Source organism: Peromyscus maniculatus, chromosome 1 (assembly GCF_049852395.1).
Source record: "Peromyscus maniculatus bairdii isolate BWxNUB_F1_BW_parent chromosome 1, HU_Pman_BW_mat_3.1, whole genome shotgun sequence".
In the NCBI taxonomy this organism is placed as follows: Eukaryota; Metazoa; Chordata; class Mammalia; order Rodentia; family Cricetidae; genus Peromyscus; species Peromyscus maniculatus.
In genome coordinates this window covers 112,117,016-112,236,824 of record NC_134852.1, presented here as the reverse complement: position 1 = coordinate 112,236,824, position 119,809 = coordinate 112,117,016, and the positions used below count along the sequence as shown (strand labels likewise).

The following is a 119,809-nucleotide window of genomic DNA, read 5'->3' as shown; positions in this document are numbered from 1 at the left end:
TCATCCAAATGTCAGCCCACACCTTACGGTTTGTTCTGGTCAAGGTCCAGAACAATGAAAAGTGGGTTCCAGGGCTCAGATGGGAGCGGAATCCCAGCTCTGCCATTCGCCTAAGGAAGTTATTTCACCTCCCTGAACTGCAAATTTCATTTTCTCACATGGAAGACAAGGTCACAGATTCCAAACACAAAGAGCTGTAAGGTTTGGGGGAACATCTCTGAATTTCCTAGTAAACAGTTGCCTCTCCCCTGGAGGAAGTTGAAGGGATGGAGCCCAAGAGGTGATAGTCCCGCGTGCTGAGTCAGGGGCTTCTGCAGCGCAGTATCTGGATGGGGGAGGTGCAGAAAGGAGTGAGAGGTTGACTTAGTCCGCGACTCTCCCTCTGGTGTCCTCCGTGTCCGTTCCCCACTCCTACCCTCCACCCCCCACCCACACCTCAATCGCTTAGATCTTTGGCCTAGCTTCAGACCCCGCCCACCCAAGACCCCGCCCACCGCCGCTCCCCAGAGCGCTGAGCCAAGGTAAGGCCCTGGCGCTTCACACCAGGGTCAGCAGAGATCGTTTTAGGTTGTTTTGTTTTGTTTTCGTTTTTCTAACTGGGTCGCGGTAGAAGCAAGTAGGAGGAGGAAGGATGCTCATAGGAATGAGGGTGACTGCCGAAAGGGATGGGAGGGTGTCTCTCTGGGATCGGCCCCCACACGGCCACTCCTTGCCTCCGGAGAACTGCAGGATGCCGGGTCCCAGCAATCTTCTCTTTGCCCAGGACCACGACTTCCCAGCGTCAGCCCTCGCCTCCTCCAGCGCCGCTGTTCCCCTCCCACCTTCCAGACGGGCCCCTCCTCTGTCTCCCTCCCAGGCGCATCCTATCCTCGCCTCCACAATGTGGATGCTCCTAACAAAATTCCTCATTCTCTCTGCCCCACTGGGCAGAGATCCTTCCCCAAGACACACCAACAACTCACCCAGCCCTCTTCTAGAGCACCAAAGGCCATAGAGGATGTCTCTGAGCATCTCCTCTGGGAACATTCCACTGGCCTGAAACTCAAGTCGTGAGCAACCAACTTGACTGTGTGGAGTACCAGCAAAACTTCCAGTCCCTAGGCTGAACTTCACAGCTTGGCCTCTCTCCTCCCCTCTGCTTCCTGTATCCCCATCCCCAGAAGCCTGTAGATCCTCACATCCATCCACTCTTACTCGAATGTTCATGATTCCCCCCCCCCTTTCTCCTGGTCGCTCCCCAGTCCCCAATTCCAGTTCAGCGCCAACATTCCACATCCATGCTGCACCTGGTGGCAGCTTCCCCACATAAGTGGTCACGCTATGCCCCCTCAAATCCCTCCACCCCTGGCTGAGGGTCAAAGCCAAGCTCCTCAACCTGGCCCCATGGACCTCTCACCATCCTCTTTTGCTCCAGGCAGTAAAGGTGCGAGGGGGGGGGGGGCTCTCCAGGCACCAACTCTTCCTTTTCTTTGTACAGTCTGTTTATCCTCCAGGGTCCAGACCTCCCCTTTTCTTTTCTTTTTTTTAATGGCCATCCCAAATCCCGGCCCACCCTTCTCAGCACACACCCCACCCAGCACTCCTGGGCCTGGGTCTGCCTTTGACTGCCTCTCCCCACCTTGCCATTTGCCCCACCCCCTCTTTCTGCCTATTCAGGCTCCTCTTATTTCATCTGCTGAGTCCTGCTTTCCTCAAGGATAGGCCTTAAGTCCCAGCCCAGCCCAGCCTTTATGCCAAGGGTGCTGGGGAAGAATGCTGATGGAGAAGCCCAGAGAGAGATGAAAGGTAGGAAGGAGGCAGTGCCCATCAGAGCCGAGCCCAGTCCAGGATCATGTTGCAGTGAGTACAGAGCAAAGAGCTGGGGGAGGGTGCTGCCCCCCACTTCCTGGGGCAGGCCGATGCTGCAGTGTGCAATGCTCTCCACTGGCCCGGGGAGTAATTGGCAGGCCATGGGCTCCATGGGGGTCTGGGACACCCTGATAACTCCTGCCTAGGGCCAGGGGTATGAAGTGAGAGTCCACCTTGGGTCTTGGTAACAGGCACCCATGAGGGGCAGGTAAGAGATGAATTGGTAGCTCAGAGAGTGACCTCACAGTGCATTTCCTCCTGTGGCCAGGAAGCTGCTTCTTGTAGGTCTGATGCCCAGAATTATGCCATTGAGAAAGGCCTGGAATATGCTTAGGGCTCGGTATAGGCGGCACTAAGACGGGCCCCCTAACACCACTAGGAACAAAGCTTTTGCTTTGACAAGGACATGAAAGACCACCACAGCCTCCAGAACGGCTTTAGGGTGGAACAACTTCTTCAGCATCTCAGGAAGGTGGCTTTGGCGGTCCAGAATCCACAGCTGAGGAGTCATGGGTTGGCATCAGGTACCAAGAGCAATCAGCCACCTATGGGGTGCTGGTGACCTTGGGTGGGGGGTAGTTACTATTACTCCATTACTATTGGAGATGAGGCAATGGAACAGATATCAAGAGAGAGCCAAGGGCTACTGGATCCCTCAACCCAGAATCCAGTGGCCCTGCTTCCTACCCAGTCCTTCCCAGGGGGAAGAGCTAAGCAGATGTGGCACAGGAGATTGGGGCTGAACCAGGAAAAGGCAGATGAGGGAGTCCAGGCCTGGAGCACAGCTGGACCAGATCCTTGGGTGTCTGTACCCAAGGCTGATATCATGTCAGGGAGCTTAAGAGGCCCGGGCAGTAGGTCCAACCCTTCATTATACAGATGGGCAAACAGGCCAGGGACACATCCCGGTTCAAAGGATGTAAAGGGCAGAGCTGGACCACGGTTCAGAGACTCCCGGCCATTGTGCCCCAAATTACTTTCTCCTCTTCCTAAGCACCTGCCTCTCCTCCAGTAGCGACAGAGGCTCAGTAAACAAGGCTGTGAATAGAGCTTAAGACCTGGGGAGGCGGCACTCCCCACAATGTGATGTTTTACCAGGATGGGTCAAAGCAGAGGCGGTCCCTGTGACCTTCTAAGGCTTTGCTCACCTTCCAACCCAGCACACCAGGACCCTCCTTCCCTGGAGTCCCCCAGCCTCCTACTCAGCCATGCTCTACCTTTCCTGTGCAACTCCCCACACCTGAGGAGGGAGGGAGGGGGTGTGACTCAGTGGGATAAAGGCAGCTGTTAAATTTGAATGATTACATAAGCGGGGGGGGGGGGGGGGGGAAGCAGCTGCACCGTGATCACACAGAGGTCAGGAGACACATCAAGGCTGGGTGGGAAGGCAGCAGTCTCCGCCTGGACTCTGTGGGTTCTGGTCTGTATGACAGAGACAGCTCTTACCGGGACAGAAACCGGTCTCTGCATCGTGGGGCTGCAAAGTCTCCCTAGGTCTAACCACTTGAGGAAGGCTGTGCCACCACCCCCCCCCCGAAAAAAAAACTAGCTCTCAGGTTTCTAGACACCCCAAGGCCAGATGCTGATGAAGCTACAGAACCTGCTAGAGGACCTTCTCCAGCAAGGAAGACACAAATGAGAACGGTTGGCCCATTGTTAAGAAGAGTACCTGCTGGGGTGGGTACCACGTCCCACGCCTGATCTGTCCTTGCTAGGCCACTTACTCCTAAGGGGAAAGCGAGAGTACGCACGCACCAAGCCTCCGGACAGCAGGTGTCAGCTGTATTCTGTCACTGCCAGGGCTCAGGGCTGGCTGGAGATGCCACAGGGAGCCCAAACCCACAATTACCGAACCTCTCTGCCCTGAGTCAACTGACATGCATGTAAGGTAAAAGACCACAGAGTCAGGAGCGAGAACAGGACTCGCTGGGCTGGGGTTTGCAGTATCCTCGCTGCAGTGTCCAGGCAGGATTAGCGCCTTAGAGCCCCGGAGCCTGGAGTGCAGAGTGAGCCCACGGGGTGGGGGTGACTGGGACAGATCGCAGGAGGAGGTGGTGACCAGCACTGCGACCAGCACAAGGCCCACCACCTTCAGGCCTGTGGCGGCTCCTTCTGTGGGCCCCCCAACCCTGGAGGAGAAGGCTGTGCCCACCCGGAGTGTGTTACCATGACACTGGTCTCCATGGTGCCAGGCACACAGTCCTCCCCTCATCAAGAGGACTGGAGGTGCGGGAAGCTGAGGAGATGCAGGTCCCTGGCACCTCTCCTATCCCTCCGCCTGGATCAGTCCTGGGGGTTCCCCAACTTCAACTTCCGGGGACAAAAGGGAGTCAAAGAGTGACAAAGAGGGGGGCGTACACAGAGGAGACAGACAGGATTGCGGGGAAGCGGCGGAGGGGGAAGGGAGGGCGGGGGGGGGGGGGGGGGGGGAGGGAGAGCACACTCCAGTCACCAGGCAGAGCGCCTCCCAGCTGACAAGGGGTGGGAGGCACCGTCCGGCCCAGCTCTTTGGTCTGTGGGTGGTGGTGGGCGGGCAGAACAGAGGGGGAGGTGGGGGAGGACAAGAGGGGGAGGAGCAGCAGGAGGAGGGGGAACACTTTTCCTAGAGAGCTCTTTGTGTGTGGGTGTTCCTCCACGTGCAGTGTGTGTGTGTGTGTGTGTGTGTATGAGTGTGTGTGTGTGTGTGTGTGTGTGTCACTTGCAGTGCAAGCTGAGGTGTGCAGGCACGCGCGTGCAGAGCACGAGTGTGTGCATGTGGCCTGTGTGCGCCTGTGTCACTGTGTCTCCAGGGTGATAAATACAGCAGTAGGAGCTGTAACCAGGGCAGAGAAAGTGCGGAAATTTCCACAGGCTGAAAGTAGCATAGAAGAGGGCCATGCCAGGGCCAGTGAGCTGGCTGGCTAGCTGGGTACAAATCCTCCCCATGTTTTCATAGACTGTGGACACGGGGAAGGAAGAATAATCCAAAGGTACTTCCTGACAGCAGGGGCAGGGGATTCTAGCAGCTCTCTCTCTCTCTCTCTCTCTCTCTCTCTCTCTCTCTCTCTCTCTCTCTCTCTCTCTCTCCTCTCTCTCTCTCTGTGTGTGTGTGTGTGTGTGTGTGAGAGAGAGAGAGAGAGAGAGAGAGAGAGAGAGAGAGAGAGAGAGAGAGAGAGAGAGAGAGAGAGAGAGAGACAGTCCCAGTGCAGGGTCTGGGTCATTCAGGTCGCTAAGTGGCTAAGTAACAGAAATGATGCCTTTTTCTGGTAGGGACAAGATCCTAAGGGGCCCATTAGACAGGGATGTAGTCATGTCTCCTGGGTAGGTGGTAGCGCTAAGTCCTGACAGCCAGGGTGTGGAGGGGAGGCCCTGGGGTGTCTGGCGGTGAGGGTGTGAGGCCCTGGAGTGTGCATGGGTGCTAGGCTCTGGTCACAACAGGCCCTTGCTGCAGATCGTATGCACTTGTCTGGGCTCCAGGCCATTCCCTCCCTTGGAGAGGCTCTCCTCCTCAGCATCCCCTCCCCTCCTCCTTCTTGACTTGTGCTCTCCATGAACCTTCTTTGATCAGCATCCCTTCCCCTCAAGGGTTCCCTCCTCCCCCACACCACTTACTCATCTGTCCCACGTGTGCAGCAGGGCTCTGCAAACAGCAGGTGTTCAACAAGTGAATGAGAATTGAACACAGTGAGTACCGAGAAGTGCCGGCTGACCCTCTCCACCGCGCCCCCTGGGTGTCAGGAAGAGGTCTCTGCAGACATGTCTGGGAGACTATCGAGGGGTACCACTAGCACTTGACACTCACCTGCTCATCCAGTGCTCCCAGGAACCTGCCAGGAGGGAGCTCCAAAGGACACAGAGAGAACACAGATCGGAGGGAGACCCAAGCAACTGCTAGAGCCATACAGACTCTCACGGGGATGTCTGCTTACACACCCGGGCTTTCCCCACAGAACTGTGGGCAAGCAACCACAAGGGAAGGGGGCCAGGGAAGAAGTTCCATGTCTCCTCCAACCCCAGGGTTCAGAGGGAAGGGAGGCAGGGCCAAGCTCCTCTCTCATCTGCCTCACTCCTGCCTGTGAGCCCAGGGCTCTCTGGAGCCAAGGGTTCCTCTGTCCTTGCTGCATACCATGCAGAACAGGAGGTCTGAACCGAAGGAGGCAGAACTGAGAGATGCAGATACCCAGCCCCGCCCATCTCTTCTGGCAACTCCACCTGCCCTGGGTACCCAGGCTGTGACCTACTGCAGCCTTCTCTCCTAGGGTTCCCTCCCCTCTTCTCCTCCCCAATATCCAATCCTACCCCCAACCACACTCCCCCAGGAAGCCCTTCCTCCTCCAAGCTCCCTCACCCCACAAATCTAGGCTCCTCCCACCCCAAGCAACCCGAAGGAACCCGCGTAGTCCTCCCTTCTGGCACTGGCTCCGGCTGTAGGAACCCCTGCGACAACAGAGCCTCCTGCCCTGGTACCCCAACACGGTGGCGGTCACTGCTATTTTCCATGAAGGCTGAGGTTGAGAGGCTCCCACAGGGATGCGACCTCACCCCAAGGAAAAGCATTCCAGTGTCACACGGTGCTGGCTACTGTCCTCTTCTCAGGGAGGACTCACAAGAAGCAGGAGGAAAGCTGAGGAGGACCAGTGGGGATCTTTCTCTAGATTCAAGATCTCAAAGCAGAGAGCAGAGGGCACGCTCCAGCCTTACAGTAGGCATTCAGCAGGCACTGGGTGAAGGGCTTTCTACCTTCGCCCGGTCCCAGAGGCCGAGGCCAAAGCACTCCTACAGTGCTATCTTACAGCACATCACTAGTCCCTGGCCAGAGGCAGGGCTGAGTAGTCCAGCTGGCAGCAGAACAAAGCCAGAGCCAGGACCATCACTTGACAGGGGTTGGGGGTGTTAACACAGACCCTGTTCAAAATGAGCAACTATGAGTGGTCCATGGCTGCCCCCTAGTGGCTGAACGCAGCCCCTCTAGTGAGTCCCTAAACTACGGTAATGACAGTACCAGTCCACCAGAGGGCACCTCTGGTCTCATTGTCTTCCTGGGCCTCTGGGGTTGGTCAGTAAATCAAGTCCAAGGAATTCTAATTCTTGGGCAAGGAAGGCCTCTAGCCCTGCCCTGCCTGAAGGGCACGGTAGAATGGCCTGGAACAGCTTGCTCCCTGAGGACAAAGTGATGGAGACTTTGGGCCAGCTTGTGCAACAGGTCAGTAGAGCTCAAGGAGCTTGTGCTGTCTCCTGGCAAACACCCTACCCCTTCCTGAGAAATGAGGCCCCCAAAGGACCCACGTCCAGGGGTGCAAAGCCCCACAGCATCCAGTTCCCCATTGAGTGGGATCACAAACCTCAGATGCCATGTGGCCCAGGCTCATCCCGCTCTGCTCGGCCCCTTTCAAGGCTAGGGACAGAATTGCAGCAGTTCTGTTCACCAGGCCGCTGAGATAGGCTATAACAGGGCTCTAGAGAAGGCAGAATGCCTCGTACCTTCCCAGGGAGTCTCCAGTCTATCTCTAAATAGCTGGCTACCTCCTCTGCAGGTAGGCAGTTCCCTTTGAGGGCAACTCCCCATGAGAGACAGGCTCCACTCTGGAAACACCTGCATGGGGCCCAGGGTGGCCTGAAGTCCTCCTCCCTAGCCAACCGAAGCCTCTGTCTGTGAGTTGTGGTCTCACGTCTCCAGCAAGAGCTGTGCTGCGTCACTAACATACATATCTAGGCCCCAGCTCAGACAGCTGGGGGGGAGGGGGCTCAGGCTAGCTGGGGTCTGTCTCGTCCTGGATCTGGAGTTCCATAGCCGGGCTGCACAGTGGTACAATAAGTGAAGGCCAGGCCAGACCTCTCCCAGGACAGGGGAAGAGGGCACAGCTCAGTAAACATGCAGAGGGCAGAGCTCAGGCTCCGGGCTTCAAAAGTACCAGCACTTACCTTGATTTTACAACCAACGGTGCCCTTAGCCCAGGACACCAATCCCCCCCCCCACAACAACTGCAGGCCCCACACCACTGGGTAAAATATACAGATATATTTATATTATCAAAAAGTATCCAAAGTGGGGGAGGGGTAGCAGACAGCCACAGCCTGGGCCTCCCGGCAGCGCACACCAGAAGTGGGCTGACAACCCCAGGTCCAGCTTTGAGCTGGTAAAGCTTCCCACCAGCTCCCTCCCAGACTCCCTAGGAGTTCTTTCAGATTACCAGCTTTTTGCTGCTCTGGAGCCTATGGGAAGGGGGTGGGCTCCCTCCCAGCGGGGGCCCCAAGTCCTCCAGCCTCTCTTGCCGAGCTCCTGATTTCTGCCCCTCTCTCCAACTCCACAAACTCAAGGAGAGCGAGCCTGGGTAAGCAAGCCAGGTCAGGAGCACTGTAAGCCTGGAGAGCAGGGAAGAGCCCCGCCCCGGGAAAATCCCATTGCCGGCCCCGTTCCTGCCCAGCCCGGGAGCCTGTGCTGCAGTCAGGATGTGGGGTGTGGGTACGGCTTCCCCGTGTGTTCCGCTGGCTCACACCAAGCACACAGAGCACGAGGGTGTCTGAACAGGAAGGCTTCCTAGTGGCAGTTGACGGTGTCCCAGAGCCAGGATGACTCCTATGCTCAGACATGACGGAGGAGCTATAGGGAGCACAGAAACCCAGATCCTGTAAGTGCTTCGTGACAGCAGAAGGGACCAGCCAGTCACAGTAGATGCAGAAAAGTCAGCAGCTGCGGTTCCCAGGGCCAGACAGAGGGCACCCCAGAAACCTAGGGGAGGGACTAGAGGGGCTCTGAGAGAAATTAGTGAAGTGAAGGCAGGCATCCAGCCAGGTCCCCCCCAACCTTGCCCACAGGGACCAGAGCCACTTACAGAAAGGGGGTCAGCAGTGAAGGCTGCCACACTCCGGCGCATTTCGTTTTCACTGCCACGCAGAGGGATCAGTGATACACTGCCCATCCGGACCTCGGGCACTGCCCGGGACACTCGAGAGGGCTCCGAGGGCCACACCAGGCCGTCGTGCTAGGGGACAACCAGGAAAGGAGTCTGGGCCACACTTCAGCTTGCAGGCTCAGCTCCAGATCCACCCACCCTTCTCAGAAAAGCCTCCAGCTAGTCTCTAAGCTGCCGCCCTCAGCTTTGATCAAAGACTGATATGAGAAGCAGCTGTTTGCCGATGATGACCGTATCCCAGCACAACCCAGCCAGGCAGATTACTCAACAACTCTCATCTCTGGATCCACAAACCTCCCTAAGAATGCAGCATCAAGAAACTCTTCCCCGCAGAAGACACTGTCCTATGCCTCCACTTCCAGCAACCAAGAACTGCAGAATCCACTGTTCCCATCTAGGCCTTGACCAGCAGGAAGCTCACATTTAAAACAGAACTGCAGGAAAGAACTCAGCCCAGGGCCCTGGTGGTTTTGACTCCCTTCTCCCTCAACAGTCCTGAACTCTGCTGAACATCTGTTCTAACACATCTGTTTCCCGTCTGCACAGCCTCTGGCCTTGCTCTGGCTCAAGGGTGGTCACCCAGCCGCTGCAGCATGTCTTCTCCATGGGTGTGGCCCTCCAGGCTCTGTTCCCTGCACACAGGTGCCGGGGGAGCCAAGGCTTAACCCTCACCTCACTCTAACTCACTTGAAACTCAAGGTCTAGTTCAGCCTCTTGAGTGTGGCCTCAAAGCTCTCACAATCTGCCGCTGACCCACTGCAGGCCAACCTCTGGCACTCTTGGCTTCTCTCCTTGCAAATGATGAATATGGTAGTTTGAGTGAGAATGGCCCCCATAGGCTTCTATTAAATGCTTGGTCCCCAGTTGGTGGAACTGTTTGGGAAGGATTAGGAGGTGTGGGCTTTGTTGGAGGAGGTGTGTCACTGGGGAAAAGGCTTTTAATTTTCAAAAGCCTATGCCATTCCCAGTTAGGGCGCTCTCTCTCTCTCTCTCTCTCTCTCTCTCTCTCTCTCTCTCTCTCTCTCTCTCTCTCTCTCTCTGCCTTCTGCTTGTGCATGAGGTATAAGGTCTCAGCTACTGCTCCAACACCATCCCTCCATGACTCAGATCACGGACTCTAACCCTGTGGAACTACAAGTCCCCTCAAATTATATGCTTCCTTTCATAAGCCTTCCTTTTCTTTTTCACCCCTAGGCCTTTGAATATGCTGTTTCCTCTACCTAGAAGCCACTCCCCTGCAGGTGACTTCCCTCCCTGTGCCCAGAGACCCTAATTCCTATGACACCATCTCTCTGCTCCTGTCCCATTCTCCATGGTGGAGCCCCTTGAGGAGCCCCTTGCACTGGGTACCTGTACAGAGAGGAAGGTGGCAAACCACTCCCGGAGTTCCATCTGAGTGTCACAGCAGAGGTACCTGCAGAAGGCACAGTCAGGTCGCTGCCTTTCAGAGTAAGCAATTTGCCAGTCCCATCTCCCTACAGGCCATAAAACTGGGCAGAGACGCGAGCCCCAACCCTGCCCATCGCCCTGGGCCCAGGCCTTAGAACGGGGCCCTGGCTCACCATTGCTGCTTCTCGTGCTTCTCTGTCTCGTGGACCACGGTGAAGCCCCAGCTGCAGGGAAGAGCCAGGGTGTCACTCGGCACTTGCCAAGACTTGTGAGACAGAGCCCAGAAGCCCGGGCAGAGCAGAGACAGTGCCACGGCTTCCCCCAACACAGCACGCTAGGGCCACTGCCCCTTTCCCTCCCCACCCCAACCTTGGGCCTGATGTGAGGATGCTACGCGTGCCTAGCATGCCGGAGATACTGGGTTCCACCCTCAGCACCAAAACCCACAAGGCCACCCAACTGTACGGATGCCTGCCCAAGCCCACTCAAGCACCAGAGTCAACCAAACACGGCCAACCAATGAGGAGAACGTTAGAAAACCAAGTCGTGGGACTACGGTGCCGGACAGCCACAGCGGCGTGCTCCACTTCTCAACTTACTAAAACCTACTCGGGGGTGGAGAGACTGCTCAATAAGAGTGCTTGTTCTGCAAGCATGAGGACCTGTGTTCAAATCCCTTGCAATCACATAAAGAGATGTGCATGGCTGTGGGTGTCCATAACCCCAGCACTTGGGGGAGGGCAGAGACAGGCAGGCAGATCCCAAGAGCACGCTGGCCAGCCAGCCCTCCTGAAACGTTGAGACCCGACCTCAAGGGAATGAGACAGTGAGGCGGACACTCCAAGTCCTGCTCTGGCCTCCACATGAGCATGTGAGGGTATATGCACCCAGATGCTCACTGACATGCATCATACACACACACACACACACACACACACACACACACACACACACACACCTCCCCCACCTCCAAAAAAAACTCATAAACTCACTCTCAACAATGCTAGCAAGATTCTACCCCAGACCAGTGATCCTCAAATATGAACAAGCACTGTTACCTGGACAGCCGGAGGAGATATTGAGTCCTGGGTCCCACCCACAGGAGCCCAAACTCAGGAGGCCCAGGGTGACACCTGATCAAATCTGTGCTTCTATGGTATGTCCAGGTGATGCTACTGGCCAGGAGGACCCTGACCACAAAACTACTACACTACCCCCCAGAAAGCTCGACACCCCACCTCAGCTGTGCCCTCCTATCAGTCCAGAGACTCCCCAGGTCCTAGCCACAGACCGGGCACCTCAGTCCTGGCTTACCAAGTAGGTGGCCGCAGTTTCTTCTTTACACCCAGGTAGACTTTGAGGCTCTTGACAGGCCACTCCTTCTCAGGCCGGTGACTCTGGGGGAACACTTCATCAGTCAGGTGGGGACAGTCAGAAGGAGCTCTTCTGCTGCACACCGCCCTCCCCCGTCCCCAGCACCTAGGCATTCCGGAACAGGGCTCCCCCTCCCGGGAGCTTTCTCCCCAAAGCCCTCCCTGTTCACTGTCCAGCCATAGATGCCGCTCTCTGCAGTAGCATCAGACAGTCAACCCTCAGTCCCCAAGGTAGCTTTCCAGCGGGGAGCTCCAGAGTAATGATTCTGACACCAGCGGCAGGGCCGTCTCCGGACGCCCTCCTCCACAACACGTGGAAGCCGGCCCAGGCCGGGTGAGAGCCTTGGTTGCCCACTAGGGTCTGTATTTGTCTCAGTCACCCATTGGTCACTCTCCCTCCCTGACCATGGAGGCTCCAGGGTTGACCGTGTGAACAAAAGCTTGGGGACCAGCAATCACTAGCATTTTGGCCCCATCAGAAGGCCAATGAGTCAAGCTGAAGCTTACTGGCTGCTCTGTACGATAGGCCAGAGGGAGAAAGTCCCAATGGTCTAAGACAGGAAGCAAGAGGCCCATATACCAGGGTGGGGAACCAGGTTATTGACACACTTGCCCAACCCCCACCTCTGCGTATATGGGTCTGGGCTTGGGAGGAGCAGGCTGGCTCAAAGACGGAGGGGACAGGAGCCGTGACCCTCAAGGGAGAGGCTGCTTGAAGGGTCAGTGACCTTCCTCCTGTTCTGGGAGCCGTTTGCTTGGAGCCCTGCCCTTACCAGGCACCCCTGGGGCCAGCAGGGCCCCCAGGGAGGACAGTAGGGGAGGCAGATGCACTTACAACTGGGCCATCCCCACCTTGGTCCCCACCCACTGCTCCCAGCCGTCCCCAGGCATGGCTCCTCAGCAGGAGAGAGGGTCAGCTCAGGGGTATGGCCAGAACCCCTGTAATGGCCTAAGACCTGATGATGGAGCCCCAACTCCTCTACAGAGAGCGCCTCACTCGACAATCACAACATCTGGAACACACCTGGCTGCCGGTGTGAGAATCAAGAGTGGAGTGGACAAGGAAGCGAAGTCTGTGGGGAAGACAGGGTGTGGGCAGAACACGGGGAGGAAGACCCGCCCGCCCCCAACAGGCAGAGGCAAAGCCCTGAAACGGTCAGCCTGCACAGGAGGAGGCCTGGAATGGGGGACAGAGACAGGAGGCAGGCTGGGAGGACAGAGGCTCCTGCAAGGCCAGTGGGGCAGGAAGAAGGGCCTGGAAGAAGCCAGGCAGGATGGGAAGGGGAAAGAGTCAGGCAGAAGGTGCAGGCCTGTGCTCAGCAGTACGCGGCGGCCCAGTCAGGGCAGGAGATGCTCCTGCATCTGGAAACAGAGCGGCGGTCAGGCCTCACTTCCTCAGAACGGTGCAGTGGGATGTATACGTGGACAGTGGGAGGGTAGGGAGGCAGAAGCGCCATGATTCTCCCTTTGGAGACCACATCCTATAGGAACTGCACTTCCAAGCAGCTCGGGGTCCTGCCACCACTGGGGTCCAAGGTCACGGGCAGGGAATAAAATGTATGCCCATGGTTTTTCTGGAATATGCCTTTCTAACTCGATCCAGGATCTTAAACAACACAAGGTCTTGGGATGGGGACTGAGAGGCCACAGAGCCTCCCGCTCGGTATGAGGTTATCCTAATTTCAAGTCATCTTTCCTGTGGCCCCATAACCAACTGATGTCAGAGTCACCAGCACCCTCGTGGCCTGGGCACAGGGACAGCGTCTGCCAGGCACAGGCCCTGGGGTGACGCCAGCATGGTCTGCCTACACTGACAGCCTCCCGGCTACCCCCCCCCCCCGCCCCCGGCCCCCCCCCCCCCCGGAGCTCTGAGTCGCAGGACACAAGCCAGAGCTCAAACCCTAACACAACGGCCTTCATCCTAGTCTGTCATGAGCAAAGTCGCCTTGAGCCAGTTCCTTGGCCCTTTCTCGCCCTGGAAAAAGGTAACTTCCTCCTCTCGAGAGTAGGACCAAGTGCTAAGTCCGGCTCAATAACCATCAGACCTGTCCCTTCTCTCCACGCCAAGAGGTCAGCAGCTGCCTTTCAAGGCAGCTCGAGCACTCTTCTCCCCTCGGCCCACACAGACGGCCTCACTCTGCTCCACCAGACTAAGGAAGCACCTCTAGAAGGAGGGCCAGGGGAGATAACATCCTAGAGCCACAGCAGACTGACTGCAGGGGTGAAGAGCTCAGCGTGAGAGAGCCGGAAAAGACAAATGCAGGCCGGGGGTCCAGGCAGCGTGAGCAGAGGAGCAACCGGCCAAGACATAGAGATGAGGACGTTGCTCCGCCTGATCCTCCATGGCAGCCAGATCTGTCCACACGTGCTCTGGAGATGCAAGGAGCTAGAAAAGGCCGGAGATTGTGCTGGAGTCACCGAGGGACCCCAGGCTAGAACACTGTGCTTGGCATCACGCCTCCACTGCTCTTCTGCATACCCGCCCACACTCCGTGTGCCCTAAGGCAGAGGTGGTACCCACAGGGTACCATGGAAGGTGGATTCTCAGCTGAACCCCAGCCAGGGGCGACCCCCAGGCAGAAGTTACAGGCTGGGCAGCCTCAAGCGGAAAGTGGAGGGTTCTCGTGGGGCACTGGCTCGGGAGGCTGGGTAGCACATCCATCCCTGAGAGAGAACGTCTTACGGCCTCTTGTCCCTGTTTGGCACCTCAGGGTCAACAGTGTCAAGGGCATTCAGACAGCCCCAGCACTTTCTCTACGTTTGGAAGTGGGCAACTCTGAGAGCAGCAGAGGACATGAAACAGTCTTAACCCAAACTTGGGTCTCTGTTGCTGGCTCCAAAACTTCTCCACGTACTGTGGAAACTTCTAGCATCACACCAACGAGAGACCCTATCTTGAGGAAAAGGTCTTGGTTTGGGGTTAGGGATGAAGCGTGGAGTTTAGGCGCTGTACTGCAGGGTAGGGGCCAGTGACCACTGGTAAGAGGACAGGGAACCATGCCTGGGAAGAACTGGGAGCCCTGTGCCCCCAAGCTCTACCAGGCTCGCCTGGCCCCAGGTGGTGTAAGGCAAGGCAGCTGGAACATCCCATAGCTACTCACGGTCTCAGGGGCCCCGCTCCACGGCCTTTGGCTCTGTTTGATAGAGGAGCAGGGTTATGGAGGGCATCGTCCCAGTCTAGAGCCAGGACAGATTATGTCGTGGTGTAAAGGGAAAGGGGAGGGCAGATGGCAGGGCATGTGTGTGCAGAAGATGGGGGTCCCAAGGGGTCTGGTCTAGAACACCCGGCATGTTGGGTAGAGTAGGCCAGGAAGGGGCAGAGCAAGTACAGGTACAGCTCGGGACTGTTGTCATGGGGGACACATTCTCATGAGAGCTGTGTCAAACCACGGACCACCAGGGAGCATGTGTATGATGTCACGGCAATCACATGCACTCCAAGGCCTCATGGAGCTAGAGGCTTCGAGCAGCGACTCGGGGCCACAGCAGGAAAACACACAGCTATCACCAGCCACTGTGCTGCCAGACCCTCAGAGGGGGACCTCTCTCTTGGAGACCAAGAGTAATGTTTGTGTATGAGTGTCTGAGCACACATGGGATACAAGTGTCCATCATAGGGCTTACCCGAACCTCCTTGTAGAGCCGTAGGCAGCTGCTGTTGAGAATGAAGTAGCGATCGTGGAAGCCACCTGAGGGCAGCCCCAGACCCAGGAGGCTTCGGTCCTCACGGAACTTCATCATGCCATGCTTGGTGTCACCCACACGGCTGGCTAGGGGAGGACTGGAGTGGGCATGGGCTATACTATGCCACCTACCGACCCCAGTGCCCACTTCATGTCCCAGCCTCCATGAAAGCCCCCCCCCCCAGTTCCCTCCATCTGAGCTGTCTGCCCTGGTGCCACGAGGTCCTACCCTGCTTCTAGATGGAGGTACCCATCCTCCCTACATCCCCTACGGGCACCACTTACCCAAATACAACAGCATGGCCTCCATGGACTGGTACTTCTTCACCACCAGGTGGCTGTCTATGCCCAGCCCATGCACAATGGGCAGCACCTTCTCCGCAAAGTGTAACGGGCGCTCTGTGGAGAGGCCACACCACTGTCACTGGGTCCACACAGCTCAATGCCACCAAGGGCAAGCGCATGGACACACGTCCCCTACACCTCTCACCATCCACGAGCATCATAACACACCATAATTATGACCACCCTTCCCATAGGCCAGCTTCTGGCTTGTCACCCACGTGTCCCCAACAAGCGCTGCCCCTGCTCAGGCCAAAAGTGTTCCAGTTCCTTCCACCCTCACAGGTCGAATCCGCTACGTCCCTCTGCACTGTCCCACACTGTCTGGCTTCTACTTGGATTGAGACCAGGACCTTCCATTGACCTCCAGCATGTACTCTAACTCCCTGTCACAGCTCTCCCAGTCTACTAGCAAACAGCATCTTCTCAAAGTCCTGTCACTAATCACCCGATGGCCCTGCATCGCCACCAGGCTCCGTGTGGCTGCCCCCACCTCCAGTCCCACCCTGTGTTTCCTCATTTCTTGGAAGCTCAGCTCAGTGCTGGAGCGGCCGTGCTTTCTGGGAGCACTTGTCCCCGTCTTTATCAAGTAGCCCTTACTCTTCCTCACAGCAGGCTCAGGGACTCCAAAGCCATCGGCCCTGCCACGGGCTCGGCAGACAGCCTGGGCCTTTCCTGGAAAGCAGTTAGCTAGACACCACGGCAGCTGTCTGTTTCTGGGAGTGATGGTGGTATTAGCATCTCCGTCCCTTACCAGACTGACCCCTGCGAACATAGGGACCACTGCCTGGCTCCTCAGCCTAGTACCTGCCACTCACCAAAAAGAGCTGATGCATACGTCAGCAACACTTCCACCTCTCATCCCAACACCACTCCCTTCACCATTAAAGGCTTCAATTAGCCCCCTCGCCACCACAGGCAGGCTTCCCATCACAGCCATCCGCTCATGTGATCACTAACCATCCTCCTCTTTACCCCAAGAACAGTACCACCCAACGGTCCTACTGTTGAATTCAGCATCGTCCTTCTACAAGCAACACCGTCCTGACGTGTGGGAAAGCACCATCATGACTGGCGCCACCCACCCCTCCTCTGTCCACTTCAGCCCTATCTATCACAACCACCACCTGGACCTGCGACTTGCCTGTCATCACCAGCACGGTGATGACATTTTCACCACCATTTTCACTAGTGTGTCAGCAAAAAAGTGCCACCCAAAACCTCTGGCTCCCAAACTGTCGGGGGCAGGAGCAATGAGGCTGGGCTGAAGGCCATCCATGGCCACTCACCTGCCTCCTCCTTCTCGTTGACCTCAAAGCAAGTCCAGTAGTCCTTTTCCCTGATGCTCACATTGCGGCGGTCCAGGATCTCCAGGGCAAGCTCCTCTGCTGTCATAGATGCCGGGATCTGCAGAGGCCCAGGAGAAGGTCAGCCAGCCCCAAATGTGCCACCAGCTTCTGTTGGGCCACAATCTCCTGTGGTTCAGGCCCCAAACCCACTCCTCCTCGGGTCCGCTGAGCCCCGAGATGCAAAGAGGAGTGTCTTTGGGGATTCCCATACATTTCAAAGTGGCCATCTGTGCCTGGCCCTCGCCCAGCCCGGCTCAGCAGCCCCCACCTTGACATGCTGTTCAGTCTCCACCTTCTTCTCCTCCAGGTACACGGTGCAGATGAAGTCACCGGCATGCTGCAGGAGAGACTGGGCTCAGCTAGGGTTCCGGGGAGCAGTGCTGGCAGCCAGCACAAGCCTACCCAAACCCTGGCGGGCACCTGGGTCCCACTGGCAGTGCCAGCCACTCGCATCTTCACAATGGCAGTGACTTCCTCCCTCTGCTTCCTCAGCTCCTCCTCGTCCACCTGGGAAGGGCCAGCTGGTCAATGCCGTCTGAGAGGCTCAGCCTTGCCCACCCCTCCCCTCATTGCCTTCCCTAGCCCCCAATCCCGGCTGGGACGTACACTAAACACCACCACATAGTGGTTGATGAGGTCTTCCACCACCTTGCCGGCCTTGTAGTCCTGCCCATCCGTCTGGAAGAGTGTGGGCCCGAACACGATAGCCAGGTTGTGTGTGTTCATTTGGTTTGTGTCTGAGAAGCACTGTACACTGGAATGAGAACAGAGGAGCCTGGCCCAGAGCTTCCCCATCCACCTTCCCAATTCCTATTGGGACCAAGACTGGCCAAGGGGCCGAGGTCAAAGAAGACAGCGTGGACCCTAATTAAGGAGTGAAAGAGGGATGCATCTCAGGTCCTGGCAAGGTACAGGGCTGGGAAGCGAGTGCATTCGGCCTCAGTAACCTGGCCCCAAACTGACAAATATTCCATCCCCTCTATCCTGCAGGAAATAAGCTGAGATACAATGTCCAAGATCAGGGCAGTCACTGGTTGGCCCCCAGGCCCACCTGCTTGCCCATCTGCAGGCAGTCAGCCAGGCTGGGAGTGAAAGAATCTTCTCCACCCATCCACCCAGAGCCTCACGTCGACATGGCCCCTCACCAGTACAGATGGCTGATAAGGGCCTTCACGGTGGCCCGGTTGACAGGGGGCAGATGCACCAAGAGCTCTCGGTACCTGGAGATCTTTTCCTCCTCATCCTCGATCTCTGGGTGGGGGGAGGTGGACTGGGTTAGAAACTGGTCACCGATGCCCCCTTCCGGCAGCCTTGCTTCTCACCATGGAGATAGCATTCCCAGGCACCCCGGCAGGGACAGGGACTCCTCCACCATCCACCTCCCAGCCACCCTGTCTCTGTAGAGCCTGGCTAGAGGACTGAGAAGCAGAGTAGGCAGAGGAGCTGGGACAAGCCTTGTCCAGAGTAGGATGGGGACATCCTGAGGTAGGGTGGGCAAGGCTGGATACAGGCAGCAGGACCCACCAGAGGCCTCCAGCCAGGCCAGGCGCTGCGCACGAGTGAAGAGCCCATCAGGCAGGTCCCGCAGGAAGCGTTTGAGTGCAGAGGAGACGTCATCCACATGCTGCTCTCCCTCTTTGAGGTGTACAGAGCGCGCATCCTGCCGCAGGCTCTCCAGCAGTCTCTGGGTCTTAGAGGTCTGACCACACTTTCGATAGATCCCCTCCGAGGTCAAGCCTGGAGAGGGAGTCACACCCCTATTTTTAGAGGGATCCTGGGCACCGGGGGCTGGGGAATCACCACAGAAGGGGAGTGGCTGGACCTTGGGGGTGCTCACCACACTGTGTGATGTAGTCCACACAGCGGTACACAATCACTGGGATGTCTGAGTCCCCAAGCTGTTGCTCTGATAGTGTGTCTCCCAAGCTGGCTGCTGCTTTCTGGATGGCCCCGAGCCAACCCATGAAGTCCAGTCGCCGCTCGCCCTGGATGTACAGCGTCCTGGACCAGAGACAGTCATTCTCCCATCCGTCTGTCCCTGTATCCCTCCTCTCCCCAGGCTGCTGGCCTGCCCTCAGCTAAAGCTCACCTCCTCCGCTCTACCAGCACCAGAACTTGGTTCTCGTTGTCTCCTTGGATGGCTGTAGAGGGGCCAGTCAAGGTGAGGCCCAGGCTCTGTTTATGATCCCCAAACTGTTCCCTCATGAAGCGCTCTGAGACCACACCCTTGGGTTCCACCCACCAACCTTAAAGGGTTACTGAGATGAACTCCAAGGAGAGGAGAGGGTATGGGAGGGCAGGCTGGGTCAACTGGCCTCAGGCCAGAAAAGAATTGAGACTTCCAGACAAGGGCTAGTGGCTGGGGCGCTGGGACAAGGAGCCCTAGAGATTGGGGAACCAGGCAGGGTACACGTACAAAGCTCTTGCAGTCTCCGGAGCTGCAGTGGCTCTTCCCAGGGCCCCCCTGGGAAGACAGCCCGGAGCTCAGAGCCAGCCAAGGCGAACCAGCCTTCCTGGGCCTGCTGGAGGCTCAGGCCAGCTTTGTAGGGGAGGCGCCCAAGCCGCTCAAAGTCCCGGGCTAGCAGGTCCTCAGCCAGGGGAGGCACGAATGCCTAGGTGGGGAAATAGTGGGGAGAGACAATGTGAACACAGCATAGCCTTCTGGGGACACCCAAGCTCCCTGGCCTGTGGGTGAGGGCTCTTTCCCATCTAGTCACTTCCTCTCCTCTTCCCCAAGGCAGAACCTAGCACAGTGACAGAGCTGGTAGCATGTCCTGCTTTGTACCCATTTTGATGTGTCCTTCTCTTGGGATGTCCCTTCTCGGGGTCCCAACAGTGCTCACATACTTGGCCATCTGCTACATCACTGGATTTGTTACTGTGCCTGAACTCAGCCTGTCCTCAGGACTCTGGGCATAGAGAGCTCAGCAAATGAGCTAATGAGGGATGAAGAGCCCCAGGCTCTCAAGGCACAAGAGGGCACTTGCTCTCATCTCTAGAGGGCGGCTCTCTCCTCTGTAGCCTCCCTGCCTTTCTCGACAGTCTGCACACCTGCAAGGCTCTGAAACTCACTGTTCTGGAGTCAGCACTGTCCACACTACAAGGGCCTAAAAACTTGCCCCTCATAGGGTACCACGAGGCTGCAATCTATGTTTCCCTTGTCCCGAGTCTGCTACACCTCCACCCAGCTCCTGCTCCATCAGAGATGGAGGAGCTGGGGCTCACGGGGTTCAGTCAGCAGTCCCGCTCTGCCTCTGTCGAACACCTGCCCGCTAACCCAGGCCCACCTTGGCAATGCACTTGACCCACTCGTGAGCCAGCTCTGCATTCTCCAGCCCAAACAGGTACAGCCGTTCTCCCTCTGTGTACACCTCAAAGGTGTGCTCAAAGCTGCAAATACACAAACCAGGATTCACCCATCCAGCCCAGCCCTGGCCCCGTTAACTACCACTCTCTACCCCTGGCCCTTGTCAGGTCCCTTCCCCTGACCCCCGGGAGGTGGACAAACAGCCTTGGGCTGCAGCCTCGTGAGGCAAGGTCAATGTTTTACAGTCCTTTGTGTGTGGACCTGAGAAGGTCCACGGTCCTTCTCTAGGCCTATGTCCCTGTCTCCTCAATCAGAAGTTGAACTTGATAGGCACTAGTAGTTTGTGGTTATGGCCAGGGATGCTCACCCGTGGGTGTCCAGAGGGGAAACTGCCAGGCATACAATCTCGTTGGCCCGAATCTCCCCATTGGGTGTCACTGCCCGTTCATTCTCGTAGTAACTCAGGACCCCATCACTAAGGACACACCAGCGCCGGCTGAACTCTGGGGAGAAGTTTGACAGAGGAACCATGAAGAAGCCTCCAGGTTTGCTGAAAAGCACCCTGCTTTTTTCCTGGGTCCCTGTGACCTCCCGACCTATAGGCTCTTCATTCTGACTCACACATCCCAGAATTCCTCCAGCTGCAGTCCTCCATGCCTAGCCCCCTTCTCTCCCTGTTGACCTCTCTGTGAACTTCTGGCCTCTATCTTAGAGGCCAAGAGGGCTGGAGTCTTGCTCTTACTTCTGTTTAGATGTTAGATCCCATGCTGTCCCCAGTTTTTAGGGCAACCTGAGTCTCTCAGCCTGGGTCTGCCCTCTCTCTGGCTCTTTGACCACTCTGACCTTCTGCCTACCCTGCTCCCTCTACCTGTAGTTCCAAAGGCACAGGAAGTCCTGGGGGCTCACCCCATGCCCACCCTTCTTTGCCAGATGCATACCTCATTCTATAACCTGTCTCCTCCTACAATGGCTCTGAGGATGCACAAGATCCCCAAAGGGGACAGAAATGGGAATCTGGACCATGAGAGGTAAGAGAAAGAACAGAACACCCAAACCAGGCCGGTGTCCACAGCTTTCAGCACTAGTTTCACAGTGGCTCAGAGCTTCCTGGCGCCCAAGGTGAAAAGGATGATGCAGGGGAGTTACAGAAATGACGGGGGTTACATCAGTGACATGATCAGGCAGAGGGAACTGGACCAGGAGCAGCTCAGGATCACAATGTCTGGGAGTCAGAGGGCTTTATCTGGGGTTCTCCAAGAAGGGGTGCTGAAAGAGGCTGTAAGAAATGGCCTCTCCCCCAGCAGGCTGTTCCTCGTCCTGTCTGTGTGACCCGACACCTGCCTTCTGAGGGCAATGTGCCTCCAAGCCTGTCCCTAAGAATATGCTCTCCTACTGTGGTCTCCTTCATTCTGCAGATGTACATCAAGTTCCCGCTGGGTACCAGCACTCCTGGGGTGCTCAGGCTACAATAGGTACCATGTGCACAAATGTACACAATAGAGGGCAACTGAGCCAGGTGTGGTGGCACTGTCCATAATTTCAGCTACGTGGAAGGCTGAGGAATTCAAGGCCCAGGCTCTGGGGAGTGCAGAGACTTGTCTTAGAAAGAAGGAGAGAAGCTGGGCAGTGGTGGCGCACGCCTTTAATCCCAGCACTTGGGAGGCAGAACCAGATGGATCTCTGTGAGTTCGAGGCCAGCCTGGTCTACAGAGTGAGATCCATGACAGGCACCAAAACTACCCAGAGAAACCCTGTCTTGGAAGAAAAAAAAAAAAAAAGACTAAAAATCAGATGGAAAAGTAAGAAGAAAAAAATAGGATTGAGGGTGACAGGCAGCACAGTATAAAGTGACTGGGGATGACATGATATCCCTGTAGACATGACATTTTAAGGGATATGTGAAGAAAGCATTTGGGGCAGACAGATCAGCAAATGCAGGTTCCTGGTGGGTGTAAATTTGGCATGTGGGACAAAGCAAGGAAGTCACAGGGCTGGGACAGACTCTGGGGAGGGGTGTCTGTGCTATAAGAGGGTGGGCAGCTGTCAGTAGCTCTTGTCTGATGTGTAAGGACTGTAGGTTGTACTCGGAGACAGGGAACAAATGGAAGGCAGCTGAGACCTGCGAGGCATGGCACTCAAGTCCAAGTCCCCCAACTGCCTTCCATCCACATCTGGAATATGCCAGACGCCCAGCCCATGACCACACCCAACAGGGCTCCAGACAGACTTCAGGCTTGAGGAAACCCTGCAGTGCCATACCCAACTCCCACCCCAACCAGCCCACTTCTCAAGCACCTACTGTATACAAGAGGCCATATCCAGGAGACTTTCCAGGTGGCTCTGCCAGAGTGTTATAGAATATTATTTTAAGATGTGTTACATTTGTTTATGCTGTGGAACATTTATTTTAATGATGCGAAGATGTGTTGCATCCTTTTATGTTGCATTTGTTTAACTCTATGGAGCTGTGTTACTGTGCCTGTCTAAAATACCTGATTGGTATAATAAAGAGCTGAACGGTCAACAGCAAGGCAGGAAAAAAGATAGGTGGGGCTGGTAGGCAGAGAATAAATGGAAGGAGAAATCTGGGATCAAGGAGATCAAGAATCGAGAGAAAGAGGAGGACTGCAGGGCCAGCCATCCAGCTACACAGCAAGCCACGGAGTAAGAAGTAAAGGAAGTCACACAGAAATAGAGAAAGGTAAAAGCCCAGAGGCAAAAGATAGATGGGATAATTTAAGAAAAGCTGGCTAGAAATAATCCAAGCTATAGCCGGACATTTATAAGTAATAATAAGCCTCTGTGTGTTTATTTGGGAGCTGGGTGGTGAGCCTCCCAAAAGAGTAAAAGAAAAAACAACAACAACTACACCAGAGTCCCCTTGCACCCTCGGGTCCACCAGCAGAGCCAGCCCTAGGTTCCGGGCCTGCAGCCAGGCTCACACACCATGGGCCTGGATGGGTATGTGCAGCACTCACCTTCCCGGGCCCGGCGGTCCTGTAGAGGCTTGCCGGCAGAAGCAGTTTTGTACAGGAAACCACTGTGGCTCACAGTTGGCAGGATAACGGAGTAGTGCTTTTCCAAGGGCTTCCCTGAGTCCAGCCGAGGGACCTCTGTGGAGTGTAAGAAAGAACGGTGGTAGTCATGCTGGGTGTCCAGGAGGTGTCCTCGGAGGCAAGGTACCTAGGCTCACGCTCCGGCCACAGCGCTGCCTCCTCAGCTCCCTACCAGCACCCTCGGGCTCCTCCTGCCACCTCCAAGGTTTTGAAAAGCCACATTTCCACCTCTGCCCACAAGTGGGACTGTCACTCCATTCCCAGGGCTCCGCTCCAGTCCTTCCCATCCCAGGAAGCCCCACTGACTCCCAAGCCCACCCCACACTCCCTGTTGGAGACACAGAGCCAAGCATACTGGAATGAAGGGGGCTCTGGGCCAACTCAATAACACTCCCTAGAGAGAGGTTTGCCCCAGACAGCACAGAGGCCAGGGAAGCATCCCGGCTCCAGTGGTCAGCACGGAGGGTCCTGCTCCCTAGCCCAACCCAGCTGGGTGGTCTCTCGCACCTCCCTAGACACCTGGGCTCTCTCCAGCCCAGCATGCCCCACCCACCCGTGGCCCAAAGCCCAGAGCCCCAGCCACTGAGCCCCACCCTCAGCCTTAGGATGTTGCCTCAAGAGACCAGGTCTGGGCCATACCCAACGCCATTCACCCTAGCAACCCCCTCTCCACCCCCCCTCCCAAGAATGGGAGCCAAATGGGACCCAACCCAGGTCTGCGATGAAACTCCACCCAGACTGAGTAGACAGACGACAGACAAGGCTGCTGTGTAGGTCACACACACATAGCAACACCCTCCTCCACGGCAACTCAGACCCACATACACAACACTCAAAGCCTTCACACTCCCAGCATGAGGGAAAAGAACCTAGGCATCTCTAAGGGTCATCCCGGAAAACAGACACTCCTACAGACCCACATTGTAAGTCAGGACAGAGCACACAGATAAATCGTCCCAGAGACACAGACACAAAAGGACACTCACAGAAAGCGTAAGTGTCCACTGACCCACAAACCCCAAACACACCCCAAACACGCTGCCTGAGGGACCACCAAGGAGCTTCAATCACAGCTTGGGAGTGGCCTGCAAATCTAGGTTCTCAGCTGGGCCACGGTTTCTGGGGGCACCCCTGTAAACGCCTCTAAAACGCCAGACCCTGCCAGCAGAGGACAGAGTCACTGGCCACTCACCTGTGCTCTGGTTATTCCGTAGAAACTCCATCTGCAGCGTCTGTCCAGCCTGCTCAGCGAGAGCCAGGGGTGTGGGAGCTGCCGGGTCCCCTGAGAAGCAGCTGACCCCGGCCCCACAGCCCAGGAGTGCCTGGGTCTCAGCCAGGTCCGTGGTAGTCACTGCAGCACAGAGGGCCTAGAGGAGAGGGAGGGTCAATTGGGGGGGGGGCAGCAGATTGACGGGGTAGGGATGGGAGCATGCAAGAAGGGAGGAGGGAAGAGGAAGGAGTCACCCAAATCTGGGTGGACCATCCTCAGACTGAAAGAGACCAGGGCTTGGGGAAGCCAGAAGAGAAGAAAAAAATAAAAGGCATGCGAGTCAGAAAAAGAAGAGGAAAAGGCAAGCCAGGGAGGCTGGGCAGAGGCTACCCAGCTCAGGCTGGGGTCCTAGCCACAGGGCCTCACCCTGTGGGTCCTGGGGCACAGCTGCTGGTCAGGCTGCGAGGAGCCCCTGGAGGATCTCAGGCTCCCTCTGCCTTGCAGCGGGGGCAGAGGGCGGGGCCAAGGGTTGTAGCTAATTCCTCCCACATTTGAATTCCTCACTGCCTGCCCAGCCCTCCCGACCAATGAGAGCCACCACCCTTCTGGCTTGTAGGCCAGACTGGGCAGGGCTGAACTGGGGGCTGGACGCCTAGGTCCTAGGGAGGTGGAGGCCTAGCTTCCACAGAGCTCTGGGAGCTAGACTCAGCCTGCCTGGATAGGGCTGCTTGGAGGAAGAGCTGAAGGCCACCCATAGGTCACAAATGCCACCCTGCTGCCTCCAAGAGAGCTGTCTCCCACTCAGGCTGAGCCAGATCAGGGTCCAAGACTTGGTTCCCGATCTGCTGGGGTCTGGGGCCCATATGGGGCCTCATCTAGAATGGGGTGTGGATGGGGTGGGTCAGAGCAGTCCAGCTGTTTTTCATGAGCCTGACAGGAAATAGCATCCCCATCAAGTTCACTCCTTTTGGCAGGATTCTGAAGGAACAGGACAGGGTGCGGGAGACAGAGGAATCAGGAGGAGGCAGCCAGATGCTGAAGACATGGCCCTGGACCAAGAACCAAGCCTGACTCCTCCCTGCATTGTCCCAGCTTTCCTTATGCAGGCCCTGCTGCCCTCCGGGCCTCAGTTTCCCCATATGTTCACAGCCCTCTAAGCTGACGGAAGAGATGGGTTGAGACAGAGGAACGGAGACCAAGGAAAAAAGGGGTAGGGTTCAAGGGTCCCCGACAGGGCAGGGTCAAGAAGGCTCAAGAATCCCAGGGGCTTGGCGTGCTGACCTTGTCCAGCTCCTCTTGGTTGCCGAAGAGCGGGTGGTAGCGGCGGTACTTGCCCTCTCTGTACTTGGCCTCCAGGTGGTATCGCCTGGCACCAGGGCTGCTGCTGGGCTGCAGGGCCTCACTAGGGGGCACGTTGGCAGCCCAGAAGTGGTTCCCAGGGCCATTGCCCAGCTGTAAGAAGAGCTGTGGGTGTGGGCAAGAGGGGAGAGGGGCAGCTGACGATAAGAGGTCCTGAGATGATCAGACCACACACCCGTTTTCCCCAAAGGGGGCGGACGGGAGGACCGGAGCAGCGAGGTCTGCCGGTGGCCATGGTTCTCTTGCTCGAGACCCTGGCTGGGCTCTCAGCCCAGATAATCCCAGACAGTCTGACAGGTGAATGTCTGAGGCCTGGTCTCTGGGGGCCTCGCTGTTGTCTCGCCCAGCCCCACATCTGGAACTCCGCATTCCTGAGGCTGTCTCAGTGAGGGGTGGTGTCTAACCTGTCAGCCAATAGGGTAGGCGGGGGCTTTGGGTCTATCTGGATGAGAGGAGGTGGCGGTTTCCAGGAGGCGAAGGAGGGCGTCATTAGGGCCAGGGTCATTTCCCGCTCTGTTCCACATTCACCCTATCACAGGCATGGCCTGGGCTCCCCAGTCCACTTGTTCAGAGTGCTAGAGTCCCAGTGGTGGACAAAGCAAAAACACCCCCTGCCTTGATGGAACTGCTCGGGCTTTTTTTTTTCTCCCTGGGCCTCAGTGTACTCATCTGTATCCTGGGTATTCTAATCCTAACTCAGGATTATTCTGAAAGACAATTCATTAACAAAAGCAACATTCTCTGTATTGGCATGCCAAACCCATAGTGTGGGCATATGAAATGGATAGGCTATAAAGTTCCCAACTTAGCAGTAAGGCCCTGGGGGCACAGATTCCTAGGTCTAGCCTCCTGCCTCAAGCTCCCCATAACAACTATCACGTACACAGGCACCAGAGAAGCTTAAATACATAGGCATAAGTATCTGTACACACGTGAGCCTCACATCATGCATCATATACACATTGTGCACAGAATTCAGGCGCAGTGAAAAGCTCTGAGGGGCCGAGGGGGTGCATGCACAGTGGAGAAGAGCCCAACTCAGCTAGGGCATGGGGTGGAAAGAAGCAGGCTGGGTGGTCAGTGTGCAGTGGTTGGGTAACCTCAGGCACATAACAGCCCAATCCTGGGCTTCAGTTTCCACATCAGGACAACAGCTGAACTATATCAGGGGTCGGCAATTCTCTAAAAGGTCAAATAATAAGTAGTTTAGGGTTTATGGAACACATACAATCTCGGTCAAATCTTTTTTTTACAACCCTTTAAAACTGTAAAAACATTCTTAGTACACTAGCCAGTTTGCTGATTTTGCCAAAAATAGGCTTTTCCAAAATCCACACCCACTACATTATCCGGAGGCCCCTCGCTCCAAAGTTCTGAGGTCAGTGAGATGGGGGATGGAGGGCAGCAGTTGAGAGGGGAACCCCAAGCGAAGGTGACAAGCAGGGCATGCCCACCTGGATGAGTGTTTCTGTCCACACCTTCCTGTCCATCTTCAGGCTCCGCACCTTGGACACTCCAGCCCCCAGGCCACGGTGCTCCCCTGCGATGAGGACCAGATACAGTCCCTTGGGTGCAACCCTTCCCGTGCTCCTCAGGCAGGCCTAGAGCTAGTTTGCAACTCCATTTTGGCATGGCTCCAGAATCAGGTCGCATACCCATTGCTCACACCCTACCAGAGCTCCCTCCAGTCACAGTGGACCCTCCAGGCCACTTTCCACTTTTCCAATTGAGTGCTTTGAAGTGCAAATCCCTTCTCCATACCATCAGCTGTTCTAGTAGTAGATATAAAAACCTATCTGCCCCCTGCCATCCCTAACTTTCTGCCTCAATTCTTTTTCCCATCTCCCCACATGGCCATGCCTTTCGGTCATTCAGGTCTCCGCTGACATGTCACCTCCTCAGAGATGTCCCAAACAACAGCACCTTCTCTTCCCACTTCTTGCAATTCCAATACTTCTATTGGCTCCTGTGCTTTCCGCCCCTCCCATTGCAGTGCAGCTGCATATGAAGAGGATCCCGATCTGGCTTTCGGTTTCTGTCCTCAGTGCCCGGAACAAACCCCGGCACACAATAAGCACTTGATAAATGTCAGCAGAATGAAAGGAAAGCCTAAGGTTGGAGCTAGAGAAATGAAGGTTGTCGGGTATAGGTTCCAGGAGGGACCCAGGACAGGGGAAGTGAGGGAGGGACATTAGAAATGCCAGGCATTGCTCGGCTCAAGCCCTGGCCCTGCCTCCATGCACCATCCTCCATAGAGAACTACGTCCACATAGTCAGCCTGTATCAGCCCCACGAATGGATGCTTTCCTTACATGATCACCAGCAAAGCTGCCTCTTCTCTGCACACGGACCTCATGGCCCCAGAGCCTGACATCTGCCCTAAAGTCTCACAGGCCTAGGGTTCTTCCCGAGTTCACTGACTCACCCAGATCTGTCCTTCCTCCTGAATTCCCACATCAAAGTCCACCTCAGCGCTGCAGCCATGCAAAGCCAGCACCTGGGCACTGTCAGCTCTCAGGATGAGCCAATGCCCAGCGTGCAGCAAGCAGTCAGCAGATGAAGACACCTTGGGCCCCACCTCCATCCATTCCCACCCTCCTCGGCCGTGTATCACGGAGACCTTCCTATGTAACTTTCAAACCACCCTAGAAGGCCCTCGGCTCTTCATCTCCTGCTGCTGGATGGTGCAGCAGCCCCTCAGGTTTCCAATCTCAGCTTCTGCCTATGAGCCAGAGTCTGGCCCACAGAGCTGACCAAGCCCCTGGGCCCCTTGCCTTACATCCCCTCTGGACAAAACTGGCTCCCCTCTCATCATGAAGAGCCCTTGGTGGGCCTGGCCTCCTGCATGCTTCTGAAGTGACAGGGACACCAGATTCCAACAGCCTGGGCTCTGATCTAAGCTCACTTACTTGCCAGGCTACTTACTTGTAGCCCTGAAAAAAAAAAAATGCTTTTCCCTCACTTTGTCTGTCCCCATCCCCGTGGGGAGAGAGTATGACCATGAACTGAGGACCAAAGGTCACTCCCAGAAGAATAGCCGATGGTGCTGGAGCAGCATTAGGAATAAGGGCTCCAGGACCGGCCGAATAGGCCGCCTGCGGTCCAGTGGCCAGCCTGCTGCGCGCGCACACACCCACCTGCACAGCTCTTACAGATGACGACGCAGAGATTGATGGAGGCCCAGTCAGGCTGGGGAGCCCCACAGTCCGCACAGAACCTGTTGGGGGCAGCAGCCCAGATGCGCTCGGCCACCTCTGAGGTAGACAGGGCCTCTGCGATGGCTCCCTGCATGGCCTCCAGCCACTGCTCCTTCTCTGACTCTGAATCGGCTGAGAAGCTGGGGACACAGAAGTAGGAGAAGAACTGGTGGGAAAGGGCCTGGAGGGTTTGGAGGGTCGGTGTGAGGGAGGTGCGGCTTGGAGGGCTCTGGGTCAGGAAAGAGATCATCTTGGGACTGCTGGGAAAGCGAGTATGAACAAAGGAAGCACGAGAACCAGGAGCAAAAGGGGGAATCGGAAAGAGGTGGAGACAGAAAAGAAGGGCTAAGCCAGGGGATGAAGCGGTAGATGTGTAGGACAGAGAGGGCAGGACGGCACACAGGCAGAGGATGGGGGCGGGGGGCAGACCGGCAGAGAAGACAGTGAGGGATAGACTGGGGCGGGCCTGAGACAAGCAGAGCAGGCACAAGGCACCCTAGAACGAGCACCAATCGAGGGTGTATATGGGAGGACAGACAGAACATAGAGGTGTGTGCCATCTCCACATTCAACCTCCTTCCCATCCCAGCCCCAGCTGTGACTCCATCCCAGAAAGGACTCCAATGGGGGTCCAGTGTGGTAATATATGCCTTTAATTCCGGCAGAGGCAGAGGCAGGTGGATCTCTGTGAGTTCAGCCAGGGCTATGTGTGGTGATATTTTATTTGTGCTTTAATAAATAAAGCTTGCCTGGAGATCAGAGGAAAAGGCCAGCCGTTATAAGTAAACAAAGAAGTCAGGCAATGGCTTTAATCCTATCACTTGGCAGCCAGGGATGTGTCTGGATCTCTGTGAAACAGAGCCAGTGTGGTGGCACACGCCTTAAATTCCAACACTAGTTAACCATGGATGTCTGGAGATCTGTACAGACAGACAGGAAGTGACAGAACTGGGCAGGAAGAGGAAGTGATGTAGCTGGACAGATAGAGCAAATCAGATGGCAGAACAGCAAGGCATGTAGGCGTGGGTAGACAGGAAGTCGCTCGCATTTGGAAGTTGCCAAGTTGGTGAGATAAGGTTCGCTGTGGCCTTCCCTATTTCCCTGATCTCTCAGGTTTTCACCCCTATATCTGGCTCCGTGTTTTTTTTATTTAATAAGACCATTTAGAAATTTATCTACAGCTAGGTAGAGAGACCCTGACTCCAAGTAAGGAGGAGGAGGGAGAAAGAAAGAGAGAGAGAGAGAGAGAGAGAGAGAAGAGAAGAGAAGAGAAGAGAAGAGAAGAGAAGAGAAGAGAAGAGAAGAGAAGAGAAGAGAAGAGAAGAGAAGAGAAGAGAAGAGAAGAGAAGAGAAGAGAACTCTGTCATCTTGACACACAGGGATCCTGCGGTCCTGCCACGGCCTTCTGCTCTTCAAGGTGGAAAGTTCTATATGGACAACAAATGCAGAACTGTCTTCCTTCCTACAAAAGCTCCCTCTGAAGCTGGGCAGTCGTGGTGCACACCTTTAATCCCAGCACTCAAGAGGCAGAGGCAAGTGGACCACTGGGTTCAAGGCCAGCCTGGGCTACAGAGTGAGTTCCAGGACAGTCCAGGCTACACAGAGAAACCCTGTCTCAAACAAACCCAACAAAATAAACAAAACCCCCTCCGGCTCTTTTGCTGCTGCTGCTGCTGCTGCTGCTGCTGCTGCTGCTGCTGCTGCTGCTGCTGTCACCACCAAGTGCAAGTCACACCAAAGTGTCTAAGAGCCCACACCACTTATAACCTACCAGCATAGTCAAGGAAGGCATCGCTGCTGGAGGGGTAATGGCCAAGAGCGCCTCTTTGGGAGGGGGCTGAAGACAGCCTCCCCCATGACAGCCAGTAGAGGAACTCAAAAAGCTGCCAGGGCCTCAGAGAAGCAACGAGCATGCTCAGTCCACTGCACCAAGCCCTGTAGGCCCAAGCGGTGGAGGCCCTTTCTGCTAAATATCTATTGGCCTCATTAGGATAGGTGACAGTGACCAGGGGAGCAGCCTCTGCAACGGACAGAAAGGGAAACCCCAAAGTGGCTGGCGGCAGCTGTTGCTGTCACTAAGGATAATGCCAAAGAATCACAGGGCCGATGACACGCGATATCTCAAATGTAAGAAACAGACAAACACCAACCTCACTCGTGAGGTCCAAGGTCACTTACCCTGCTATCACTAGGGACAGAGTGAAGCCACCAAGACTGACAATCCAAGAGTCCATGAGTCAGATACCAGAGGGCCTGCCAGGCTTTAGCCAGCATGGTGACAGACAGAGAGGGGACAGCCAAAGCAGAGTGCGAAAGAGGTAGATAGTGACAGACTACCTGAGGCAGAGAAGGGCCATGAGGGAGATGGCCCAGGAGTTCACAGGCACACAAGCTTTGAGCATAAGCAGGTTCTGCTGGAGAACCCACAGGCTTGGGGTTGGGGATGGCCGGTGGTACTACAGAGCAATAACCAGGGAGACAGAGGGTGGCAGGTGCTGGCGGGACACCTCATGGACAGTGTGGTGGGCAGAAAGAACAGAACTGGCCAGACGAAGACGGGCAAAGACTTCTGGCAGACCTGCTCCATGGCGTAGGACTGGAAGGTGGGGGTGGGGGGACGGGTGGGGGGAATACCAAGAGGGTGTGGGTGAGCCAGAGGTGGGCCAGGGGCTCACCTGAAGATGCGGTAGGGGGTTGTGAGGTCAAAGCTGCGCCGGTCCACTTCCTTCACGTTGCCCACGTTCATGTCGATGAAGGTGATACCGATGCCCAGCTGGAACTCCTGATGGGTGCGGAAAGGGAGGGAGGCCAGGCTGAGAGCGGGGCTTATGATCCAGGACGGGGGCCAGGGGAAGAGCCTCGGAAGGAGGAAGGGACTGAGCAGGGACAGAAGCCTGGCCTAGGGCAGCTGGGGTGAGGGGGGTGGAGGGGAGGGGGGTGTCAGGAGATGGATGGAGGAGAGGCACAGGCAGACAAGAGGGAAGAGGGGGCAGGCAGGAAAGGCTGGAGGGGAAAGTACTGGGTTGGAGTCCTAGCAAGACCAGGGAGGCACCAGACGGACAGGAGAGGAGCAGGGAAGGGAACCGTGATGAGCACAGGGCAGCGAGAACTCAGCGGCCTGGTAGAGTCCTTCGTACCTCCAGATTCTTATAGAGTTGTACTTTGTCCCCAGCCACCGCCACATAAAGCTTATTCTTGAAGCCTCGGAGCTCCAGGCTGCCAGCGCGGTCAGGCTGCTCAGTACCTCGAACTCCCAACAGAGAAGCACTAGAGAGCCGGGCACGGGCTCGCAGCTCAGCCACTGCCTGCTGCAAAGCCTGCATCCACTCATTCCGCTCCACTGCAAAAGGGTGAGAGTGACATCTGAACTCAGCTGGCAGGGACCCCTGGGGCCTCCTGGCTCTAGGCTCCCCAGGAATCACCTCGCTAGGAAACGCACTGGCTTGGTCTGTCACTTTTCCAGGCTTCTCTAGCTTGGACAACCTAAGCCTCGATGCCATCTTGTCTGGCTTTCACTGGGCAAGCCACCACAACTGTCCATGCTGACCTGTGGTTCTGTGGAGCTGGGGAGTGTCTGGGAAGGAGCTGGCTACAGTCAGTCTCTCCTTCCTTATCCTCCCCCAGACCACACAGGAACGATGCCTCCCTGGGTATGATGTGTTAGGGAACAGACATACATTATTCCCTCCCCACTCCCCACAAGGTGACCAAACTTTCCAGTCCTACACACACACACACACACACACACACACGCACACGCACACGCACACGCACACGCACACGCACACGCACACGCACACGCACACGCACACGCACACACACACACACTCTCTAAAATTCCCACCGTCGCTCTCTGCCCGGAAGGCGAAGGTCCGACTGTTTGTGATCACTTCAAACTTCTGGTCTCCGATAGCAGCTACCCGGCAGATGCCGGCTACAGGGACAAAGCGCTTGGAGTAGGCGTCCTGGGGGAGGGAAGAGCTGCATTTCAGAGCGGGAACCCTGGAGCCCCTTGCCCAGCTCCACTGAGATGAGGGCTATAAGCCTATGTTCTGCAGGTGGCCAGGGATCACTCTGGACTGGCCCTGATCACTGCCTTCAGCCAGCCCACAGACCAAGACCCCACTGACGATTGGGCCTGAAGCAATATTGGGGTTCAGCCTTGACCTAGGCAGGAGCGAGGGTCACGTAGGGGACTGACGGAGCCCTCACCTTGTTACTGTCGAAGTATCGCAGGTAGTCAGCATCCAGTCTCACCCATCGCTTTTGATAGATATAGGACCTGACCAGGCAGAGGCAGGCGTCAGCAAAGACTGGTACTGAGGAGGAAGGTCCCACCATTATACCCAGTCCCCCTTTCCTAGCACCTAGATCATCCAGTAGTTACCAGTGGTTAACGTGTGTGTGTGGAGGGGAAATTGCTCAAATAATCTTGGACCCCTCTGATTTTTGGATCCACGACACCAGCATCCTGGAGCATGCCCTGTTCCCGCGCAGATGCTAGAAGGTGCTGGCAGACCCCACTCACCCCTGTGGTGGGTTCTTGTCCAGCCAGCCAGCCTTGATGACCGGTGTGATGGGGGTGGAGCCCCCAGGCAGCTCATCCATGGGGTGTGGCGGGAGATCAGGGATCAGGCTGCGGAAGGGTGGGTTCAGGCCACCGGTGGGCCACCCGCCACTAGAACAAGAGAAAAAGGCAGGGAGGCTAAGGGATCTCTCAGGCTGCCGCTGTGATGGGAGGGCAGGCTAGGCTGGGCTTTGGAAAGGAGGACGGCTGAACTGGGGGATACTCACTTGGGGATACCCTCATAGGCATGGTCATCCTCATCTTCGGCATCATCCCCAGACAGCTCCTCCCCCTCGCTCAGCAGACTAGCCACCCGTACGGCCCGTGGGACTCGGCTTGGCAAGGGCTCCTCCTGGACCCCCAGGACCCCTCAGTGTCACGTGTTCCCTTCAAACCCCAGATCACACCACCTCCACCAACACCCCGGCTGCCACACCCACTCGCCCGCTCCGTCCTCAGCCCACAGCTCAGCACTTTTACTTCTGTTTCTGGACCCCTCCCCCAGCAGCTGAAACCACACAGGGACCAGGGTGACAGGGTCAGGAGAACTGGTGGCAAGCACTCATCTAGGACAAGGAGAAAGACAGACAGACAGACGGGAAACAGAAAGACTCAGCACGCACGAGAGAGAGAGAGAGAGAGAGAGAGAGAGAGAGAGAGAGAGAGAGAGAGAGAGAGAGAGAGACAGAGAGAGACAGAGAGAGAGAGACAGAGAGAGAGAGACAGAGAGACAGACAGAGAGACAGAGACAGAGAAACAGAGAGAGACAGAGACACACACACACAGAGAGAAAGAGAGAGAGAGAGAGAGAGAGAGAGAGAGAGAGAGAGAGAGAGAGTGAGAATAATCAAGAGGAAAGGGACATGAGGACACAAGAAGGGAAGCAGAGGGACAGACGCCCAAAGACACAAACAGCAACAGACCACACACACACACCCAGCCAGAGCAACCCAAGACCAGGGAAGCCATAGGCCAGAGAGCCGCAGACCCCAGGCTGAGGTTCTGGGGCTGACTCTATGCGGTGAGACAGTAAAGGCAAGCTCCCACTCTGCTAGGGGAGGAGATCCTGGGGTCTCTACAACCAATGAGCAGCCAGCCCTCCCTCCACTACCCAGGCAGCCACTGCAACCCCAACCACTCGCCCTGCCTACCTTGGTCATCACGTTGGCTGGGGCCCGCGGCCCCTCCTCTGGGATATCATCGTAGTCAGAGTCGTCTGGTTAAAAAAAAACAGGGAGGGGGTGGCTCAGAAGCCAGGAGCTTGACCTCCTCGAAGGGGCACCAGGGCTTGGTTTCACCAAGGCCAACCCTAGGCTAGGATAGTTCCCACCCCCACCCAGGCCTGACTTTCAAAAGAAAGGCACAGGGACAGGAAGTGCTATTTATACTGAAGGAAAGGAAGGGCCACCACAAGGAGGCTGGCCAGGCAGCAAGCTCTGGAGGCAGGAGAGGGCACTGTCCAAACAAGGCCTACAAGGCCAGAAGAATCAAGACAAGCCAGGGGTGGCAGCCCCAACTCCAGCACCACTCCGACGGGGAACTGCGCTCTGCCCCAAGGGTCAGCCATGCTCATGCTTGGCAAGCAAAGACAGGGAGGAGGGAAAGGGCCTGCTCTCTGAGGAGGCTCAGGACACCCAGGGGACGGCTGGCCTGGCCACCAGGCAGAGAGGGAGCATGCCCACTGCACGCTCTCCAGGGCTGATCCCAGGAGACCACCCAGAGCCCAGCTGTCCTGTAGCACTCACCAAACTCTGGGAACAGGCGGGGAGGCTTGGGGGGGATCTCAGGAGGACAGGGAGCCGGAGACAGAGGCTGCTGAGGCCCCTGGGGGAAGGCAGACAGGAGGGCGGACAGGGTCTCTGAAGGCTCTGGTTGGGGACGGGGTGACACCTGTGGCAGCAATACCTCCTCCTTAGAGGGAAGGCTGCGAACAGAACGAAGTGGGGTATCAGTGTGCAACGCCAGGGGCCTGGCCCACTGAAGTTCACCTGTGTCAGTGTGCAACAGCCAGGGTCCTGACCCACTGAAGTTCACCTGTGATAGTGTGCACCAGCCAGGGTCCTGACCCACTGAAGTTCACCTGTGATAGTGTGCACCAGCCAGGTTCTGACCCACTGAAGTTCACCTGTGATAGTGTGCACCAGCCAGGGTCCTGACCCACTGCAGTTCACCTGTGATAGTGTGCACCAGCCAGGTTCTGACCCACTGAAGCCCTGCTCATCTGGGGAAACACTTCCCTACCCAGACTGCAACCTGCCTCGCACAGCCTCAACCAAGCTCACTCGGCAGCACCTCATGAGCCCAAATACACTCGTCACCTGGCCCCAGGGCTCCAGCTTTTAGACTCGTACCCACGGGACCTCCACGCTGACAAAAAAGGCCAGAACGGGGCAGAGAAGGCTGCTGAGTGGAGAGGTAAGTCTGGACATGTACCATGGAGGGTACAGGGCATTTGTCGACAGAGAGAGGATGGGATTGGAACAGGCACCGAGGCCAGGGCTGAAGACTCAGGCCAGTCTCAGAAACTGATTCCTAAGGCCCAGACTATGGTCTCTGGGCCAAGGCCCTCTCCTTTTTCTGTCCATATTTAGAAATTCACTATGTCCCAGTGAACTCAGCTCCCTCAAGTTCTCTTCACCCACTACCTGTTGTCCTAGCCTGGTGATGAATGTCTCCTGAAGGGCTTTGTCATCCAAGACACGGGTTCGAACCCCCACCTTGGTGTCTTCGTTTCTATGTGTCCTGGGCTAAGTGCCTAACCACTCAGGGTCTGGGTCTCCTCTTCAGTGAAGCAGGAGCCGTTTTCGAAGGCGGAGTGGGTGAAAGAGTGGGTCACACACCAACACACAGGATCCTCGGTGCCCAGCAGTTAGGACCAGCTGGCTGTCGGGGCCCGGTGGACCAGCTGGCTGTCGGGGCCCGGTGGCCTGGCCCCAACAACTATCTCTGTCCACGTCGGCCAAAGGCTAAAGAGGGGCAGCAGAGCACGCAGCTTCCTCCCAAACCCTGACGACTTTGGCCTGGTCTGTTCTCCAGTGTTCCCAGCGATGGATAGCAGCATGTGACTGCCGTAATCGCAAGGAGGTCTGGGAAGACAACCGGTGCCCCTCTCCCTGCTCCTTGTCATAGGAACATCCCTGCCTCTACACCACTTCTCCCCAGCCACCCTTCCGTTTCCCTTCTGTTCTCTCCTGTACATGAAAAGCATTCCAAATAATATTCTTCAAAGTGTGTCCCTCCTGCCAACACTTTGGTAGCATCCGAGCTAAGAGAATCCCAGCTCTACGACTACATGCTTCTTGGAATGCGCTGTTTCCACATAGCTTGTCCTACAACCATGCAGACAGAGGGGAGCTTCTCCATGGAGTCATGACCTGCACGAGGTGGTACAGCAGCCCGGTTACCCACACAGCACCGCCAGAGTCGCCTGCCTGGGAACTACAGGGGGACCAGGAGAAACTGTCGGCAAGCTCTGCCTCTGGTGTACAAGCTCCTAAGTGTAGTGGCCTGCAACTGGGAACACCCGGTGCACGAGCCCCCTTGCACAAGAAGTGTCTAAGCAAGGCTGGCTCCCTGTGAGTCACCTGCCCACTCTGGTCCTCCGTCTCCCACCTCTGAGTCGTCACCTGCAAGGGTCACAAAGAATGGCTGCTAGACAGCTGTGTGGACTGTGACGTGATGGCTGTCAGGACCCCTGTTGGCTACCCTGGTAGCAAGCTGTTCTCTATACCCCGTCTACCTCTCGGGGAGCTGATATCAAGGGGAGGTGGTACCGAGAGCCGATGTCCCTTGGTGGGCACTGCACCAGGCTGCTCCCCGAGTTGACCCCGAGTCTCTTCACAGGAGGGAAAACATCAGATTCGAGGTCCCCACAGCTGAGTGAAGAGCTTGGCTGAGTGGGCAACAAGAGCATGCCAGACAGGTGGGTGGCAGACGGGAGGACCAATCTGTGGACAGACTCACAAGCTGACCGTTCTGGTTGCAAGGGAAGCGAATGAATGATTAAATGATGACTAAACATCTGAACGCAAACAGGCCCACCAGCTTGACCTGGTGCCTGGCCCCGGATCATCGGGGCGATGTCCTTAGACTTCTGGATGAGCAAATCAGTCCATCAGAGTTGCATCTAGACAGCAGGAGGAAGGGGCCGTGGAGGCCATGCTCAGGGGTCAGCTGAGAGCAGAACGGGAACTATGGGCAAGTGAGGATTCCTAGTCTCCAAGGCCAAAGTCTAAGTGGGCCTGGCTCCCTATTGCCAGCCTCCTCCCTCGGGGGGCCTGAGGGATGGAGAGTGGCTTCAGGGTGCCCACTTGTTCCTCATCCTCTGGGACCAGGCAAGCACAAACCCTCCTCACCTTGTCTACCTCCACCACTGTCCTGATGCTCCACAAGCCTGCCCTGAGGCTCGCTACCAGCAGGTGCCCTCTGTCCTTATCATCTGTCCCAGGAGGGGGAGACAACAGGGCCTCTCAACACTGGCGGCAAGAAACCTCCATGAGAGCCAGGCTGCCTGGCATAGGGCATCTGGTACTGCTGAGTCAGGGCCAGGGCCAGGAAAGGAGAAGTGAGGTCAGAAAGGCACAGCTTGTGGGAAATCCCCAGGGAAGGGGGCAGTATCCCCTACCGAGAACAGAGCCTGGGGAGCACCCCTAAGCAGCCCTTGGGTGTCTGCTCCTCACAAACAGCCCCAGGTTGTTCCATTCTCCAAAGCAGTGCTGCTCTGGCCTCAGCCCAGCCTGGAGTGCTAGGGAACGGCCCCTCCAGGCCTCTGCTCACCCTGCTCCTTCTCCTGTGACTTCTTCCCCCACTCCCAACCCAGGGAAGCACCCTCTGTATCTCAAAATGCAGCCCACAGGCCCTGACAGGGCAAAGCTGCACCCCAGCCTTGCTGTCCCTCAGTCCTTTCTCTAGCCAAGTTACAGTTCTAATTATTATGCCATTCACAATAAGACTAGGCATCCGGAACAGGGGTGATCCACCTCAACCTGGGTCCTGAGCCCAACAAGTCTGACCTTACAGGTCAGGGGAAGTATCACAGGACCTTGTACCCAGGGCTGGGGGACATATGAGGACCCCAAGTCTAAGTAGGTAAGATTAGAGTGACCCCGACACTAATGGTGTGAACCAGCAACTTAAGGCTCTGCTAATAACTATTACAGGTGATAGGTGCAAACAGAGCCTGTCCTGGGCACAGTGAGACGTGTGACTGTTCCAGTTCGGAGGCAGGCAGATCTGGGTTCGATTCCCAGAGCTCAGTCATCCCGTCTGAGCCTCAGTTTCCCAAACTCTGACTAGCCTGCAAGCTAACTCACACTGCACAGTTACAGCACAGTTCCTTACCTGGGCTGTGGCCAAAGGAGCCTCAGCCCCAGAGGCCAGGCCATACGCTGCATTATAGCCTTCCCCTCCAAATGCCCTGTGCTCCCCTCCCAACACATCTGTCTATAGCCTCCTGCAGCCAGAGAAACCAAGGCTCACTCTGAGGGCAGGAAGACGGCAGAGAGGGGCAGCCTAAATGTCAAGCTGACTTGGGACTAAGTCCCCATTCCCTATCCACTCATGCCCCGCCTGCTATAAAAAGCTAATCTGAAATCTATAAATATTCATTTACCTTTAAATTGTATGTATGTGCATGTTTGTGTAGAGGTATACGCACATGAGTGCCAGAGGGCACCCTGGAGCTGGAGTTACAGGTGGTGGTGAACCACCCAGTGTGGGCACTGTGAACCGAACTCAGGTCTTCTGCCAGAGCAGGATGCACTCTTAACTTCTTGGCCATCTCTACAACCCCGAGCGGCAGTCTATACACATACACTTCAAAGCCTTTACATAAATCATTCCGTTCACCTCAAACATCTGTCCCTGTCTGGCCACATTCCTACTTTCTTAAGAGGCACACACCCCACATCCTCCACCCCTACTATGGGCTTTTCCTCGTGCCTCAGGTTTCTTAGGGGTTTCTTTGGGGCTCCCCCATCCTCTCCACTACTTCTTTCTTTTTAAGACTTACTTACGGAAGTTTATGTGTAAGTGAGTATGTAAGGGTGCTGCCTGCATGCAGGTGCCCACAGCTGTCAGAAAAGGCAGCAGACGCCCCTGGAATTGATGTTACAAATGGTTTGTGAGCTACCATGCAGGTCCTAGGAACTGAACCCAGGTCCTCTGGAAGGGCAGCCAGTGCTCTTAACCACTGAGCCACCTCTCCAGACCACCTCCATACTTCTGATCATTCTGTATGGCTACATCCTTCAGTGTCTGCTTCACTGAGATGACCTCAGAGGACAAAGGACCCAGGCTACCTCCCACCCCAGAGTCAGAACCTTCCCCCTAAAATGCTACATGGGCCTTCGAGGGTCCCGGGTCAATCCTAGGACTCTCACGAGCACAGCTGCAAGAGGGGGCCAGGCCCAGTGACCTGGAGACATCAGTCTTTCCTGGTGTCCCCTTCCAGGGGTAAACTTTCCCAGCTGCCCACTTCCTCCTCAGCAGCTGGGCTCCGGTCCTGCACTCCTTGCTTCCTCCATGCCGATTCTGTCCTTCCTCCTCCACCTCGGGGCTGCTGCTGCTGCTGCTGCTGCAAAGCCCTGCCTCTGTCCTACTCACTTCTGCCCAGGCCACAATGCGCAAAGTTCTTGTCAGGCTCCCTTCGCTAGAATGGAGGTCTGCGGCCTATGTGTCACTGATCACAAAGGGGCTGCCCTGAACAGCCACCCTGCCAGCAGCAGCCTGCTCTGGAGAGGCCGCTGCCCCCAGTCCACCCAGTTAGAGCTCAGCACACAACCAAGGCCCCACAGCCCAGGGCACTTCTTCCTGGGCCAGGGGCTCCCCTTGCTAAGCACCACTGTGGGCCAGGCCTCTGCTGGGGCTTTCTACATGGAATGACCACAAACCAATTCCCTTGTGCTTAAAACACACTTCTCCCTCCAGGACACCCACCCAAACATTCCCCCCCCCCCTTTAGTTCACACAGCCCACTCGGCCTTCCACACACGGTCCCTGTCTGACTCGTGTGGAGCTCCCTCACAGACCAGTCCTGCTGTGGTGGACAGGAGGCAGGCAGCATCTACACACCATCCTGCTCTCCGCACCTCCTGGGTCTAGTCCTACTTTCCCCTTGAGGACAAGAAGAACAGGTCAGCCCCTGGGGAGCTTTCTGACAGTTCCAGGACCCTCCCCCACCACTTCTGGGGCCCAGTCCAAAGTAGAAGCCATTCTGTGCCCCTAGTGACCCGAAGGGTGCTGGGTTCATTGGGGATTTCTCGTAACTGGAAAGAGGGAAGGTCAACCTCATAATCAACATGTACCTACCAATTAAAAACCCTGGCAAGCAGGGAAGGACCCACACAAATGAAATGCCAGTCCTCGGCAGGGAGAGCCCTGTCACCTCGGGCTGGGGCTAAGAGGTTTAGACACACAGCAAGCAGTCTTGAGTCTGACAGTGCACAGGCCCACCTAAATCTCCCCAAGGGAACTTCTTGATGGTGCAGGGAACTGGAAATTAATGACAGAATAGAAGGGGTGGGCACCAGAGGCCCAGAGAGCGGAGACTCCTCTTACACACACACACACACACACACACACACACACACACACACACACACACACACACGACCACAATCGGTGTGGCGGTCTGGACAAAGGACCAGAAAACAGGTACTGGAGTCCCTAGTAGATCCAGGAGAGGCTGACAGGGAGGCACTGACCTGAAAACCCAGAGAAAAGAGGAGGGGGAGGAGTGTTAGAAAAAAAACCCGGAGCAGTGGAGAAAGTAAAAGAAAACTCTGAGCAAACCAAGGGGCACCAGAGCACGCTGGGAAAGCAGCTCAGAGTGGCAGCCAAAGAGGGACGCCCAGCCCTCCCACCTGCCCAACCTCCTGGCAGGGCTGCACCTCACTCACCCTCAGAGGCCTGCTGAATCCTGGGCCTAAGATCTCCTGAGGCTCCAGCCAGGTGGATCGGAGCCTGCCAAGGCGGCCTGGGTCTGCCCCTGGAAGCCTGTGTGGGCCGGGCCTGGTCTTGAGTCCCTAATGCTGCCAGCTGTGCCTAAGTCCTGCTCCCTCCCAGGTGTGAGCCCCAGGCATGCCTCTGCACACCTGTAGGTGGTGTCTCTGAAGGTGTGTGGATCACTTCTCCAAGTGTGTGTGTGTGGTTCTGAATATACTCATAAATCTGTTGAGAGAGAGTGTGAGCGTGTGTGTGTGTGTGTGTGTGTGTGTGTGTGTGTGTGTGTGTGTGTGTGTCCGTCCGTCCGTCCGTCCAGCCGTAGTCTTTGCTTCCTGCTCTCCGCCTCTCCTATCCCCACCCCCTTCAGCCTGGGCCAACACACTTCCTGAAAACGCTAAGAGAGAGAAAAGTCACCCATAATTCCCTGGGGCAGATACTTCCTCCCCACCCCTTGGGCCACACCAGTACCGTCTAAACTAAAATGGGGTATTTAGCCCCATCTGTTGGTCCCCTGAGGTCTCACAGGGTGAATGTCCAGGAAACCCTGATTCTAGCTAGCCCTTATGGTGGATTTCCCAGTCCCCACCCATTGAAGGACACCCAAAGAGGCTGCAAAACAGGCTCTCCAGAGGGATCGGTTTCTGCCCTAGCAACAGGTGATCAGGCCCAGAAAGGCCAACGATTGGCTAGGCTGCAAGGCATTCACAGCACAGAAGGATAACCTTCCAAGGTATGACTCCAGCCTGGTAGCTGCCCACTCTGGGCAAATACTTCCTTCCCCCCAAATATCTCAAGGCATCCAAGTCCCAGAGGAGGAAGCCGAGACCCACAGAGAGTTGGAAGGGGCTGTGTGGAGTGCCTCTGGGACCCTTGATCAGAAGCGATTCCTCTATGACCCCTGAAAAGCAAGTTCGGAGGGTTTATCTCTGACACCTGAAGCTGAGTGGACAGGGACAAGGCCAGGAGGCAGGATCTGAACGCTGGCTCCCCTCCAGGGCGGGGTATCTTTGAGCCCCAGACCCCCTCAGCCAGTTCATGGCTACAGGCTGAAATGCCAGACTGTATCACAGACTCGGAGGTGATGTGGGGTCTTCCCATGCCACGTGTAAGCCTGGCTCTGGAAGCCCTCAACCTGGCCGGGCAGAAAGCTCCATCCTTGCTTGGTTTCTGGTTTGCTTACACCTTTGTCTGTGGCCTTGGATCCTATCAGCTTCTTACTTTTTCCATCAGCTCCTCTGAAGGTGTCTCCTTCCCACCACAGGTGGTATGACATGGATTAGGGCAAAGGATTGAAGTGATAAGCTCAGGGCCCTTTAGATCCACGGCCAGTACGGGCTGAGGTCTGCTCACTTCATCTCCAGGCACCCAAGCTCAGCACCTGCAGCACCTGCAGCATGAAAGCTCCTGGCGGCACTGACCTTTCACCCCCATGACATGTACAAAGGGCCTATTAGATCCCCAACCCTGCCAGAGGAGTCAACAGTGAAGGAAACTGACAGCGATCCCAGGGCTCTAGGAGAGCTGACTTTCTAAGAGCTCAGGCTCTTGGCAGCATATGCACACACATATGTGCACAGTGACTCACACTTGCCAGTACACAAACAATACATGTGCCAACTCACTTACCCAAACAGCATCTGCACGCTATTAATAATGCAGCCCGGCACGGCAACCCCCACAGCAGCAGTAGCCGTGGGCACATGTGTGTGTCTATTCAGCCCTGATGAGCTCACACACGCAGGGCCTATCACCACTGAAACTGCACAGATCCTGTACCTATTAGGATCAAGCATGGCTACCCGCAGATCCAGCACAAATATGCAAGTACACAGACATGTTAACCACCCCGACAGCTGGCCTAATGTGCATATGTATACCTATGCATGCAGTGTACAGAAAGGCAAACAGGCAAAATACCCACACACACATAAAAAAAATGAATAAGTAAACAACTAAAGAATTTGTATATCCATGAGCTGAGGACTGCAGATGCCCATGATTCCTAATGCTACATCCCCAGGGCATAGGACGCCAGGACTGGCACCACTCTGCCCTGAGCAATGGTCCCAAACTCTGGGGATCAAAGAAGGTTCTTGGTAACCTATGGTTCCACATCCATAGATCCAATAAACTGCCAACTAAAATATGTGAAGCAAATCCACATCTATTTGAGAACATGTAGATTTTTCTCCTTGTCCCCATTCCCTAACCAATCCAGTACGAGAGTTCTCTGCACAGCATTTACGGTATATTTGCACTGTGAGTGATGTCAAGGTGACCTGCAGTAAAGGAATGGGGCTGGGGACATGGGTCAGCGGTAGAGCGCTTGCTGAGCATGTGCATGGCCCTGAGTTCGATCCCTAAAGCACAGAAGAACAAAGAACAAAACAAAGCAAAAAGCATAGAGAATGCACACAGGTTCCTTGCAAGTACTACACCATTTTGTGACCCTCCCACCCCATGCCTACTGAGGGGCCAGATGTTTTACTGAGGGACTTTAATTTCCCCATATGTGGCCAAGCCTTTATGTTCAGACAGTAGCTCTGAGATTGGGACCTTGTCTCCTGGGGCCCTGGGCTGTGGATATGGTCTTTATTCTACCCTGCAAGCTCCCCGAACAGATATAAGTGTCAGGAGAACCCCGTAAGGAAGGCCCAGATAGTTCAGATAGGGTACCAGGTCCCGAGGGCGGAGGGCAGGAGCCCATCCTTGCTTTTCCTGATTTGCTTACACGTTGGTCTATAGCCTAAAATCCTAGCCCATCTGAATTCTTTCCATCGGCCTCTTCTGAAGACCTCTCCCTTCCTAAAACATCTCCAGAGGGTGACCCTGGTTGGGGAGAAGGAAGGAGAGAAGGGATGTGGAATGGTGAGTTTAGGGTACTCTAAATTCCAACAATTCTGAATCGGCCATGGCCCTCTCTCAAATAAATGTTTCTCCTGCGTGCGGGAGAATGGCCACTGGAGGGGGCAGTAGCACCAAGAACCATGAATCTCCAGCCCACGGAATCTCTAATTTCCATCCATTAAAACTCAGAACCTCAGACCTGGCTTGGTCCAGAAGGTCCGCTGACTCAATGCTCCTCTCCAGACTTGCCCCACAGGACTGCCCACCCTGCAATGAGTTTCTGCATGGACCCAGCTAGTCCCTCCCTCCATGCCCTAAGTCTCACTTACCCAGCTTGAAATCAGAACACAATCCCCACCCTCCATAGAAGGCTTGCTGAAGGGATCAACAGGATCCCCCAACACTGTCCAGCAGTGAGAAGCACAAGAGACCTCTCTCAGCAGATCCCTTCAAGAAAATCCAGCGGAATGTCAGAATGCCATTACTCCCAAACATACAGCTGCCCTGTCTTTAGAGGCTTCTCCACTGGCACGGAGCAAAGAGCTGGAAGGAAGAATAAGTGGGATGTCCACGGAAAGAGGAAAAAGCTCAGGAAAACATGGAGGAGAGGAGCCAGGGAGAGGAGAAGGAATTCTGAAGAGGAGGGAAAGCAAGCAGGCAGAGGCTCAGAGAGGCCCTGGGATTTGGTGAGATTTGTCGAGCACAGCCTGGGTGGGGGGAGTAGTATGGCAGACAGAAGCACCCCCACCCCACACCTGAGCCCTCATCCCAGCACACATCACCTCCTAGTGCAAGGGTACACCCTGATCCCCCACAGTATCTCACAGACCAGGTGCTCCAGCGAACTCAGACGCCGCCCAAACTTTCTTCTGTTACTGGGCCAACCTCCGTGATGGTGGCACCACCCATTTGTTGGGATAGACACCTGGGGGCCCAGTGTGGCTCCCCTACCCTCTCTGCATATGTCCAGGTAGCCCGGGCCATCCTCGGGCCCACACCTCACCCCACTCGGCCCTGCCTGCCCTAACCCTGGCCCAGCTCCCTACGCTCTAAGCTTGTGTCCTCATCAGCAGTCAGAGTCATTCCTCCAGCCTGGCTCCTTCTGCACTCTAGGACCTTCCACGCACCAGCAGGGATGTAGCGCTCACCTGGTCTGCGGGTAGGGGGGTCCAGTGCGAGGAGGTACAGGAGGAACACTTGGTTCTAAGGAGTGTCGCTTGGCAGGCAGCGGGGGCAGCACAGGGTCCGCAGAAGCTGTGGATGGGGGAGTGAAGCAGGCAGGTGCGAGACAGCTCCTTCGGGGTGGAATAGGCGGGGCCGCAGGTGGCCCCTCATCCTCTGCCGGCGTGGGCGGCGGTTCAGGTGGAGTGACGGGCGCAGGCGGTGAACGGAAGATGTGTCGCTTCATGGGCACAGGCCGCGGGGCAGGGCGAGGCGCGGGGGCGGGGGGTGCATGGGCACGGAGCAGACCAGCCAGGATTCGGCGGCGGTGGCCAGGGAGGTGCATGCCCATGTCCAACAGGATGGTATCACTGAGGCCTTGGCATTCGGTGGCCCACACCAGTCCATGCTGCTCAAAGAGGGCTGTGTACTGCTCCAGGTGCAGCGCCCGAAGCCACTCAGCTACCGACAGAGCGGCATCGCTGCTTTCTGCCATGGCTTCTGGCAGCAGAGGCCCAGGGCCAGGCTCAGACCTGAAATAAGAGGTCATGGGTGAGGGGCACGGCAAACCAGCAGCCATGGCCAGCAATGTCCCTCTGTGAGTATTCATGACGTGCCTGAACATCATAATTTCAAATACAGAATTCTGAAAAGTCAAAATCTAAAGCCCCAAATCCCAGAAACTGCAATCCTTAAAAGATGAAAAGCCTTGAATGCTGAAATCCGAAAGCCCCAGACCCCCCTCATGCCATGAACTCAAACTCTATTCTTTTATTCTTGGTGTTTTGAGACAGGGTTTCACCTTGTGCCTCTTTGGCTCTGGCCTTGGGTCCTAAACTCACTATATAGCCCAGGATAGCCTGAAACTTAAATTAACCCTCCTGTCTCAGCTTTCTGAGCACTGGGATTACTGGTATGCACCATATCCAATTTGAGTTTTATTCTTGCACATCCACACTGTGCCCATACACTAGGCCTGACTAAATACCCTGGTTTTCCGCCTCTGAGGGTGCCTGTGAGCCTAGCATCTAGTTCAAGGTTCCTTAGCATATCATATCCTCTACAGCCATCATACCCCCAACCTACAGGTTCAGCTACTGCTCTGAGACTGGAAAATGGCATGGTTGGTGCTGGACAAGACACTCCATCCCCATTGTCTCTTCAAGACTACAGGGCCCAATCCCTCTGAGGCACTCCACACACACACACACACACACACACACACACACACACACACACCCCGGGGAGGACCAGGTTTGGAGGCTCAGTGAGCACGTGGGGTCATAGGGCACCACGGCTGCTCTCAGCATGCTCCATCTCTGTCCATCTCCCTGAAGAAAAGCTCCTGAGGGGGAAAAGCCCACATCACACAGCCTCCTGGCCTCTGTGCAGTCCCCTCCCCTGCCACCAAAGCAGAGAGAGAATTCATTTGTTCATGCATTCATCCATCCATTTGTTCATTGACTCAGTCATCAAAACAGCCTGGCACTGGACAATTGGAACCACACTCACACACACACACACACACACAAACCCCAAGATGGCACTGGACAATGGGAACCCACACACACACACACACACACCAAGATGGCACAGGACAATGGGAACACACACACACACACACACACACTGAGATGGCACTGGACAATGGGAACACACACACACACACACACCAAGATGGCATTGGACAATGGGACCCCCCCCCACACACCAAGATGGCACAGGACAATGGGAACCCCCCCACACACACACACCAAGATGGCACAGGACAATGGGAACCCCACACACACATACCAAAATGGCACTGGACAACGGGAACCCCCCCACACACACATATCAAGAACTCAGGAGCCTCTGAGCTGCTGAGAGTCCAAGGAAGAGCGGAAGAGACGACTAACCGATCCAAAGGGCACAGCCACCTGGTCACCCACAGCACAGAAGAGGAGACAGTAACATTCAGCACAAAATTCCAATTACAGGGGCTGGAGACATGGCTCAGAGGTTACCAACAACCATGTTGGATGGCTTACAACCACCTGTAACTCTATTCCAGGGGACCCAGTGTCCTTTTCTGGCCTCTGAAGGCACCTGCATACATGTGGTGCACATACCAATAACCAGGAACACACACATACAGACATAAATACAAATAAAGCTTTGAAAACAATTCCCATTGCAGTCAGGAACAGGACAGAGATATCCACCTCATTATTGTGTTTATTATCTGCATTGCTCTGAGAGTTCTAGGCATCACAGATAAGAAAGAGGTTTGAAAATATAAATCAGGCCGGGCAGTGGCCGCCTCACGCCTTTGATCCCAAGTGCTCAAGAGGCAGAGGCAGGCAGATCTCTGAGTTTGAGGCCAGCCTAATCTACAAGGACAGCCAGGACTACACAGAGAGAAACCCTGTCTTCAAAAAACCAATATATAGGCCAGGCGGTGGTGGCGCACGCCTTTAATCCCAGCACTTGGGAGGCAGAGCCAGGCGGATCTTTGTGAGTTCGAGGCCAGCCTGGTCTACAGATCAAGATCCAAGAAAGGTGCAAAGCTACACAGAGAAACCCTGTCTCGAAAAACCAAAACAAACAAACAAAAAAAACCCCAATATATATATATATATATATAAAATACATCAGGACAGATAAACTATCCATAGTTACCGATTTGAGTTTTGAGATGGGCGTCTACCTGAGACACTGTTATTAACACTCACAGAAGTGTTCAGTACAATCACTGGGTTCCAAGTTAGCACAATAGAAAACCCTATGTCTGTGCAGAAACCAGGTAGGAACCGGGATGCAATACTCACAAGAGTCTCACAGAACAGAAGAAACAAGAACGAACACAAGAAGCATACACACCTTGGCGTGGTGACACAGCCGGAGGCCGGGGTGCTGGGCTGATCCCCATCAAGGAGGGGAAGACAGTGAGGGACAGAAGGTCCCAGCAAGGGTTAAAAACTTCCTCACACAAGATGGCGCGCTGGTAGAAAAACCACACGTGACTAAAAGTCTGAGGTGTTACTGAGGGATTTTTTTTTTTTTTTTTTTAAAAAGGCCTGGATGTGGGGCTGGAGAGCTCACTGGGTGACTAAGAGAACTGGCCGCTCTTCCAAAGACCCCAGGTTTAATTCCCAGCCCCGACAGGGTGGCTCACAGTGGTCTGTAACTCCAGTCCCTGAGGAGCCGACATCTTTTTCTGGACTCTTTAAGCACCAGGCACATGAAAAGGGGGAGGGAGAAAGAGAGAGAGAACAAGTGGGCACACGAGTGTGAGCACATTTTTCAGTTTTTTATCAACTTGACACAAGCTAGAGTCACTGAGAAGAGGGATGTCAATTGAGGAACTGCCTCCATCAGATTGGCCTGTGGGCAAGTCTGCGGGACATTTTCTGGACGGACGATTGAGGTGAGTGGGCCCAGGCCACTGGGAGCAGTGCCACTCCAGAGCAGGTGCTGCTGGGTCCTATTAGAAAGCAGGCTGAGCAAACCATGGGGGACAAGCCGGGAAGCAGCCCCCCCCCCCCATGGCCTCTGCATCAGCTCCTGCCTCCAGGCTGTTGCCTTGAGTTCCTGCCCTGACTTCCCTTCATGATGTAAGCTGTCAGATAAAACAAACCCTTTCTTTCCCAAGTTGCTCTTGGTCACGGTGTTTATCACAGCCACAGACACCAAGAGCGAGAAGCGGGTGGGGGTGGGGGATAATCTGAACAGAGACGTTCCGAGGAAGGAAAACACAGACAGTCTTTAAACACAGGTCAAGGAACTCAACAGAACACAGAAGCAGAACCCTGCCTTCCGTCCATCACACTGCCAACACAAACAACCTGAAAGTACACACAGTGGTCATGGGGCAGGGCGCCTCCTCCCTGATGGCAGGGGTGCCTTCAGGGAGCACAATGTCACAGTCACTAGGAGAGCCCCTCGGCCGCTGCCCTTTGACCTAGCGACTCCGGGTCAAAACACAAATACAGGCACTTGTCCTGCAGGGTGACTGGCACCCATCCAAAGCAGCGTCTATAAATGGTTATCACCTACCAAACCGTGTGGATTACAGAGGGTGGAAATAACCGAAATGTCCGTCCGTTGGGAAATGGATGACTAAATTATGGGGTAGTCATGCAACAGACAACACAGTGGCTGTGAAAAGGAGGAAGGTCCTTCTACACTGCCACGAACGACCCTGTTACAGGAGCAAGAAAATGTCCAGAACAGGATTGTAACATTCTGCCTTTTCCAAACAAGGAAAGCCAGCAACAGTCACGGTAAGTTGAGTGCCAGGATGAGTGTGGCACTTAGTTAGACGTGTCTCCACAGAGACAGGAGGCAAGGCCACACCAGAGATCTCCTCAAATGAAGGAAGCTAAGGGCTGAGGGGTCATGAGGGAACAGGGTCAGAAACACAGCTCGCAGGGCCTAAAGCTTGTGTCATTTGGACGATCTTTTGGGGGAAAAGAACACAAGAATGTCTTATTTTTGAAAAATTAACTAACTGTATAACCTTGCACATACATTGCTCAGCCCCCTCCCCCTCCTCCACTCTACCTTCCGAATCCTAGAATGGCCTTGAACACAAAACTTCAGCCACCCTGGAAAACTACTTTGGTGTGGAAGAAGATGATTCATTTTATGTACTCTGTCACCTAATGTTCAGTTATGTGAGTTTTAAAAGAAAAAGTCACTCAATAGAAAGACATAAACAAATGCCCTTGGAGTTCTTGGGTACAGCGGCCCTCAACAGCATAACAGTATAAAGAAGTGACGCCTTCTGGGGCTGAACTAGAACCTGGAAGCAATTTCCAAACTGAAAGTAGGCTAGGCTCTAAAGCTTATATAAACTGATGTTAAAGATGTATATTCCCAGCACTTGGGAGGCAGAGGCAGGAAGATCTCTGTGAGTTCAAGGCCAGCCTGGTCTACAAAGTGAGTTCCAGGACAGCCAGGGCTACGCAGAGAAACCCTGTCTCAAAAACCAACCAAACAAACCAAAAGATGTATGTTCAATCAGAAAAGCAAGGTGCAGAGCATCATTATATAAACATCTGGGCTAAAGAAAAACAAAAGCAAAAGGAACAAAAAACATGAACACACATCCAAGCAGACAAACAAGAAGCTTCATTAGTGGATACACGGCAGCTGGGGAGACAGGATCCTTCCAGATCCTTCCTTTTGATTCTGTGCCACAAACCCCACAAAACGGACTCTATTTCAAGAGATCGTGGGGCACAGTGGATAACGGTGTGCGTTCAATCCCTAGGGTGGAAGGCACAAGCGACTCCTGCAAGGTGTCCTCTGACCTCCGTATCCACGCTGCCGCACCAGAGCGTGTGTGCGCACAGGCACACACACACACTGACTCACACAAACAAAATAAGCATTTAAAAGCCGGGAGATGGTGGCGCACGCCTTTAATCCCAGCACTCAGCAAGCAGAGGCAGGCAGATCTCTGTGAGTTCAAGACCAGCCTGGTCTACCAAGTGAGTTACAGGACAGCCAGGGCTACACAGAGAAACCCTGTCCCCCTACGCCCCCCCCCAAAAAAAATCAAATTAAAGGAGGAGGGCTATGATCATCATTAAGAGCACTCAGGAACGAGAAAGATCAAAACTCAACGAGCAAGGAGGAACACCAATCAGGTGGCACCCAGCAAGCCAGCCTGGAGCCTGGTCCCCTCCTCTCAGAGCCCTTGGGGAGGCTTTACCGAGTTCTCAGGCTTCATCTCCTGCCCACAAATTCAGCTCCCCAAACAGATTATAAAACCCCAGGTTTCAGCCCCTATGAAACTTCCGCCTCAGGACCCCAGCTCCCCACTTACCGGCCACCACGTTCTCCCGGGCCTCTGGAGAGGTTGTTCCTATTCCCAAAGGCTCCTCATGGTGTTCCGAGGTGGACGCTGCAGGGAAAGAGGTGTGGGAGAAAATTCCTGAGGGAAGTGATGCCAGGAGGAGGAGAGAGAGGAAGGGGAAAGGGAGAGGAGAAGGGTGGGGCAAACCAAAGGCAGAGGAAGAGAAAGAGAGAGAGACAGGGAGGAGGTGAAGAGAGAGAGAGAGAGAGAGAGAGAGAGAGAGAGAGAGAGAGAGAGAGAGAGAGAGAGAGAGAGAGAGAGAGAGAGAGCAGGCAGAGAGAGGGTTCCAGGGTACCAGGACGCTGCCACGGAGCCAGACCCCAGAAAGTCCTTCCAGGAGAGGGTGTGGGTTGGAATGGTGAGGTACCACGAGAGGTGAGACATGCAGTTACTAAGGGGCTCGGGGTCACTGGCTCCCTGGTTGGGGACCCCCCAGTGGTAGAACTCCTACAGGGGAGTCTTGCTAAGAGACTGCACCAGGGAGGGAGGCATGGGGTGGGGGTGATGGGGCAAGGCGGGGAGGATGTGCTCCAAGATGCTTTCCTGACAGGAGGGCTGGGGACACAAGACTCTCCACGAATCTGGGGACCGGGGAACAGGCCGAGACAGAGGTGGGGCACAACGAGGACAAGGACATGAGATTAGAAGGGCTGAGGAAAATGAGCCAGGAGGGGATTCCCAGGGGAGGAGAGAACAGGCTAGCCTCAGAAGGCCCAGGCTCTACGAGGTGGGGGTCGTGAGCACAGTGGACTACACAGACCCCCGCTCCCTGGGGCCCAAAGCCAAGTCAGGGCAGCAGTGTCTTAGTAACTGCTGGGCTCTGCACGATGGCTCTGGGAGCGCTCTTGAGCATTTATTTACAGTAAGTGACCCTACAACTGTCGCTGCTGAGAACAGAGTCAGGTGTGATGATGATGCACATCTGGATCCCAGGACTTGGGAGGCTGAGGCAGGAGAACTGCTGTAAACAGAGGGCCACCTTGGACAACAAGGCAAGTACCAGGCCAGCCTGGGCTACATAGTTAGACCCTGTCTAAAAAATCAAGCAAAATAACACCTCCCACAAAAAAAAAAAAAAAAAGCATGGTGCTTTATGTGGGTGTTTGTGTGAGAGCAAGGCCTCTGCGGGTGCTGGTATAAGTGCATGTGGTGGTGTGTGAAGGTCAGGGGTCAATCTCAAGGATCACTCCTCAAGAGCCATCTACCTTGTTTTCTGAGACAAGGTCTCTCTCTCACTAATTAGGCTATATTGGCTAGCCAGGGCCCCAGGGGATCCTTCTGTACTGTGTCTCTGCCCCCCTCCCCACCCCACCCCCAGCCAAGTGTACTGGAGCTTCCTGGTAAATAGGAATGGAACCCAGGTCCTCATGCTTATCTGGCACTTTATAGACAGCTGTCTCCCCAGGGCTGGGACTTTAAAGTGAGCATTGTTAAGATAAAATTTTAAAGATTGTATTTATTTTCCATGTATAGGTATTTTGCATGCATATATATTTGTGCACCTTATGCCTGCAATGCCAAAGGAGGCAAGAAGTGTCAGATCTCCTGAGACTGAAGTCAGACAGTTGTGAGTCATTATGTGGGTGCTTAGAATCAAATCTGGGTCCTCTGGAACAGGAACCAGTGCTCTTAATCGATGAGCCGTCTCTCTAGCCTCTAAAACAAATGTTAAGTAACTGGTACCCTGGGTAAAAATGTGGACCTGAACGGCAGACCTCTCAAATGATGGCTTTAAAAAGACAAACAGTGGCTAGCTGGGTGGTGATGGTACATGCCTTTAATCCCAGCACTCGGGGAGCAGAGGTAAGCGGATCTCTGTGAGTTCGAGGCCAGCCTGGTCTATAGAGCGAGTTCTAGGACAGACACCAAAACTACACAGAGAAACCCTGTCTCAAAAGACAACAAAGAAAAAAGACAAACAGGGCAGGATGGTGGTGGTGGTGGCACACACTTTTAATCCCAGCACTTGGGAGGCAGAGGCAGGTGGATCTCTGAGTTCTAGGCCAGCCTGGGCTACAGAGTGAATTCCAGGACAGCCAGGGCTACATAGAGAAACCTTATCTCAAAAAAAAAAAAAGGCGAACAGCATGCCTCTGCCTAGCGTCTCTACCCTTCAATTCATTTATCCCTCACCATAACCTGTAAGGACAAATAACCCTCTAACAACCCTCTAGAGATTCTGAAATGAAAACAAAAGTACAAAGAGGCAGAGTGACTTTCCAAAGTCACAGAGCCAGGAAAGCGCCATCTCAACGTATCTAGGCCTGCCCTGGCCACTGCAGTAGCTGGCACAGCCATACGTGGCTTTGAACATTTGAAATACGACCCCCAGAGCGAGGAGCACTGAATTCTGAATATATGGGATTTTGAAGAGAGTGAAAGAGAAAAAGAATGAAAAATATCTCAATGTCTTGCTATTGATTATATGATGAATAATAATATTGGGGCTACTTGGGTTTAAAACACTACTAAAGCCACGTGAAGCCAGGAATGGTAGCACACACCTAGAATCCCAGCACATGGGAACGAGAGTGGGGAGGATCAAGAATTCACTAGCTTTGGGTACACAGTGAGTCTGAAGCCAGCCTGGGCTACAGAACAACCTGACTGTGATGGTGGTGGTGGTGGTGGTGGTGGTGGTGGTGGTGGTGGTGGTGGTGGTGGTGGTGGTGGTGATGCCATTTAAAAATTTAAATAAATTTAAATAGATGACTCAGCTGTTAAGAGCACTTGTTGCTCTTACAGAGGACCTGGATTCAGTTTCCAGCACCCAAATGGTGGCTCACAACCACCTGTCAGCTCCTGTTCCAGGGAACTCCACGCCCTGGTCTTCTGGTCTCCTCAGGCACCAGGCACACAAGTAATACACGTACATACATGCCGGCAAAACACTCATATTCAAAAAATAAAAATGTTAAAATCCATTGCTCGTATTTGTTTTGTTTAGCATTTGGGATCAAACCCAGGACCTTGCACATGCTAGGCAAGGCCTCTACCACTGAGGCTCCTGAGTGCTGGGCTGACAGAAGTGTGCCAATATGCCTACTCTTTCTCTCATGCATGTGTGTGATGGTGTGAGTGCATGCACATGTGTGAGCATGTAAACATGCATACCATGATGACGCATGTGTTGAGATCAGAGGGCAGCCCTGGGCATGTGTCCTTACCTACCACCTTAAGACAGCCTCTCATTGTTCCCCACTATACGAGGCTAGCAGCTTAGCCCACTTCCACCACTCTCCACACACTCCTGGAGACTCTCCTGTCTCAACCTCCCATCCTCTGGTGGAGCATGGCAGCACACATAAACTACTGCATCCAGATTTGTTTGTTTGTTTACTGTACTTGTGTGCACACGCACACATGCATGTGTGCATGTACATACTCAGAGAACAACTTTCAAGAGTCTTCTCTCCTTCCACCATGTGCCACCTGAATTCAGGATGCCAGACCAGGGGGCAGGAACCTTGACTCACTGAGCCATGTCACCAGCCCACGTCACCAGCTTTTTACCTGTGTTCTGCAGATCTCAATTCAAGGCATCAGACTTGCACAGCGAGCATTTGAATCATGGAACCATAGTCCCAACCTGCTCTTGCACTGTCTATTGGTCAAGGCAGCTCTCCACCCTCAGCCATCCTCTCCACCCTCATCCTCAGCCATGCTCTCCACCCTCAGCCATGCTCTCCACCCTCTCCATCCTCAGCCATGCTCTCCATCCTCAGCCATGCTCTCCACCCTCTCCATCCTCAGCCATGCTCTCCATGCTCTCCATCCTCAGCCATGCTCTCCATCCTCAGCCATGCTCTCCATCCTCAGCCACGCTCTCCATCCTCTCCATCCTCAGCCATGTTCTCCACCCTCAGCCATGCTCTCCACCCTCATCCTCAGCCATGCTCTCCATCCTCAGCCATGCTCTCCATCCTCTCCATCCTCAGCCATGCTCTCCATCCTCAGCCATGCTCTCCATCCTCAGCCATGCTCTCCATCCTCAGCCATGCTCTCCACCCTCAGCCATGCTCTCCACCCTCTCCATCCTCAGCCATGCTCTCCATCCTCAGCCATGCTCTCCATCCTCAGCCATGCTCTCCATCCTCTCCATCCTCAGCCATGCTCTCCACCCTCATCCTCAGCCATGCTCTCCATCCTCAGCCATGCTCTCCATCCTCAGCCATCCTCTCCACTCTTCTCTTAGCCATGCTGCTTGCTGCTTCTCAAAAGTGCTGCCTAAGCAAAGGTCAAGAGTACCTACTGAGGTCAGCTGACTGAGGAATGGTGATGGTCAAACTCATTGCTGGACAGGCTAGGGCTGGGAAACAGGAACCGACTGCTCTCCCTGAGAAGAGTCTGGCCTCTCTCAAGTTCCTATTCCTGCACTAAAGGGCACTGGCCAAGGTCAGAGACCTGGGGACTGGGTGCTGATAGCCTTGTGGACAGTGCTATTCAAGGAGCTGGAAGCATAACCCAGAAGCCTCTAGGAACCTCAAGCGGAACACTGCCACCCGGGAAACCACAGCCTGGGGCCCTCCCTCACCAGGCTAGGTCAGGGTGGCTTCCCCGAGGTGGCACCAAAACATCATCTGCCTCTGTGGCAGAGTTCTTCAGCACCCAGCCCTCCCCTGCTCTGCTCTGCCTCTCTGGGAACCAGAGCCCCTGCTGAGGAGGCATCATCATACACCAACAGCACCACCACAGGTGAGGGGTCCCCCCCACAGCCCTAGACACTGCCAGACCTGCACAGCCGCCCCACCCCACAGCCCCAGACCCAGCCAGGCCTGCACAGCCGCCCCACCCCACAGCCCTAGACCCAGCCAGGCCAGCACTGCCCCCCCACACCCCCAGACCCAGCCAGGCCAGCACTGCCCTCCCCACCCAACACCCCCAGACCCAGCCAGGCCAGCACTGCCCCCCCACCCCACACCCCTAGACCCAGCCAGGCCAGCACAGCCGCCCCACACCACACCCCTAGACCCAGCCAGGCCAGCACAGCCGCCCCACACCACCTTTGCCCTTCTCATCAGTATCTCACTAGGCCTGGCACCTGCCACAGCTGATGGGTCTCTCTGTGCCCCGAGGGCTCCTCAAGCCTGTCATGTGCTGCAGTCGGGCCCTGCCACTTATGGATGAAGAAACAAACACCACAGAGAGGAAGTGACTTGCCCAAATGCTCAGTGACATACCTCAAGCTCCGTCCCCATCCACGACTCGTGTCATTTCCTATACCAGCCCAAGCCTGAAATAGGGGAGCCCCCCAAACAGGCGGCTGACAATGAGTATGTCAACCACGCTGGCCCCCTCCAAGCCACCTCCTCCAGAAAGTCCTCCCGAACTGCCCCTTGGCCACCATGCTTCTGCCTGCTCTCCGTGGTTGCTCTGAGGGTCCGCCTGTATGCGCCTTCAGCGTCTTCTGTGATGGCCCGAGTCTGCCCGTCTTCCCAACCCCACCATCCATAGTGGAGTTCAGGGAAATTAGTCCCACTTCAGAAGAAAGAATTGTCTGAAATCTTTAATCCTTGCCAGCCAGTCCTTCCTCAGATCTGGCTTGACTCCCTCTTGCTGGAGCCAAAGCTTTCACCCTTTTAATGACCTTATCCGCGCAATCCCAAGGCGGAGTTTGAACTCATTGTCCATTTCTGGCCCCTCTTAACATCTCTTGCTGGGTGTGCCTACCCAGTACTGACTAGTGACACCCGACTTCACCAACCCAGCAAGGTAGCTCACAGCCTTTTCCTCTCCCAAATGCCACTGTCATCCCAGCCCCTCCCAGATTCCCATCTCTGTCCCCTTAGACCTTACAGTGACCCCAAGACCTGGGATTTCTACCCCACGTCGTATGGGTAAGGTGGACACTTACCCAAGTCCCCTGCTGGAGCCCACACAGCCTTTGGAGAACGGGCTGCCTCTGTGAGGCAAGCAGGAAGGCTTCCAGAGCCCTCCTACCCTGGGCCTCGCCGGGTGGAGACAGGAAGGACACAGTTCCATGCAAAGGGAACCGAATGTACAGGGCCCAGGGAGCCTACAGAAGAGGACCGAGGACGCTGCGGGCGAGACAGTCCAGGGGGGGATGAAGAGAGGCACCCCAGAGGCCTGCTGGCCCTGTGGGTGTGGTCCTCTCTGAAGGCCTCCTCTTGTCTTCTTTGCATTCGGATTTGCAAGAGTGACTCAGACAGCCAGGGCAACCTTAAGGTCCTGGCCCCTCCCACTCCAAGCTCTGGAGGCCTATGGCCCAGTGACCTGCCTTGTGTTATCTCCTTACATAGGACTCTGCTCCAGGTTCAAGGCAAGACCCAGCCCTGGAGAGAGGGGAAAGGTAATGCAGCCAGCCCCAGGCCTACCTGTGTGTGGCCCTAGCTCTCCTTCCCTCACTCCCTTGAATAGTCCCACGCTTGCCCCAAGACTCCAGCTCTCCCAAACCATGCCGGTGGACAGGGACCCCCCCCCCCACAATGCTCAGCCCTCAAGAAACCCTTCAGATCTATCTCCACAGGAACCACAACCGCACACCCACCTGGCTCTGCAAACCACACCCCAGAGCACCACATAAGCACACCTCTGCCTGCCTCCCCACCTCCCAGGCCTAAGCCTCCTGCTTACCCAGCAGCTGCTGGGCAGAGCGGCCCTTCTGCCTGAAGGACCCACGCTCATATCAACAACTCAAGTGCACGTAACTGCCCCAGAACCCCCACACAACCGCCCCAGAATCCTCACACAACTTCCCCAGAAACCCCACACAACTGCCCAAGAGTTCCGCACAACTTCTCTAAAACCCTGACATGCCCAACACCCCCACCCCACCCATGCCTGGTCCATAGCCAGGTAATACCTATGGCATGGCCACCCTCCTGGGCACCAGCTGCTCTCCTGTGTGTCCGCGGGACTGTGAGCTTCCACTAACAGGCAAGAAGCCTTGGAGATACTTCCTGTAGCTATGAGGAACTGGGTGGGGGCTGGGCTCCCAGCTCAGAGGGTGCAGAAGTGACACCCCCCCACACCCTGCCAAGCTAACTCCCTCTGAGCCAAGGCAGCAAGGGCATGGGGGGGGGGGCACAGCAACATGGACCCCTGGACCAAGAAGTTATTTCCTGCCTTCATGAGGCTGCGGCATGCAGGTCTCATGAAGGTCACTATGGCTTCCTGCGCTCCTCCCAGCTGGGTCTGCCCTGCTGACCCTCCTGGCCTCCAAGAACATCTTATCAGTCCCATCTGGGCTGGAGCCTCTTTTCTGGGGGTCCTGAGTACGGCTGTGCCTCCCAGGGGGCTCCAAGCCTAATTCCAACCTTACTCTGCTGCCTGTCGTAAACCCTATGTATATCCCACCCCATCCTAGGCCACAGTTTCCCCTCTGTGAAGTAAAGGTCTCTGTCCCTGCCCGAAGCCAGGAACCTAGATGACTGTGACATGTCACCTCATGCACAGCAGAGACCACACAGTCCAGGCAGTCACTTCCTGTCCCCTGTCCTGACATGACTGGTCCGGACTGGACTTGGCCTTTGGGCTTGTAGCTGGGTTCTGGTCAAGACCCACAGTCCCTAATGTTCTCAGGTTTCTGAGCCACCAATGAGTCTGTAACCCCAGCTCCGACGATGTTCTCTGAAGAGCTTTGTTCCAGACACCTCTGCTGCGTGGAACTCACTCCCACCTGGCCTATACCTCGGGTACTCCATGCTCCATCCCACACAGAACCCCCACTGTTCCCCACTCTAAATGAGCTGCTGCAACCAGGTGGGCCCTTACACAAATCAGGAAAAGGTGCCTCTTCCCCCGGGGCCCCACACCAGGATACAGCTCAGCCGATGGAGGACAGGCTGGGACTCAGTCCTCGCCCTCCTGGCTTTCCCCATGCCCCTCCACCACCTTGGACAGTCCACGGCATGGGCATCCATACACAGAGGATCTGGTGAAAGGCACAACATTTTGAATATGATTTTATTTTTACTAATTGACGCATCTTACCCCTGCTTGATGTCTGAACCCAGGGCCTTGCCGATGCTGGGTGAGCACTGCAATGCTAGATGAGCTCTCTGCCACTGTGCCACACCCCCAGCCCAAGGCACAACAGTTTAACAACCTTCTTACAGCATCACCCTACTACAATGCTAACCCACAGTTTTGTTTTGTTTTGTTTTGGAGCTGAGGACCGAACCCAGGGCCTTGTGCTTGCTAGGCAAACGCTCTACCACTGAGCTAAATTCCCAACCCCTAACCCACAGTTTTATCAATGGCCAGGGGATGTTAATGGCAAAAGGGCAGTGGACCATTCCTGGTGGTAATTAACTCCGCCCCCCCCCCATCTCCATGTATGTGTGCACATGTGTGTACTGCTGGATTTCAACCCAGGAACTTGCACACACTAGGCAAATGCTCTACCACTGAGCTACACCCCACCCCTCATCACCATCTTGAAAGACTTTCTAGAAATCTCATGTCTGTGTTGTTTAAAGGTTTTAAAATTGTGTTATCACTTCTACTATTAGAACAGGAGCTGCCGGGCATTGGTGGCGCACGCCTTTAATCCCAGCACTCGGGAGGCTGGGATGAGTCCAGAGGTAGAGCACTGCCTGGCACACTGGGGCTTTGGTTTGATTCCATTTAGGAGGAAGGCGGGGGAGAAGGAGATGACAAATTTCTTTGCTTTCTAATTTTTTTATTTTTTTAGACAGGGTCTAAGTATCCTGTGTGGCCTTGAACTTCAAATCCTGTCTCCACCACCTAAGAGTTGGATTACAGCCACACACCACCATGCCCAGTGTACAGAGAGCTGAAGACACCCAGGACCTCAAGCATGCTCGGTAAGCATTCTACCCAGAGAGCTACATCCTCCAACCATGACGTGTGTATTTTAAATCCCTAGAACTGAGTTCAGGGGTGGGCGTGGTAGCCAAGTACTCTGTAAACTGAGTCAGGAGAACCATGAGTTGGAGGCCAGCTTGAGCTAGAGTCCAGTCTCAGCTACCAGGTCTCAAAAGCAGACAGAGGGCTGGGGAGATGACTCGGCAGGTAAAGCACTTATCACGTAAGTGTGAGGACCTGAGTTCGAATCCCCAGAACCCATGTAAAGCTAAGCGTAGCAGTAGCATGCGTCTGTAATCCCAGGACTGCTAAGCAAGATTGGAAAATTCCTAGGAGCTAACGTGGTGAACACAGTAGTGAACAACACAAAGACCCTCTCAAACACAGAGGAAGGAGAGGACGACACCCGAGGCTGCCTCTGAACCTCCACATATATGTTGCACCCACACTTATACATACAAGCATAGACACACTCACAAACACACACACTTCAAAAATATTTTTATTTATTTATTTTTCAAAAATATTATTTATTTAAGTAAAAAAAAAAAAAAAAAAAAACCACAATGGGCCGGCAAGGTGGCTCAGCAGGTAAAGGTGCTTGTCTAGCAAAGCCCGGTGACAGGATTTTCATCCTCGGAACTCATGTAAAGGTGGATTGAGAGAGCTGATTGGGTAAAGCTATCGTCTGACCTCTACATGCACCCTGAGGTGTGTGTACCTCCCCCATGTATCATCGTGCGTGCATACACCATAATAAATAAATGAATGAATTTAAAGTAAAAAAAAAAAGGAGAGTCGTGGCAGCTTGTTCTCAGTACCAAATATAACACAACCTCATCCTTCGTGATTTTAACTATAACACAGTCAGACTTGATTTTCTTTGTTTTTAAATTTTTGTTGTTGTCATTTTGAGACAAATCTTCTACATAAGCAACCCTGGCTGGCCTGGAATTTGATATTTGCCAGACTGATCTCAAACTTGAAATTCCTGCTGAGTACTGAAATTACAGAAGTGAACCACCACACCCAGCAATATATATAGATGACTAGCGGAACTGTTATATATGAAATTGCTGCTGTCCGGGGCCATCTGGGCTAAAATAGGAGACTCGGCCCCTCCCGCTCCATCTTGCAGTGATGCTGGACCTGCTCAATCTCCACAAGGAAGCACAGAGGCCCGCGAGTGAACCCCAGACTCCAGGGACCCTTGGTTTGTCCCCTTAGGCATCACGTGAGCCATCCCAGCCTCAAGCTTTATCCAGGCCCCCCTCATGCCCAAGCCCCACCCTAGGAGGAGGTCCCACAGGCAGAGGGTGTCTCTCCCTTAAGTCTCTCAAATCCAGAAGGCTGAAAGTCAAAGGGCTGGTTTTAGGTCATGTGACAAAGTGCTACGAACGGTTCCTCTCCTACCCCAAGGGGACCCCGAGACGGCCCACTCCTCTCCCTAGCAGGCTTCTCATTCACGCTTCCCTCAATATTTTCCCAGGCCTTTCTGGTTTTGCCAGAGGTGGAGCCCAGCCCCCTAAGGCCTCTACCAGAGCCACAGCCTTTGGCTGGCCCCTATCTAGCCATGTCCCGGCCTTTCCCTCCCCTGCAGCATAGCCTAGAGCCCACTGGACCAACGATATGTATCAGGCAGAGCTGGTGTCCTCACTGCCCCCTTTCTGTTCCCAGTCCCTCAGCTCCAGCCCTCCACCCCGAGGCTGCCGGGGTGCTACACTGGGCAGCTGAGCATTGGCCTAACACACACACACACACACACACACACACACACACACACACACACACACCCGTTATAGCACCTCTTTCTGGGGACTGGGACTTCCTGCCCCTACAAGGGCATGTACTGGGCAAGGGGGAGGCTCAAGGTGCCACGGCATGACTCCAGGAAGATCCCCCTGTGACTGCTGCACCCCCGAAACCCAGGGAGGGGACTGAGAGACTAAATGGGGTAGAAACAGGAAGCCACTGACCACAGGAGGGAGGGAGGGCACGGAGCTGACCACAGGATCACAGACAGCAGGAGGGGACAGATCAGTGTCATCAGTGCTTACGTGGTAGGACCTGCACAGCGTACCCCATACCCCGGAGGCTGAAGGCCAGCATGGACTGGTTGGGGAGGGGAGAGCTGCGCCACCCAAAGCTCCTGCCCATGAGGAAGGGACTCGGGGTCTCGGTACCCAGAACTAGTGACCCCAGGAAATAGAGACCCAGACCTGCCATTTCCTGAGAAGATCCCCTGGAACGGAGAGGTTGAAGATAAGTGGGTCTTTTGCTGCTGGCGCCTGAAAGTGAAAGTGGCCACGTTGGAGAGGACCAGATGGTTGCACCAGGGGCAGGGGCTGGGGGCGGAAGAGAGGGAGGTGGGGGGCAGCCCCATAGGGCTTGGCCCCCACTGCAGTGTGTCCCCTTCCCGCACTCTACAACTGGACAACCTGAAGGAAGACTACTCCACCGTCCCTCCCCAGCCCCTGTCTAAGAAGGGCCAGGGTGAGGGTGTGGGGTATAACCCCACCCTATCCTTCATCAGTCTTCCTGCACAGGGCACTCAAAGACTGGAGTCCACACTTCCCAACAAGGAACCCCTCTACCACTCTGCACGCCCTGCCCCACGACCCTCACACCCTAGAAAGCAGGTGGTGGAACCCACTTTACAGATGAATAAACTGAGCCTTGGGGAGATGAAGTAACTCACTCGAGGGAACACAAAAGCCAGAATCTGAGTCAAGGGCTTCCTAGACCCCTCTGTCCACACTTAATAATTTCTGTATTTTCATTTTATGTGCACTGGTGTTTTGCCTGCATGTATGTCTTGGAGTTACAGACCATTGTTAGCTGCCATGTGGGTGACAGGAACTGAACCCAGGTCCTCTGGAAGAGCAGTCCGCACTCTTAAATGCTGAGCCATCTCTCCAGCCCCCTTCCCCGGTCTGTCCACTCTTATCTCCTCAGAAGGGAGAATGTATGTGGCGATGAGCAGGCCAAAGGAGGACACAGGAAGGGCAGGAAGGAAAGAGAGACAGAAAGTGAGTGCAGGCTGTGCGAGGCCTTGAAGGCACTCATCTGTAGCCGGGAGCTGGTGGTGCATGCAGAGTCAGGGGAATCTGAGTTTTGAGGCCAGTCTGGTCTAGAGCAAGTTCCCAGACAGCCAGGACTACACAGAAAAAGCCTGCCTTGAAAAAACAAAAACTAAAATAAATAAAAAGATACTCATCTGTTTTGTCCAGACAACGGGAAGTGACAGAGCCGGAAGGGATGGAGTACAGGAGCGCTTAGTGACAGGAGGGCTCCAAGCACTAGGAGACTTGAGGATTTACTTGCTTTTCCCTTTTTTTTCTTTTGAGTGTGTATGCATGTGTGCACGCACATTTCACATACGCACGTGGAGGCCGGAGGATGGCACCAAGTGTCTTCCTCCATCACTCTCCACCTCATTTTCGGAGACAGGATCTCTCACTGAACCTGAAGCTCCAGGGACCCACTTGTCTCCATCTATCCAGTGCTGGGGTTACAGGGGCCCAGCACTGTGCCCAGCCTTCTACATGGATACTGGAGATCAGAGCTCAGGTCCTCAGGAATGCACACCGGGTACTTTACCAACTGAGCCGTCTCTCTAAGCCCCAGGAATTCACGACCGCTCTGACACTGGTTCCTTGTTGTCTGTACTATGAATTGTTTTCATTTTTTTTGGGGGGGGGGCAGGCAGAGGGAGGAGGTGTTTGTTTGTTTGTTTGTTTGTTTTCCCCCCAGTGTTTGCTCTTTAGCCTGGGCTGGTCTAGAACTGGTAGCAGTCACCCTCCTCAGCCTCCAGAATGCAGACACGCGGGGCACAGATACAGTGAGCCACCGTGGGTCAGCGTGGGCAGGGCAGGACCTACAGGTGGCTAGGGTACGCACAGGAGCCGCCTGGTGAGACGGCAGAGAGGAGAGCTGGGCAAGGCAACTGTGGAGTCCGAGTCTAGGAACCTCTCAGACATAAGCTTCTGGGGTCCCCTGGAGCCCTCTGGAGCTGCCCCAACCTGTCTGCCCAAGTGAGGCTGCCCTAGCCACTTCCTGCTGGGTAGCTTGATAAACACTTCTGGGGAGCCCACACACAGGAGAAATGCTGGCTCACACCACTTACGCTGCCCACAGCCTAACAGGTCCTTCCAGCAGCCAACACCTGGCTCCCCGGAATCTGAGCCCAGCCACCCTTCTCAAAGGCAGCCCCTGCCTCTCCCCTGCCTGCCTACCCTCCATAGGTGCTCACCGCCCAGGTGAGCTCGGACACCGCCGGCCCTCATTTCTTTTATGTTCCCTGACAGGCCTGCTTCCTCCCAGATCTGGGCTTACACAACTCCCTCTGCCTGGATTACTTCTCTATCCAGTTTTCCCAGCCTGATGGCCACCTGCTCCAAGAGGCAGTCCCTGACTCCCAGTTCACAGCTGCATCACACACTTTCTCTCACCCCAACCCAGCCGGGGCCAGGCTCTGATTCCCCTATGTCTCAAAGGTGGCCCACAGTAAATAGCTACGGATTGAATACATTCCCCAGTTTGACACACGGACAGCAGGATCCCAGGTCACACTGCAGGACAGTGGCCTTCCCAGCATGTGTGCTTTCTTCCCAGCACTACCTGGGCCCCGACCACCCCATAACACACAGGCACCACCTCATCCAACGCTCCCCATTTCCAGAAGAGAAGTGAGTCCCAGAGCGAGCCTAACCAGGGCCACACGGCAGGTCAGGACCAGGACTCAGCAAGCCCACACAGCCTGAGCTCATCTTTCTCTGGCTTGTTATGGGGAGAACTGAGGAAGGGTGGTCCCTTCAGATGACATTAAAACCCCTGCAAATGGGCTGGGCCACTTCGGCACTGAGAAATAAGTGTGTGTGGGGGTCGGGGGTGGGTGGGGGCAGGGATATTCTTGTTGGATTGAAACGCGGTCTCACATAGCCCAAGCTAGCCTCAAATTTCCTATGTAGCAGATGAGGACCTTAAACTTCTTTCTATAGGTATGGTATGTGTGTGATGTGTATGCTCATGCATGTTTGTGTTTTGAGTGTAGGCACACATGCCACGGCACACGTGTGGAGGTCAGAGGACAGCCGCAGAGGTCTGTCTTCATCTTCCACCTGGCTTGAGAACGGGTCTCTGGTTGCTGCTCTCTGCTGCACAGGCCAGGCTAGCCAGCCCGCAGGCTTCTGGGCCTTCCCGTGGGAACGTGCTGCCGTCGTGGGTTCCGGTGATAGATCTGCCCCTCCCACTTGTAAGGCAAGTGTTCTATCCACTGATCCATCTCCTCATCCCAACCTTAAACTTCTGATTCTCCTGCCTCCACCTCCCAAGGGCTGGGATTACAGAAATACTATCACATTCCGTTTTTGCCATCCTGGGGATTGAAACCAGAGCCTAGTGCATGCTGGGCAAACACTCTACCAAATGAACTACACCCTAGGTCCAAAATGTGGGTTTTATTTTCATTTTATTTATGTTATGGGTGTTTTGCTTGCATGTATGTCTGTACATCATGTGTGTGTCTGATGCCCTCAGAGGCTGGAAGAGGGTATCAAATGCCCTGGAACTAGAATTACAGACAGTGGTGAGGCATCATATAGGCACTGGGAATCGAACCTGGGTCCTCTGGAAGAACAGCCAGAGCTCTAAACCATTGAGCCATCTCTCCAGACCCAAAAATGTGGGTTTTCAGGCCACAAGCAGTACAGGCAGGTAGGTGTCCTGGTCAGGTCCCTGGATGTCCATAGGCTCAGCGAGTCGTCTTTAAAGCAGAGGAAGAGACAGGAGGAGCAGGCCCGCCCTGACTGACGGGGAAGGTAGACCATTAGCTGACACCCTGGCACCCCTTCACTAAGCAAGTGGGACCCGCCCTCTGGAAAAGTATCTGTCCCAGCTCTGCCCCTCAGGGAGGGGGTCCCCTCTCTCCCTGCCAGGCCTGGTGTCTTAGGGAAAAAGAAATCATGGCATTTTCATTACAAAACTACATAGCAGCCCACTGAAGGTCCTCACTATAGAGACCAGGGGCTGACGCTCAGGGGGCTGAAAGCCTAGCCAGGCTCACACATCATGGACTCTACCTGCCCCAACCCCTGGAACATCAAATGTTGAGGCCAATGACAGAGTGTACCCCAACCCCCGTCAAGGAGCCTGCCAGCCAGGGGGCCTTCTGTGAAGCAGTCTACATACTATAAGGCACAGGTCTCCTTCTACAGGGGCAGGCCCCAACTCAGCAATGGCTGGTGTGGTAAAAGCCCACTGGCCAAGGCCCAGCTTCCTGTACCCAAAGGCATGACAGCACACCTCATGGGTCTCCCTGACTCAAGCCTCTGTGCCACCCCCTCTATAGGGGCCTCCAGACCCCGATCTTTGCAGACTTGACCTGGATCTGCTGAGCCACATTTCATGCTGTTTCCGGTGTCCACAGGGCAACCCTTGACCTGGCTCTATGATCCTTCCAGCCCCTAGTCTGGGTTCCCCCTCAAGGGCACCCTGGTGTCCATGGGGCTTCTCTTCCATGAACGCAGTCAGTGGTCCTACCCCCCCGAAAGCTTCTCCATTACAAGACTGCTGTACCATGTGCTACCACCGGGCCCCAGGGCAGGCCCTGTGGATTTCTAGAAAGGGAAGCGGCAGAACACATGTGGTCAGTCGCATGAGCGTGGAGGCCAGCAGGGAATCATAGCCACTGAACAACCCACAAAATCCTGCAGGCCTCAGTGTGGCCACAGTGTGGCTGGCATAAGGTTTAGCTTCAACTCAAGGTGACCCACCCCAAATCCAAGCTTTGTAGGCCCCCGGGGACCTCAACTTCTGGGAATTTAAAACTTGAGAACAACTGCACAGCAAATGGACCCCTCAAATCTCTAATGCTTTGAAGGGCAGAGTCAGAATCTTACAAGGCAGCTAATGTGGATGAGGGAGTGAGGGATGGGATGGGAGAGGCTTCCCTCCCAGCCACAACCACCCTAGCAAGACCTAGACTGTTCCACTGTTTTTTGTTTTTTGGTTTTTCTTTTTGAGACAGGGTTTCTCTGTGTAGCTTTGCGCCTTTCCTGGAACTCACTTGGTAGCCCAGGCTGGCCTTGAACTTACAGAGACCCACTTGGCTCTGCCTCCCGAGTGCTGGGATTAAAGGCGTGCGCCCCCACCACCCAGCGTGTTCCATTGGTTTTTGTCTAGCACGGTCCATACATGGGACGGGAGGACCCGGGAAGAGGAGGAAAGAAAAGAATGTCTGGATAGATGGATGCCAGTGGGGGAGACCCGGGCACCCAGGAGGCTATGGAGCAAGAGCAGTTCAGCTTTGAACTGTCCTGTCCTGTCCTGGGGACTCGTCCACCTGCTGCAGCCTGGCCAAAGGACATGGGGCCAGACAAGACTCCCCCAGGAGCCCTGGGCCGCCAAGATTCCAGATGTGGCTCCGCTCTCTAACCTCAGATGACGACAGAGGAACAGCCCTGAGAGGCCCTCACGACATGAAAATGAGGGGAAAGAAGATCCACAGAGGGAGGGTACAGAATGGATCTCAAATCCCTGCACCCTCCCTGGCCCACTGAGGCCCTAAGCACCACACACTTGACCTCAGGTGGCTTCTGTATTTTGGTCTCTTGACTCTGGGAAACCCTCCCACGTTTGTTCAGTCCAACACCCTACGTGGCAGAGATCCCGGGGCCCCTAGGAGAGGAGCTGGCTCCTGGCTTTTCGATACAGACTTAAGCCCTGTGACAAGGCAGTGGGCAGCCACTGCAGGAAGCTCAGGGTTTCAGAGACCCTAACCAGGCCCCGGCCAGGGAAGAGAGCACACAGAGCCCCAGCCTGGACTCCTGCCCCAGTTCTGTCCCCTCAGATGCCGACCATCTACAGACCCTGGCTTCCTCAGCAGCAAAACAGGGTCTGGGAAAGCCAGGGGGTTGAGGCAGGAAATTAATCCTCCAGGAGCTGCCCTTCCTAGGACTGGGCCCCTGGGGGAGGGGGGCAGTCAAGACACTGCAACTAGGCCAGTCTGCAAGTATAATACCTCTGCAGGCACCCCTGCTCCAAAACTGATCACCACCAGGGTCAGGGGCCTGGCAGTCCTCCAATCTGCCAGTTATGGCAATGAGGAATCCAGGGTAGGACGGCCTTTGAATCTGCTGTCTGCAAAAATCTCCCCGTGCTCCAGGGTCTCACTGTGAAACAATGAAAATGCAGGGTCCCAGCTAGTCTAAGAAGTGGATGGCCCCCTAGAAAATCACCTTGCCTCTTGGCCTCACTTTGCATTCCTATAAAATGGGGACGGCCAAGAAATAGCAGCTTCCACTGCTGCTATGACTATATTTAAATAATAATTTATCGCACTGGATGAAATATTAATGTTATTGAACTAGTCACTCAATTCCTCATCCCTTCCCAGCTACTCTACCCCAGTGACCTAGAACAGATATCTTTTTTGTTGTTGCTGTTTTGTTTTTTTGAGACAGGGTTTCTGTGTGTAGCCCTGGGTGTCCTGGAACTCACTGTGTAGACCAGGCTAGCCTCAAATTGAGAGATCCACCTGCCTCTGCCTTCTGAGCGCTACGATCAAAGGCGTGCGCCACCACACCCAGCTCAGAAATCTTAATTATAGGACAGGCTTTCCTTTCTGACCTATGACCCAAAGGATGACAGACATGGACATCCCACAAGAAAGCTGCAGTGATGAGCCCTGAACTGTGGCCCCACAGCACACCTGAATTCTGTCACCTAAGGGAATTTTGATACCTAAGCCTCCTTGGAAAGGCACTGTCCTCCCCAGAGCCCCAGTGGGAATACACAGGTTTGGGGGCCTGGCTGAGGGGAGGGGTAGGTGGACAATAAGTTATGTAATATATTCTCTGTCAGGACTGGGGTGGGGTGGGAGTCCTGGTCGGGTCAGCTGTAAGTCTGAGCTCTGCGGAGAATACACATTGCAGGGGACTCTGGGATCCCGTCTCTTCTGTCAGACACTTGGGAGTCATTCTTAGCCCAGGATCCCTCTTTAAAACACAAACACCCTCATGCTGTCCGTGGAAAGACTAAATCTAGCCTGAGGGACTTGAAAGGAGTGGAGAGGAACTGACTGCAGTCATACCCCACATACATACGGCTCTGAGGACATCCTGTCAGTCCCCTCCGAAAAAGACAGAGCCCAGAAACCTGAAGCAAGACAGACAGGTCGGTTGTAGGACAAGAAGTACCAGCCCTCAAACAGTCTAGTACCCAGTCCAGGATTCCAAGAGTTAAGACCCAGAGCAAAAGGGGGAGGCAGGTCAGTGCTGGCCAGGCAGGCCTGGAGCCCAGGGCCTGCTTCCCCTCCCCCTCCCCTAGGAACAGAGGCCACTTGTTTGGGCATTGGCGGCTGGCTTTGAGCTCAGCCAAGGGAGAGTGGAGTCGGGAGGGAGAAGTCCTAGAGAATGGGGGAGACCCCCCTCCCTCCGGCAGAGGCCCTAGGCCTGGATCATTGCTAGCACCAGTACTCTGAGCCCTGCTCCCCGCCGCCCCTTCCTCCAGGACCACCTTTCCTGAAGCTCTAGGCAGGATTCCCATTGGTCTGACTTGCTTGAGCAGCTGTCCTTGGAACATGAAGCCAGGCTTATTGTCCCACCCCTCGGAGGTGGAAAGGGTACTCTGGAAAGGATGGAGTGTCAAAGTCACACAGGCCTGGTGGCAGGACCAGAACTCCAGACAACCAGATCCCTCGCTGGTCTTACACTGTACCCCATCTTCACAGACATCGAAGGCAACCCTTCCTAAGCCCTGCCATTACCCAGAACTGAAAACCAGGCTGGGACATGGCAATCAGCGGCCCATATCTGAACCCTGAAGTCTCAAAGAACATGGGGATGAGGAGGAAACCCGTGGGACGGGCACACCTCCGCACAAAGGCTGATTCTTGATGAGTGAGTGGTGTGTGTGGCTGGACCCCAAGTGATGGGGACCAAGTAAGGAGGCCTGGATATCCAAATGAAACCTAGGGGCACTGGGGCCACCTCCACCTCACAGCCATCAGTAGCCTGCCTGGGACATCTCATTTGTACCCTATTCCACTGCAGAGCAGGGTCCCCAGGCCAGGGTCCAAATAAACTCCAACGGGACATGAGTCCCATGGATGAGTTCTCCACACACCTACCACCCCAGCAGCCACACCCACCTCCTCGCCTTTCCTCCAAGTTAAAGAATCCCTTCCTCTGTTCCGAGCTCTGCCCTCACCCTGCCAGCTTTTGCAAACCTCCACATAACTACCAGGGCTCATTCCAGGAATCATCTCCTCCCCAGCTCCGCACCTGTCCACACCTGTCTCCGGGTTCTGCTGAGTTTCTTCTACCCTGTAATGACGTGCCAGGATGCTAGGCTTCCCCTAGCAAGGCAGTCACTGCTCTCCAAGGAGAGGTATCAGGGTCCCCGGGACCCAGCAGCAGTCAAATCCTTCTGAGTAAGCCCCAAGTCCAGCCTGACCCCTCGAACCCCGAGTCTGGGCATTAGGGAAGGTTCCCCAGGACAGCGGTTTTAGAGGAACATAGGGCAGAAGCCTACTGTGCGGGGTCCTAACCTCCCAGCACCCAAACCTACCCATGGAGATCTGAGACCAAACACCCACCCCGCTGCCCCCTCCCCCGGCTCTATTGCAAGCCTGCTCTAAGCCCATCCACCCACCCACCCCCAGTCTGACCCCATTCAATGAACACACCCCTCCTTTCCCAGCAACTGGGCCAGGTAGGCTCTAGAGAAACCGTGCCCCCATTAACTGGTGGAGAATTGAGGTGCCGAGGACGGAAGCAGCCTGCCCAAGGTTACCAACACCTCGGGGCCAGGGCTAAGGTCCTAAGCTTTGCGAGGCTGTAGTGTCCGCGGGCGATCGGGTGGGAGCCTTCATCGGGTGGGAAAACCAAGCCGCTCGACGACGGGTGGCTCCGGAGCCTGCGAGCCCGCAAGCAGAAGAGCTGACGGCTGGAAGCGGGTGTCAACCAGCTCACCCTCCCTGTCCTTACGGCTCTGGCCGGAGGACGCCTCCACCTCCGGAGGTGACCCCATTTCACTCCATTCCCAGGCAGGAGAGCACACCAGATGACCCCCCGAGCAAAGTGCCCCAGGCCTCACCATTCCCTTCTGAGGAATGGGGCCAGTGCAGGTCACAACCGACGATTAGGAGACCCCAGCAACGGAACTGACCTGTTTGGAGCGAAGAGAACTCCACGCGGGGGGACACGGGTCCCGGTCCCGTCCCCGTCTGTCACACGCGGCCGCCACCAACTCGCAGCAGCGGTCCGGGCGCGCCCACCTCTCCCGGCGCTTCCGCCCGCCCCACGTGACACCCCGGGGGACGTGAGGGCGGGGAAGGGGCAGGGAAGCCTGCCGGTCCCGCCCCCAGTCTAGTCCGGATCCTCAGTCCCCTGGACCGACTTGCCCGCTGGGGTTGTGTCTCTCCCTTGCCATTTTGCTTGCTAAGGGGGTTGAGGCCCATGTCTACCCCGCCCCTGCCGAGACCCCGCCGATCCTTGAGTCTCCTTGCCTCGACACCCCTGTTGTGGTGAGTCTACCCCGGGGGAGAGCAGACACACCACCTCCAGAGGATAGGAAGTCATTGGAGGCGGGACCACCATGGCGGGTGACCACCTTCCCTGGGAGTCTTCCTGCACCCCTGCTTCTGTCCCCAAGACCACATCTCCCTGCAGAGGGTGCTGGGAAAGTCCCACCAGAGCCTGGCCGCTTCTCACCTCCTCCCCATACAGATGACATCCTCAGACTTGGCAGGCATTTCTGGGTCCTGGAGCCAGCCAAACCAGAGGCCTTAACTTAGCTGGGCTTCCATTTTTCCATAGGCAAATGGGCCTGTTTAGAAGAAGAGCTCTCAGCAGGGTGGGCCGAGGGGTTTGCTCTGAAGGGAGGAAGGTGCCTTTAACCAGAGCCTGCTCCATGCCTGGCCCAGTGCTGGGCCCTTGGGTCTTTTCAGTCTCAGTTCTCACACTTGCTTAAGGGTAAACGCTGTCACCCTAGGTTACAGGCCAGGAAGTGAGAGTCTGCAGTTCTTCAGGGTGTCCTCAAAGTTACAGACCATTATGGGCAGATCTAGAGCTGGAACTTTCTGGGTGATAGGGTCTCCTGTCTAGGCCCTCTCCATAGACACTCTTCCTCTGGGAAAAACTTGACTCTGAGCTCTTTTTCCACTGGCAGGGCTTTCCAGGAGAGGTGAACAGGGTCAGATCTTGGGGAGCACTTCCAGACCCAAGTTCTTGTGATGCCAAAAGTACCAGGGCAGAGCCTAAGACCAAGTCTGGGACTGTGGGCATCCCTTGGGCAGGAGATAAGCCACAGACAGCAGAGGCAGCCCCGGCCTCCCTCCAGATCTCGGAGCAGCCAGGGGTAACATTAGTGAGGGCTGGCACCTGGTCCGAGGAGGGGACCCCACGATTCCTGTCAGTCCCAGTCTTTAACACGGACTGCCTCTAGGTGCACTGGAAACGCGTCTTCACCGGCACCCACCCTCTCCCTCCTCCAGGACTCACTGCCCTGCCTCAGATCTCAGCCCTGGTCTTTGACCTATGGGTCCCTCCCCTTCCTTCTGTGATGACACGAGCCAGAGAGTGTGAGAGACCAACAGTCTATGGCTAGATTGGACCAGAGAGGTCTGTCACACAGTCAAAAACCTGACCTCTGGTCAGACCAGCTCCTCGTAGAGCCCTGAAGAACAAGCCAACAACCTCTGTGACCAGCAAGGTCAATGTGCAGATGGACAAGGAGAAGGGAAACAGAGGACAGGGGGACGCGGCAACCCCCTCCTGCGGTTACACAGCGGAAATAAGATGTCTACAGGTGCAAAGGTCCAAGCGAGCAAGAATAGTATTCAGAGAAAACACTGTAGAACAGGGCAGCGCGTTGACAGGCAGATGAGAAGCAGGCACAAGAGAGAGCTGGCTGGGGCTGTGTGGTTCCTTTATTGGGGCCATGTCCAGCCAGGCCACAGCCACCTGAGCGGGAGCCCAGAGCCCCCGAAGGCAGGTGGGGGGAGGGAGGAAGTGCAGAGGGCTCCGTGCCCCGGGGCTCGGCCCCAGTCCTGTCCTGGTCCTTGCCGAGGGGCTGTGCTCAGGTGAGTGAGGTGTCGTCGTCACTGCCCTCTCCGCCCGCGCCTCCGGCTCGCTCCTCCCGGCTCTCTGTCACCGCGCTCTCGTCAATGTTCTCCAGGGAGTCCGCGTGTTGTACCGACAGCTCCGACAGCGCCAGGCTGGGCAGCGGGCTCTGCTCCGGGTGCAGCCATGGCTTGAAGTGGGGCTGGTGCTTCTGCTTCCACTCGGGGTACTTGATGCAGGCCTTGTACATCTTCTTCATGGCCTGCAGAGCGTACGGATGGACGCGGTTGGTTAGGGGTGCCCGGAGGACCAGCACTTCTCCACATCCCTCCAGGGCCCTCCAGTGGTGCACAGAGGTCCCCAGTGTCCCAATTATGGCCCAGTCTGGCGCCCTGGTCCATCAGCCAGAGCTAACGCTGCCCCTGCCCACTGCTACCTGTCCGTCCGTCCCGTTCCGTCCCCCCCCCCCCCCCCGTGCCCCAAAGTACAAAGCCACTTACCTTGGGAGCCAGGAACTGAGATGATTTATTCACCACCCACTTGGGTAAGGAGCCTGTGGGGGCAGGGATAGGCCAAGAGGAAAAAGACAGCCTTAAGCATCTAGCTAGCCCCGCCCATGGCCAGAGTTTGCAGGAAGGCCCGCCCCTTTTCATTCCTTCTCAATGAAGTTCTCAAATCCCCCTCATCTCTGCCCCACTGTCTCTGCGGAGCTTCAGCTGTAGAGAAGAAAACCACAGGGTCCTGGACGACCACAAAGACTTGTGGGTTGACATTTTGACCCCCCTGAAACTCCAGCCTGTCACCTTCCTCCCCTCACACCGATCACCCAGGACTGTCCCTGGTGCTCAGCCGCTCTCCTGCCTGGCCTCCTGGGCCTCCTAAGACCCCAGCCTAGGCTGACCTGGAACCCAGAGCCCAGCTCTCCATCGGTCTCACTCCCAAGTACCTGCTCTGTATACTCATCAAGGGCCAAGGGCCAAGGGCCTGGGCCACCGTGCCCAAGTGACATGGGGTATTCCTGTCAATGACGCTTGAGGTCTCACCATCATTAATTCACTCATTCAGTCACACACTCACTCCACCGTGACACCCGCCCTGGACCAGCCTGGGGAATCCAAACAGGAACTCAATGTCTCAGCATGGACTGGTGTTCTGCTGGGAAGGGGAATGGGCCCACAAACAGAGAGTAGACCCTCACTCTGGGAACTGGGGACAAAGGAAGGACCATTTCATGCATCCCTGGAGCACTGAGGAAGAGGAGGAGGTGCAGGCAGCTAGCAGAGGATAAAGGCTGTATGAACATGGAGGTGGGGAATGGAAGGGTGTGGAGGGAGGGGCTAGAGACTCTGGGCAGAGGCTCAGGCTATACTCAGAGGGCAACAGAGTCACAGTGGCATTTTAAGCAGGTGAGTCAGAGGAAACAAGAGGTTTTTGTTGTTTCATTTCCTCTAGCAGCTGGTTTGGACAAAGTGGCTGAGGACCAAGAGAACCATAGGCTAGGCGCTACGTCAGAGGGTGAAAAGGTAAGCACATTCCTGCAATGCCCGGAACTCAGGAGATGGAGGCAGGATGATGACGAGTTCAAGGGCAGCCTGGGCTACAGACTGAGGAAGAAGAAAGGGAGGAAGCAGGAGAGAGGCTAAGTGCTGGACTTGGGAGCTGACAAGGAGAAGCTGGCCCCAGCTAACTGGCAAGTGCTGAGCAGTGGTGGGTGATGTGAAGAAAGGTGGGTCTAGGGGGGCCAGTGATGGGTTCAGAGCCGAATACAAGTCTCCAGTGTCTAGACGACATCCTGAGGAAGATGTCCAGGAGGCTGACCACCTCAACAGAGATGAGCGCTCAGCTGTCACGGAAGTGAGGTGAGTGGACAAGCTTTGAAAACCCAGGCCTCTGGGATGTGGCTGAAGGAGACAGGGCAGGGCAGGTCCAAGCTAGGAATGTTAGCACCAGGGAGGCAGTTCCAAGCTCCTGGGAGGAGCGATGCCTGCCCTGTAGGTCCATTCCTTTCAAACCACTAGCTTTGGATATAGACACCCCCCAGTACTAAGTGGATCCTAACAGCTGGCCCTCAGATGGCCTGGCAGATCAAGTTCATGCCCTGTACAGGGCGGGAGCCCGTGGATGGGCTGCCGGGCCAAGCCCTCACCTTTGGGATCCACTTGGGCCAGGTAGGTAATGACACAGCTCTTGGGCCCCGTGCTCTGGATGAGGTAGCCCGTCTGGATGGACACAGCTCGGACCAAGTCTTTCCGAGGTGGGTATTTCTGGGGATGAAAGACACAGGGAGGTGAGACTTGGGTGGGGACAGAGGAAATGTCTCTATGAGCATGCTCTTACACACTTACACACACACACACACACTCAGAGCTGTTCACATCCCTTGGCATCTATGGGTTAAGGGAAAAGGAATCAGGCCAGGCCATCCTCGGCCCTCTTACAGCTTTCTCTGTGCCTTCAGTCAAGTACAGGGCGGTGTCAGGGTTTACAAGTGTCTGTGGGCACTCAACCCTTGCCTAGGCTACCCTGCCTGCCCTCTCTGCCCAGGGAGTTCAAGTGAGTCCTGCCATAGGATCCTGCCATCGAGTTCCTGCTCCCCCATCTAGGCCAGCCTTATCCCAAGGGCCAGTCAGCCACATCAGTTCAAACCACTCGCCCTTTCTGCCCACCCTCCCTTCCCCTGAGCTGCTTGACAACCCCGGCAGGGACGTCATTGTCCTCACTATGCAGGAAGGAAACTGACCCCAGTGCCTGCCTGAAGTCACTGTGACAGCCACAACCCAGCCCTGCCCATCACCCTTCTGCCCAGCCAGGAGGGAGGGCAGGCCTACGACTCACAGGATGCTTCACTGAGTAGTTCATAATGATGTAATCAGCGCCCATGGGGAGCCAGGAACGGAGGGTGATGACATCACGGTTCTTCAGGGGCTTGGGACACCTCCCTGCAGAGGCCAAGGAACAGTTCAGCCCGGCGGCTGGCCCATCTTCTGATAAGGGAGGGTGTGATGGAGACCAGAGACTTGGGGGTCCTATTAACTGCCAGCCCTCCCCCTCCAGACAGGTACCCCCACCCCTACCATAGACACATTGTGGAACCAGGGAGGATGCAGCCTGTCCCTTGTCCCCATTATCTCTGCCTACCCTGCCCCTCAGGGCCTCACAGAGCCCTTACCTTATTGTTCTGACTTGTCTGTATAGATGAATATATTTTAAAGAAAGACAGTACTGTGATTGCATATGCATAAAAATGTGGTACATGGCATGTGGCTATGAGTTGTATGTGCAACTGTGTCTGCATGTTTGTGGGGGGGACCTTCTTAAGTGTGTATGTCAGTGAGCATGCCCAAGGAGAAGACAGCTCTCCATCTCGGCATGCCGGTCTCTGAGCAGCCTGGCCACAGGAGTGACCACAGAGTGGGGAAGTTAGAGGAGGAGGCCTGCTGGGACTCTGAGGGGTTGGAGTCTTGCTCTGTGTCTGCTCACAAGAGTAATATCCCACGTCAGCGTTGACAGTCAGGCGGGCGATGTCGAAAGTCTCAATGACATTGCTGTCCCACTTCTTTCGGTATTCTATGTCGTGCAGGACATCGTAGAGCGTCTCAGCTGGCACGTCACAGCACTCCATCCTGCACTGCAGACAGACACAGGTTGTCAGGGTCACACAGGCACGAGAGAAAGAGAAGACGTAAGACCAGGGGCCACTGAAGCCAGCATGGACTCATTTCTATCACAAGACTGGTCCAGCTCCCCAGAAACCTCCGGTACCAAAGGACAGTCAGTCCTCCCCCCACCCCCAGCTCAGCCCAGTGTCCTCTTCAGGAATCCTTTTCAGGTGAACCATCCAGGCTCCCACACCCTGAATCTCTGTGTCTGCCCTCCCTATCCCCTGGGAGCAGCATGTGGGCAGAAGCCCACAGTTAATTCAACAAGGAGCTTGAGATAGGTACACATTAAATGAAAAATCAAATGCCCAAATAGACCTTACTACCTGGCCACACTCGTGTGTGTGTGTGTGTGTGTGTGTGTGTGTGTGTGTGTGTGTGTGTGTGTGTGTCTGCGCACGCGCGTGCTCGCTCACATCTCAACAAACATCTTTGTGATCCCAGCACTTGAGAGGGTGGGACAGGAGGATCCCCCAAGTTCAAGGCCAGCCTGGGTTAGATAATGAATTGCCGTCATCCTGGCTGGGAGTCTATCTTCAGACATCTCCCTATGACTTAGCTGCACCCTCAAGGAGCTTCCCATCTAGGGGAGCGAACCGCTCAGCGCATCTTGCTTTATTTAGGCCTCCCCATGATTATGCCAGTTAAGAAAGCCAAGGAGAGACGAGATTCAAAGAGGTTTAGTACCTGCCCAAGGTCACCTGGCTGGTTAAGCAGCAGGGCTGGGATTTAATCCAGCTCACATGTCTGGGAAGCAAGTAAAGAAAGAGCCAGGGTTCTCAAGATTTGTATTCAAAAAGGTGAGATCCAGTGCCCTTGTTCTACTCCACCTCTCCCCCACCCCCGAGATCAAGTTCCCCACGGTAAATACAACAGCTTTGCTGTGTAGTCTCTAACGCTCTCAGAACGGACATTCACCCAACACAGGAAACCCACACGCTACCCTCTACCCATGAGAGTCCATGCAGCTTTTGGAGAGGCGGCACCGCCTCCCTCCTCACCCAGGACAGGCCTCGGCACCATGAAAGCACATAATGGGCTGCTCCCAACTGAGGATTCCAAGTACAAGAAACTCACTATGCCCTACACACCACTTCAGAGTATAAAAAATAAAGGTCACAGAGGAACGAGCTAAGTGACACCATGAGAAGAGATATACACAAAGCCAGGTGCTGGGCTTTGTCGATGAATGGCACACTGTCAGGTTGATATCATAATAGTGTTCGTTTTGTTTTGTTTTGGGATAGAGTTTCTCTGTGCGGCCCCAGCTCTCCTGGACCTCGCTCAGGTCAGCCTCAAACTCCCGAGTGCTGGGATTGAAGGCGTGTGCCACCAAAGATGTGTGCCACCATGCCTGGCTCACCATTTGGGTTTTTGCTGTTTTTGCTGTCGCTGCTTTTGGATTTTCGAAACAGGGTCTTTCTGTGTAGCCCTGGCTATTCTGGACCTCGCTCTATAGATCAGGCTGGCCTTGAATTCAGAGATCTGCCAGCCTCTGCCTCCTGAGTACTGAATCAAAGGTGTGTGCCACCACCACCTGGCCCTTTTTAAAAATGATTTACTTTCATTTTATGTGCATTGGTGTTTTGTCTGCACGTGTATCTGTGTAAGGGCATCATATCCTCTGGGACTGGAGTTACAAGCAGTTGTGAGCTGCCTGGGTGCTGGGAATTGAACCCAGGTCCTCTGGAAGAGCAGCCAGTGCTCTTAACCACTGAGCCATCTGTCCAGGCTGGGGCACCACCATTTGTAAAGTATGACTCTGGATTGTTAAAAAACCATCAGCTATAAATAGGACATTCCTCCTCTCCCTCCTCCTCTCCCTCCTCCTCTCCCCCCTCCCCCTTTTAACCACAGATTTGATCTAGGGCCCCATGCATTGGAGACTGTACTAAATCCCCAGGCGCTTTTCCCTTTTCTTTTGAGATTGGATCTCATTGAATTGCCCGGGTTGGACCTGAATTTGCGCTCTTGCAGCCTCAGCCTCTAGTGCCTGGATGACAGCCCCGCACCACCTTACAAGAGAGGTTTTGGGGACAATTACAGAAGCACGGAGGGGACCCAAGGGCTGGATGCACTGAAAATGTATGGAAACAAGTGGTGGAAGTTTCTGACCGATCCCCCCCTCCCCCAAAAGGATGTTACAAACTGATGAGTGCAGTGAGGAAAATCTGTGCTTAGAAGAAGCTGGAGACACACAACTCTCTCAGGTGGCCGGCCACGGCAGCCAGCCGTCTGGAAAGAGTGCAATGTTTTGTTTTCCATTCGTTGTATTTCTGGTTTTCCGAAATGTCTGTAGTACTGCTTCAGCAATAATGAATTCTTCTCCCTTTTGTTTCTCTGTGTAGCCCTGGCTGTCCTGGAACTCACTTTGTAGACCAGGCTACCCCCAAACACACAGAGATTTGCCTGCCTCTCCCTCCCGAGTGCTGGGATCAAAGGTGTGCACCACCACGCCCAGCTAATAACAAAGTTTTCAATTAAAAAGGTCCTCCAGGCCGGGGCGGCGGTGATGCACGCCTTTAATCCCAGCACTCAAGAGGCAGAGCCAGGTGTATCTCTGTGAGTTCGAGGCCAGCCTGGGCTACAGAGCGAGTTCCAGGATAGGCTCTAAAGCTACACAGAGAAACCCTGTCTCAAAAAACCAAAAAAAAAAAAAAAAAAAAAAGTCCTCCAGGACACAGCTACATTCTGAAATTCTGAAGAATGAGGCCCATTTTAGAGTGAAGAGTTCTAGATGTCAGCCATGAGGAGGCCAGACAGATCTGCCCTGCTGAGGACACCAGACAAATCTTCAGCTCCTTCCCTACCTTCAAGCCTCTGAACAAAATAATTTGGAAACATACACATGCACACAAATGCACCTGCACAAATACACGTGCGTTAATTTTTTTACTTTAATAAGAGTTCTACACTAGCCTTGAACTCGTGATTCTCCTGCCTCCACCGCCTCCTTCAGGAAATCCTACCGGCATGTGCTACCACAACCAGTTTAAAGAGAGTTCTAAAGTTCAGGCAAAAGAAGGATGGAGCTCATTAGCAGAGCCAATGCTGGGCATGGCCAAAGTTGTGGGTTCCACAAGTACCACAACAACAGAGTGTGTGTGTGTGTGTGTGCGCGCGCGGGGGAGGGGGGGATTGAAAAATGAACTCTGACCTATATCTATAAAGCATGGCTTTATATAAGTTGTTTCCCTCTGCCCCATTTCCTTTTCTAGTCCATGAAAGCGTGTGACTGGATCCCACCACTCAACTAGCAGCCCCCAGTTCCAGCCCTGTCCTGAGTCAGAGGAGACAGAGGTGAATCTGAAGCCTGGGCTTAATCTTCCAGACAAGGAAGATGACCTAGCATGCCGGAAGGGCTCAGAACAGCCTGGCTCCTCAGGGGCCAGTGGGGAGCAGACTTCCTGGAGAAGCTCAGTCTAGGGGGGAGGTGTTTGCCCAGGACAGGGCAGGGCAGACAGGGCGGAGAGTGCAGTGAGGACCAAGTCCCGGAGCCAGGCAAGAGCATGGTCTACTAAGTGGCTGAGTATGTCCACGTGGCTCCAGTTTTTGTGGCGTGGCACACATGGCCTAATACTCAAAAGGTCCCTGGTTCCGAGTCGGCTTGGACAAATGGTGATTCCAGGGCTGGTCATGGGAAGCCTAGGATGAACCTGGGGCATCTTACTGCTAGAAGGGAAGGAAGTACTCAAAGGATGGCAGAGACGGTGTCCAGCAGACATGAGCGCCAGCCTGGAGGCTGACCGACTCCTTGGAGTTTACCAGGCCTCTCCAAGTTTTACCACTGAAAGTCGAAAGTTCTGGGAGACCCTATTTCCAGGCAAACTAGGACAGCTGATCACTCTACCATGAGCTACATCTAGGACAAGCTGATTAAAATGAGTCGTGAAAGCACAGTGATAACAACAGATTATACTGAACCCAATAAGAAATCAAAGTACATACAGGTCTGGATAAAGAAATGCAATGTATGATTAAGGATGGATTATATGCATAGCTTCAAGGCACTGCCTATCTATTGCTAATTGCAAGGGAAAATAAGAGCCTGGGAAATGGCTCAGTAAGTAAAGCACTGATACGCAAGTGTGAGGGCCCTAAGTACGACCCCATCACCATGGACATGCTGGACAGTGAGGCGGCCCCAGTACTCGGGAGATTCCTGGGACAAGCTGGCTAGCTGGACTGTCTGAATTGGTGATAGCTTCATGGATGAATCCTGCCTCATTAAATAAGGTGGAGAGTAATCAGGAAAGACAGTTCGATGTCAGCTTCTGGCCTCTGCACATGTGTGCACATGCATGCACACATCAAGTATGGAGGCAGGAGGTGCAGTCAGGACCAAGGCCCAGGGCCAGGCAAGAGCACGGTGTACTGAGGGGTTGAGAGCATCCACCTGGCTCAAGTTTCTGGGGTGTGCTGTACAGAAGGTCCCCAGTTCCAAACACACAAAGGGGTGGGGGATAACTTCCCAGTAGAGAAGGCTGGTAGGTTTGTGAACATTACTAGTCATAGGTCAAGTCACAATCATGTGTTCCCTAATGGGATGCGGTGGAAACAGAGACAGCACGTAGGTGGTGTCTCCACCACAGAGACACAACACTGACCACAGGAAAAACATCAGGCAATCCCCAACGGAGGGAATTCTGCAAAAGAACTGGTCTGTAAGTGTCACAGTTTTGAATGTCAGGAGAAGACTGGAGAATTGTACCAGACTGAGGGCATCAGATGCCCTGAAACTAGAATACAGATGATGTGGATGCTGGGAATTGAACCCAGGTCCTCAGGAAAAGCATCTACTGCTCTTAACCGATGAACCATCTCTCATGTCCTGAAATAAATAAATATACATACAGACATACATACACGCACATATACATATATACAGTGTGTGTGTGTGTGTGTGTGTGTGTGTGTGTGTGTGTGTGTGTGTGTGTGTGTGTGTGTGTGATACATGCAGAGGTCAGAGGACAACTTGCAGAAGCTGGTTCTCTCATCATGTGGGCGCCGGGAACTGAACTCAGGTCCTCGGGCGTAGCGGCAAGTGTTCCCTGCTAAGCTATCTCAATAGCCCCTCCTCATATTTCTTAACCATCAAGGAACATAGGAAACCAGAACTTCTCTAAACCAAGTTTGGAAGCTGGTTAGGCCTTGCAAGTCCTCAACAGGTCACACTGGACAATGAGGATGGAGGGACAGTGACCACACATCTCAGCCCCACGTGTTGAAATCCAGCCCAGGATGATGCTTGCCCTGGGGCCAGGTTTACCCCCTCCTTACTCTCCCTGAGCCTGCGGTACCCAGATCTGGATGGGAAAAAGCAACACAGCCCGGGAAATGACCATCCTCCTGCCGAGACTCTGAGGTCAGAGCTGTTATGGCTCCAGAGCACCCCAAAGAACCCTGTGGGGTCACGCTGAGTCACAGAACAGAGCAGAGCTCCGTGGGCACAGACACTGCATGACACTGTATCTTTAAGACAGTGAGAAACTTCCAAGGATGCCCAGACTGATGGAGGAGGAAGGAGCTGAAGACTGCTGGGAAGGTGAGGACTCCGGCTGCTACCGGGAAGGGGTGGGTGTGAGGCGAGATGAGTGGCCGGGTCAGGTGCGTCCAGAGGCATCTGCAGCCTGTGGCAAAGGGCCTAGCTTCTTTCCACAGCAACCCAGGAGGCAGCGCCACAGTGCCGAGCACAGGAAATTACATCCAACTTTGTTTCTGCACTGGACCCTGAGCCCCTCCTCACTTGGAAATCTAGCTCAAGCGGACTGGTTCCCCCAGGAGCCCTACTGGGCTGCCAAGCTTTCAAAGTCTGGCTACAGCAGTGTGTGACAGCTGCCATGTTACAAGTGAGTCCCAGGGGGACCAAGTGTCACCAGAGAAACTACGTACATGCTGTGTCCCCAGCACTCTCCCCAAATCTTGTGGATGTGGGGATCCCCTGACTGTGTGAGGTTGCCCGGAACCCCTGGTCATAGCCCTCACTCAGCACCTCAGACCCACAGAGCCATAGCAGAAGTAACTGGATAAGCAAGGGAGACTGCCAAGGAACATTCAAGAATGCTCTGTGGCAGGCAATCTCCAGTCTAATCCCAGCTCTCACCCCTAGGCACAAGACTGAACACATGAGCCTCAGTTTCCTCACAGAAAAAAATGGGGACAGTAATAATAGGTATCTCCTAAGGATACTGTGACCAGATGAGATAATGTGTGAGATATGACTAGCATATAATAAACACTCAAGAAGTAGCTGCTCTTCCCCGGCAGGCTTCCATTCTAGGAGGCCATATCTGCCCGCACACCCTCATGGTCTGTGGCTTGGCAGCTCTCTTCCCCTTACCCTGGTCCCTGCCCTTCCAATCATCTCTGCACAGCTTCCTGAAACTTGCTGAGTGCCAGGCCTGTTCGAGTCAACCCAGGGAATGAGGAACCAATCAGAGGCAAGCCAGGCCGAAGCCCAGCCCCCAAAGAGGAGCCCCTAGGCAGAGGAAAAAGTAAAAGAGGCTAGGATGAAAACTCACAGAGCAGGACAAGGAGGGTTAGGAGCCAGGCCCAGGGGACGGGGCAACTGAGCTAAAGGAACAGACCACTGCAGGGGCAAAGAGGGCCGTGTCAGGAGGAGGAGACCAGAGGCCGGGTCTGGTCAGAACTCTGAAGAGGCGCCCTGGGCCCAGCATTCTGCCTTGGAGATGCAGACTCTGCACTGAGGGAGGGCAAGAGGCTCTCCCAGCCCAGCTGTTGACCTGAGTTAGGAAAGGATGTTCAGTCACCTCCAAGAGGCTTCGTCCTGGTCTGAGCAACCTGTGCCCAGGCAATGGTAAGTAAACGGGCACACCGACACATAACCAACCCCCCTAGGACCCTCCCGCTAAGACTTTACACGGTGGTCCCGAGTATCCCTGACCCTGGAAAACAGATGATGCCTTTGACCGCCCCTCTGAAAATCACCACTAGGGAAACTGAGGCCCTGAAAAAGGTAAGGGAAGACCCCACTGACTCCTCAACACGCTATCTGAGCAGATGGTTCTGTGAAGGGAGTAACCAATAAGTAGGCAACCCTTCCCAACAGAGCCGGGTTCAAGCCAAAGGAAGGCCCCTGAGCTGAGAGGCCCAAGTCAATCACAGCCCTGACCGATAACCAGGAGCTCAGCAGCCACCACCATGTGTTGTGAGTCACGGACACATGCATCGTTCACAAACCAGACCGAAACACCTATCACGGACTCTAGGGAAGCGAAATTTAGCAAATGTTGAGGCCACAGTGCTGTGTTCTTTGTACGTATCACCCCATCACCTTCTAAAGCCTGAGTCGGGAATCACCATCTTACAGATATTGGAACATGCCCAGAGAGGTACAATGATGGACCAAGTCCACACAGTACCGGAGCAGAGAACCAGAGCCCATAGACTCCTGACTCCAAAGCATCACAAGAGTCGCCAGCTAAAACAGCACACCCTGGCACCTGGAGACTTGGTTAAGGAACATACGATGCAGGACTCATGCCATTCTGGAGGGCTGGCCGGCTAGCAAGGAACAGCTCAAAGTCAGGGCCGCGCTTTCCTGAAACCCAGCACAGGGGCTCTGACGCGGGAGCCCCTCCGAGAAGCCTCAGGCCATCACACTGCTCTGCCAGGGCCCCACAGACTCTTGGCTTTCCTAGCAAGCAGCTCTGCGCTGTGTGCAGGGGACAGATCTCTCGCTACATCCTGGCTGGTAGAGAAAGCTTCCAATATCTGCCTTCTACCGGCTTCAAGCCCAGGCTCTTCCCCAAGCTCTCTGGCCCTGCCCAGGGAGTGCCTCCCCGTTAACCTCCACAGGGCAGGCCATACAAAGATGAGTCGTAAAGGCTCCAGTGGACAATTGCTACAGGAAGGCCTGCACAGGTCAACCCAATCACCCTTTGTGACCCCAACTGGGTCGGCCCAGGACAGGAGGATCTGAGAGGCACAGGCCACAGGGCAGAGGCGCTGCAGCTGGTTGGGCCCTTGGGCCTCTGCCCTAGCTCTCCTTTCCACGGAAAGCCAGCCCCAGGACAATCTGAAGGAGGACCTGCTTCCTTGTCCTGAGACTGGAGTCCTCAGAACGGAAACTCCTAAGACCTTTCTCCAAGAGCTGGCAACAGGGAAGAGGAAAGATACATCAGTCTTGCCGTGATGGGTAGCAAGGCGCCCCCTCCAGGTCTGCCCAGATGCCTCCCAGAACATCCCCTCACTGGCTCCTTCCCTAATGGGTCTGCTTTCTTGTCCCTAACTTCTTCAGGCTGTGCTGTGTCCCCACCTCCTCATCTCTTCCACTCCAGACAATCGTTCTGTCTGAAGCAGACAGTGCATTCTTCATCTCCTTGCAGTTCTGTGGGCCCTGAACATGGCAGCCCCTAGCATAGAGCAAGTGCTTCCTGGACAGGATCTGGGGAGGCTGTGCCTGACTGAGAATTCTGGATGTCAGCCGTTGGCTTATAGTGTTCCGCTTCAGTTCCGTCACCCGCACAGCTGGGGAAGACCCTGGGGTGCTTGTAAATTGGTTTGCCTTAGGGACAATTCCTCTGACAGAGGAGTAGAGAGTTTGGGGTGGGTCAGGAATACCAAGAGGCAGGTCCAGGGAAGATCTGGAACTTGTTTTAAGATCTTTGATAGTTCTGATAGTCAAAAGAAGGGAATAAGCTAATCAGGAGAGCAGGCCTGAGCTCACTAGCCTCAGCTCCTTAGGAGGCTGACGAAGGAGGGAGGGAGTAGGTGTCTTTTGAAAACTAGCCTGGGCAACATTATGAGGCCTCTGTCTCAAAAGAATAATAATGTGGTCAGGTGGTGGTGGCACACACCTTTAATCCCAGCACTTGGGAAGCAGGGGCAAGCCGATCTATGGGTCTGAGGCCAGCCTGGGCTACAGAGTGAGTTCCAGGACAGCCAAGACTACACAGAGAAACCCTGTCTCAAATAATCATCATCATCATCATCATCATCATCATCATCATCTGACAAATATTGAGGTATCTATCTATACGCATAAACTAACATATGAAGATACTCGTTAATGTATGAAATACCCACTTCTGATAGGGATGTGATAACAGTGTTACATGGGGTTCCAGGTATAGCTTAGTGGTAGAATGAATATAAGCACTTGAGTCAGGTCCTCAGCAGCCCCACCGTCCAAGGAAAAGAATGCCATACTATACTAGCTGTACCATTCTAGAAAATAATATGGCAAGTCAGGCCTGGTTGGCACAGCTATGAAATCCCAGCTACTTGAGAGACTAAGGCAGGAAGATTTCAAGTTCAAGGCCAGCCTAAACAACTTAATGAGAGCCTGTCTCAAAATAAGTAAAAGGAAAGGAAAAGAAAAGGCTAAGGGAAAGGGCTGGGGAGTCGGCTCAGCAAGCAGAGACTGCTGTGCAAGCATGAGGGCCTGGGTTCGGATCTTCGGCACCACGTCAAAGCCAGGCACTGTAGCAGACACCCGCCACCTCAGCCCTGCAAACCTCAGCCCTGCACGGTGAAGACAGGTGGATCCTGGCAGCTCACTGGCCAGCCAGCCCAGCTGAAATAGCAAGCACAGGTTCAGTGAGAGACCCTGTCTCAAAAACTAAGAGCACAAAGGAGGAAGATACCAGATATCCACCTCTGGCCTCCACATTTGCACACACTCACAGGTGAGTGCACAGGCTCCCATGCGCGCGCGCACACGCGCACACACACACACACACACACACACACACACACACACACACACACACACACAAAGAGAATTAGGAGGCTGGGGATATAGTTCACTTGGTAAAATACTTGAGTTTCAAGAATCAGGACCTGAGTTTGATCCTTGGAACCCATGTTAAAAAAAAGGGGGTGGGGTGGGGTATGGTAGCCGTGGGGGGCGGGGGTGCATCCTGGAGAGCTGGCGGTTAAGAGTGCTTGCTCTTCCAGAAGACCTAAGTTAATTCCTAACACCCATCTGGAGGCTCACAACCACCTGTGACTCTAGTCCCAGGGGACCTAATGCCTCTTCTGGCCTCCAGGTACACGTTAACACAGATATACGTGCAGGCAAAACACCAATACACATAAAATTTAATAATAATTTCTTAAAAGGCAGTAACCCATACTTGTAATCCCAGAACTTCAAGAAATAGAGAGATGGATCCCTGGTGCTCATGGGCCAGCCTAGTCTACTTGTCATGTTCTAGGCCAATGAGAGACACTAGAACAACAGAAGAAATGAGGAGGAGGAGGAGGAGGGGGAGGAGAAAAAGCAAGGTAGATGGTGCCTGAGGTATGACAGCCAAGGTTTTCTCTGGTCTTTGTATACATACATGTGCTCACACACACATACATGTGCACCTATGACACACAAAATGTAGCTCCGTGGTAGAGTGTTTGCCTAGCCTGAATGAGGGCCTGGGTTCAATCCCCAGTACTTGGAAAAAAATTAAGCTCAGGAAAAAATAAAGTAAGAAAAGTTCTGTTACAATATTCATGAGTATATTATTGCATTTGTAATTAGAAAATTATATTGGAGAACAGAATAAGCAAGTCCAGTTCAGTTCAGAATGACCCACCACCGTGAAGAGTACAGAGCCACCAAGGGCCATGTTGTCCATCCCCTCCCTCCCCCACCCAGGACAGGGGCAGCCTCAGAGTCAGTTCTGCAACCCCCAGAGCCCAGAACAGGCCTGGCGGAAAGCAGCTGCCAGAAATGTTGATGAATTAATAACTCTAGTGATATGAGCAACATCCACCGATGCAAATTTAAATGAACAAACAGAACACTGTGCATGGTTTCAGCTCTTCCCAGATTACCTACGCCTTTGAAAAGAGCTGGAAGGAGTCCTGGGGATGTTCCCCTCAGGAAATCAGAGTTTGGGGGTGGAGGAGGTTTCCTTTTTAAAATTAAAAAAAAAAAAATTTTTTTGAGATGGTCTCATATAGACCAGGCTAGCCATGGACTTGCTATATACCCAAAAATCATCTCAAATTTCTTTGTTTTTTTCCCTTTTTTAATTTTAAATTTATTTCTTTTACATCCTGTTTGCCATTCCCTTCCCTCTTCCCTTCCCAGTCCCTCTCCCACCTCTCCTCTGTATTTCTCCCCCCTTCCCCAACTTAGTCTTCCTCCATTTCTGTTCAGAAAAGGGCAGGCTTCCCATGTCATCTCAAATTTCTTAACCTGTCTGCACCTCCCAAGTGCAGATCATAGTCTTGTATGACTACATCCAGTGTGTGCAGTGCTGGGAAAAGAAGGCAAGGCTTCATGTTTATGCATGCCAGGCCGGCACTCTGCCAAGCACCAAATGAACTACATCAATCCCCTGACCCCCCACCACACACACACACACACACACACACACACACACACACACAAGGTGCTTGCTGTTTATCCAGACTGGCCTCAAACCCTTGAGTTTAAGTGACCTTCCTATCTCAGCATCCCTCAGCATCCCTCAGCATCCCTAATAGATGGAACTTGGGGCGTGTGCCACTTCTCCAGGTTATAATTTTTGGATTCTTCTTACTAGTACTATAATATTTATGAAACACAAAAGCACCATTTCCGTCTTGCATATCTGTAATCCTAGTATGCAGGAAGCTAATACAGGAGAGTAAATTAGTTTGATGACAGACCTGTCAAAAAATAACCACTTTGGCGTCCTAGTTCTGTGCAGGCCAGGTGGTAGTGATGCACACCTGCCTGGTGGCACGTGCCTTTTTTGGTTTGTTTTGCGAGACAGGGTAGCCCTGTGTAGCCCTGGCTGTCCTGGATCTCAATTGATAGACCAGGCTGGCCTCAAACTCAGAGATCCTCCTGACTCTGCCTCCCAACTGCTGAGATGAAAGGCATGCACCACCACAGATCGGTGATAAAGTTGTTTTTTAAAGAAACTTTAGTTATAGTCCTACTGTACATCAAATATTTCTTCAGCCTTGATTTCAGCATCCCCAGGGATCTGGCCCCAACGGCCCTTTCTAGCCTTATAAATCATGATTCTCTTCGAAACACAAAACAAAAAAGAAAAGAAGTAGTAGTGGTTCCGTCCCGACCCTCTAAGTCCCTGCTCCCTGGACCTGACACTGGCTGACACCCACACTTGGAAGTGCTCAGCAGTGTCTGGCTTTCATGCCACCAATGGCCACAGACTGACTGGGCTAGGAGCGGGAAGCAGGGGGCCCTGGGCCGCTCACTGTTGGGCCAGGGCAGGAGCAGGCAGTGACGATCCAGAAGGGTCAGGGCAGAGGCAGAAGAGAGAAGAACTACAGACAAAAGAAAACACGGCAAAGCCACACCCTGAAAGCGAGCCAGATGGGCAGTGGTACCCAGGTGGAAGGGGGAAGAAGCTCTTGGCAGAGGCTGGTGCAGGCTGGGAACCAGAAACGACCAGCCTAGGGGAGGAGAAGGCACATGCAACTGCCTGAGGTAACCTGAGTCACCCTGAGTGAACAAGGATAAGGCAGGAAATGGAGCTGTCCCTTGGGTACCCAACCTGTTCATTCATTCATCCATTCAGCAACTGTTAATGGAGTGCCCGCTGGGCCGGGTTCTGTGCTAGTGGGCTGACAGCTTGGCCCGTTCTATGGGAAGTCAGTGTGCCTTAATGAATGGTGATGTGGAAAAATGAGCGGAGGAACCAGCCGAGTGCCAGGGTAACCCAAAGTCCACCCCTGAGCCTGGTCCGCAAGAATCAGGCTCTGTTCTGTGAGGAATTAAGGAATTTGAGGTGGGGAATAGCCAGAGGAGGGCTGTCTGTGCTAGAGGCTGGGGCTTATGGGGAAAGTGTGGAATGGGGAGGGATCTTGGGGTAGGCTTTGCTTGTGCCTACTGGAAGGGTCTGGAGAACACGCATGCTGATAGAGATACAAAGTCTCTGACCCCCTCTTTCAGCTCAGTATTCACACCTGGATCTGATTCACACCATTAATCCCCACAGCCTTCGCTGAAGGAAAGGGGTCTGGCAGCAACTACCTGCAGCTCAACTTTCCTCTGAAACATGGCAGGATGTCCCTCCTCCCCAAGACTGGTGGAGGAGGGACATCCTGCCATGTCTGTCTTCTGTACAAAGAGCTCCCTGCGAGGACCCACCCAGGCCCTTCTCTGCTGCTCTCCATCCAGGGCTGGGTGACTCATCCCTGCTCTGCCTGGTGCCCTCCCTCCCACAGGTCTCCAGCAGCTTCCCTGGACACCACCCCCCACCCCCAGCTTCAGCAGCAGGCCCAGCTCTGAGCAATGAGGAAGGCCGCAGAGGCTAACCGCCTGCTCTGTCGTCGACCTTTCCACTCCTATCCTGAGGACAGGGGAGACAGATGAAGGAGGGGGAGCTGGGAAAGAGGTATAATGGGGAGGTAGAAGAAATGGGATGGGGGGGCAGCAAAGTGAGACAGGACAGGATCAGGGCTGCTATTGGACACTGAGACAGACGAAGACAAACACTCCCCTGGGTATCAGGGACCACCACTGACGATGATCCCTAAAGATCTAGCAAGTACCAGACAGTTTCCTCAGCAGCCTTCTGGGCATCAAGCCCCAGACAGCCCCCAGGCCACGGGGCTCCCCTAGCCCATGTCCCGTGCTAGCTTATCAGCTGTCCCAAGTGCCTGTTTCCCTCCAGAGCCTGGAGCCTGAGCTTGGCTCGAGACTAATTCCTTCCTCTCCTTTCTTCCCAGCTCTGCTGCACCACAGCCTTCCTGGCAGGTCCTCTCTGCCCATCAGACAGGCCCCACCACCACGGCTTGGCCTCTGTAGCCTCCTCCTCCTTTCAAGTCTCCAGGTTTCCAAGTCAATTGGTCCCCTGAAGCCAGGGAATTTTCTAAACTCTGACAATGGCAATGCCAAGCTTGAGGGCTGCAGGATCAAATCCAACTGACCTGCCTCCCTTCTGCCTCAGCCTCGGTGTGCACACCTGCCCCATCCAGGGACTCACAGGATCTGGCTTGGCCTAAGCACTGCCCCCTGATGAAGCCCTGCCTCGTCCTCTCCCCCTCCCCTGCCCCCCCCACCTCCCCACCCCCACCCCTGGTCCGTCAGTCGCTGGTCTCAGCCCAAGTCTCTGTCCCAGCGCCCCTCTGAAGGCCCTCCTTGCCTCTCCACCAGGCCTGGAGTCTCTGGAGAGGAGGGCCCAGGTCTCATCTCCCTCCATATCCCCACCACAATAGCGTGGCAGAGGAGGTAGATAGCAAAAGAAGAGGTCTGCTAAACGAATAAACACCAGAGACAGGGAAAGGGGAGAGAGAGAGAGAGAGAGAGAGAGAGAGAGAGAGAGAGAGAGAGAGAGAGAGAGAGAGAGAGAGAGAAGCAGAGTCATCAGGGACCCAGGCAGCTACCAGGCAGGGAGTAAAGAACAGAGACAGGGCTGGAAAAGGGAGATCCTGAGACCCAGAGTGAGGCCAGAGGCAGACAAGAAGCAGGAAGGGAAAGCCATGGAAGAGCCAGAGCAGCACCAGGGGGCAGGAGCTGCCAGGAGACAGCTGAGCAGACATAATTGGATCAGAGACAACTCTGCTCCTGCAGTGAGGGGGTGTGACTCACACACAGAGCAATGCCAGACACAGAAACACACGCAGTCTCACACTTGGCACACACATGCATTCAGTGTGGAATGACCCAAGCTTCTCAGGTGCCTGCTTGGGACTGGGGAACCTTGTACCTGCTTGTGGGGGCCCCACAGTCCATCTGTCAGAAGGCTGTGTCACACGCGGCCACCCACAATCCAGTTCCACACAGAGAAGTCCAGGCACAGACTCCTCCACCCCCTCACATTACCCTGTGCTCAGAACAGGGCCACCCTCTGGTGTCTTCTTTAGTTGTTTGCTTCTGTTTTGCTTGGCTCTCTGTCAGGATATGATCCTCATAACAACAGGGTCTGATAAGTGTGATTGGATGCCAAATTCCTGCATACACACTGCTTGGCATATAGTACGAACTCCTTAAATGTATGGACTCTTGTGATACCTGCCCCAGGACAGAAAGATTCTAGAGATGTGGCATGTGCCTGTCTTCTGGGAGCCCGGTCTAAAAGGCGAGAAGGGAGTAGTATGCTAGAGTCCAGAGAGGGGCAGTGAGATGGCTCAGCAGCTGAAGGTACTTGCCACCAAGACTGAGGGCCCAGGTTCAATCCCCAGGACCCGCATGGTGGAAGGACAGAACCAACTTCGGTAAATTGTCCTCTGACGGCCACACCCCCGCCTTGGCATACGTATGTGCATGCATATGTGCACATACACACACAAAATATAATAAACAAATAAATCAAATAAAGCCCCAGAGAACGGTGCCAGCTGCCCTGAGCCACGGACCCAGGCTCCATTGAATGGCAGGTGACAAGTGTGTATTTGGCATGAGACTCTTCCTTCCCAGGTTTTTTCATCTCTGTAGGGATCTACAGCATCTACACCAACGTAAGGATGCTAGGAAAGGACATAAAGAACACCGAGAGGGTTGGGGACACCGCCAACCTGACACCTACTCCGAGCTGTGTCCCTCCACCTGTAGCCAGAGGATAATCATCTGCCCGGGTAAGGGGACTGGGCTGTGATGGGTTCTAGTCCCATCTATGCTTGCTGGCAACCTGGCACCCAGACCTGTGGGAATCCTCCAGAGGGGCCCAGACCTCTACAGAGAGCCGAGTCTCCAGGGTCAGGGTACCCGGGGCTCTGGCTCCAAGTGGTCCAGCCAGGCGTGGAGGCACAAGGGACGAAAGAGAACCCAGCTGTCTCCAGGACTCGCTCCTCTCTCTCATCTCCTGAAACTTTAAACACTCTCGGCTGGAAACTGAGCTGAGGCTCGTTAAAGTTTAAACGCTGGAGCCTGGGGAACTGGGTGTGGAGGGCACCAAGTCAGCCTAGGAGCTGAGGGCTCCCCTACCCCCAACGGGGGCGTAGCCTGGAGGCACCCCACCCACTGTCAGGACAGGGGCCACAAGGGGCTGTGCGTGCCACCATCTTCTACCTCGGTCTACTCAGCAAGCCAGTGGGCAGCCTGTCTCCCCCTAATCTTTCTGGACTGATCCCAAGCTGCATTGCCCACAGCCCCCGCTTCAGCATAGACTTGGTACCATTGCCCAGATGGATGCTGCTGCTGCAGCCTCTCCTCACAGCCAACCCTGACATCAAAACGCACCCCATTCCAGAGAGTCAAAGGCCTGGTCTACCTCTCTAACTCCTTTCTAGTTCCCATTCTCAACCAGGGCATCTGTCCCAGGGTCTCCCCCATCCACCTTTACTCTTCTTCGCGTCTGTGCAGAATGCTCCCGATGCTGTCAATCTCCTACTCGTTCCCCTCTCAATTCCAAAACCACCCCTAGGCATGGTACTCCAGGAAGCCTTCCCTGATCCTGAAGACTGGCCAGCTCAGTGGCCGCTCTGGGTTCCACTGGGGGCCTTTGATTCCTGGCTGTCCTGGACTTCCAGCCTGGGCCCGGGACGAGAGGCTACCCGAGGATGCTCACAGAATGGGTAACTGAAGGAGCAGGATGAACACAGGCAGGCTGATACTTCCGTCCATGCTGAACAGATGAGGAAGTGGAAGCAGCCCGCCCAGGGCCACTGAGCAAAGACTTTGTATCCTGTGTTTTCTCTTGTAGAGCTTCAACTCCAGCAGGCACCTCAGCCAGAAAGGCATCCTCACCACCTCCAGCCACCATTGCCCATTCCCCACGGCACAGACCATTAACTCCCTGGGCACCCCCTCTTGGGCTGTGCCCCCCAGGACAGCTCTGGAAGCCCCTTATTCCAGGTGTCCTACATTAGGTCAGGCTAGAGCCAAGGCAGGGATCCTCAGCACTATCCCTGGATTCAGGGTGCTCACTGGGGCACAGACCACCAAAGGCTTTAGTTGACCATCTTTACCCCATGCCCTGCAGTGAAGTCTCATCACCTTTCCCAGGCCTAAGGTTAGGATCGCCTCTACAAACTACCTGTCCAGCAACTCCTGCAGAGATGGACAAACTGACCCTAGAGAGGAAAAGGCCAAGCCAGGACCTGAACTCCCCCAGCTCCAAACCCTAAAACCATATCAACTCCCTCCCTGGCCACCACAGATAAGAAAACAGACCCAGAAAGGTGAAGTGACCCCTCAGATCACAGAGTGAGGACTGGACTTTTACCCAGTTGGGTCCCCTCCAAGGTTTCCAATCACAATGACACAGCATGGAGAGACCCAAGGACAGGGGGTGAGTCTCCGTGGGGTTCTGGAAACAGAAAGGCCCAACAGGACTGAGAGCCAGGCCAAGGGGCAGAGAGAAAGCAGCTTTGTGTGTATTGGGGGCGGGGGGCGAGGACCTGGGTTCTGATCCAGCTTCAGCCACTTCTTCTAACTACTCAGTCTTGCACACGTGAACTCCTGCCCCGGGCCTCCATTTTTCCACACCTGATCCACTGGGTTGAGCCCCATCACCCAGGACGATGGCAGACTCAGTAAGACAAATGGACAGTCATCCGGGCCCTATGCACCCACCCTTTCTTCCCAGGACAGCTTTGAGTCTCAGACTCCTAAGTGTAAGAGATCCCTGAGTGAGCCCACATGTCACATGAGAGGGGCACCTTTGGACACTGGCTTGCGAGGCTGTACCCCAGGTGCCTGTGACATGGGACAGGTGGACAGTGAGCCAGGGCCAGGAGGGGAGGGCTACAGGACCGGAAGTCAGCAGACAGGCCCCCATTACCCAGTTCCCTGCAGCAAGAGGCTCTCAGCCATACACTCTCAAGAACTCTCTCCCACCTGCTCCCACCCTAAGCCCCCAGAGCCTCTGACACCAGTCTGCTCTTGTCCTAAGTGCCGGTTCCTACTAGGTTCACCCCTGCCTCTGTGTGCGCTCACAAACCTGGGCCCTGTCCAGCAGGCCTGGACCTGCTTAGAATTGTCTTCCCGCTTTCAATAAGGTTTGAACACATTGGGAAGAACCCAGGAGTCCTCTGCCTGTCACACGGACAGGCATGCAGTAGGCATCTGAAGACCTGGGTACAGGTCATCAGAACACAGCGGCCAGGCTGCTTGTCATCTCTCGCCCGTGGCACAGCCAGTGAGTTCAGAGGTCCTCCAAGTCGGGAAGGTCCAATGGCAGATGACCAGACAGCCCAGAGAGTGGAAGTGATGGGCCTCAGTCACACACAGCAAAAGGATACCAGAACTAGTCGGTTCCCTGAACGACTGAGAAATGCTTTCTGCTTCTCACAGTGAGGGGAAGTGGGTCTAGGCTTTGGGAAACCTGCATGTGGGTTCTGAGCAGTCCTCTGCCTTGTCTCTGGGGTCCAAGTTCAGCATCTGCCTCTGGTGCCGGGTCTAGACTTTCAGGCAGCACTGTCTGCCTTCTCTCCACTACCCAGAGCCCAGCACAGGCCTGAAGCCAGGCCAGGCTGGAGGCCAGGAGGGAGGGAAAGAGTAGGGGTAGCGTCCATCATCCCCTTTCCTCTGTCCTGGCTCTGACTGCTGGGCCCAGAGCCATGGTGGCTTCTAGGGACCTTTGGACACAGAGATAGGGAGAAGAGCAGGATAAAATCAATCAAGTAAATAGGAAGGTGCCACCCCCTCCACACACAGTCACAGAGCACAGGGCATGCCCTGGTGCAGGAGATAGGGGAGGGGACAGAATCTCAACAAAAACCTGAGGCTGAGGACAGCCTCCTGAAATGACCCAGTGATCCCCAGGACTCTGACTCCTACCTGACCTTGGCAAGAGTCACTCACCCCTCTGGGCCTCAGCTTTGTCATCCATCAAACAAGAATGGGATGATGAGAACACAATGTCCTTCAGTTCTTCAAAGAGTTATTGATGGGGTTAAAGGCCAGTGTTTCATAAGGATGCAAGTTCATCAGAGAGGGCCAGCAACTCTGGAACATGCTGGCCTGGGTTACACTCCTGCCTCAGTTGTAGGGTACCCTTCCTTTCTTTGTTCCTTTTCCTTCCTTCTTCCTTCCTTCCTTCCTTCCTTCCTTCCTTCCTTCCTTCCTTCCTTCCTTCCTTCCTTCCTTCCTTCTTTCTGTTTTGTTTTTCAGGACAGGGTTTCTCTGCATAGTTTTGGTACCTGCCTGTCCTAGATCTCACTCTGTAGACCAGGCTGGCCTTGAACTCACAGAGATCCACCTGGCTCTGCCTCCCAAGTGCTGGGATTCCACCGCTGCCTGGTGGGTAACCTTTCTCTTGGTCTGTTTCTTTCTTAGTAACACAGAAACAAACTGATGACGCCCCAGGACTGGCCTGAGGCTAAATCAGATGACCAAGAGAAAATGCTTGGCCAGGAACAGGGCGCTGATCAGAAATAGAATTAACTGTGTGGCAACTGGAAGTTCTGGAACCTAGGGACAGGAAGCTCAGAGACCTCTGCTCATCTCCCCGAGTTCCTTCTGCTGTGCTGACAGGACCAGGCCTGGAGGCTAGCCACTGGTGATGCCCATAACTAAGGTATCACTCTCCCCTGGGCCTAGGTTCTGCTCACCTCCTCTACTGTGGGAAATGGGGCTGAGGCAGTATGGGAGAAGAGTCAGAAAGAAGACTAGACTTGGAGGCTAACCCGTCAAGCCTCGAAGTTAGAACTCTTGATCTCCTTTCTCCTCTCCTCTTCTCTCTCTCTCGCTCTCTCCCTCTCCTCTCTCGGGATTTAGTCACATGACCACGTGCTAGCCCCTGTTGTTCTCTGGTCCTCAGATCCTCACCTGCACCCTGTTGTAGGAGGATGAGATTACAAGGCTGATTGTACAAAAGTCTGTCTAGTACCTCAGCCTCTGTTCAGCAGGTGAAGAACTGGAACCTGTGTATTGGAAGAAAAAACAAAAACAAAAACAAAAACGCTATGTCCTGCCCAGAAGCCCATAACACCACAGCTTTTTCAGATAGTCTCCATTCTCAAGTCTAATCTAGCCACAGGGGTCTGTTGGAGGCAGCCTGGTCCATATATCTGCCAACTCCTGTCCTGGGCAAGGCTGGGTTTATTCATTAACCAAGCCAGATGGAGGAGGCAGCTCCGCCCTGTTGACAAAGGATAGGAGTACCCACACACACCCCATACACATGCGCGCGCGCACACACACACACACACACACACACACACACACACACACTCCCTAGACAGCCAGCCCTGTAAGGAAGCCACACTTCCCAGATCCTGCAATACTGCTGGGATTTATTTTTTGTTTTGGGTTTTTTGTTTTTTTTTTTTTTTGGTTTGTTTGTTTGGCTGTCCTGGAACTCACTCTGCAGACCAGGCTGGTCTCGAACTCACCGAGATCCGCCTGCCTCTGCCTCTGAGTGCTGGGATTAAAGGCGTGCGCCACCACCACCTGGCTAATACTGCTGGTGTTCCGCCTTTCTCAGTCACCGTCCACCTCCACCACCTTTCACTTTGTTCCTCCCTGTGTCTTTCCCCAACATCACTGCCCTGGCGGATGCTGTGGGAAAAGCCTGCACACAGGCAGCACCATGCTGGCACACCAGCTGCCTCTTCCTTCCTGCCCCTTAGACTCAGACCTAGGCTAGGCCCTGGAGAAGAAGCTCAGAGGAAGGGGACTCAGGGTCAGCGGGCCAGGGCACACAGAGACAGTCACAGAGGGCAAAGGGACATCAGGAAGAGCAGGCCAAGCGCGTAGGGACAGGTGGAGAAAGCTGTGAACGGCAGGACAGAAAAGCACAGGGCAAGAGGGGAATGGATGGCGCCTCAGGTTCTGCTGAGAAGCCGGGAGTCACAGGCCAGGCCCTAGGCAGGAGGGACCCTGTGAAGTCCAGTGCCCTGGCCTCTAAGAACAGGAATGCACCCTCCTCGCCTGAGCCAGAGCAGCAGAAGGGTGCAAAGGAAGGGAACTTCACACCCTGAAATGTGGCCCTCACAACAAAACCACTCCTGTGACGGACAGGCTCCTGAGGCCCCTAGACCAGGATCTCTGCCCATCCAACCCCAAGCCTGCCCTGTCATGACAGAGAGGAGAATCATGGGACTGGGAGGAGGGGAGATGGCAGTGAGGGATGATGAGTACACACTGCTTTCTGAACTGGTTTCCCTGGACTCCAAGTCCCTGCCTCCCCCTGGCTCATACCCACCCCCACCCCCCACTTCCATGTGGTTCAGGGCAAGGGAGCTTTCAGGAGCTGCCAACCACAGTCCTAAAGGCCTGCTGGAGACTCAGAGCCTGGTGGAGCAACCGGGCAGGGACAGGGAGGACAAGGGATCCAGCAGGCAGGAATCCCATCCTTGGCACCCAAGAGTGTAGAAAGTACAGTGCAAGACCCATCTCAGGCTGGAGAAGCAGGGGGACGGAGCTAAGGAGTCATTCTCCGGCCTAGTGAATCAAGCTGGGGGAGGGGGGCGTCCACGTGGATGCTATTCTGGAAGAGATATCCCTGAGAGAAACTATTCCCCTAAGTGGGCCTGGCCACTACCCATCTCCCAAACAGACAGGCATGCTTGGGTTAGAGTGCAGTGAGCCAGATAAGTCATATTCACATGCCCTATCTGGGCCTCAGTTAGCCCATGTGTGTAATGGGGGACCATGCCTCCTCCTGGTTTATAGGAGGAGACTCTGGGCCCAGATGCACCCCTCTGCGGGTCCCTGGCCTGAGTCTGAACAAGAAGACTCCTGCGAGAGAGTTAGGGAGCAGTGGAGGCTGCAGGTTCCATAGGGCAACCCTACCTTGATCTTGTGCAGTGTCCGATCCATCTCCACAGCCTGCACCCACACGGACACGCCGGCCTTGCTGTAGGTCAGGTTCCAACCCACCTCGGCCTCACACTCTGACCGGAAGCTGCGGAAGTCCTGGTCATCGGGCACCTGGACACTTTCGCGGCCCAGTGCGGGCCGAGGCCCTTGGGGTTCCGTTGAGGCAGCTGGCTTCTCCATAGGGAGCGTGGAGAGGCCCGGGGCCCTGGTCCTAGTACGACTCTCTTGGGTCCTCCGCGGAGGTTCCGACAACGTCGACGCGGCTGCAGATGCTGACGCCACCTTCCTGGGACCTGCAAGACCGGTTTGGGGACCAGAGTCAGTGCGCTGGGGGCGCGGGTGGGGCTACCCGGGGTCCCGGGCCAGCGGGCAGCTCGAGAAGGGCAGGTGCTGGCCCCGGGCGGCTGTCGACCGGCACAGGACAGTCACTGGGGCCACCCTCCTCCCACAAGGAGCGACCTCACACTTGCCTGGAGCGGCAGGCAGCGAGCGGCTTTGCTGCGTAGCGGGTGCAGGAGCCCGCGGGAGCCGGGCAGCACCCTGGGGATCGCAGGTGCGGGTCCGGCACGGAGTCCCCCGCGCGGTGCGGGCCGGACTCGCTCAACTAACTCGGCAGCGAGCGGCGCGGGGCCGCGGTGGGGGCGGGGCGTGGGGGCCGAGTCTCACCTGTGCGGGCTTCTCTGCTGGGGCCCGCCGGGGCCGGGGTGCGAGCTCCTCCGCCGCCGCCGCCGCCGCTGCTGCCCGGGCGACCGGGGGCCGCGCGGGGGCCCTAGGGGGAGGAGCAGTGGGTCCCGCCGCCGGCCCCGCCCCGCCCCGCGCCCCCCGCCCCGCGCGCCCCCTCTGCCCTCCTCCCTCCCGCTGGGCTCGGGGCTCCGGGGCTCCGCTCTCCTCGCTCGGTATTTTCCAGGCTGCCGAGGTAAGAGCTGCGGGAGCACCGAGCCCCGCCCCGCCCCGCCCCGCCGGGTCCTAGCGCCAGCCCCGGTGAGCCCCCGGAAGGGGCAAGGTCCGGGAGCTGCTGCTGCTGTAGACCAGCTGAGAAAACGAGGGACGGGGGAGCAGCAGTAGGCAATGTAGCGAAGTAGCAAAGGGACAGGGACTCTCAGAGTAAGGACTCGGTGCAGAGAGGGATTCTGGAAGTTAACTGTGAGTCGCTTCTCTCCTCCCCTCTCCCACCCTTGCAGGTACACGCTTCTGCAAGAGCCTGTTCCCATACACACGTCAGGGATTCGAAGTGGGCACACACACACACACACACACACACACACACACACACACACACACACACACGGCTATTGAGAGACTAACTAACAGGAATAGGGATGGCAGCCCCTCAGTAACTTAGAGATGGCCTCAGCTTGCAACCCTCAACAACCCAGAGCGTTATAAGCCTCCACACACCCAAGTCAATTCCCAGTAGGGTGTGCAATCCCAGGCGGAAGTTGATCCAACTTCAAAGGCTCAAGGTTCACAGGCTGGCCAGAATTTGGCAAAATTTCCACTTCAGTCTCGCTCTGGCCAGAGAACCATCCTGAACCATGCCCCTCCTCCAGCCCCTATTTAGCAGTTTTTAGCGCCCGCCCCTCTTTAGCTCTCATCCATGTGTACATACATTTCCTATAGACTACACTGGCTCTCCAAAGCACAGGGCCCCAGAACCCGGAGCTCTCCTGTCCCTCCCCCTGCAGAATACAGTGGCCCAGAGCCCCACTCCATAGCCTGGTGTAAGAGCTGTCTGCTAATGCCTCTGCCCACTCCTCCATCCTGGGAGCCCGGGTCCTCTGGGTCTTCCTTGTGCCAGCTCTGCCCCCTCTACTCAACGTGAACTGAGGCTGGGGGCTCAATTTTTCTAGGGCCAGGCCAGTATGAGTGTGACAGTCTGTCCCTGTCCCTGGGTCTGGGCCACAGAAGAGCGGGAAGGCCTTTGATGTGTTTGCCCCTCCGGATAAGCTTGCTGCTAACAGGAGTAATAAGTGACCACCGTTGACCTAGTACCAGAGGGAGCTCATGGCCGTCCACACCAGAGCCAGAGCATTAACTTCTGACACCCAGGGCTCCTGGCTCTGCCCGCTGCATCCCCTCCCTGGGCCCTCAGAAGTTACCTCCCAGCTTCACCATGCAGAGTTCTTTTCTTACAGTGTTAAGAGAAAGCTGAGGAATCAGCTCTTGGGGTTCAAAAATAGATGTGGGTTTTTTTTTTTTTTCCTGAAGTGCTCAGGGCTCTGAGATGTTTGTAAATCGTGCCCAGTTTAAAAAATGAGCAGCAAGCTGGATGTGGTAGCACAGGCCTATAATCCCAGCTACTCGGGAGACTGAGGCAGGAAGACACAACGTTTAAGGCTCTCCTGGGCTACATATCGAGTTCAAAACCAGTGCAGGCAACTAAGTCAGACCTTGCCTCAAATGAAAATAAATTAATAAATAAATCAGGGCTGAGGCTCTAACTTTGTGGTAGAGCCCTAGGTTTAGTTGTTAGTACCACAAATAACCAGGGGCAAGCAGGTAGCCATGATGGCAGGTGACCCTAAGGGGCTTCCTACAAAGTGAATCTTCTCTAAAAACAAAACAAAACCCTGCAGGTCCGCATCAGACCTGTGCAATGACCTTAGATACCCAGGCCTCCCATCTGCAGCGTGGGAGGTGGCGTCAGCTAACCACACACACACACACACACACACCCCCTCTAAACCCACTCTTTAGAAGTGTCTGGGAATGAGTAGGTGGCAGTGGGTGCTGGCTTTGGGCTTGGGAGGCCTCAGGCGCTGAGTCCTCCTCTGCCACAGTCCACCTTCCCCAAGCCTCAGGGTATGTGTGATGCCAACGCTCCCAGGCTGGTGGGCGGCCCAAAGGGGACTCCAGCAAAGCCTGCTTTGTGAACTGGATCCTCAGGAAGTGACCATGAAGAGAGACATGGCAGCAGCTGCCTGATGGCTTTCTGTGCCCTGGTAACGCACATCAGGGCAGAGATCAGGCAGCAAGTTACTAAATCTCTCATGCCCACCTTCCAGTCCGGGGTGCTGGGGAGGTAAGGCTGGGCTGAGAGCAGGTGGTGGCTGTGAGGGCAAGCTGACAGAAGGACCTCCCCAGCCCTCGGGTGCCAGCCTGAGGTGAAGACAGCTGGCTAGGGAGAGACACAGGACAGGAGCCAAGCTGTCACTCACATAATCTAGATTAAGAACAAATCTTTTGGGTCTTGAGGGTGAGTGTAGCAGGTGACCTGCTGGTGGATGAGCAGATGGATGTCACTCATCATCCTACTGGTTAATTTGCCCACACATGCTCCCCACCGCAGGAATTTAGGTGTCCCTGGCTCTGAGGCTTTTGACAGCCTCTTGAGTGTGACAAAGTAGCCACAAATCCTGTTCCATCACACCCATAAGCAGGAGATACAAGAGGAGAGAGGCAAGGAGATAGGGAACAAGCCTGGCAGAAGAGTCTGGACATGAGTCCCAGGACCCAGCCACCCCTACTTCCCACAGCCTGGCTGTGGACCTGGGTTCAGATCCTAACAGTACCTTTTCCTAGCTGTGTGACTGGAAGCAGGTCTCTCTCTCTCTCTCTCTCTCTCTCTCTCTCTCTCTCTCTCTCTCTCTCTCTCTCGATCTCTCTCTCTCTCTCTATCTCTCTCTCTCTTCTCTCCCCCTCTCTCCCTCTCCCTGCCTGTTTCCTCACCTCTGAGAATCACTACAGTGAAGACTTGTGTATGTCTTTCCCCCCTTCCCCCCTAGAGAAGTAACCAAAACTACAACTGGAGGATGGAAGAAGCAGAGAAGAACACATTGTCCAAAACAGTGGTTCTGATTTAAAAAAAAAAAAAGAAAAAGATTAAGGAAACATCATGATGTGGTTAGATTCTGGCCAGATTAAACAGTGCAAAGCTTGGCAAAGCAAGATGTCTGCTGAGCCCAGTCGGTGCCCAGAGCGATGGCCCTCTACAGAAGGTGGGTAAGTTGCCCCTGGAAGTTCCAGGTCAGAGGCTGGCCTGGCTCTTTTATGGCTCCCAGCTCCACAAAGCTTGGCACTGAGTGGGTGCCATGGGGGTAGAGAGATAAGAGGTTCTGTGAGAGAGTCATCAGCACACAGAGAGGCTCGGGGAATGTGAGGACACGAGGCCCAAGGCAGGCTCTGAGCAAGCCTGGGCCTCACATGCATCCTCAGGAAGAGGGCATGTGCTTAAGGGTCCTCCAGCACCTCAGCACTGTGGCTCCTGGAATGGGGAGAAGCAGAGGTCACTGAGACTTATGCCAGACAGCTGTTGGTGCAGGGGTCCTGCAGAGCTACCTGCCCGGGGCTACCCCTTTTACCTGCTCCTCAATGCCCTCAACTCCCTGCACCAGGTCTAAAGACACCCAGACTGATACGACATGGACCCACCCTGACAAGCACAGACACCAGGGCCTACAGAGCAGGGGTCATCCGAAATAAAAACCCAGAAGCTGGGTATAGTGGAGTATGTCAGTAATCCTAGCATTTTCAAGGCAGAGACAGCAGACTCAAGAGAAATTCAGAGTCATCCTCGCCTACATAGGCAGTTTGAAGCTATCCTGGGCTACACAGAACAAAGAAAAAAGGACCCAGTTCTTCTGACTCCTGGTCTGAAATTGCCCCCACCCTGGTTACATCCCATCCTTTCTACTTGTGGGGATCTTGACAACTTGACAAGTTGTTACTTTAACACACACACACACACACACACACACACACACACACACACACACACACACACAGTGCCTATGTCTCTGCTTTGGTTTTTGTGAGACATGGTCTAACTCTGTAGTCGAGCAGGCTGGTTTAGAACTTGAGGCAGTCCTGCCTCAGCCTCGAAAGCGATGGATCACCCACATTCAGCCTTGACTTGAGGAGGTGCTCACCCCTACTTACCATCTAGCCAGACAGATGGAGGCTTTTGGATGATAAATTACCCCCCACGGGCCCCTTTTCCCCCACCTTCCTCCTGGGGTAGCCCTGTTTGCCACTAAGGGTGGAGTAAAGGCTGAGAAGTTGTCTGGGGCAACACAACAGTGCCCTGAGACCACTGTTCTAGAAGACTGGACAGTGGCCTGTGTGATGTCACCAGGAAGTAGAATGGAGAGGTAGTTCCACACCTAGGCTCTCAGGCCTCCATGTGGGCTTGGCCTTGAGAGGGCCATGTCCAATCACAGGTACAATAGGAGCTATATCCAAGCCCCACAAGGTCCGGATCTAAGTGTTTGCCCAGGGTGAGTCTCACGGCACTCCTTGGCTTCCTGAACAAACAGCCCAGAGCTGCCCTAAAGGAGCCACAGCCACCAAGCCAGTCACTCAAGGTCACCCACATCCTCATTCATGATGACAGTGTCACAGCCATATATTGCCACTCGCTGCCCTATCCAGGTTCCACACAGACACGCATCATCCCGGTCACATCCATGGCCAGCCTGACACAAAGGCATGTACATATATAATTATACACACCATCAGATTGAAGTTGCCAGGTGGAAAATGCAGGATGCCTCGTGAAATCTGAATTTCAGACACAACCACACAGGGCGTGATGGCTGAGGCCTTTAATCTCAGCACCCCAGAGGCAGGGGCAGGAAGATCTCTGTGTGAATTTGAGGCCAGCCTGTCTCCATAGTAAGTTCTAGGCCAGCCAGATTACGTAATGAGACCCCATCTCAAGAAAACATACACATACACACCCCAAATCATTTTTTTTTTTTAAGAGCTGAGGACCGAACCCAGGGCCTTGGGCTTGCTAGGCAAGCGCTCTACCACAGAGCTAAATCCCCCCCACCCCATCCCAAATCATTTTTACAACAAATACACCCCAAATACTTACTAAATCTGAACCGCTTACCTCTGAGGGACAGCTGCACCCACACTGTCCAATCGCGCAGGGCATGGCAGTTCCCTGCTTGCACAGACTTCAGGCATCCATGTCCGTTAAATACACACTCTGCATCCGAGTAACAGTGGTGCACGCGGCTCTGCACATCCTGATCATGTGAGGAGGTGCCAGGCCGGGTCAGGTCTTTAGCCTCATCTTGTCTCACTCCACAACCACACAGGCTGATGGTTAGGCAGGGGCTGTCAGCCGCTTTGACAGCAATGGAAATAAAGTTCAGTAAGAGCCAGATCTACAACAGGTGCCTCAACTTGAGGTCCCCTGGATATGAAAAGTCAGGCTAGGGTCACATTCATAGTGTCACCTCATAGTGTCACCCGAACCACTCCCCAGAGGCCTACATGGTGATGACTGTCCTGCTCAGGGCCCTCAGGGTCCATCCAGCTTTGAGATGAAAGACAAAAACCAAAAGGAAGGACTTGCTGGGGCTGTGAGAAGGGGGCCCAACCTGTGTCACAGGAGCCCCAAGAGTTGTTGTCCACCCTGGCAGAAGAAGGACTAGACAGCCTACTCCCAGACACCCCCTCACCACCTAGCCTGAACACAGAGCCCAGGGGAGGACTTGGAGTCAGCAGATGGATCCGGTGCCTCTAACAGGAAATTCAAGGGTTTCTGGAAGGCTGCATCGACCCAGCTATCAATCAAACTGAGTTCCTGCGCCATCAGGACCTTGTCAGCAGGGTCCCTGCACAGGGGTGTGGTGGACACAGGCTCTGGGATCCTTTGTGGGGTGGGAGGGTGGAGGAAGCACTCCCTTGGTTCAGTTCGAGTCTTCCTAGATGCACCCCTTAGCTCAAGAGACTCCCCAAAGACTGAGACAGGAGAACCGAAGGAGGACCTTTGGGACCTGTCCCCTGTGAAGTCCTTCATGGAGGGGATAGGCTTCTCTCTTCCCAGAGGCTGGAGATGCCCTGGGCAGCAGAACCTAAAAAGTTTGGAAGGGCAGTCCCCAAAATTCAGGGCATAGAAACTAGAGGATAGACTGGGAATGATGGGCAAGGAGACCTGCAGATGGAGGGAAGTACCCAGCTTAGCACTAGTCCAGAAAAGTGGCTTGGGCAAGGGAGCCAGGCTGTCTGGGTCAAGACCTCAACACTCGGCGCTAGGATCTAAGAGTTTTCTTGACCTCAGTATGTCTAGACTGTCTTTGCCTCTAAGACTGTCGACTGATTTTACAGTGGGGAGAGAGAGCCGCTGAGTAGGAGTGCTGAGCTCAGTGGCCTGACCACAGTGAGTTCCCAGTAAGCACACATGGGATGATGGCATGTTGTCCCCTGCCTTCATCCGCAGTTCCGAGACCTCCTCCAGCGGCATTACCTCCTTGTGCTCACACAGTGCCTGCCAGCAGGGCACAGGGGGTCTGGCCCTTCCTATTCACAGGGCAGAGGAGTACTGAGCAGAGGGACTGTTTCTCAAGCTGAGCGAGGGGCCGGTATGGGTGGGCCTTTCCTGGAGCTCTGCTGTGAGAATGAGGTTCTAGGTCGTTCTGGGATCAAAAATCTAGTCCCGAAACAGCCCTACAGTCGGCTCAGCTGCTATGGGGCATTACTGCCTGGGGGCCTCTTCCTGCCCCAAGTCTTATGGAGTCCTGGGTCAGCGGGCATCACCACGTCCTCCCCGGGGGAGGCTGCCTCCTTCAGCGCCTTCTAAATTTAGGGCTTGGTTCTGTGACTCATTTCTGAATCTGCTTGGATCCCTCCTCCAGGAGTGTGCTCCCACGGTATTTTTATCCTCCACTGCCACAGACTGAAGAATTCAGGCCCCCAATCCTGCAGGGACCCCAGCCTAAGCAGGACTCCCTACGCCCACGTGCCAAGTTGCTGTGGGTGCCTCTCCGACCAGATCCGACACTCCAACCCTGCTTCTGCCTTCCCAACTTCCTCCTCCCCAGCCACGGCCACAGATCCAGCTGGGTGGCCTTCCTGGGGGCTCTCTCCCAGGGGAGAAGGGGTGGAACCGAGTCCTGCCCCCTCCCATCTGGCTCCTAGACACAGCCCACACCTGAAGGCAGGGTCTGTTTCTTCACTAGAGTCCCTCCCTCTGGCTTTCCTGCACTTTTCTTCTCCACCTCTAAATAAGGACTTTGAACCATTACTTACAAAGGTTTGGACCAAAGTTGAAATTACCACCCACCTTCAGTCAGAGTGGGCCAGGGATGTAGTTTCTAATGTCTGGTGGGTGGGTCCTGTCTGTCATGTAGGACCTCCTCCTGGCCCTAATGCCTGCTCCATTCAAAGAAAGCACAGGCCAACAATCTAGACTTCTGTCCTTCATTGAGGAAGATCCCTCACTACCTCCCCCTCCGAAGGAGCTTGTCTGGTTCCAGTGTGATCAAAGCTAGAATGTGCAACCCGGGACAAGAATCCCCTTCACTCTGGGCCTTGGGATGTGGGTAGATCATGAGCAGGCACTGGTGTCGACATCTGTCTCCCCAGAGGAGAGCATGAGAGCCGGGGTCCCCGCTTCACTTTCAGATCTGTTGCCTGAGGCATGCTGTGGAAGTCTGGAGGAGACGGACAAACCTGGGGCTGCTGTCTGGCTGTAGCCTGCTTTAACCTGTCTTTCCCAGAAGCAATGACAGCCAGCAGTTATTACTTACCACATGACTGGTGCCGTTCTTTGTACTGAACAGGTTATAACTCATTTAATTTATAGTTTACCCCCCAAATAGCCCAGGATAATGCTTACCACCTCCACTTTAGAGAAAACAGGAGCCATAAAAGAGGGGCAGTGACTTACCCAAGGTCACAGTATGAACACTGTTGAGGACTAATGAAAACCCAGGACTGACTGCAACTCTGGCTTCCATTGGTTCTAAGAAAGCTCCTCTCAGAGTATACATTAGATACTCCATAAATGTTTGATGAAGATGCTTGGTCACTGCCATGTAATGGAAAGATCCCCATCCTGGTCCAATTCTGTCCCAACTCCTGTGTGTCCTTAGTGAGTTCTTTTCTAAGGTGGCACATGCCTACATAGAACTCTGGAGGCTGAGGACAGGAGGATTACTCCAAGTCTGAAGCCAGTCTGGGCTACATAACAATATGCTGTCTCAAAAAAGAAATCCAAGCCAGGCGGCGGCGGTGGCGGTGGTGGTGGTGGTGGTGTGGTGGTGTGGTGTGGTGTGGTGTGGTGTGGTGTGGTGTGGTGTGGTGTGGTGTGGTGTGGTGTGGTGTGATGTGATGCACATGCCTTTAATCCCAGCGCTTGGGAGCCAGAGGCAGAGGCAGGAGGATCTCTGAGCGTTCAAGGCCAGCTTGGCCTACATAGTGCATTCCAGGACAGTCAGAGCTAAGCAGAGAGACCCTGACTCAGAAAAAAAAAGGAGGAGGAGGATGAGAGAAAGAAAGAAGAAAGAAAGGAAGGAAGGAGAAAAGAAGAGAAGAGAAGAAAAGAAAAGAGAAAAAACAAGACTCCATCGGCCTGACACACAGGGATCCCTGAGGCCCTAACATGGCCTCCTGCTCTTCAAGGCGGGAAGTTCTACCTGGACAGCAAATGCAGAACTGTCTTTCTTCCTACAAAAGCTCCCTCTGAAGCCAGCTGTGGTGGCACATGCCTTTAATCCCAGCACTCAGGAGGCAGAAGCAGGTGGATCTCTGGGTTCTGAGGCCAGCCTGGTTTAGAGAGCAAGTTCCAGGATAGCCAGGGCTATATAGAGAAATCTTGTCTCAAAAAAAACAAACAATGAAATCCAGGCAAAATGGAAACACACACATAGAAAGAGAAGATAATTTCCAACCCCACCCCCTGTGCATGTATTTTTAAGGAGGGCTTATGTATCATATCCCAGGCAGGCCTTGAACTTGCTATGTAGCTGAGGATATAGCCTTAGACTTCTGATCCTCCTGTCTCCATCTCCTGAGTACTGGGATTACAAAAATATGCCACCATATTGAGTCTATGCAGGGCTGGGGCTTGAAACCAGGGCTTTGCGCATGTTAGCTAGTATTCCACCAACTGAGTTCCATCCCCAGCCTTCCATTTCCTTCTTTAGCCTTAATTTCCCTGGCTGAAAAGCAGAAACAGCGAGTGAGGGCCAGAGAATTAGATATTCGGAGGTGGGACATACCTTGGATTTCCATTTCTACATGCATCCACCTTCCCTGAGTTGCCCAAGGAGACCTCATATCAACCAGACCTCGGTGTCTTCCAGTCTCTCCCTCATCTCTGAACACTCCATAAACAGATGCATAAAGCCTACTGCTACAAGGCACAGAGACACGGAAAAGTTCACTTGTCCTATGTGCGGCATGGTATGTTCACCTGTTCAACTACATGTTCCAAAGGCTCTTTCTTCTTCTTCTTCTTCTTCTTCTTCTTCTTCTTCTTCTTCTTCTTCTTCTTCTTCTTCTTCTTCTTCTTCTTCTTCTTCTTCTTCTCTTCTTTTCTTCTTCTCCTTCTCCTTCTCCTTCTCCTTCTCCTTCTCCTTCTCCTTCTCCTTCTCCTTCTCCTTCTCCTTCTCCTTCTCCTTCTCCTTCTCCTTCTCCTTCTCCTTCTTCTTCTTCTCTTTTTTTTTGGGTTTTCAAGACAGGGTTTCTCTGTGTAACCGTCTTGGCTGTTTACCTGCCTCTACTGCCCGAGTGATTGGATTAAAGGCGTGTGCCACTACACTCGGCTTCCAAAGGCTCTTAAAGCTTCAGTTCAATGTGCATCATTTCCTATCATCATGCAGGCCAGCTCCACTATCACTTCCCGTGGCTGTTGGCCCCAACTAAAATGATCCGAGTACCAGTACACCCCGGGGCTCAGGAGTCTAGTGTCTTCCCATTCCTTTCCATTCAGTCTGCCACCCCTGGGGCTACCGTCATGCGAAGCAGGGTTTGTATAGCTCCAGCTACACCGTTCTCTTCCTCCAAGAACGCGCAGATCCTCCTCTGCTTCCTGAGACTGTAGGTCAACTCAGTGGAGCTGGGCCTCTCTCATCAGACCTAATTGGGTCAGAAACCTAACTGTGACTCCTCCAGGGCTTTCTGGAACACATAGACTTGTTTCAACATTCAACAAAAACACTAGTCCTTGGGGTGCCAAGAAGGGCTTCAGGCCCAAAGGCAGAACGGCTGGGCTCTAGCCCTTGCTCACACAGCGACCAGTGCTAGCCCCAGGCCTGTTGGGTATCTATCCTCAGGTTTGCAATTTGCAGAAAGAGGAAATGTGCCTCTCAGCCTGCAATCAACGGACTGTAATAATCTTCCGCCTTTACAGACTGCTTGCGAGTTTCATTTCCATCCTTGGATCTCATTAGACCCTCCCAACAAGCTGATTCCATCTATAAATGTCAGAAAGCTTAGGTTCCCAAGGAAGCAATTTACCCACGTCACATAGCAAGTCAAAAGTTGGAGGCTGGACTATAGCTCTGGAATCCTTCTCTGGTTCTTCAAGTTCTTTGCAAAAGTCCTGTGTGAGGACCAAGGCAATGAAGGGGCTGTGCTTTGCAGACAATCAAAGGACCACAGATAGACAAGAGGACAGTTCTGTTACTCCTCATTGGTGTTATATCTTTGCTCAGGCGCCCCCGCGCGTCTAACAAGAGGCGATCCCATCGCGCAGGCGCCTTTTGGTGTTTACCGAGGCCGCCAGGCCTGCAGTTGCGCGTGCGCTTTCCACCGAGCACGCTGCGAGCCCGGGGAACCAGAAGTGACCCCGCAGCCCCTTAGTGTTTGTGGACGCTCTGCCAACGCGGTCTCGGGGTTTCCCCCGGGTCTAGGCGTCTTCACAGCCGTGGAGCAGCGAGAGGCAGCGAAGTCGCCGCCCCGTGAAGCGTCGGGCGCCAATTCCGCCACCTGCCGCGGCAGGAACGAGCGCTGAAGGGGCGGAGCGCAGTGGCTTGGGCGCTGAACTTCGCCTTAGGAGCTCTGGGCCCCAAGCGCTGTAAAAACTACATTTCCCGAAAGCACCCGCAGAAGGGCATGTTGGGAGTTGAAGTTTGGAGACCGTGGAGGTCTTGTGCTAGAGGAGCTAGGCAGTGAGGCCTTGGAGGCACAGGGCTCAGATGTGTTAATTACACAGTTGCCAGCTTGTGTCTTAGAAAGAATACTAAGTTGTCTGCACCTGCCGCTCTGCTTGTCAGCACTCAGATCACCATTGCTTTGGACTCTTCTATCCTACTGCTGTTAAATCCTATGTGTGTGTGTGTGTGTGTGTGTGTGTGTGTGTGTGTGTGTGTGTGTGTGTGTGTGTGTGTGTGTCTGCGTCCCAAGTGCTGTGATTACAGGTCAGTGCCTGCATGACCAGCTTAAATAGAGCTTTGTGCAGTGATGAAAATGTTCTCTGCCTGCACAGTCCAATTCCGTTGCCTTAATGTGTGGCTATTTAACACATAGCTAAATGCCACAAAAGAATTAAAAATATTAGTCGGCCTTGGAGGCTTACAACTGTAATCCCAGCTCCCAGGAGCTGGAGATGGGAGGGACATGAATCTCAAGTCAAACTGGGCTCTATAGAGAGACCTCAGTGGTAAAATGTTAGCTTAGCTGACACAAGACCCTGTATTCAATACCCAGCCGGTCCTGAGTAATGACACACCACCCTAATTTAATGTCTTTTCTTTTTTTTGTTTTTGTTTGTTTGTTTGTTTTGTTTTTTGAGACTGGGTTTCTCTGTGTAATCCTAGCTGTCCTAGAACTCACTCTCTAGACCAGACTGGCCTCAAACTCACAGAGAACTGCCTGCCTCTGCCTCTCAAGTGCTGGGATTAAAGGTGTGCATCACCATTCACCCAGTGAATATATATATTCAGATCACCATTACTTTGGACAGTATATATATTGTTTGTTTGTCTTTCGAGACAGGGTTTCTCTGTGTAGTTTTGGTGCCTGTCCTAGATCTCGTTTTGTAGACCAGGCTGGCCTCAAACTCACAGAGATCTGCCTGGCTCTGCCTCCCGAGTGCTGGGATTAAAGGTGTGTGCCACCACTGCCTGGGCTGCAAATATAATTTTTAATGTACTTAGTTTTAACTCATTTAAATGGCTACCTTGTGGGTAGGGCTCCTTTACTGGACAGCTCCATAAACGAAACGTGTTGCTGCCTTCAACACAGTGGCCTCACCTCTCTTCGTGAGGCACAGGCTTCTTTCTTCTTGCCTGCTGACTTCCTCTTCCTCCACTGTTTGTCCCTTGCGAACTAAAAATTAGTTTCGATTGTAAAAATCTTCCCTACTGTTCATTAGGCTGGAATAACAGGGGCAGAGAAAGCCAGCTGTAAAATTAACAGGAAATAATGCTTTCCCAAGGACATTAGGCAGCTATAAAAATGTTATAATGACCTCCTGCTTTGAGTAACAATTTATTTCTTACCAACCCAGCAGGCTTGTTTTCTGAAATCATAGGCTATCGGCAACTTTGCTGCTGGAAATGATATGAACCAAACTGAAAGTCTTGCCTGGGGATCTGAGCCAGAGTGGACAGAATTTACCATTTGGGTTTGGAGACCCAGAGAAAGGGCCTCTGGACACATTACATCTATCTTTATTGTTTCCAAGGAAACAAGATCCTGGGTCCACTTGGCAGTGCAGGCTTGATGAGCTTTTCAAAATGTGTTGCTTACATTTCACCTGACCACCCGACTCAGGAGGCTGAGGCTGGGCCAGGTGACCGGGGTGATTGGGCTGTGACCAAAAGCACAGGATGTGCTATCGCTTGTGCCGGGCCTGGCCATTGATGCCTTGAACCAAATTTCCCAGAAAGAGAAAAAAAAAATAGCGACAACTATGTTGAACATTCTAACAAGCTGATTGACAAAAACTTTACAGATTGCTGGAATGTCCCAGGTCCAAGCTAAACTATCTTGAACTATCTTTAACCCTCTAAGTAGCCATTTACCGCCTATCTCTACATTTGATAAGACACCCTTGTGGCTATCAGGTAAAATCTCCTTTGGAATGTATAAACAGGTCTGGCTTTCACCGGCCGCAGGGTAGGCTAAACTTGTCACCATATAGCCCGAGGCCTGTATCAGACTATGTCTCTGTTTTGCAATAAGCTGCCTACCTGATGTTTCCACTAATGTGTCTGAAAGGTGTCTTGCTTGTCTCTTTGTTCTGTTACTATAAAAAGTCCACACTGTCATTCCTTTGTACCACGGTGTTGGGGTGACCTTATCTGAGTTCTCCCGGCCATGTCACTCATATTTGGCTCCAGAATAAACTCTATTATTCGCTTGTTGTGGAATAGTCTTTCTGTAGCCTGAGAAGATTTATCACTCAGATTGGTTTAATAAAAAGCTGAATGCCCAATAGTGAGGCAGGATTTTCTGGGCAGAGAGGACACTGGGAAGAAGAAGGTGGAGATGGTGGAAGGTGCCAGCTAGACAGAGAGGATGCAGAATGGGCAGTACAGAGTACAGGAAATAAAACCACGAGGTAAACAGTAAATTAATAAAAATGGGTTAATGTAAGTTGAAAGAGCTAGTTAGTAACAAGCCCAAGCTATCAGCTGAGCTTTTGTAATTAATAACACGTCTCTGTGTTGTGATTTGGAAGCTGCCAGGTGGGAAAGAAAAATCCACCTACATTGGCTGTGAGATCTGTGTTTTTGTGTTGACATTGTGCTGATGGTGAGCAATGTGCTGATGTTCACAGCAGTAGGCATGTGCAGCTTGTTACAGACGCCCACCAGCCACTCTCTGATGGTTCTGGCAGAGCCACTGTAGTAGCCTGCTCCATTATGTAACTGGTCCCTAGGTCCTGAGCTCTTCTTTTTTTCATTTTAATAATTTATTTTATGTGCATTGTGTTTTGCCTGCATGTATGTCTGTGTGGGGGTGTTGGATCCCCTGGAGCTGGAGTTTACAGACAGTTGTGAGCTGCCATGTGGGCACTGGGAATTGAACTGGCCTCGTCTTGAAGAGCAGTCAGTGCTCATAACCACTGTGCAGCCTCTCCAGCCCCCATGTGTCCTGAGCTCTTCAAAGGGCTTGTTGCTGTCCTCTGGGTGCTGTGGAACAAACTTTGTACAGTGTAAATATGTATCACTCTCACTGGCTAATTAAAAAGCTGACTAGCCAACCGGGCGGTGGTGGCGCACGCCTTTAATCCCAGCACTTGGGAGGCAGAGCCAGGCAGATCTCTGTGAGTTCAAGGCCAGCCTGGGCTACCAAGTGAGTTCCAGGAAAAGGCGCAAAGCTACACAGAGAAACCCTGTCTCGAAAAACTAAAAAAAAAAAAAAAAAAAAAAAAAAGCTGACTGGCCAATAGCTGGACAGGTTAGGCGGGACAGCCAAACTGAAAGGACAGTGGGAAGAAGAAGAGCAGAGTCTTGGGAGTTGCAAGAGATGCAGAGAGAAGCAAGAAGAAGATGCTATGTTGAAAGAAGGTTCAGACACGTGGCAAAGGGTAGATAAGAAATACAGGTTAATTTAAAATGTAAGAGTTTTGAGCTATTGGCCGAGTGTAGTTGGTATTTTTACTCTTTGGCTCTTTGTGGGGCCCGCCACCCAGCTCCCAAATAAATCACAGGGAGGCTTATTCTTTCGTATGAATGCCCAGCCTTAGCTTGACTTATTCCAAGCCAGCTTTTCTTAAATTATCCCATCTACTTTTGCCTCTGGGCTTTTGTCTTTCTCTATTTTATATACTTTTCTTTGCATCTTACTCCATGGCTTGCTGTGTAGCTGGGTGGTTGGCCCCTGGAATCCTCTCTTCTTTTCTTTTTCTTTTTCTTTTCTTTTTCTCCTCCTATTTATTGTCTCTGCCTGCCAGCCCCAACTGACAGCTCCTTTCTCTCGCCTAACTATTGACTGTTCAGCTCTTTATTAGACCATCAGGTGTTTTAGACAGGCACAGTAACACAGCTTCACAGATTTAAACAAATGCAACATAAAAGAATGCAACACATCTTTGCATCATTAAACAAATGTTCTACAGCATGAACAAAGGTAACACATCTTAAAATAATACTCTACAAAGCCAAGCACTTATAATTAATAATAAGTCTCTGAACAGTTGTTTGGGAGTGGATGCCGAGACACAGAGAAACTCCACCCACATCTGGGTCCTTGCCTTTGGCTTCAGATTGATTTTATCTCTCAGGTAGAAAAGTGAAGAATACCACCAACACCTGCAAGGAAAACTTTCATCTCATGACACATCTCTTCTCACATGTGGTCCCCTTCAGCTGTATGACGTATTTCTGTATCTCTGAGTATGTCCTGGCTACAGAGATGTTGATCTACATCGAGATCTTCCTGAGGTCACAGGCAGCTTCATCACATGGAACTAATGACCATGCAAGAACCACCTTCCAGGTCAAGATCCATGGGACCAAGTCATTGGCAGCGACCGTGGGGTCTTGTTTTGTGCTAGTTACTAGTGCATGCCATCAGCCTTATCCAACCCTCCTCCCCCTTTTCAGCTAGTTCAGGCGAAGACAAATGCAAGTGGGCAATGAACCTGGCCATTCTCTGGTGACACGCCACTTCAACTGTCAGTGCCACTGTTTGTGCCTGCTTGGATGGAGACTGCCACTATACTTTTCATTCGTTTGTTGAGATGGGGTTTCTCTGTGTAGCCCTGGCTGTCCTGGAACTCACTCTGTAGACCAGGCTGCCCTTGAACTCAGAGAGATCCCCACCACTTCTGCCTCTCGAGTGCTGAGATTAAATGTGTACTACCATGTCCAGCTTACCACTATACTTTTTACCAAATCTCTTACAGGCATATTCTCTGCCAGATGGATGTCAAGAGTAGGAACGGACAGATGGACAGGATCGGACAAGTGTGGCCTATGACCTCAGCTGTGTTCTCCTCCAGGAGAAGGCACAAACCCACAATAAACAAAGGATTTGGCATGCATGGCTGATTCTCATTGTGAAGCCATCAGTTACTTTCCTATTGCTGTGATTAAACACCCCACAAAAGCAACAGTTTGAGAAGATAGTCCACGGTGGTAGGGAAGTCATTCAGGAAGTTGTTCAGGGGGTCACAGTCAAGGCAGCAGAGCGTGAGGGATGCTGTGCTCAGCTCTCTTTTTATTCAGTTAGGGACCTTGAAATCATGATCCTTCTGCCTCTACCTCCCAAGTATTATATACTTACAGACATGTGGCACCATTCACAATGTTTTTTTTTTTTTGTTTGTTTGTTTTCTTTTCTTTTTTTGAGACAGAGTCTCACTATGCAGCCCTAGTTGGCCTGGGATTCACTCTGTAGACTCAGATTCACAGAGGTCCCTCAGAAAAGTAGGAATAGTAATTGACACACTGCACCATCTTTGTCCTTTTGTTTATTTCGGGGGTTGTACCTTCACCTGGAAGAGGCCACAGTTGGGATCGTAGGCCACACTGAGAGCATATCCACCTGCCTGACTGGAATTAAAGGCAAATGCTACCATGCCAGACACCCCAACTTAAAAAAATACTTACTTTTCTTGTATGTGTATGGGTGCACCATGTGTGTGCCTGGTGCTTGAGGAGGCCAGAAGAGGGTGTCAGAGTCCCTGAACTGGAGTTACAGGCATTGGGAGCCATCATGTGGGTGCTGGGAATCCAACCCCCATCCCCTGGAAGAGCAGCAGGCTCTCTTACCCCACCTGCTGAGCCACCTCTCTGGCTCCACCCCCAACTTCTTTTTTAAGGTTTCATTATGTGGCCCGGCTGCTCTTGAATTTGTGACCCCTCTGCCTCCCTGTGCTGCCAGTACAGAAGTGTGGGTAACGCCATGTCTAGCAGTCAACTTGACTTCATCTGACAATGGTTTTTGCTTTGAAACAGTGTCTTGCTATGTAGCCCAGGCTGGCCTTTCACTACCTTTGTAGATTAGGCTAGCCTCAATCTTGTGATAATTCTCTTGCCTGAGTGCTGTGATTGTAGGCAAATGCCATCACAAGGGGCTTAGATTTGTGTGACTGGGCCAGGACAACTTAAAATGTTGGCATCCATTAGGTTCTGCCATAGCCCATCGACCCTCTGCTCATGCTCTTAGGATGACCTCATTTACCTCCACCCATCTGTTCAGGACTCTCAAACCCCAAACTCAGGCCTTTCTTCTGGACTGAGGATATCTTCTTCAGGTCGGCCCACAAGGTCCCTTGCGTGTTCAAAACTCTTTTCTGCTGACCTTTCTTGTTTGAAGGAAGGCCAAAATTCACTGCTGTGTTCCTGCACTGACCACCTCTGGCAAAGAGGGAGGGATGGGTGGCAGACGGTCCTCACCAGGTAGCCCCCCCTCCCACCCCCATATTCGAATTGCAGCAACTCAGACATCTGGCATATCATAAGACCTAGACAACTGACAAGACTGGGTAGGGAAAGGTGGACATACTCTGATGTGTTTCTTGTCTCCATCCCTTCCAGAGTTGAGCTTCAGAGTGAAGGTCTTGCCTATCTCTCTTCCTGCTTTGATCTCCCTTGGGGTTTCTCCCTTGAAGTCCATTCAGAGTCTCCATCTCCACGCTATCCACTCCCCAAATGTTCTGTGCATGAGTGTGTGCACGTGTGTGTGTGTGTGTGTATGTGTGTGTGTGTGTGTGTGTGTGTGTGTGTGTGTGCAGGCATGCACATTTGTATGTGTGATTGTGTTTTCCTGGGGTTCCCACCCAGGGCTTTGGACATGCTAGGGAGCCCGCATTCTACCTTTGAGCTATGTCCCTGCCCCCCTCTACCCTCTACCCTTCTGGTGCTTGGAAGTTTCACAGACATCGGCCTTCAGGGAGCTTGGAGGTTTTCTCCAGGGGCCATTTTGAAAGTTCTGCAGAGGGTCAAGGAGTGTGGCCTGTGAGTAGCTGGGTGACAGGATGAGCAGTGGGCAGAAGCTTTGCTTCAGCTCTCCCTTTTTCCAGAGTCTTGTGCATGCTAGGCTGGTGCTCTCCCAGCTCTCCACATCCCCAGCTCCTTGCAGATGGTCTTTTCTGTCCTGCAAATCGATCCTCAAATAACCACACAAAGACTTAATATTAATTATAAATACTTGGCCAATAGCTTAGGCTTGTCTCCAGCCAGCTCTTACAACTTAAATTAACCCACTTCTATTCATCTATGTGCTGCCTTGAGGTTCGTTTATCTCATGTAGGTATTGCCCATCCTGCTTGCTTTTCATTTCATGGTGTATCCCCAGACTGCATCCTTCTTCTCCCCAGAATTCTCTCTACCCCCAAAATCCAGCCTGGCCATCAGCCAATCAGCTTTTACTAACCCAATCACAGTGACATAGATTCACACAGTATAAACATTTCTTTAAACCAAATACACTCCAACAACTGAAGCATTTGACTCACTTGTCAAGCACCTTCTTGCCTCTTCATTCCACTCCACTGCTGCTTGAGCAGATTTGTAGTCCTCTTATCTACATAATATTGACCCAGTTTCTAGACTAATATGAGGTCACCTTCTCCTTCCTTGCTCATTTCATAGCAGTTGCCACTATGGGAATGATGCTGAAATCTCAAGCTTTTCCACTTGGAGGGAAGAGGTGAGAAGAGTTCCAGTTCATCCCATCCTGAGCAGTCTTCCTTTTAAAGGACTAGCCAGTACTGGGTGCACATGCTGTGCTAGGGTGGGAATGTGGGCATCACCCCAAACTCATGCTGGAGCTCATTGCCCAGCAATTATATTAAGAGGTGGAGTATTTAGAAAGTTAGTGGGCTGCAGCCTCGTAGGTAGAATTAGTGCCATTGTATGAGGAATTTGAGGTCAGGCCGTGCGGCATATATCTGCTATCCCAGCTCTTGGGAGATGTAGTCAATCTGAGGCCAGCTTATCTGGGGGCGGGGGGAGGTGGGGCCAAGAATCTAACTCAGTGGTAGAGTGCTTGCTTAGCTTGTCTGAGGCCCTGGGTTAGATTCCCAGCACAGACAAGTAGATGGATAAACAGACAGACAGATACAGAGAGAGAGGATTTAAAAAATAGTCGTAAAATAAAAATAAACTTGGGTTGGGGAATATTGCTTGCCTATCGTATGTGAGGCCCTGAGCTCAATTCCTGGAACCATAAAAATAAGTAAACTTACCAATTTGCCTTGAGATGATAATAACAGATTCTTGGTTGTATCTGATTTTTTTAAAAATCCAAACTCATATACAACACATCCGGATGTCACCAAGACTGAGAGCCATGACTATAAAGAGGAAAAAACAAAACAAAACATAATAAAAATGAGACACCCAGTGTAGTGGCCAACACTTTTAATCCCAGCACTCAGGAGGCAGGGGCAGGTGGATCTCTGAGATCAAGGCCAGCCTGGTCTACAGAATGAGTTCCAGGACAGCCAGGGCTACATAGTGAGACCTGATGGCAAACAAACAAACAACAAACAAACAAACAAAAAACCCAAACCAGGGATGGAAAGATGGCTCAGTGGTTAAGAGCACTGACTGTTCTTCCAGAGGTCCTGAGTTCAATTCCAGCAACCATATGGTGGCTCACAACCATCTGTAGTTAGATCTGGTGCCCTCTTCTAGCCTGCAAGGACACATGCAGGCAGAACACTGCATACATAATAAATAAATAAATCTTAAAAAAAAAAAAGTAAGCTGTTGGGTGACAGTGGCACACGCCTTTAATCCCAGCACTAGGGATGCAGAGGCAGGCGGATCTCTAAGAAACCCTGTCTCAAAAAAAAAACAAAACAAAACAAACAAACAAACAAAAAAAAAAAACTAAACCAAACCAAAACAGAACAGAACAGAACCACAAACAGCAAAACAAACCCACAAACAATAAAACAAACCCACAGATAACAAGGAAGGACACATGAATGATCACACCCCATTTGATGTTTTTCTTTTTCTTGTTCTGTTTTTTTTTTTTTTGTTGTTGTTGTTGTTGTTTTTTCAAGACAGTGTTTCTCTATGTAGCCCTGGATGTTCTGGAACACACTCTATAGACCAGGCTAGCCTAAGAACTCATAGATCTGCCTGTCTCTGCCCTGTGAGTACTGAGGTTGCCACATTTGATTTGTATATGTTGAGAATAAAGCCAACCCACCCCTACAGGTATCACGTGCTACTTCCAAACAGCATTCTGACTCTTTGATATACTTTAGAAACAGAACATAAACATGTTGGGGTTTAGTTTTAAGTAGTACTATGAAGTCCAGTGTCAAGACCTCCAGATTCAGCATCTTCTTTGGATTGCGTTGTTTTTCACTTTATAGATGTGCCATGGTATAATTAACCATGCATTCTGTCACACACCATAGCGCACCCTTGGAGGGGTGGGTGTGTCGGATATGTCCAAGTTGCCTCCCAAGATATTAAACCAGCTTGAACTCCATCACTACCAAGTATGGACTCCGTTTCTCCGCACCCCATCAACTCTTAATATTCAACTTCTTAATTCTTGCAATCTGATAAGTAAAAAATGAACTTTCACTTACATTTCATGAGCTGGCGTTGGTGTCACACACACAGTCCCAGCACTTCAGAGTCTGAGACAGGAGGATTGCCTTAAGTTCTAGGCTAGTCATGGCTACATAGCGAGA

General features: G+C 53.9%; 2 protein-coding genes and 1 long non-coding RNA gene across 13 annotated transcripts; 1 reads left to right on the top strand and 2 right to left on the bottom strand.

The window, feature by feature from the left end:
• Window positions 1–7,831: 7,831 nt before the first annotated feature.
• Arap1 (ArfGAP with RhoGAP domain, ankyrin repeat and PH domain 1) lies at window positions 7,832–71,449 on the bottom strand. 10 transcript variants are annotated; one of them, XR_013043626.1, is made up of 35 exons: window positions 71,330–71,449; window positions 51,341–51,418; window positions 45,513–46,058; window positions 35,319–35,497; window positions 34,725–34,789; window positions 33,801–33,925; window positions 33,535–33,684; window positions 33,219–33,288; window positions 32,851–32,971; window positions 32,144–32,346; window positions 31,682–31,788; window positions 28,947–29,146; window positions 27,264–27,349; window positions 25,732–25,914; window positions 24,433–24,607; window positions 23,163–23,297; window positions 20,552–20,687; window positions 20,165–20,267; window positions 19,294–19,489; window positions 18,967–19,018; window positions 18,715–18,878; window positions 18,402–18,614; window positions 18,023–18,128; window positions 17,484–17,631; window positions 17,298–17,384; window positions 17,146–17,214; window positions 16,818–16,935; window positions 15,472–15,585; window positions 15,128–15,269; window positions 14,605–14,637; window positions 11,445–11,527; window positions 10,304–10,354; window positions 10,092–10,155; window positions 8,661–8,810; window positions 7,832–8,428 (listed from the first exon to the last, which is right to left on the bottom strand). XR_013043626.1 is itself a non-coding variant. In XM_016000679.3 (35 exons), exons 3-35 carry the CDS (start codon window positions 46,019–46,021, stop codon window positions 8,411–8,413), a joined length of 4,359 nt encoding a protein of 1,452 aa, XP_015856165.1. In that variant the 5' UTR covers window positions 46,022–46,058; window positions 51,341–51,418; window positions 71,330–71,449; the 3' UTR covers window positions 7,832–8,410. The 10 variants fall into 10 exon arrangements, 8 of the variants coding, with proteins under 8 accessions (XP_015856165.1, XP_076404498.1, XP_076404491.1 ...); XM_016000679.3 differs by having other exon boundaries at window positions 15,128–15,273; XM_076548383.1 differs by lacking the exon at window positions 71,330–71,449 and adding an exon at window positions 58,194–58,265 and having other exon boundaries at window positions 15,128–15,273.
• Window positions 71,450–73,073: 1,624 nt separating this feature from the next.
• On the bottom strand, window positions 73,074–103,528 carry Stard10 (StAR related lipid transfer domain containing 10). Of its 2 annotated transcripts, XM_006982121.3 has the most exons (8): window positions 103,390–103,528; window positions 99,178–99,280; window positions 98,485–98,804; window positions 76,705–76,852; window positions 76,060–76,163; window positions 75,371–75,488; window positions 73,725–73,777; window positions 73,074–73,486 (listed from the first exon to the last, which is right to left on the bottom strand). In XM_006982121.3, the coding sequence occupies exons 1-8, from the start codon at window positions 103,390–103,392 to the stop codon at window positions 73,241–73,243; spliced, it is 1,095 nt and encodes a 364-aa protein (XP_006982183.2). In that variant the 5' UTR covers window positions 103,393–103,528; the 3' UTR covers window positions 73,074–73,240. The 2 variants fall into 2 exon arrangements, with proteins under 2 accessions (XP_006982183.2, XP_042135376.1); XM_042279442.2 differs by lacking the exons at window positions 99,178–99,280; window positions 103,390–103,528 and adding an exon at window positions 98,982–99,121.
• LOC143268048 (uncharacterized) lies at window positions 102,318–115,186 on the top strand. Its single transcript, XR_013043631.1, has 2 exons — window positions 102,318–102,449; window positions 115,049–115,186. It is a non-coding gene; the product is annotated as an uncharacterized LOC143268048 (long non-coding RNA).
• The last annotated feature ends 4,623 nt before the right edge of the window (window positions 115,187–119,809 follow it).

Excerpts from the sequence above, each read along its gene's own strand:
- Arap1 (XM_016000679.3), bottom strand. The coding sequence starts at position 46,021 with ATGGCAGAAAGCAGCGATGCCGCTCTGTCGGTAGCTGAGTGGCTTCGG. Across the intron at positions 33,926-34,724 it reads CAGCCAACGTGATGACCAAG|GAGGAGCCCTTGCCAAGCCG; the intron begins GTAGGCAGGGCG and ends CTGGGGGTCCAG. Across the intron at positions 16,936-17,145 it reads AGACTGAACAGCATGTCAAG|ATCCCGGCATCTATGACAGC; the intron begins GTGGGGGCTGCT and ends GGGCCTCTGCAG.
- Stard10 (XM_006982121.3), bottom strand. Across the intron at positions 76,853-98,484 it reads GGACACTGCACAAGATCAAG|TGCAGGATGGAGTGCTGTGA; the intron begins GTAGGGTTGCCC and ends GTCTGTCTGCAG. Across the intron at positions 75,489-76,059 it reads ACTACTCAGTGAAGCATCCT|AAATACCCACCTCGGAAAGA; the intron begins GTGAGTCGTAGG and ends TTTCATCCCCAG.